General features: G+C 34.9%; 4 protein-coding genes across 7 annotated transcripts; all 4 read right to left on the bottom strand.

The window, feature by feature from the left end:
* Positions 1 to 4,728: 4,728 nt before the first annotated feature.
* On the bottom strand, positions 4,729 to 9,547 carry LOC128555090 (uncharacterized). Its single transcript, XM_053536494.1, has 2 exons — positions 8,998 to 9,547; positions 4,729 to 7,489 (listed from the first exon to the last, which is right to left on the bottom strand). The coding sequence occupies exon 2, from the start codon at positions 7,341 to 7,343 to the stop codon at positions 6,684 to 6,686; it is 660 nt and encodes a 219-aa protein (XP_053392469.1). The 5' UTR covers positions 7,344 to 7,489; positions 8,998 to 9,547; the 3' UTR covers positions 4,729 to 6,683.
* Positions 9,548 to 19,326: 9,779 nt separating this feature from the next.
* Positions 19,327 to 32,660, bottom strand: LOC128555089 (uncharacterized). The gene is made up of 2 exons (XM_053536493.1): positions 32,038 to 32,660; positions 19,327 to 23,145 (listed from the first exon to the last, which is right to left on the bottom strand). Exons 1-2 carry the CDS (start codon positions 32,400 to 32,402, stop codon positions 21,810 to 21,812), a joined length of 1,701 nt encoding a protein of 566 aa, XP_053392468.1. The 5' UTR covers positions 32,403 to 32,660; the 3' UTR covers positions 19,327 to 21,809.
* Positions 32,661 to 41,467: 8,807 nt separating this feature from the next.
* On the bottom strand, positions 41,468 to 61,385 carry LOC123562176 (E3 ubiquitin-protein ligase TRIM33-like). The gene is made up of 2 exons (XM_053536492.1): positions 60,789 to 61,385; positions 41,468 to 41,564 (listed from the first exon to the last, which is right to left on the bottom strand). The coding sequence occupies exons 1-2, from the start codon at positions 61,151 to 61,153 to the stop codon at positions 41,504 to 41,506; spliced, it is 426 nt and encodes a 141-aa protein (XP_053392467.1). The 5' UTR covers positions 61,154 to 61,385; the 3' UTR covers positions 41,468 to 41,503.
* A 10,019-nt stretch (positions 61,386 to 71,404) lies between these two features.
* LOC123562175 (ATPase family AAA domain-containing protein 5-like) lies at positions 71,405 to 119,181 on the bottom strand. 4 transcript variants are annotated; one of them, XM_053536489.1, is made up of 19 exons: positions 118,986 to 119,181; positions 106,027 to 106,091; positions 101,783 to 104,364; positions 100,055 to 100,121; positions 99,014 to 99,470; positions 98,252 to 98,466; positions 96,843 to 97,019; positions 94,020 to 94,170; positions 92,137 to 92,319; positions 91,116 to 91,304; positions 90,219 to 90,376; positions 89,660 to 89,780; positions 86,789 to 86,932; positions 86,110 to 86,252; positions 85,446 to 85,604; positions 75,090 to 75,656; positions 73,630 to 74,342; positions 72,566 to 72,724; positions 71,405 to 71,774 (listed from the first exon to the last, which is right to left on the bottom strand). In XM_053536489.1, exons 2-19 carry the CDS (start codon positions 106,057 to 106,059, stop codon positions 71,696 to 71,698), a joined length of 6,297 nt encoding a protein of 2,098 aa, XP_053392464.1. In that variant the 5' UTR covers positions 106,060 to 106,091; positions 118,986 to 119,181; the 3' UTR covers positions 71,405 to 71,695. The 4 variants fall into 4 exon arrangements, with proteins under 4 accessions (XP_053392464.1, XP_053392465.1, XP_053392463.1 ...); XM_053536490.1 differs by having other exon boundaries at positions 118,990 to 119,181; XM_053536488.1 differs by lacking the exon at positions 118,986 to 119,181 and adding an exon at positions 116,752 to 116,834.
* Between the last annotated feature and the right edge of the window lie 9,555 nt (positions 119,182 to 128,736).

The following is a 128,736-nucleotide window of genomic DNA, read 5'->3' as shown; positions in this document are numbered from 1 at the left end:
ACTATTTAGGCGGTCAAGTGCTATGCACACAGCGCAGCAGACAACATCATGTTCACCGGAATACATCATGATCATTTCTTCAGGATGGTTCTCACACGGCTCACTAGGTGGTGCTTGAACGGATACGCCTGGTGCCCCAGTTTGAACAGCTGGATCTCGGTTGAGAGGTCACCTCTTTTATCAGGTGCTCCCTTAAAGCAAGCCGGAAACTGGTTGTGTTTCCCGAGACATTTTTTTACAATAATACAACAACATACAAATATCACAATATTTATGCGCTTCCTTATATACTCCAGCTTCATGACATGGTGAACAGTTATAATCGTAACTTTCCTCAGAGGCTTCGAGCACTGTTTCAGGGATGTTTCCACCTTCCGCCATGTCCTTATGACCGGGTATAGAATTCGTTTCCAAAATACTGGTACATGTTTATCTTGTTGTTTATCAAATATTTATTCTCAATAGCCATGACTGTGATGACATAATTTAAGGTACTAAATGAGAGATAATATTATCAATTCCTTCAACTCTACTCCGGTTTATCGGCTCGGCGTATGTTGGTGACAATAATTCATCTGGCAAGTAAAGTGTTAAATATTTGTGCAGCTATTTCAAAATTATTTTTTTTCTGCTTTAATTACAACTATTACTTGTGTAAGTTTTGCCTACACATGTCTTTTTGATCTTGACTGATGTCCACGTCACTGAAATATAAAAAAGTAAAGTTTGTTACAAATATTGTCATGCATATGTATGATATATTCTACATACTAAAATGACTATTTTAACATATTAATATGGCCAGGCATATCGATGGTGAATACATTGTTCTCGTGCATAGCTTGAATCAGCTGTACAATGTATGAAATAAGAATTGGGATAAGGTTTATAGGTAAGCAAAACTAGTCTTATCCTTCACAATGCACAAAACTGTGCTCCAATTAGGCAATACTTTATATTTAGTCATTTAGGTATTTGCACCACTTTAAGCATTTTACATGTTTTTCATGTTTTCAGTTATGACATATATATATATAAATAAATATATAAGTAAACGCATAGCTATCCATTATTCAAAACAGATTTAAGATAATACCAAACAAGTTGTATGCCTCTATTACTGACACTTTTAACATTGATTTGCATCATGAATTTAAGTAATCATGAATTTAAGTAATAGTTTAAATAAATTCAAACCGGCATTTTATTTTCATTTTGCATTTCAAGACAATGAGCAAAAGCATAATAAAATGTTCAACATACGTTTACACCTAAAGGTTCAAAGCAGAAAAACGAGTCACGTGTCGCTTATTATCAAAATTATGGTTAAACTATTAAAAAGTAAATAATCTCAGTAAGAAAGTCATAAAAGTTATTGAATCAATTTACTCACAGTAAGAAAGTCATACTAATGATCGAATTTATTTACTCTCAGTACGAAACCATACAACTCATGTAATCAATTTACTCTCAGCAGCATTGAGAAGAAAGTCAAACAAATAATGTAATCAATTTACTCTCAGAAAAACATACAACTTTCTGAGTAATACTGTATCAAGAAAGTATCAACAGATTTAATTAATTTACTCTCAGTAAGAACGGCATAGAAATGATTTAATAAATTTACTCTCAGTAGTATTACTAAGAAAGCCATACAAACAATTTAATCAATTTACTCTCGGTACAAAAGTCATGCAACTGATTGAATCATTTTACTCTCAGTTAGAAAGCCACATAAATAATTGTATCAATTAACTCTTAGCAGTATTGCTAAGCCATACAAATGATTTAATTTATTCCAGTAAGAAAGTCATACAACTATCTATCTTTTCGTACTGCATAAGCCCCTTTCAGGTAAACTAGCAGGTGCGCGTCAAGTGGAAGAATAAAAGTAGTTTAAAAGCATTGAAAGAACACTTCAAGTAAAATAGTGAGAATGAATTAAACGCTTGAAAGTATTAGTACAAGATGAAGGTATATATAGTTTAAAGGCTTATAAAAACAACTGTGTCCGGTACCCAGGGGCGGTTTGAAATGAGAGAGGGGATAAGACTACGCTTATATCCCTCTAGTTCAGATATTAAGACGTTAGTACTGGGAAGGCTGTTCCAAAGAACGACTGTGAAGGGAAAAACTGATTCAATCCATTTATTTTCAGTTACAAAGTCATACATATGATTTAATTAATTTACACCGAGTAGTGAGGTCAAACAAATAATTTAATCAATTTACTCTCAGTAAAAAAAACTTATAAAATGACTGAATCAATAAAGTCGCAGTAAGAAATTCATGAAAACTACAAAGGCAAAGGGTAGACGTAGCTGACCATTTAATGTAACTTGGTATATTTCCGTAATATTCTACTTAAGGAGGTAGGTTACCTTGTTACAAGGGTAAATTCAAGTTAGTTTAACCGCAGCATTTGTTTGTATTTCGTGTAATATGGAGTTTTACCTGCTACAATCTCAATTTCGTTTGTCTCTGTCCCTTCAAATTCAATTTTTATCTAGGTTTGAAGAACATGACCCTCCAAAGGTATTTCATATTGAAAGAAGAAGGAAAATACGGACATTTAACACTTTTCAGTGTATTTTAGTTTCATTGATATCCGTAGAAGTCTGCATAATTGATAATTTTACTAGTATGCACGTTAGCTTTCTAATATAAGCTTTAAATGCATATGTCGCGGGGCTCGTGTTTCCATGGTAACGCATTTTCTCTCATTTTTAAACTACTATGTATAAAAATAGGGGTTTTCGACGGCTTAAGTGGCATTCTGTTAATGACTAACATGGAATATTTGGGAAATATTATAAGCAAAATACCATGCACTTTACATGGTACCCTATTTTTCTTAAAGTTTACAGTAACCATGGCAACAGAGATGTTTAAAATAGCTTATATCTTGACTTTTGTCATAATTTCTTATAAAAAAATATTGAATAAGATTATCTTTCTAGTTAATGTAGCTTTAAAACATATTATTTCTAACGTAAGTTATATTTTCTTGTTATTTGCATTGATTCAAACAAATTTCACAGCTTAGAATACATACGGCGGTACCCCTCGCCTGGCATTTTTCATGGAAAAATCGTTCAGCATGCTGATATTATTCTAATGGATATTGTTGAAATGAAAATAAAAAGCCGAAGCTGTGTTTCTTTAATAGACCAGTGTCAACGCTTTTGAATTTTACATTTAGATACATAGGTCACGGGCTTCGTTTCCACGGTAACATCAATTAAATTTAAGGAACCACATTTTTCTACTGAAATTTGAACAATTTTAGATCTTAGTTTTAGTATATAAGTAACAAATTATCAACGGAACCCGAAAAATAGGTATTACAAATCAAACTGCTAGATTTTTTATTTGAAAATGGCCTTTACAAGTAACCTTTCATCCAACTATATTCCAAATAACATTGGTTACCATCATCCATTTTCTTACAATCCGCATAACGTTTCAATATAACTACATAAAAGAAGCAAAATATTGATGATTATTCAGAGCAAAAGATTCATAACAAATAGTTCAGCAAATATTTGTTATTTGAAGATAGTTAAAATAAAGTAAATGCACAGAATTACGTACTTTCAAGATAAGAGCTATTAATTTTGCGCGGTAACTGACACGTAACGTCATGACGTCAATGACGTCATTTTAAGGCAACATTGTTTTGAAGCGTTTCTGCGGCAATTGATTCATTATTTCTGCATTATTAAACCATAAAGTATCAGATCGGAGGCAGGCTCATGATTTGTTTTCAGGAGAATGAATATACAAACACATTTAATTTGTCGTAAACGTCGTCGTAAATCGTCACGTTAGCTTCCGGTTGGACATGCGCACATACAAATATGAAGGTAACCTACCTCCTTAAAGAATATTATAAGCTATCAAATCATATAAATAATGTAGCAAATAATACAAATTATTTTAGAATTAAAATAATTTCATTTATTTTTTCCCAACATTTGTCGTCTGTTTCGCCTATTCACTTCCATCATACAGGTAGGTTACACCTGAACGATCAAGGCTGGTTCCCACTGAACGTATTGGCACCGCTAACCCCAGTGCATATAAAAATATGAAAAATCGTGTTTTCCTTCACTTTTTCGCCATTAACGTTCTTATTTTCCCACTCATCACACCCCATTAAATCGTTATAACATGTAATTGCAATGATTAGTGTTTTTCTGCCTTGTCTGATTAAGTTAATAAATTACGTTGACGGAAAATTTATTCATACATGTATAACTGACGCTGAAAGTATTTATGTTACAGAACTTGAGTGCCAGAATCGTATCTCCAACAGAGAGGAGAGTGGATTGTATACGAACTATACAAATGGTTTGGATGTGTTAGTGCCAGGAAAGTGCATTAGAAAACGTTTGGTGCTAAGTGTTTATTTTACATTCACATTGTTTTATTCGGAAGAACGTTTCGATTAAATATAGCTCTCCAACTGTTCTATGTTTATGTGTTAGCTCTCTGACATTGGCACGAATTTTAGTTCATTTATATTGTTTATTGTGTTCAGGTTTTGCATTTGCTACAGTATGTTTAATATATTGTATTAGTATTCGACATTTAAACTGCAAGCATTGGATAAATAAGACTTAATATGTTGTGTATTGTTTATTATAGTAAAAACTATTAGGTATTTAATGATGTAGGGTATGTTCAATACTTTTAGTGTTTGAAATTACTGACGATTCTGTAATTAAATTTATTCATTTATAAACATTGTAGTTGAGACACTGTAACCCTGAGTGTGACTTAGTCACCGTGGCATTGCTTATAATGTCTATGGATATATGTCACTTTGTATAGTTTGTTTTCAGTTTGTTATACGCTTAATAAAGTATAGGTCTGGATGTTATGCATATTTCAGTAGAAATTGTCGCTCATATCATATTTGGGGGGAGCAGAAAATCCTGTCGACCGGGGGGTGAACGGACCCAAGTTTAGAATGTTGCTTTATTATTTGCTCCGAGAGATATGTTGTCACTTACCACTCGCTCAGTTGTGACCGTGTGTGGAAAGGTTTTGCTCTAGTACTTGGCAATACCTACTTAGCTTTGCTTCCTTGCTTCCAAAGGTGTTTATTTGCGTTGCATAGCCACAGCTTTCCTTTCATTCTGGATCAGGTTGCAGATACCACCTACTGCATGGAGTCAACCGGAGTAGATGGGTTGGCAATTTGATGCTGGAATATTGACCGATATTTCGCAGTTGCATATGTATTAAACCTCTTAGCAAACAGTGGTCACTTTGCAAATCGATTTGAACGTTGCTTTCCTTGCTGTCAGCTGTATGGTACTACCTTGCCTTGCCTTGCATTGCCTAGCCTTAAATCGACGTGGGTTGTTGGTTCGACCCCTTAACTGACCCGTGGGGATCGAACTTATGACTTTGGCGTTGTTGGATCAGAATGTTTGATAGCAGGGTTCGTTCTCCTTCCGGTCGACCGGATTTTGTCCTTTTAACGACTTAACACGGCGAAACCTGTTTAGTCACGAGCGGCAAAAAAACTCCACTTACATATTATTCAATATATATATAGTGTTCATGTTTTATGAATATTTTCTTTAAAGCGTATATTGTACGAATATACTATTTGGAACTTTTTATATACTCAAATAAAATGAGTATACTGAATAACTGTTGTTTAGTCTTTATTTTGAGTAATAAAATAAATCAGTTTTTCTCTTCATACAAATATCATAAAATTTAACACATGGTATTTAGTCTCAACACGAATACCCGAGCAATTATTTCACATTTTACATTTCTAAATACATGTATGTAAAAGTATGTAAAAAATCAAAATGTGATCATCTATGCAGTTAACCAATCAATAGAACAAACTAAAACAAGTCAATTTAAGATGGTCTAATTACAAATTTACGACTTTGCTGCATATTATATTTCAAAACATAACACGTCCAAACTTGTCAAAACAAGATTTCTCTATATCAGGCATTTGAAAATATAGAAATAACTGCATAAAATAACATTTAATACTAATATTATGTATATACATGAAATTGGATATGAATGTACATGTGTTTTCTGACAGCAACCTATTTAAAACATACACAAAGACACAAATACCAAAGTACCGGCATATATCGTCTTTTTTTTTACTGTATACAGTCCCTTTTATCATTCAATTTCATAAAAGTATATTTCATTGTGTTTGTTCATACCAACAATTAACTCTTTTCTTTGATTCATCAACTAGTATGCCTGTAGGTTTAAGCATTTTATCCGTAAGGCTCAAGATTGTTCCTACATACCTGAAATTTTCATCATATTGATGTATACTACAGGAATCAAAGCCGGACACAAGAATATTATTCTTAGTTGTAAGACAAATACCGAATCAATTTTTCAAAGAAGAATCATATAAATGCCTTTCTATCTTTCCATTCCTGTCAAGAACAATTATTCCTTTGTGTCTGTCTGCTATATATATGTTATTTGTGCTAGAATCAAGAGTTATTAAACGGGGAGACGTGAAGATTCGTCGACCGGTATTGTCAGTGTCAGTTGTGCATATAAGTTTACCTTTCAAATCATACTGTCTTAAATGACCTGGAACATTGTCATTGTCGCCTCCACCACAGGTGACGAACAGGTGCCTTTGCATGGAACACCTACTGTGAATGATTGTGTCAGTGATATGTTTTTGCATTGTACTGTGCAAACTGTATTATTTGCTTGTCTCGTATTGTAATTACTAATTCTTTTGATTTTGAAATTTCACATATCCCATACGATTTCCCTGGGACCGATATGTTAGCAACTTTATTAAATAACCTGGAAAATCGTTTCAGTTTGTCGTCACATGTCATAACCAAGGTGCCATCATCTAAGGTACATGTATCATACACATTGTACGTTTCGTATTTGTCATCATCAAAAATCATACCATACTCTTTCTTAGAAAGAATTTTGTGAGGTACCTTTGCAACAGCAAGTCCGTCGACATTGTCGAGAGCATTCCTAATACTGTCGTCTAGTGTAAAGCTAAGTCCTTTAAACGATTGAAGAGTTTTGTCAATCTTATCTTGTTCGTCTTTCATTGATCTCATTCTTTTCATTTGAACAAATAGTTGTGCCTCGCCCATATTGTCTATCTCTCCCACACGATGTGTTACCTTATCTAATACTTCATTAACATGACTTGCAGCTGCATTCAATCTTTCTGTTATTTGCTTACACCTTTCATTAACATTCTCAAGCGACCTACTCTCAAGTTCTTCTATTCTTGAAACTAATTCTCGCTTGTACTCTTTTATTTCTTTGATAACTTCAGTTTTTACGTTACTCATTTTTTTTTATTTCATCCTGGATGGACTGTTTAGTGTCCTCATACAAGGTTTTGAGTCTTGTCATCTATTCCACGTAGTCATTGTATTTTTGACTTGTTCTGGTATCTTTAGTCAGCTTTAGAATGTAGTGAACGTCTTTGCACTCTCTAAAAGTAATACATTACAAACTGTCATTGTATGTAGTATACTAGAAGAAATTTGTTTGTCAAAAGAAAAGTCTTGTCTAGGCCAATCTCCGAAATTTGGACTAGCAAATCAGAGAAAGTATCATGATGATCCAAAGACTGGTTTAAGCTGATTCAAAATATACAAAATAAGGATGATACAGTCTACAGACAAAGTTGATAAAAAGAAATCGTTTGAAAGGTATTAACATGATCCCGCTACAAACATAAAAGAGACATGTTTAAAAAATAAAAACGTAAAAGTAGAAAATTAATGCTGACAACGCTTCACATTACGAACAGAGATATTTTCAAAATGAACCAATATTTATCGCCTTTTCTATTAGAAAGGTACAACAAACGAAACACGTTTTATGTCCGTCAACATATAATAGGAAATATCTGCTTAAAATTCCAATATGAAAGGGGTGTCACATTTACGGGAAAGTAAGGTAATACCTTGTATGCTAATTCAAAATCCGTTAATTTGCATGTTTATTTAAATGAAACATTAACCTGAGAAAGATATGATGAATGAAACAGGACAACTAATTCCATGTTCTTAAAGGATAATACATACGTGTCTTTTGAATGAAATAATAAAACGCGAGGCTCTGCTGAGCATTTTATCATTTTTATTCAATGAGTTTAAAAGTTCAATTTAGAAAGATACGAATGTAATATTCTTTTTATCACATGTTAGTTCTTTTGTTGAAACATCGAAAATTCTTCCTTCTTTACCTATTATAGGCAAAGTCAACTCGACTAACGTCTTCTATATTTGAAACGACGTCAATGTCAAAAGATTTTACACTAGTGTAATACGATTAAAATATAGTGTACCAGTTTAGTGTAATATAAAATTTATGTAATGGCTATATTTCACCCCCACGACGTCAAACCTAACTACCAAGATAGCGTTATAGTTTTTAAACTGTATCTACGTTAATCATAAAGTAAAACTTTAAGGCCCCTGTCTTCGTTTATCAGAAAATACGTGACCACTTAGTATGAGTATCAGCTAAATAAACTTCAAACGGCGTTTTAAAATCGAAAGTATTATCTTCCAAATGTTAATAAATGAATACAAAGTCGTAAATCATGTCAGAAAAATAAGTGGGCGATTCATCATTTATAGCAAGTACGACATTCAAAGAAGTGACACAGAAGGGACATGATAAATAATTATAACAAAAAGAAAAAGGAGTGTCTCTCTGAGATTACAAAACGTTTTTATTCTTTTACTCTCGTGTGTGTGTTTTAATGCAATAGATTTAGGTCCTAAATAGTATAAACTGTGTTAATAATTTTAACTCAACATATCAATATGTAGCGCCGTTCTTTATACAGCATGTATTTGTCCAAATCTTGTTATCGAACATGTTAAAGAGTAATGTCATTTATATTTAGACCACTGTAAAGGAAACATAGATAACAGGTAAAATCAAATGTAATATTACTATATAGAATCTAAAAGAAAGTTAAAATACCTGTGATTGAGTGCTACACAAACAGTGCAGCAGACAACATCATGTTCACCACAATACATCTTTATCATTTCTTCAGGATGGTTCTCACACGGCTCAACTGGTTGTGCTGGAACGGATACGCTTGGTGCCCCAGTTTTAACAGTCTGTTTCGGTTGAGAGGTCGCATCTTTTATCAGGTGACCCCTTAAAGCTGGAAATTTGTTGTGATCGCCGAGAAATTTCTTACAATAACTTTACAACTATCACAGTATTTATGTGCTTCCTTATATACTCCAGATTCTTCGCAAGGGGAACAGTTGTAATCATAAATTTCATCAGAGGCACCGAGCACACTTTCAGTAAACTTCCCTCTTTCCGCCATGTTTTTTTCTCGTTTACAACTTTCGTTTTCAAAATACATGTATTACATGATATTAAACTTCAAAAACAATTTAGTCCTAAATGCCTATTACGATACGCTACTAGCGAGAAATCTGAAAATTTTAGATTAGCCCAGTGTTTGCTGAGGGATTTTTGTGTACATGTATTTTTACAGTTAACCTAATCACGAAACTAGTTATACGGAAGTAAATTAAAGGTGCATTTTATACGAATATAGTCGGGAAACAGCGAGCTGTCCCGAAATAGTATGTTTCAAGTTTATTGATAAAAGTCAAGGCCCGACAACAGCAAAAAAACAGCAACAAAATAATAAGAATGGTAAAATGACAATGAATGAATGAATGGTATCAGGTCAACTCGTTCGACAGTCATTTCGTTCCCCTATTTATTTCTTCAGCTCGTACCCGTTTCGGTAATTTCGTCCCCCATCCCTTTTCCACTGTATACATTTTGTCATTTAATCCACACTCCTTTTACTTTGAAAATTGTTCTTTACACAGACTCGGTAGTATAAAGTGATAACGGAGTCGCTTTTTGTGCACATATAAATTAGTATCAGTGAAACGTTGTCAAGATTCGGTAGTATCATCCAGGTTTTTGAGGAAATATGGATGGTTTAAGGGATTTCTTCTGCAGTTCCGGGAAGGGACCACTAGGAGAGTATGAAGTATGGAGGGGCATTTAAATTTCGGGAACTTTTATAATGCTTGTGCGCCAGTACGTGCGCTGCACATCCATTTTGTTGATACGGGGAAGTGCGTCGTTGATGCTATGAAAGAGACGCATCCAGGTGATGTTACACAGCAGTGTTCCAGATGTAGGAGCTGGATGACCCTGCGTGAACACATGCAGAACCTAGGTAGAACCTCCAACCTTCCCAAGGTCAGCTGGAATGCTCCTGTAAATATGCGCTGTAAGCACTTTAATGCCCTTCATTGGAATTCAGAAGTAAGAGATCCCAAAGAAGACCATTGAGAAAGATGGAAGTTTGAATTATAAGGCAAATAAACAAAAGCCTCAAAATCAATACATACTAATAAACTTAAATAATTTGGCAGAGTCCAATTAGTACAGAGGTGTGCAAAGATAATCCGTCATAAAAGGGATACTTTTGCACATAGCAGTTCGCAAATGTCTGCCCCTTACTCAGATCCTTATGCAGTCTGGGTTTTGCGCCTGACAAGTCGTCTAATTATGATGAATATCCCTTAAAGATTTGGCAGAGTTATGGACCAAAAACGTAGACAAAATGAATGATGGACGAAAAATTGCAATCCCATTGCATCCCAACCAGCAGAGGACTAATAAGGAGGCATAATTTATACAATATTGCTACCAAAATAATAGATTGTGGTTTGAAACAACTGTTTTTAAGTTTGAATCAAATCTATTTGATAATTACAGAGATAGAGCAAATGTGCCTGAAATTTTAAGTAAAATGTGGGCATGATTAATAAAATATTGGTGTAAAAGTTATGGCACTTTTGAAATATGATGTTGGTGGTTATGTGAAACAACTGTGGCAAGTTCGAATCCAATCCATTCTGCTATTATATCAGAGCTAGAGTGAAATTGCAGCAAAACATTTACCTGAAATTCTAAGTGAAAGAGTTACAACCCTTGCGATATGTGATATTGGTAGTGATATGAAACACCTATTTAATCCATCTAGTAATAAAACACTGTGAAAGTGTTTTAAAGTCCAAGGGCCCTTACGCCAAATAATGTGGATGCTATTAAAGAACAACTATTCCAAGTTTGAAACAAAGCTATTTAATAATAGCAGATATAACATGGAAGTGCACAAACTTTAAAACATAAATCCTGTAATGGAGGCTATGGCGTAGGACAGCTCTTATATCGATCTTCCGTTACTGTCTAACCCTTTACAGGGCCATAGACACTTTCTTGCGCGTCAAGCCACAAAGATTGTTAGTAAAAAGTAAAAGAAAATCGGGCTAAAATAAAAGGGAACGGAAAGGTTGTTACTGATTTAAAAGACAAAAATAGGGGCGAAGAGAAAGTTTATGGTGGTGTGTTCAATGTTGCAAACAGCGGCAGTGAACTGCTAAAGGGATGGAAGAAAGGGAATGTCAGGTGGAAAATAATTCCATAGGACTATAGTCCTGGGTGGGGGGGGGGGAGAGAGAGAGAAGAAGTATTTGCAGTAATCAGTGGTTGCAGTGATTAACCTGTAAGACAGCGGATAATAATGGCTGACATGATTGCCTAGGGGATGAGATACTCTTCCATGGGGATTGCAACCAGCTGATTTGAGATTTTATACATAAGGGAGAGTCGAGAGTTAATTCGCTGGAGATCTAGCATGTGCCATTTTAGACTGTATACATGTACAACAAAATACATACTGCTCTCACACTTCAATATCACAATATACTATAAAATGCAAAATGCAACACCAGTGATGTCAACGTTACAGTTCCCATTTCATTATCTAGACCTAAATGTAGAAATTACTGGTCATTGAACCATAAAAGCTCATAATTCACATAGAGACACAATGAGACTTACCTAATATCTAAAAGAGTTTCTTGAGAATTGTTCTGAAAATACGCTTATAGCATAATACAGGTTGAAAGGTAGTCAAGACGCTTCCACAGTTAATATATTTGCATAGCTATACCAGCTATGAAATATTTGCTCATCGTACAAGAAGTTATTTGTCAAATAAAAACAAAATGAAATAAAATTCTTTACTTTAGAAACAATAATTTGTCCTAATTTACAGGCTGTAAAGTGAACACCAATTATAATAATTGTCATTATGTAACACTTATTTCATTATATATATGTGTACTTTTCGGGTTTTTTTCTCATGCATGTACACTTACTATCATAGATACAAAACTTTTTTCACAGTCGTTAAAAGATCATCTTTTCTTTTCTGTCTAATAACCTGCTTGATATTATGGGTTGATACAGTATTTATATGTCAGCCTATGAGAAAAATAAAAAGAATGCATCGATTCACTTTACGACATAGACATCAGTAGGCTCCATAAGGAGACATTGATGCTATCATTTTCTCAAGCGTTCTCTAGTTTTTTACCGAAACTGTTTACAGTCACTGTGACCTTGACCTTTGACCCACTGACCTAGAATTAGGGTCATCTACTGACATCCGGCAATCATCCTACAGAATGTATCCGTCGTAGGCCAAAGTGCCCCTTGGTTATTGATCGGAAACCGTTTTCAGTCTCATGGTCACTACGGCCTTGTCTTTTTACCTACTATTCAAAAACAATAATAATTGTCTTCATGTAGTGGCCACATGCAATTTTCCTATTAAGTTTGAATAATGTAGGCTTACACCTTCCCGAGATATTGATCGGAAACCATTGCCCGACGTGGCAACATCCAGATTGGCTCCTATTATATCAAGCGTACCTCAATGGTCGGTCCTAGGACCTCTTCTATTTCTGCTTTACATAAATGATCAACCTTTGTCTGTGTCAAATGTACGTCTTTTTCAGGATGACTGTGTATTTTATCATGTATAGGACTATAAATTCGTAGACTGATTCAGCTTAGCTGCAAAAGGATCTTGACAGCGTATCATTATAGTAGCAGAAATAGAAAATTTCTTTCAATGTAAGCAAAGGTCACATATTGCATGTCTCTAGATCCAGAATACCTATAGATACAGATTACACCCTACAAAATGTTTCTTAAAACATAACATAATTGTTCTAAAAGTTCAACGAACACAGCTGCTTATAAAAGTATTGTGTAGGGGCCTCCGTGGCCGAGTGGGTAAGGTCGCTGACTTCAAATCACTTGCCCCTCATCGATGTGGGTTCGAGCCTCACTGAATTCTTCATGTGAGGAAGCCATCCAGCTGGCTTACGGAAGGTCGTTGGTTCTACCCAGGTGCCCGCTAGTGTTAAAATAATGCACGGAGGGCCACCTGGGGTCTTCCTCAACCGCCAAAAGCTGGATAGTCGCCATATGACCTATAATTGTGTCTGTGCGACGTTAAACCAAACAAAATAAATAAATAGATATAATAGTACAGAGTAACTTCCGAAAACCGAACGACCTCCGGACCAGTTCGGTTTTTGTAAGTTCTCAGAATTCAGAAGTTTGTAGGCAATGTGGGCTTGGTGCACAAGAGTTATGTTTTCTTACACACAGGGTGAAGGAGATTATTATCCTTTTCAATTTTACAATTTTATTAAAAGTAAATAATTAATTAATTACTAGTAATTAATTAATTAATCAATTACAAACATTAAGGATAATAAATACATAAATAACAGATATAAAAAGAAAACAACATATCTTATATAATAGCATTTACGCAAATATTTTCCACTTACATTTTACTATCTTTGGAGTTCGGAGTTCGTCAACATTTCATTAATGTTGACACGGCATAGTTTAATCGATGTAACTAAATGAACTAAAACCCCTTTTTTCTTTCGTTCAAACATTGAAAAAGTTTTTCACACTAAGATATTTAATTTATCACCTTTTCATAAATTGAATACAAATGAAAGTAATCACTGATTACTTCCTTACTTTTGCATCAAATGATCATTGTGATTATCTAGCGTGTCAAAATAAACACGCGCCGCTAATAGATAAACAAAAGAACATGTTGACAGCGTTTTTGGATTAACAGGTGACACTTTTAAACCAGCAAAAATTTCACTGTTCGGTTTTTGGAAGTCAATTTTAGTGTTAAAATATAAACGGTCCTTCAAAAATCGTCCGGTTTTCAGAATTCAGAAGTTCCGGTTTTCAGAAGTTAAAAATATATAGAAATAAGAACAGAAAAAATCGGGACCTTGAGTTTCGTGCAGTTTTCAAAGGTTTCCGGTTTTCAGAAGGTCCGGTTTTCGGAAGTTAAACTGTATTGAGAGACCAACTTTAGAATACTGTTTAAGTGTCTTGTAAGGGTATAGACAATGTTTAAAACATTCAAGACAGACTGTAAGATTTTTTACAAGCAATTGCAGAAAGACCTTGTTCACAGCCTCAAATATCATATATGATTTAAATTGGAATTTACTGAAATTTAGAAAACAACATAGTAGACCACCTTTATGTCACAAAATGGTTTATTATCATATAGATGTTGATCCTAAGCAATATGTTACACCTTACGCAAGACAGTCCAGACACTACAATCATCTGGCATTTCAGATACCCTCTTCTACAGCTGAATATTACAAAATTCATTTTTCCCTGGAACAGTTGTTCAGAGGAATACGTTACCATCTTATGTGGTCAGTGTTGAAACTATCTCCAGATTCAAATCAGCACTGGCTACATTGATATTTAAACCATAATTCATGTACTGATAGTTTTGCTTTTATCCTGTTTTTAACCCTACTAACATCTTCTTTTCTGCACAACAGTTTATATGTATATGAGTGAGAAAAATAAAAGTAAAATCGTCAACGAAATGCTTTAAAACACACTGGATTCCAGACGGATACAAGAACCAAGAAATGAAATTATAGAGTATGAAAAATTATAGATTTAATATTTATATATCGGACTATACAGCCGGAATATACGCCATTATTATATTAGTTTTTATTTATGCTGCCCTTGAAAACGGCTTTTTAAAACTTGAAAGCGCTCGGGTTTATAATTAAACTTTTGACACTTTTTTGAACATATATTTTCTCATACCCTCGTTATATGTATATATTGAAGCTGAGGGATTTAACGTTTAAGGTGTACGGCTTTTGCTCCTTTTTATCACAACTGTCACGAAGCACTTGGTGAACTGAGTAGCATAGGAAACATGACAGTCCTTTAATTTGTTTAGACCCCAAGCATAGCCATATTGTATCAGTATTGAACGTTTGCCATTCTTATAAATGATGCTGATGTATATATGTAGATTATTTGATGGATAATTTCTAGGTTGTCATTATGCGACGTGTTAAGTAAGGGTACTGGGGCCATTGATACCATTTGATACACTTTCTACAGTAATATCAGCACAAACACGTATGTGAAGGAGGTGCGTACGTATGAAAAATATGAAATTTTAATTTATTCTCCAAATGGTTTCTTCTAACAAGTGACTTGTAATTTCACTGGAGTTTATATTTGATATCCAGAAAGTAGGGACACCTGAGATTTTCCTACACCATCATTAGCTGGAAATTTTTCAATAACCTTTATAATGGTATATTAATATTAATTGATAACAATTTACTTAAAATTACGTAAAAACATTTGGTGTACATTGTACAGTATAGTCCTTGCATCAATTTTTTTCTGAAAGAGGAAAGATAATATTCCCGCGCCGAAACGTATAATGTAAAACCACAGGCGCTTAGAAGTTTAATTAATAAATATATATGGGCCGTTCCATAAGAAAAACCTGTATTAGTGACATGATATAATTATTGCATAATGCATAGTTAAAAATACTAGAAAATCATTGCTTTCTCAAGGTCATGCAGAAATTAGAAATTTGTATATTATAATTTAGTTATCTAAAGAGAATCAAATTCTGCTATATTTTACAAGTAAAAGTTATTTGTGTTCCAAAGCGCACATGCACCGTAAGAATACAAAGGTGTAGAGATAAAAGGCCCGTGATGAAACCATAAATGCACGGTTGAAATATTTTTTCAGTCTAATCATTTTAAACTGTTTCTAAATAATCAAAGGTATAATATTTAGTTAGTGATACGCATACTTTGTCGCATAAATGACACGGGAAAAAAACAAGCATCGCATGACGCAGTCATACTACTTTCATGACGTTATAGTTGTCAGGTCTCAAAACGCCTTCGGTGACTTCTTAAAAGCATTGTAATTCTTGAAATAGTGACGATAATATCTTCAAACTTTCAGATTTGAAAGGTTAAATGCTTTTCTTAGTCATGGAACGGCCCATATATATGCATCCCATTTAGTACACAATGCAATTTGGCTAGTAAATCATGTTTTATTCACTTTTTATCGGCTGACAACTTGAATGGATGTGAATAACCTTTCTGGTGAAAGAAAACACGTCCATCTTATTTTATGCTGAACACAACAAGAAATATATTTCAAAGTCGTTTATTTTACCAGCTTACCAACAATATCAAAATCGCCGTTTTGATTGTCCACCATACCTTATCAAGCTTCCGGTTAAAAAATCATAGATAAATCATTTTTGAAAAATGTATCATTAACAATTCGGTGGTATAGTGGTTAAGGTGTCGGCCGCTCAAACCAGGCTCATGGGTTCGAGTCACATTCGGGTCACGACTATGACTCATCATTTGACACATGTAATGGTTTTTCCGGGAAGCGGCCTCGAGAGTGGTTCAAATAAGCTTTAAGCTTTCATCACAATCTAGTTAAAATAAATAAGCATAAAGCAACAATTCTTCCCAAATAACAAAGTAATTGAAAAATTATAAAAAGCCTATCTCGAGGGTTGAACGCAATATTATAGTAATTCCTATTAAATAAAGAAGGACTTGCGACAGTAATACGTTCAACCCTTGATCTGTAAACACTGTAAAAGAAGCTTGTTTACTTTGGAAAACCTTCAATGGTTTGAGAAATAATGGCGTATTATTCGTGACGTCATAAAACGGTGACTGATCGTTCCGAATATATTTCGACTTCGACCTGCGGTACTAGATTATAACATAATTCTCGACATGCCTCATTTTGATGATCAAATGTTGAAACTAAAAATGATTTTGTTGGGTTCTAAATTTAAAAAGTCCTCATTAAAGTCTGTCAGTCTAAGTTTGATTCCTACGGGACAACTTAATACCATAACTAACATTTCAATTGCATATAGTTTCTGTTGAAAATTGTTTAATCAATGAAGCCAATCTTTCTTTCCACATAAGTTAAAGTTCAAGAAAATCATTTGAAGCAGGAACAAATATATACACCGCAGTTATTTTTTCTGGTCCCGTGGAAAATAACGATACAATGACAAATTTAGCTGTATCATCAAAGCACTCTAATGAACGACGAAAGGCCATCAACAGTGAAGTTATTCTCCGGTTCTTTGTTTCCTATAATTTATAGACATTGCTTTCCTACGAAAGTGTTACTAGAACGCACAGTTGAATGTAAAAGGGTTACACATTCACACAATGGTTGACGCGGTATGACTCGTCAGATTTGTGTCATGTTGATATGCGGTTACCAGCGTGCTTCAGAATCTCTTTTTACATGGCATAGCAGATTCTCACATTTAAAACCGATAGTTTGTGGTCGTCAACAAACATGTAACTGAGTATGCTCACGGTATTTATTTTGGCGGGGAAAATGCATTCATCACGTAATTTGTGTTGTTTTATACAAAGATAAAATGCAAAACAGAGATGTATATCTTTTTTCGATATATCACATGATTCAAAGTTGAGAGACTTGTGTTAATTGTTAGTATATGCATTCAGATTTACCAGCGGGAGAAGGTTTTGAAACGACAGGCGTCCGTGTTTCGAGGCGAGTGTTATTTTTTTTTTCAGGTAAACTTTTAGAAAATGTACTAACGGGAGAAACTTTCAAAACTTGGCGTCCTGTATGTAGAAACCAGACTAAACTGAAAATTCACTGATTTGAATAAGAGACATTCAAGTTTATGTTTAAAAAAATATGTATTAACGCAAGGTCGTTCGCTGGAAGTTACAGATATGTTCATAAACACTTGACGGGCCTCCATGTTTCTTTAACTCCTGAGGCAAGTTATATGACCTAAGATAATACTTGGAGGTTGGAGTACTGTTTGCATCGTGATTTTGAAAAAAAACAAGTCGGTGTGTGTAAAATATGTTCGTTTAAAATTAATCACTCAAGGAGTATTGCTCTGTCTTCTGAAAAGGCATTGAGTACATACGTTTTTGGTTCTAAAGGTTTGCTTTTTATATATTTATACACGAGCATTTTTGTGTTTTACATGCCATGCCTTTTTGTTTCCATTACGTGTGTTAGAGATTCACCTGGAGGGGATTACTTTTATTTACACTGTCCCGTGTCTTTGGAACATGGTGGGAGTAAGAGTGAGGTTGGGTGCGCACCATAAACCGGTTTGAGCTCCCCAGTGGTGTTTTTGCCACTGACCGTTCCAAGGCGGTGCCCCACTGTGTTCCTTTGTTTGTTCGTTTTGTCCTAATGTGTTGGCTTTTTGTGTGTGAGCGCGTGTATGTGTATGTGTGTTTGTGGTGTGCGCGTCTGTGTACTGTGGGTTTCGTTTTGGGGAGGCTGCGTTTTTGGTACGTGGCATTCCCTGTTTGATATTTGTCTTTGTTTTTTATTTATATAAGGTACATCTTATATGGTTATATTTCTTTTCTGGTTTAGATTGTGCAGCTTTTATGATTTGCCGGTTCCACACTTACAACGTTAATGGTACTTTTCTGATTTTGCAATTTGCGGACTAGGTGATCAGTTACAATGATCGTCCATAGTACGTGATACAAATATAGTTGTTGCAAAGCTATGTCTATGGAGCATTCACTCCTTACTGACCGGAAGCTGAGCACGGAATGGCCGAATACCAAAAATGTTTTGTTTAAAATGTGTCTATTCTGATTAAAACCAGGACACGTTACGTAAGTGCCTATAAAAGTAGGATTTTCTATTTGAAAGGGTGTTAAACGAGCTCTAAAAATGGACCTGAGGCGTGAAGTTGCCAACCTTGACCTTTTTCAAAGATCTACGATCTCCTCCGCAGATCTAACTTTCATATATTTTGGAGAGTTTGAGCTTCAAACGCCTGTGCTGAGGCAAATAAAACTTTATTAACAAAAATATCATTTCTATTATAATTTAGATTAGTACAACAATACTCCCTATGATATCATAACATTATACGCTCACTAACTTCAATGATACAATAAACTATAGGATACACTTACGTCACACACTAAAATATCAATGATACAGTACCTCTTTCATTATGTAGACCTAATTGTAGAAGCAAAATAAACAACAAAATAATCTTAGTTTATCAATATTTTATTGAATTTAATATATACAATGGGATTGGGCACACGTTTGAACAACATTTCTAAAACCCTTTCAAAAAAATTAACAAAGCAATGGCAACTGCCAGAAAATACATGTAGTTTCTACATCAAAAGTGTACATGTGTATGATCCTAACAAAAACAGTTGTTAGTAATTACAGAAAGTAAATGTTTCTTAACATCTGATGTCGACATTCTAGAAAACATCATACACATATAATAAAGTATACAGTGTTTTCTTAAAAGCGTTTGAACTCTTCAAAGAAATGCACTGTTTTGAAGATATACAACTTGTAATAAAAACTACTTCGATGATTCTCAAACGTGTATGCCATAAGTTACACATGCTCCAGCAAAGTAAAAAGGATGTACACCATTATTAACAGTAAGTTTTGAAAGAAGAAAAAGGTTTGAGTCTACACTCCATTTTTAAATTATTCCATAGCCTTATTGTAGACGGTATTAAAGATTTATTAGTTAATGTCAATCTGTTGTTTGGTAAAATATATGATTTTCACTATTTCTTTAGGGACAAATCTCTTACTTAACCAGGGGAAAATTTTTACATAGGCGGGTAATGCAACTGTGGCAGGGTGAGAAAATGTTCCGATGCTCTATCAACTGAGCTACCCGGTGCCTACACATTTTCTCCCCGTTCTAATATTCAAGTCCTATATCGTGACAAACTCTCCCGCTCCTTCAATTTATAATGGGACAGAGAACAAGGTGATGATCTCAGAGTACAAACAGTCACGGCACCACGTTGGGCGCCAAATGTCACACGGTGAAAAATGTGCCGCCAAACCGAGACTCGAATCCGGGGCCTTGGAATAATGTTCTGATGCTCTACCGACAGAGCTTCCCGGCCGCTTGCACATTTTCTCCCCGTTTTAATATTCAAGTTCTTTACCGTGACACATCTTATAGAAAGTAAAAAGTTTAACCTGTTTTTTCGTCTTATAGAATCACAGCCTGATTCAAAATAAAGTCCTTTTTTCACTACAAAATATTGGCAAACTACAAACATTTCTAGCCATTTTTAACTTAATTGATTAAAATAAGTTACTGTTTCGAGAAAGCAGCCTTCACGTACCTCTGAAGTACACTCTAAAACAGGAGTAAAACTGTTGTATATATTTTAGCTTTCTTCAGACATCAACTTTCTTCATACAAGATGTGTAGATATTTTAATGTGACATGTCCACTTTGCTTCAGATGAGATTGTGACTTCAAGAAATGTGTGGTGGTCTGTTGTGTTCAACATTGCCAAACTTGAAGGGAAAAGTTTGTTTTTGATAGAATTACTAATTAACAACATTTCTGTTTTATTAGGACTAAAACCTTTTAACCGGCTGTCTGATGTTTCTGTAATGTGTATTAATATTTTCCTGAATAGCAATTAAATACAAAACTCTTAATGGATGACAGAGGTATGAACCGGACAGTGAAAGAAACATATTGACCTCTGACATCCAAGTGTGACCTTGACCTTTGAGCTAAGGGTCTGGGTGTTGCGCGTAACCTGTCGTCTGATTATGGGAATTTTTACTGTGGGAAGAGCACATGGTCCTTTTAGAGTACCTTTAAGTTAAATCTACAGACTTTAAAGTGATGCATATCATAATAATTGTCAACTAAAGACTTTAGTAATTGTTATAACACTGCACACAATATGTGTATTTCTTACTTTCCATTTGCATGTACACCAACTATCATATATTTTCAGAGTCGTTTTATGATCATCTTTTCAGTCTAATAACCTGTGTGATATTATTGGTTAACGCAGTATTAAAATATACAGAAACAGCTTATGTATAAAATAAAACGAATGTAGACATATATCAGTAGGTTCCGTTAATAGACATAGATGCTATCATATTCTCAAGCGTCCTCTAGTTATTGATCGAAAATTATTTGCAGCCTCAATGTCACCTTGACCTTGACCTTGACCTTGACATTTGACTTACTGGCCCAGAAACAGGAGGATCATCTACAGACATCAGGCAATCATCATATGGATTTGTGGATTATAATGCTAGGCCAATGAATTCTCCAGTTATAAATTGGACACTGTTTTCAGTCTCACGGTAACTGTGACCTTGTCCATTTAACCTACTTACTCCAAAACAATAGAAATCATCTAGTGACCACATGAATCATCATATGACGTTTGAATACTATATGTCTAACTGTTCCCCAGTTATTGATCGGAAACCATTTTCAGTCTTAGTGTCAATGTGACCTTGACCTTTAGCCTACTTACTCCCTAAACAATAGGATTCATTCATTGATCACATGCAATTATCCTGTTAAGTTTTATCAATATAGCCCAAAGCATCCTCTAGTTACACTTCGGAAACCAAAGATTGACAGGCCGACAGATAGGCAGACCGACCGACCGCCGACATGAGCACATACCAAGACAGCATATTTTGGCCGAATACCCGCTATATCCCTAACATTCAATGTCATAAACGTAGACTGTATTATGATTCTCCAAGCTTACGAATAACTGTTTCTTTGATTCGTCTACAAGTATGCATAAAGGAGACCAAATTTCATCTGTGAAGTTCAAAATTGTTCCTACAAACCTATAATTCTCATCGTATTGCTGTATGTTATTTGATTCATAACCAGACACGAAAATAGCATTCCTAGAGGAAAGACTTATACCAACAGCATTTTTCAGAAAGGAATCATACATATGGCTAGTTATCTTTCCATTTCTATCAAGAACAATCATTCCGTTGTCTCTGTCTGCTATGTATATATTGTTTGTGCTAGAATCAAAAGTCATTTTTCGAGGAGACGTAAAAATTCGTCGACCGGTATCGTCAGTGTCAAACATACAGATTACGTTACCTTTCATATCATACTTTCTAATATGGCCTGCATCATTGTCATAGCCCCCACCGCCACATGCAACATAAAGGTATCCGTCTTTACAGCAAATACCTTTGCATGGAACACCCACTATGAAGGATTTTCTCAGTGTCATTACTTTTGCATTGTATTTAACAAACTGTATAGTTTGTCTGTCATATATTGTAACAGCTAATTCTTTTGACATTGAAGTTTTACATACACCCCACGATTTTCCTTGGACTGTTATGCTGTCCAGTTCATCAAGTAACCTGCTAAACCGTTTTAATCTATTGTCAAACGTCATGACCATAGTGTCATCGTCCAAAATTATTATATCACGAACACCATAGTCAATTTCTTCGTCATTATCGACAGTTATAGTATGATACCCTTCCTTTGATATTCTGACAGGAAAGTTAGCAGTAACTAGTCCGTCGAAATTGTCAAGACTATTTCTAATACTTTTGTCTAATGAAAAACTTAGTCCTTCAACATTGAGAACTTCTGTGAAAATCATATGTTCTTCTTGTTCAATAACTCTTCTTTTCATACTAACAAACACTTCTGACTCGCTCAAAATATCTATCTCTTGCACAAGTTTTGTTACTTTGTCCAATGATTCATCTATATGGCTTGCAGTATCATTCATTCTTTCTGTAATTTGCCTATACCTTTCATTCACAGTTTCAATCGACTTACTCTCAAGCTCTTCTATTTTTGAAACTAATTTTTGCTTGTAATCTTTTATTTCATTGATAATTTCAGTTTTAACATTGCTCAGTGTTTCTATTTCATCTTGGATTGACTGTGTAATGTCCTCGTATACTGTTTTGATCCTTGTCATATCCTCCACGTAGTCTTTGTATTCTTGACTTGTTCTGATATCTTTAGCCAGCTTTAGAATGTAGTGAACGTCTTTGCACTCTCTAAAAGTAATACATTACAAATTGTCATGGTATGTAGTATAAAAGGCCTATCTCCGAATGGATGGACTAGCAAATCAGAAAAAAAGTATCATGCTGTTCCAAAGACGCGGTTAGAGTTGATTCAAAAAAGGATACTACAGTCTACAAATAAAGTTGACAAAAAGAAAACGTTTGAAACTGCCAAGACAAACCTAAAAGAGATATGTATAAAAAGGGTAAAAGGAGAAGATCAATGCTGACAACGTTTCACATTGCAAACAGAGATATTTTCAAACTGAACCAATATTTTTTTTCCTTTTAGAAATGTACAATAAACGATATAAGTTTTATGTCCGTCAACATATATTACCTGCTTAAAACTCCAATATAAACTGGGCATCACATTGTCGGGAACGTAATGTAATACCATGTGTGCTTATTTAAAAACTATAAATTTGCATGCTTATTTATATGAAACATCAACCAGAGAAAGATATGCTGAAATAAACATGACAACTAATTCCGTGCTCATAGAGAATAATACACGACTGTCTTTTGAATGTAATAATAAAACGCAAGGCTCTGCCGAGCATTTTAACATTCAAGGGCCTCTACAGTCAAATGGCTAAGATCGCTGACTTCAAATCACTTGCCTCTTTCCATGTCTTTGTGGGTTCGAGCCCAACTCGTGGCGTTGAATTTTTCAAGTGAGGAAGCCATCCATCTGGCTTATGGAAGGTCGGTTATTCTACCCAGGTGCCCATCCATGATGAAACAATGCACGAATGGACACCTTGGGTTTTCCTCCTCCGTTAAAGCTAGAAAGTCGCCATATGACCTGTAATTGTGTCGGCGAGAAGTTAAACCCAACAAAAACAGTCAGCTCGACCAACGTCTTCTGTATTTAAAACGACGTAAACGTCAAATGTCATTACACTAGTGTAATACGATTAAAATACAATTTATCATTTTAGTGGTATACCGTATAGCGGTTTAATTCTGCGGGTTTTTATTTCTGCTTATTCTGCGGGTAGAGGCTGTCACGCAGAAATAAATCCGCACATTTGAAATATCAGCAGAATTTTTGACGCAGAAATAAATTTTGATATTTCACTTAATATAATGACCCGTTATCTTTATCTTACGAGTTTAAATTTTCGTCTGCTGTCAAGTTATTCACACCGTATCGACTGTACTTGATTTGTTTGTTAAAGTATCAATATATTTCTACGAATGACTTGTTACCGTTTCAGGCGTGTAATCTTTACAAGTGTATATCACAAAACACGATAAGTTTATGAAAAGTTTGACAAATGTTATATAAATTTGGGAGAATAAAAATGAGAAATTCGCGACATTTTGAATATGTAACTGAATGGACTGTGAATGGACTATGTACTAGATTTTGCATTTACGTATATTTATTTATTTTTATTTTGTAAATAAATCGTATTTGTTTCTACCAGCAGTTTTACATTTTATGAAAACTCTGATTTCTGATCATGCACGGCAACGACAAGAAACCAGGATTTAAACATAAATCAGCTGCCCTAACTTTACTGTCCTGGATTCCGACTTAGACATTGCCACTAAGACATAACTGACGATAACGATATGCATATGAGAGGTTAATTATGACGTAGTAAATGCAGTAGCTATGTTCCATGCGCAAAATTTTCTTCCGGTTTATGCAAACCGCAAAAATTAATTCCTTCTTTTCTAGAAGGTCGCAGAAAAAAAGACGCAGAAATAAACTAGGCCCATTTTAGGACAAAACTGCAGAATTTTTTTTGCCCGCAGAATTAACCCGCTATACGGTAACAAAATGTGATGGCTTTATTTCAATCCTACCTACAGTTTATTTTTAAACTGTATCCACGTTATCATAGATTCCTATATTCCTTTTTCATAACATGCGTGACCACATATAGGTACCAGCTAAATCAAATCAAATTGGAAACCCAATTTGTTGCAGCCATTTCGCAGTTCAAATTGCCTCAAGTTCTAAAATCGAAAATATTATAGGAGGTTGTATACACTAGCATGTGTATGTGCGCATGCCCAACGTGACCAATTACGACAACGTTGACGACAAACTAAATGTGTTTGTATATTTATTCTTCCGAGAGAAATTCATTAACCTGTCTCTGATCTGATACTTAATATTTGATAATGCTGAAATCATGAAAAAATTATCTCAGAAACGCTACAAAACATTGTTGCCTCAAAATGACGTCATCGGCGTCATTACGTTACGTGTCAGTTACCGCGCAAAAAAAAAATAGCTTTTATTTTGAAAGTACGTAATTCTAAGCATATTGTTTCTTTGAACTACATTGTATTTTTAAACAGCAGCTTTATTATAGTCAGGTGGTTTTGCTCCTGAAATAAGTTAATAGTTATGAAACAAAGACCTTATTCAAGTATTAACATCCCCGGTTCATCTGGATGTTGTCTCCAAAATTATATAATCATTATATGCAAACTATAAAGGTCAAAAGGCCATGTGTTGAAATTGATATTTTCACAACATTATCGGCACTGGTGCAACGATTAATGAATTATTTTACATTAAATAGGAATAGGTTTAAATAGACCATACACTTGTGTCTAATTAATATATTACGAGTCCCTCGAAAAAGCATTCTGGTTAAAAGTTAAAGGGTATATATACTGAACAAAAGAGCTAACAGCCATTTGCTAATTTTCCAATATATTTGCAATTTCTACTTAAAATTTCACATACCTTTAGACCAAAGTGTTGTGAATAACATAATAAATTTCAAAAATATCAAATGATGCAGTCATGTAATTTTATTCAATTTACTACTTCATTCAATTTGTAAAAAGTCACAAAAATACACATAATAGCTGTATTTTAGGAAAACGAGTGAATACCATTTGTAAGAATACGAAGTGGTCATACTAATATTTTTTCTAGAGAATGGTTAAATATTTCACGAATGATGAATGCCCTTTTAGAAAAGGCACGACAATGAATTATTTTTTCATTCTCTTGCCAAAATATGTTTCTGTTTTAAGTATGTACATGTAAATTATAAACATTTTTGTTTGTTTTTGTGACTTGCCAAAAATTGGTTGAAAACGTAAAATCAATGAATATATCTAAAGACGTGCTTTGATTTTGTTGAAAGTTCGGCATTTCATCAATAGCATATTGTTCTGAGATATTGTTGAAAGAAGTACTTTGTGTTATTTTGAAGATACTTGCAAAATATATGTCGGGTTAGCTGTTGTTGTTGTTTTTATGTATAATTTATGTTGGTTATATTTATAAAAGTCTTTTATGTAACAGATTAAAACCGTCCCAATAATTCTAAATGTAATATTTACATACATGTTATATAGAAATACTGTTGAAGTTCACGTTCTGACAGGACATGCCGTAAGTTTTAAATGTTTCTTTTAGTTGCTTTATTTTCATTTGGGGGAGGGGGGAGGGGGAGAATATTTAAGCAAATATTTCTGATTTCTCGTTAAGATAATTTATCTCATTTTACTGATGCAATCAGTTTTATCATACAGCTTAAATGTTACATATTTGTCAAAGATCACAGTAAATTGTGTAAAATATGAATAAAAATGGTCATATTGCCAGCTGAAAAGATACCTTATCGTGCGTACAAAAGGGTATAATTTATCAACTACAACGCTTACTGCTTCTGAAAAACATTCAATCACGTTATATTTGAAAGAACAGAAATTATTCATTTTTTTTCTTTTTAGAAGGGTGATTTGATATCTTATTACATCGTATGATAAAAGATCATTGTGTGTTCAAAATAACGCTTTAACACCAATAAACACATATTCTTTAAACAAAGATTCAGGATCTAGGCTTGTTTAGTTATGCAAGCTATGCAAACCTGAATACCAGTACCCCGCTTCAATGTACAATTGTTTGTCCAATCGCCTATTGTATTTAACAGAAGGTTGTTAAATGGTTCTCTTATGAACCAGTCCCTTAACCTATTTCTTGAAAAATCTTTTAAAATTTATTAAACCTATAAGGTGACTGGGGAAAATTTTAAATTGACAAAAAGTAGAGTTATAGAGTTATGATTTCTTTTCCAGTAAATGTATGTGTCCTTGTTTGCAGTTTATATAAACTTCCTTCCATAGACAAATTTTGATAAAGGCAGATATAATAATTCGCTAAGTAAGCATGATGAATTTTTCCTCACAACGTACCTTGTCGTAATGTGTGAAAGTTCCACAAAATCCCTTCGATAATTTTTGGAGTTATTCTAACACAGACACATTAAATAAGGGAAGGTTATGAAGAAGAACGCAATGTTTAATTATGGTTCTTGTACATAAGTTTTCTTAATGTCCTCTTAGACTAGTTTTTTATGCAGATCGAATAAATTCCCTTCAGCACTTTAGAATTAAAGCCAGGACAATTCATTTAGATAAAACGACCTAAGTCGAAAAGTGAGCAAGTTACTGTTATGTATCTTGAACACAGCACATTCCCTTAATGCCTTCTATCTTTGTATTTGTATTTGTATGCATTTACCTTCCCACTTTTACACCGATTTTATATCTGTCTATACCAATCGTAAATTCATGTTTGAGTTACTTGGAAAACTGATGAAAAACACATGTATTGAACTGCATAATATAAAAGGGAAGTAATTTCATTTACCAATAAAACAGAAACTTAATTTGAGTGCATGTGAGGTTGACCTTTGCACATGTCACATTGTTTGCAATGGTGAATATTTATACCAAGTTATGTAAATAAGGTTTCATTCAATAGAAGTAACAGACCAGACAAAATACCAAAATGTTTTATATCCAGGTTTGACCTTGACCTTAGGCTAGAGATCTGGATTTACATGGGACAAATAAAATTGCTGTGATGTATTGTTCTTTAAAATGTGCCTCACTTCCTTCAAACATTACTTTTTTGGTGGGGGCCGGGGGCTCCATAGCCGAGTGGTTAAGGTCGCTGTTATCAAATCACTTGCCCCTCACCGATGAGGGTTCGGGCCTCACACGAGGCGTTTAATTCTTCATGTGAGGAAGCCATCCAGCTGGCTTACGGAAGGTCGGTAGTTCTACCCGCTCGTAATGAAATTTTGCACGGAGGGGCATCTGGGGTCTTCCTCCACCACCAAAGCTTGAAAGTCGCCATTTGACCTATAATTGGGTTGGTGCGACGTTAAACCCAACAAAACATTACCTTCTTGAATTTGGGGCGGTAGAATTTCATTCGGGACTTAATATTTAAGAATTCACTGACTGCTTGACAATCAAATTGATAACCATATCTACCTGAAATCTCTTAGTCTGTTGCATTAGGTCTCATTAAAATATTAGCGTATTCATTGAAGGAACAACATCAGACGCAAGTAGCATGCATATGCAATTTCTTCTGACTGGAATACAAATAGTTTTTAGTCTGTAACTTTTCTACCAATAAAGTAAAAAAACATATGTCCAGAGAATTTAGTAACTCTTTGCTGCTATCAAATGTTTATCATATAATTGACCCGTATTTGAAATGTGTGTTTGAAATGTGTGTTTTCGCAGTAACGACCAGGTAACATAAACAATAAAGATACATCTGTATGGTAACGTATGTTTTAAGTAGTGTCTGGGAATATACAAACAAAAATTGCAAAGCAAATATATGTATTATGCAAGTTTTCAATGAGCGATGGTGTTGGCTGTACGTGCGAGTCGCTAAAAACATGTACATTACTAGTTATACTTTATTAGTTAATTAGTTAACTTATGATTACAGAACAATATTCAGTCAGACATTGCTCAAAGTTTGGTAAATTATGAAAAGGGGCATTTTGTTCATTAAAATTATGTGAAGTGAAAGTGACTTGTAAAAAGAACTGGCAAATATAAACAAAAGTAGAATTATACCTGTGTTATTCAGTACATGTTTTAAATTACAAAAGTAAATAATGTAAGCAGCATTGGTTTATACGTCACAATGGAAGCATGTTCAAATAAAAATGAACCCAATTTTCTATAACGATACTTACGATAATTTATATACAAAAGATGCGAACAAAGGGAATATACAGTTATCAAAGATCATTTGTTGTGCTGTACGATATATATTAATGATAACGTAAGTGTCAAGGAGCTGAGGTCGAACATTTGATATGTGTTAAATATGAACATCATACAGTAAGTATCAATCTCTATGTCTATTGCTGAAATGCTTTTTTAAGTTGAACAATCCCCTAAGCAAGTAGGTAACCAGAGACTTTTTGACAAAGGCTTTATGATTATCAAGTAATGGTAATCACTATCAACTGATGCCAGTAACGAAAGTACTATTTAGACGACTGAATAGAATGCCAAGATAAAAATGCTTTTAGTAGTATGTCAGTTGCCAGTATAGTCTTTCTCTACTCTTATTTAAATGGAATGAATATTTTCCTGATAGTAAAAATGAGTAAACAATTTAACACCATAGTGTGCCTCATTAGTCACATTCAGGGTTTAACGTTATGGTTCAGACAATTTATTTCTATATGAACATAATTTACAAAGTGAACGAGATAGACTCATGATTTTTATATTCCGCAGTTTCTTTTAACGGCCTTAAGTTTATCATTGTGTGAAATTTCAACAAAATCGATTTGATAGTTTTGGAGTTATTCTTTGGAAAACAAATGTTATATGAAAGTTTAATAAAGGAAGAGAATTCAAAATGAAAGCTATGTGAATTTATTGTACTTGTACAAAGTACTTTTCCTTTACTTCCTCCCTGGTATCCTTAATCTTTCTATGAAGTTTGAATAACTTTTGTACACCACTTATAGATTAGTATTTATAGTATCTATAGATTGATATTGTCTCAAAGTGAATAGATCATGTGCATGACCTTTTACCCTATTTTCAGACATTGTTTCTATTTGTCAAGTTCTATTTTAGCTTTGCATAAATTCTAAATGACTAAAAAATAGTTTCATAATACATGTACATTTGGTGAACAATTTTCTAGAAAAGGTGAGAGTACATATTCATTGAAATATAAGCTACACAGAAAAATTGCAAAATCAGAATTTCATAGCATGGCCTTTTGACCTCTCTAATTTCCATAAAAAATTGTTATGCTTTTTGAAGATAGATATCAAAGTAACCGGAAAGGTTCAAACTTAAATAAATATGTTGTCTTCGGGCATTAACATGTCTGACCTCATTGGATCACTTTTAGGGCACTTTTGTCACTAAGACCACCTGACTATTATTAACCGAAATATTTTTAAAAGTCTTTAGTTCTGAATAATGGTCAATATTTTGCGACGTTTCTATAGTTAAATTAAAATGTGCGGAAAAATAAGAAAATGGACGATGGTAAGAGATGTTATTGGAAATATAGTTGGGTGAACGGTTACTTATTACGGCCATTTTTCAAATAAAAATTGGGCAGTTTGATTTGTAATACCTATTTTTCCGTTTCCGTTGATAATTTGGTACTTGTTTACTTAAACTATGCTGTAAAATTGTTCAAATGTCAGTAGAAAATAGTGATTTCCTAAACTGAATCAATGTTACCATGGAAATGAATCCCGTAGCCTATATATCTAAATGTAAAATTCAAAGGCGTTGGCACTGGCCTGTTTAAGGTATATTGCTGTAAGTTGTTTAAGCTTTGAAATTTGTTGAAATAAATGCAAACATATCGCTGACTTTAGAAATAAAAAGCTACATTAAACGAAAAATCTATGTTGCATGGTTACTTTAAACGTTAAGATAAGGAGGGTACCATATAAAGTGTTTGGTATTCTGCTAATAATATTACCCTAATATCCAACGTTGGTCATTAACAGAATGGCAATGAAGCCGTCAAAAAACCCGTTATCATACATAAATGTTTAAAATGAGAGAAAATGCTTTACCACAGAAATACGAGCCACGCGATATATATATATATATTAGTAAATTATCTTCTATGCAGAAATGAATTGAAAAGTGTTAAATATCAGTATTTTCCTTCTTCTTTATAAATGAAATATCTTTGGAGGGTCATGTACTTCAAACCTGGATAAAAAAAAATGTACTTAAAGGCACAGAGATAAACGAACTTGAAATTGTTGCTGCCAAATTATTAAATTACTCGAAATACAATACGATTCAGCTTATTTTAATTTACCCTGATAACAAGGTATACTACCTCCTTAACAAATGCAAACAAAGTCGTAAATTGTATGTCATAAAATGTGCGATAGCAATTACAGTTTTCATTGCTTTTAGCAAGTACAACTCCAAAAAATAAACATACATGTACTTAGTAGGGACATGGTAAACAGAAAGCATCGTCTCTATGAGATTATAAAAACATTTATATTCTTTTTCTCTCGTAAACGTGTTTTAATGTAATTAATTTAGGTCCTAAACTGACTGTACATACTGTATTATGCGTAAAATATTGTTTGTTTCTGGTATCCCGACCTACCCTAAATGTTTGGCCCGACCCTAAATGTTTTTATGGCCTTGGAGATTTCCATGCTTTACACGTCGTCAGTGATGTTAGAAATCTAATTACTAATGCTCTAAAGCCATAACTCCCTTATTTGTATTAATTGTTTTACAAAAGAATAATTTCTGAAAAGTCTCCCTTAATAAAAAAAAAACAATACAAAACACTCCGACCTACCTACCTAAATACTTTTTAGCATGTTACCGGAAACCAAGAATTTATTTTTCGGCCTTAACAGTTTTAAACTAACACATCGATATGTAATCACACGTTGCAAGCGTCTTTCTTTATACAACACGGGTTTGTCCAAATCTTGTTAATGTAAAAGAATACTGCCATTTTTACCTTTGTCCACTGTTAAGAGAACATGGATAACAGGTAAAACCCTATGTAATGATATCATGTAATACATAGAATGTAAAAGAAAGTTAAAATACCTGTGATCGAGTGCTATACAAACTGTACAGCAGACAACATCATGTTCACCACAGAACATCTTAATCATTTCTTCAGGATGGTTCTCACAAGGCTCATTTGGTGTTGCTGGCGTTGATACATCTGGTGTCCCAGTTTGAACAGTCTGTTTCGGTTGAGAGGTCACATCTTTTATTAGGTGTCCTCTTAAAGCCGGAAATTTGTTGTGTTCGCTGAGACATTTCTTACAGTAATACAACTTACAACTATCACAGTATTTATGTGCTTCCTTATATACTCCAGATTCTTCGCAAGGGGAACAGTTGTAATCATAAATTTCCTCAGACGTACCGAGCACAGTTTGTGACAAGTGTCCTCCTTCCGCCATGTTTACGCGTTCAAAAGCGAACACTTCTTTAGTTTCCCATGTACAAACACAGCTATATAGCAACTATTATTTATCGTTCAACAAGTAAAGATAGGCGAGTATTTACTTAAGATATTAAACCTCGACTGTGCTATCGTTATCAAAGTATGAGTAGAATTGATCTTCAAAATGAAATGTAACCAGGAAGATTTAAACGGTAGATTAAACTCTTTGTACAAATCCTTGATATGATGTTATAATTATGAGAGTTGTGCAATGGTACAATACGTAACACATAAACTAATTGCTAAGATCTTTTAAAATTTCAAAAGTATAGGTACAAGTACCGCAGAGTATTATGGCGTTTAAAGAAACAGTAGAATAACATAAGATTAAGTCCATATACTAACTGAAACATGGCATTAATAACAAGTAATTATGTTAAAATACACTTTATTTTAATATGATGAAATGTTTTTGCAGCTCTCCTGTGATATTCTAAAGAACAATTATCTTATACATCATCTCAAAAAGCATCAACCGGCAATAATTACGGTATTGATCTATTTAATGATACTGCCGATTTTATGGGAATATAGTTTAAAATGAGAAAAACAAATTTGCACAAAGAATGTAATGCAAAATAATAAAAAATATTGGATGACTGTACGATTCGAACTGTCAAAGTTATCTCAGGCTACAAAATTATCAAATAGCCATCCATTCATCCCCTGTGCCAACAAACCAACTTTAAGTCTGTTTTCGTGTATTTGTTTTAAATGAGAATGCTACCGATGGTTTATTTACATACAGCTAAACTTAAAAACGCTATAACTAAGAGTGGTATAGTACGTCATCAACAGGTGCGCACAGCACTTCCGGATGCGACTTTTTGTGTCAAAATACCTCGATTCGGTTAGTAAACTTGCGATTATTTCACTGATAACGATCGGATTAGGAAATGACATATAGTCTCTAGTTTATCACTGACATTTGCATTTTTCAAGAAAGCCTTCCGTTTAAGAGAACATTCGTGCACAGTACACTTGGTGGAAACACATCTTCCCATCCGCCGCACCATCTAATGTCGCACAAATAGAGTGTCTATAACATTTCTAACGAATCAAAGCCTTGATGGTTATTTTATTATGCCAAGCAGAAGTCAGCGATACTAACAGTTCTCTCAAGTAACCTAAACTTTGCCTTACCGGTTCAACAGCTGAATTGATGCACTCCTCGGCTCACTAATTTCCAGCATGACGAATCATATTTATAAATGTGATCATACTAACCTGAACATTTTATTATTGCCGTAAACAGTTGAACCAGTGCTAGGAAAAGATAGTCTGTAAAGCATTTTTAAGATATTATTGAAAGAACGAGGCCCATTTTGAACATTTGTTGATTACCTTTAACGTAAACATATATGAAATATTTTCACTGCATTTTCTTATATTTGTCATTTTATGTGTATTAAAGACATAACTTCTAGTCTGCATCAATCAAATTGTCAGTATAATTTAAAAACGCTTGCCGAGTGATTTACTAAATGACATAATTGACGTATTATGTTCGAAAAGCTGTATGACAGAACACTTTGATATATGAAGAACATCCTCTTTCGTACGGAAATACCAAAGACACAGGTTCTTACGCTCACTAGGTCACCGTACCAAAACGATTTTGTCATTTGCTATAGAACTACTAGATATGTATGTATTTATATAAATTATTTATTTCCAATCATTTTATAATTGTAACATGTTAGTTAAATTTGGACTTAGACACATTATTACATTTAACTTGGTTTCCACTCTAAACTTTAAAAGATAGTTTTGACAGTATTTCTGGAAATTTTATTAAACTTGCATATTTACAACATTCTATCACAGCGAATTATTCTAATATATTATTTTTGTAACGCGTGTTATCGAAATTGGTCGAGTATGTTAGTATCGATTCTGAAGTTGAATTCAAGGCAAAGACTGATGTGGAAAATATTATCATGCATTGATATCATCGAATGTAGGACAAAATCCTCACTGGACAAAATCCCCCCCCCCCCCCCCCTGTGAAAATATCAAGTGGATAAAATCTCCCTGTGATAACATTTTTTATTTATCTTTTTATTTCGGAATGGAAACATAATAAACATACAGTGAAAAGAAAATATATAAATAATTACTGCAGGTATAGACCAAGTATGTTTAAATTTATCAATTTGTTAACATCTAGTTACTCAAAGGCTACTATATAATGAATAAAGTTCCGCAGAAACGCTACAAAACATTGTTGCCTTAAAATGACGTCATCGACGTTATGACGTTACGTGTCAGTTCAGGCGATATGGTTTCATATGTGTATATTTAAAATATTTCAACTAAATAAACAGATCGAGAAAAATTTATTTCCATTTCTGCTCGGCGACTTCAACTACATAATAGATGTTTTACTGAAACCTCGTATGACAATATTGCTGCTTGCGTTACTGTGTTAATATGAAGATTCTATTCGACTAAACTAAACTTGATAAAAGAGAGCCAAAGAGCAACCCAAGCCTTTCTAATACATCTACGTGCCAAGTTTCAAAGAAATATCTGTTGTGTGGTTGAAGTAACTGAGCAGAAATGGAAACATTGTTTTCTCAGTGTGTTAGTTTTTGTTGGAAATATTCTAGATATGTGTATATTATATGTGAAACCATATTGCTTGAATCATTCAAGATGCAATTTTATTTTACATTGCTAGGAAATAATGATAACTTAGAACTAGCAATATTATGAAAAATGTATCATTTCTCTATGAACACATCATGTATTATACAAGAAAAGAAAATGCAAGTGAATTTTTGCTTTCATGATTTTAATAATCTTACTCAAAGAAAGAAAATCATAAAGACAATTAAATTACCCATTGATGTTCTAAAATAATAGTTATAAGAAAACTAGTGCAATGTATGGCAACTCTAGGAAACTTAACATATTTTATTTAGATTTCTACTTAAAGAATATTAGCAGCTGTCAAATAATTATGCAGAATTGAAAACAAAAGAAAATGCTTTGCAAACAAATCTTTTCGGAATTATTAGCGGTTGGAGTCTTATATTAGTATTGGACACAACCATAATAGATTAAGTTAAAAAAGGAATCCGTGTTTAAAAGAGGCTCAATTAGCTCGCCTGGGTCTAAAGCGAGAGCTAATTTGAGTCATGTAGCTTCCGATGTCCGTCAGCATGCACGTTCATACGAAACAATTTCTCCAGAACTACTGGAGAGAATACAACCAAATTTGGTAGGTATTAATATGTGTACAATTGATGGTCCTCACCCCTTTGGTGACAAGGAACCGGGAGCCTTCATATGACTGTACTGATAGTCATTTCGTTCAAATGACTTAGACTTATCCTCGAGCAGTTTATTCATGAAATTTAACAAAGTTTGATTGAAAACTTCCTCTTTTTGTAGTGATACAAAAGTGTACAAATGATTGCATCGGGTCCGGGGCGGGGCAGCTTAAGGGTAATAAGAATTTTCCTTCAAACGACGTCTTCACAAGATTTGATGGTATCCATCTAAATTTTGCTTGAAGAATCCTGCCAGGGGGCGTGATAGCAAAGCGCGCTTCATTACCTCTCGTGGACAGACTTATTTATACCTAGTCTGTTATTACTTTGCTTAGTCACTCTATGTTTTCAAAGGATCTTATAAATATTGTTTTTAGTGCTATGAACCTATTGTAGGCATGAGAGGAGTGCACCTCTTATTCCTACACGCATCGTGATTTTGTTGTAGATGTTTTCGTTTTTAGTTTGTGACATTTTTAATCAAACTTTGTATTAATTATACATCGTGTGAACTCCTTGGCCAAGTCTTCGTGTTTCTATGACTACAAACCTGGCCGATCTGGAAACAAATGAAGATGGTTTTGAACACAACATTTTCCCAGTTTCGTACGGGGAATTTGCCAGTTCGGGAATAGTGAAAAGTTTAACTAGTTTGGAAATTTGCGTCTCAACTGTTGATACATGAAGCTATGCGTGATTATTTTCAAACCACTCAACTATAAATAGATAGTGCAAAAGGGACAGTTGAAATGACTTTGAAATCGTTTTCTGGCGCATGTCACAGTCCAATACTGTTGATTGAGTTAGGCAAATATTTTCCTACTTTCGGTTTGGTGTTGAAATCAATATTTAGAGATGAGCACATAGTGTATTTAATCTTGATTTAGTCCATCCTCGTTGCAAAGCCAATTTCTTTTGTGGTCAGGTGTCCTGAGGATACGAGTTTTTCTAAAACGATGTACATGGTTTTAAGTACTTAATTTGAATTGCTTCCCTTTTTATCGATTTATCCGAAACAACATTTCGGCACAATGATTCCAGACAGTAAATTGAATTAGTTTTGGCAAAACTTTTTGTCAGAAAAATTATCATGGTTTATCGATATCATTGTTCTTGAATTTAAAATACATATGGGTGTTTTATCGTCAACAGTGTAAGAACGATAACAAAAAAATCTATGTATTTTGAATGAGACAATATGAGTATAATATGGTGTGGTGATGGATGATGGCAACGTTCCATCATTACAGTAGGATCGGTTGTAGTATTTCTATCAATGTTGCTTTATCATTTTATGAAAAAACGTCAGTACATGAGAAGAACGCTACGTAATTCAAATAAACAGACTATTTACTTTTACTACCTTTTGATGAAATCAGTGATTACATTTTGTCAGAAAATAAATATGGCAATTACTTTTACAAAGTCAGTGTGATCTTGGCGGAGAGTGGAGCATTGCATATTCATACATCATACAATATTATGCTCTTGTAATAAAAGGTGATGGAAATCTAAACGGAATTGCTTTTATAAACATTCTTGGTGGAAATCATGAAAAAAAGACTTTTAAAGGTATATCTATTTTTAGCTCTAGCGGCCCCTACATGGACCAAATGCCTCCATTTGAACAAACTTTGGAGAGGACCATATAATGATGCTACAGACCATGTTTGATGAAGTTCCATCAAGCGGTTCATGAGAAGAAGTTGTTTAAATATATTTCTATCTTTAGCTCTAGCGGTCCCTAAAAGGGGGAAAAGTGCTCCCCCACCCCATTTGAACAAACTCGGGACCAACTTGATAGAGGATCTCAACAGGATCCACAGACCAAATTTGGTGTTATTCTGACCAGTAGTTTCAGAGGAGAAGATGTTTAAGTGAAAAGTGACAACGGACGACTGACGCCGAACCATCCACCTTTACTAATAGCTCACCCTCAGCTAAAAACGTAGACATAGATCCAGTATTAACCACCATGTCTATTAGAACGGTATAATAAAGAGCTGTAATGGAATCAGATATAATAAAATCTGTAAGAAGATCATTTTGAAGGTGACAGAGGTGTTCTCTAATATGGCAGTGATGTGTCCTTCGAGGTTCTTTATGACAAGCGTTAGAATAAGTATGGATTTACACCTAGCCTTGTCCCCTCTTAGAGTCAAACAAATTTCGACATGTTTCCTTATTGCTACTGGAAACTCGTAAATTGAATTTTAGGGTTTCTCCTAAGAAATGTTAGTCTGAAAACCCTGCATCTAAGAACATGAATTTTTTACAATAGTTACATAAATCCTGAAAATCGCATGTATCAAATATCAGATAAGAACCGCGAGGATACTGGAGATCATTCAGTGTTTACTTTGAATAATGCGACTTACATGTGATTTGGCCCATGGTAATTTCATTTGATGAACATTGCAAATGATAAGCGACAACGTGAAGAAAATTGTAAAAGTCAGATAACTTGATGTAATCCAAACCAGGAAGTTCCGAAATCGTGTTCGTCCAATAATCCCGTATGACCACCAGTAACACAAGTAGCGTTTGTCCAAGCTTTCAATGTATTACATAACGTATAATTAACAATTGAAAGAAAAAATCATCAGTTCTGACTTCGTTTATAGTTCAAGAAATTAGAAGTTCAGTCCCACGGTTTAAAGAAAATCGATAAAAGCAGACCTTATTTAGCAGGGTCATTCCAGCTTTTAACAAATGTGTGCAAACTTTACTCAACTCTTCTGTTATTGAGCTGCATGTTGAACAGTCTACGAAGCAATTAGAATAAAACTGAAATCATGTTTAAGGGCACTTAGGATATACCACTTTGATAGTAATAATTATGGCTAATTTTGGTCATTTACATCATAAGTAAATCCTTAACTTAAGGTTGATAAAAGATAATTTCCTTTGGATTAGTCCTCAAACAATTTAGTAAAATTCATAAACTAGTCAAAATTAAGTTATTTCAAAACGACATAGCTATTTACATTCTTTCCTAATGACATAAAGGAGAATTGGATGTTGATTTAAATGTCTAAAACTGTGCTCCAACTGTATAAGCCTTTATTCTCAAAGTTCTCTACGTTTTTCATAATTATAACAAAAAAAATGATAGGGCAATGGGTTACTCATCAAAATTGAACAATAATGTGATACTGTGCACAATATTTATTGTCTCAAATTATCGGTATGAAAGTCAAACAATTGATAGAAACAATTTTCTCTCAGTATGAAAGTCATACAATTGACAGAATCAATTTTCTCTCTGTAAGAAAGTCATACAACTGGTTGAATCAGTTTACTCGCAGTACAAAGAATGTCATAGAAATTACTAAGAAAGTCATACAAATAATGTGATTCAATTTCTCTCAATAAGAACGTCATACAACTTGAATAACTTTACTCTCAGTTAGTAAGTCATATAAGTAATTTAATTTACTCACTTTAATCAGTCACACAAATGAATGAATCAATCAATTTACTTTCAGTACGAAAGTTATACTGCTTTCTTAGTAATACTGCTGAGAGTATCAACTAACTCGCTGTACTAAGAACGTCATCAAATGATTTAATAAATTTACTCTCAGCAGTATTAAGTAAGATACAGATAATTCAATCAATTTAATTTCAGTAATAACGCCATCCAACTTATTGGATAACTATACTCTCAGATAGAAAGTCATACGACTGATTTAATCAATTTACTCTCAGTAAGAAAGTCATATCATTGATTCAGTCAATTTACACTCAGTAAGAAAGTCATACAACTAACTGAATCAATGTACTCTCAGTACGAAAGTCATACAACTCATTTAATCAATTTACTGTGAGAACGAAAGTGATATAACTTTCTTCGTGATACTGCAGAGAGTATCAACTGCTTGAATCAATTTACTCTCACTAGACAGTAAGAACGTCATACAACTAATTGAATTAATTTACGCTCAGTAAGAAGATCATACAACTGTACAACTGATTTATATATATGACATATGATTTATATTTATGAAATAATTACTCAATGAATATTATTAGCTATCATAATTATTATACAAATCATTTAGCAAATCAGTTTTTGCTCTTATTACAAACATTATTAAAACTTGACAAAAAGATATAATAATTTGATGTCATTTAAACAACAAGAAAACTCGGAAAATGATTCACAACTTACATTTCTAAATACAAATGCGTAAAAATAAAAATGAAATAATCGGTGCAGTTAACCTACCAACAGAAAAAAATACAACAATGCTACAAATTTATGAAATTTACATATCATATTTCAAAATATAACACGTCCAAATTTTTCAAGTCAGGACATATTCGCAGAAAATAACCAAAAACACTAATGCTATATATATACAGGAAATTGGATAATGAATGCACAAATTTCTGACATCAATCTGATCTGTCGGAAACATACACAAAGAGACGAATATCTGGCCAAGTTACGTCATATCGCCTATTTCTTTGAAAATATAGTCTCTTTTAACATTCAACTTCATAAACGTATATTTTACTGCTACTTTCCATGCCAAATATTAACTGTTTCTTTGATTCATCAAATAGAATGCCTCCATGAGTAAGCATTTTACCCGTAAGTTTCAGGATTGTTCCTACATACCTGAAATTTTTATCATACTGATGTATATCATAGGAATGAACGCCGGACACAAGAATATTATTCCTAGTCGAAAGACAAATACCGAATCCATTTTTAAGAAAAGAATCATACAAATGGCTTTTTATCTTTCCATTCCTGTCAAGAACAATTATTCCGTTGTCTCTGTCTGCTATATATATGTTATTTGTGGTAGAATCAAGAGTCATAAGACGGGGAGATGTGAAGATTCGTCGGCCGGTATTGTCAGTGTCAATTGTACATATAAGTTTGCCTTTCATATCATACTGTTTTAAATGACCTGGGACACTGTCACCGTCGCCTCCGCCACAGGTGACGAAAAGGTGGTCATCTCTACAGCAAATGCCTTTGCATGGAACACCTACTGTGAAAGATTTAGTCAGTGACATTTCTTTTGCATTGTACTGAGCAAACTGTATTGTTTGCCTGTCTCGTATTGCAATAGCCAATTCTTTTGATCTTGAAGTTTTACATATACCCCACAATTCCCCTTGGACCGATAAATTAGTCATTTTTTCAAATGACCTACTAAAACGTTTTAGTCTGTCGTCACATGTGATAACTAAGCTGTCATCACTCAAGATACATATACCATTAACACGGTGTGTGTCGACATTGTCATCATTGAAACTAATATTATACTCTTTCTTCAAAAGAATTCTTAATGGTATGTTTGCAATAGCAAGTTCGTCGACATTGTCGAGAGCATTTCTAATACCGTCGTCTAATGAAAAACTAAATCCTTCAAACGTTTTAATTTCTTTGTCAATCATATCGTTTTTGTTTTTTATTTGTCTCATTCTTTTCATTTGGACAAACAACTTTGCCTCACTAGTAATATCGATCTCTCGCACACGTTTTGTTACCTTGTCTAATAATTCATCAACATGACTTGCAATTAAATTCATTCTTTCTGTGATTTGTTTATACCTTTCATTCACTTTCTCAATCGACCTACTCTCAAGTTCTTCTATTTTTGAAACTAATTCTTGCTTGTACTCTTTTATATCATTGATAATTTCAGTTTTAACATAACTCATCTTTATTATTGGTTATTATTTCATCTTGGATGGACTGTTTAGTGTCCTCGTACACGACTTTGATCCTTGTCACCTCTTTCACATAGTCGTTGTGTTATTGACTTGTTCTGATATCTTTAGCCAGCTTTAGAATGTAGTGAACGTCTTTGCACTCTCTAAAAGTAATACATTACAAACTGTCATGGTATGTAGTAGAGTAGATATCTGTTTGTCAAAAGAAAAGTCTTGCCTTGGCCAATCTCAGAAATTTGGACTAGCAAATCAGAGAGTATCATGGTGGTCCAAAGACGGGTTTAAGCTGATTCAAAATATACAAAATAAGGATGCGACCGTCTACAGACAAAGTGGACAAAAAGAAATCGTTTGAAAAGTATTAGCATGATCCCGCTACAAACCTAAAAGAGACATGTTTAAAAAAATAATAACGTAATTGTGTGCTAATTTGAAATCCGTAAATTTGCAGGCTTATTTAAATGAAACATAAATTGGAAGAAAATATGCTGAATAAAACATGACAAGTGATTCCATGTTCATAGAGAATAATATACGAGTCTCTTTTGAATGCAATGATAAAACGCAAGGCTCTGCTTGTCATTTTTATTCAGCGTGTTAAAAAATCAGTGCAGAAAGACACGAATGTAATATTCTTTTTATCACATGTTAGTTCTTTTGCTGAAACTTTGAAAACTCTTCCTTCTTTACCTATTACAGAAAAAGTCAACTCGACCAACGTCTTCTATATTTAAAACGACCTTAGTGTCAAATGTTTTACTCTAGTGTAATGTTTACTCTGTATCTACGATAATCATGAACCTCTCTGTTCGTTTATCATAAAATGCGCGACCACATAGTATGAGTATCATCTAAATAAACATTGAAAGCACATTTTGTTACTGCTTATTCTGTCAATTCAAACTTCGTTTTAAAATCTTCCAAATGTTAACAAATGAATACAAAGTCGTATGTGCGATTCGTTATTTATAGCAAGTACGACATCCAAAGAAGTAACACCGTAGGGACATGGTAAATAATTGTAACAAAAAGAAAAAGGCGTGTCTCTCTGAGATTACAAAACGTTTTTATTCATTTTCTCTCGTGTGTCTCTGTGTGTGTTTTTAATGTAATAAATTTAGGTAGTGTTAATAAGTTTAAATCAACGTATCAATATATAGCGTCGTTCTCTATACAACACTTTCAGTAAACTTTCTTCTTTCCGCCATGTCTTTCTCGTTTGGCATACTACAAAACATGGAGTGGAGTCGTGGAGTGGAGTCATGGAGTGGAGTCGTGGAGTGGAGTCAAAATTGGAGTGGAGTTGTGGAGTGGAGTCAAATTTGGAGTGGAGTCAAATTTTGGAGTGGAGTCAAATTTGGAGTGGAGTCGCCGAGTCAAAATTTTAAAATGTTGTATTAAGCCTGTGAAAGTCCATTTCTGTTAACAAAATAATTGATTTATTGCCCTTTAGAGAAAATGCGAGTCAGTATATATATAATATATTTCTGAAATAATAAATGTAGGGTCTATATCTATGTTCTAGTTCCATGTATTTCTAACACCTACCATGTGGTTGATTAAATATTTGAAGGTTTAATTAGAGTATATTGGATGGTTGTTGCCTACATTAATTTTCATTTTAAGTGACAAGAGAAAGGTTGTGCATTGTCATCGTGGTGTCAATTCCAATAAAAAATGATGAAAAAAATGTAGCATTTCATGATGTAGCGCTGGATTTATTATTTAAATTTGAAATGGCATTTGCATTTATATATTAAATGTTCATCACATGGAGATAACATGTTGTTTTTCTTGTGTTTTTTTTCTTGTTAATTAAAAGTAACAGACTTTTAGGTGAAACTTTATAAAATACATGTTTCTTATCTGTGAAATGCATTTGAGACCACTGGGATGAAGGGGCTATTGGAATCATTAGGTCAATGTCACCATTTGAAGATACTTTTCTTTCAAACATTACAAGCATAAACGGTTATGACACAGCCCTATTTCTTAACAGATCTTACCACCACACTTGCACCAGATTTTAATTCTTCATAAATATCATTTGGATTGATGCAGAAATGAAAGTGCAAACGTGGGAATCATTTTTGTTATTGGTCAAGGCCTTATAACTCTGACTCTGCTAGACTTTTTAGTCTGATTTGCCTTATAATCACTCCTGATCTAGATCTTAAGATCACTTCATATTGTATATAAATATGATTAGGATTCCTAAAGAAATCAAGAATCATGTAATGTACTAGATCTAACAAGGTGATATGTAACAAAATGTGTTAAGCTGAAGGGCCGACAACTCTTGACTTACAGTATACAGGTGTAGCCCAGAATCAAACTTGGCTGAGATTTTAAGATTACATGTATTTTATTTTGATATGTATGTATATAGATAAAAATAGGAATAAATTAACTAAATTATTTGCCCAATATATTTCCAGAAGGTAGTTAGTTACCTGTGATAAACACAAAATGGTGAAAATTAATGAAAAATCCAAGTAATAGACAGAGTTTTAGATGCACAGAAACATACCGTAGAAGTGGTAAAGTTAGCAAGGTGGAAATTTTGGCAAATTGTAAAAATTCGCAAATATTTGTAATTAAAATTGTAATGTACCATAACAATGTGCTATCATTACGTAAGTCAGGAAATCAGAAATTTGCTAAAATTTGCGCACGCTAAACACAGTCATGGATTTCAAAAATACAAGGGTCGTTCAATAAATAATGCTACTCCATGTGCAGTTCCTTAACCGGTGGTTATTTTTCAATGCGGTTTTGCAGCACATTGTAAAGCAATTTTTTGGGAACAAAGTAACATCGGAATGAAAAAATCGTTAAAGCCAAATTATGAAAATAATTATTTGAATGGTGTACACGCTGGTATACTGGAGCATATCAAAAAATAATCATAACTTAGGTTTGACCTGGGCATCCAGGTCGCAAAATAATAGAATAACTTGTGAAATCTCAAAATTCTATCATTTTTGTATGAGAAACAGCAATTTGTGATGAGTTTGAGTTTTTAAATACTTATTGCATTTTTCATTTTACAAGACAACTAAAACATCTTAACTTGAGGTTTATTCCATCTGGAATGAGTCTCGAGAGCTATTAATCTTATGTTGTAAGAACTTGTTTCGCAATCGAGAATAAAGAATTTAGTATAAACTTAAAATACAAGAATTTTTTCAACGATCACACCTGACAAAATTGCAGAGGCTTATTGTACTCAACTCCTCATTTTTCGAGTAAAAATGTGCAACCATTTAATACAGTAAAACACTAAATGGCCGCGTCATACCAAAGACGTAAAAATGGTACTAGCAGCTTCCTCGCTTGGCGCTCAGCATTAAGGGGATAGTCTTAGGACTGGTCAGCCCGGTGTCAGTATAATGTGACTGGGTGGGGTATCATATCATGTGTCTACGGCGTGATATTCCAGTGAGGCAGCACTATAAAGTTGGGCATTGTGCTCACTGCTACAAGTAGACACCGTCGTTTATATGACTGAAAAATTGTTGAAAAAGACGTTAAACCCGAACACACACATAAAACACTAAATTGTGGGTTGCTATAATGGAAAAATGTTTCATTGTAGCAACCTGCAGCCCGCAAAATATATACATGTACACTACATTGCGGGTTTCGGGCTGCAGGTTGCGGGCGGATACAATAGCAATTTTGTCAGCAATAGAATTAATGAATTTAACTCACCAACAGGCATGCTACTTATTTTTTTATTTACCCGAGCTATACGGTAGTCAATATTGCAATATCAGTTGTCATAAACAATTTCAAACACTAATATGCATAATCACAAATATTAAATTATTTATGTAACAAGTTTAAATATCTAAATTTTATCTGACTTGCATAAATTCCTCTTGTTTATTTTAAATTAAATGTTGCTGAAATAATTCATTTAATAAGATAATTAAACTTGTAAATTGATTTTGGTATTTAGAATGGGACTGAAAGGTTCTCATAATAAACCTGTCGACAAATTTTGAAAATGATCTAAGGCCAAGTGAAAAAATTGTTAAGTAAAACAACAAAAACAACAAACTTCAATAAAAAAAAAAACACTGAAGAGGAGTGTTATATCTGTTCACTGATAAAGGTTATGAAAAATATTGTTTATTATTATACCCAACCCATCAGAGAATACATCAAGTAGTAATTAGAATATGCTCCTACAGGTGTTCAGTTGGAACTAAGTTTTGGAAACTTGGTTATTACTTTTTACCAGTATTTTATACTGTGGTCTATTTGAATATGTTCCCATGGGTTGACCGCCTTTTGATTTGTTTACAACTGTTCTCAAATAAATAAAATTGTATTTCATATCTATGTGATGCTTTAAAATCTTTTCAAAAACAATGAGATAAAATATACTGACAATTAACAATTTGACAAAGCCCACTGTTCCGTGTACCTACAATCAATGTAAGACAAAAGCATTATTATGTTGAATAGTTATAAAAATATCAATAAATAAATATTATTGATAAAACAAATTTGACTCCACTCCGTGACTCCACTCCAAATTTTGACTCCACTTCCTGTACGAAAAAAGGACCTGTTTTACAGCTGTAAAACGTCTGTAAAAGACCTGTATTTTGAAATTACAACTGTAAAAGACCTGTAAATAGAAAACTGATCAGAAATACAGTTAACATTTTCAGGTGTAAAATATGAAGGTCTCAATTTACAGCTGTAAAAATTTTACTGTTGAAAGTTACAGCTGTAAAATGGTCATGTCTCAAAATTACAGCTGTAATATTTTTGGAGAGAAACATGAGTATTGTCAGCCATCTTTAATGCATTTTGGCGGGATATAACTGAAATTCACACAGACATCACATCTTGTAAAATTTTGGAATTTAAAGCGGTATAGAGTAAGTACAGATGTTAAATTATCTATTGTAGTTGTAAAAGGACATGTATAAGTACATACATTAACTATTTACTCTATACTGGAAGCCGATAAGTTTAAAAGAAATAATTACAAGATTGTCATATGTTTTCATGACTGACAAAGAAAGTTTTATAAACAAGATCTGCATAGGTTCTACTTTGTATCCTACTCTTGAATTTTGCTGTTGCTATACTGTAATCATACCACATATACTTTACGTACTAGATAATTTATTTTGCCATTTTCGTAGTAATTGCTACCTTATCTAGAGAATTGCAATTCATCCTAAAACTTTTTGCACCTCTACATTCGTCCCTTAAAGTAATGCCCTCTTTTTCAATACCTATAATATTTCTACAGCTGTAACTTTTGGGCATTTTTACAGCTGTAACTTTTTTCATTTTTACAGCTGTAACTGTTTTTTACAGGTGTAGCTCATTTGCATATTTCGAACTGTTTTACAGTCGTTTGCCAGCTGTAAATTGAAATCTACAGCTGTAAAATCAATATTGTTATATAAAATCTACAGGTGTAAATTTGGAATAAGCATGACAGTTATTTTGAACAAAAACACAGGTCTTTTACAGCTGTAAAATTTCGTACAGGTCCACTCCAAATTTGACTCCACTCCATGACTCCACTCCAATTTTGACTTCACTCCATGACTCCACTCCAATTTTGACTCCACTCCACGACTCCACTCCATGTTTTGTAGTATGCCTTCTCGTTTACAACTTTCGTTTTCAAAACACACGTATTACATGATATTAAACTTCAAAAACAATTAAGTCCTAAATGCCCATTAAGATACGCAACTAATGAGAAATCTGAAAATTTGAGATTAGTCCGGTGTCTGCTGAGGGATTATTGTGTACATGTATTTTAACAGTTTAACAGATAACCTAATCCCGAAACTAAGTGATATTATACGGAAGTAAATTAAGGTATGACTCATATAATAGTGTACCTCCTTTTGAAGAGTATTCAATTCCTATATAAAACCTACTTTTACTTAAATTTTTCATGGGGGGGGGGGGGGGGGGAGCGGGGCGCATAGGTTCAAGCCCCACTGGGACCATTTCTTTCCATATATTCCTTTTACTAGTAAGTTTTTACTTTTTTATTGTACAAAAGTGAAAATATTTCATTTGATAAGTGATTTCTTGCTGTTCAAAGTAAATTTACCTCTGAAACAGAACTTGGGAGCAGAGTTAGACATCTTTAAAAATACTGAGTTACATACAGTAAAAGTTCACTCTTTAGATTACATATTGTGGAAGAAATGTCGCTCCCAAGAAATCTAGGCACTAGCGGATCCAGGTAATCATAGGTAATTTGTTTTTTGTTTTGGGTGAAAAAAATGTGCAAAATATGCATTTTTACTCACTCGCTACGCCCGAATACGTAATGTGTCTCTTGTTCTGGTGAAAAAATATAGAATATGCATTTTTTTCTCGCTCGCTACGCTCGCATAGATAATTTATCTTTTGTTCTGGGTGAAAAATATGCATTTTTCTCGCTCGCAACGCTAGAATACGTAATTTGTCTTTTGTTCTAGGAGAAAAAATATACAATATGCATTTTTTCCCGCTCGCTACGCTCGCATAGGTAGTTTGTCTTTTGTTCTGGGTGAAAAAAAGCATTTTTACTCGCTCGCTACGCTCGCACAATAAAAATCAGACAAAGTCTGCACGACCTCCTATAACGCTCTTTACCATTTCTATGCTAAATAATCCTTGGTAACCCCTCCCCATAAAAATCCTCGGGCTAAGAAATTCCGAGGTACTTACGCAAGAATATGTCTAACAAGTCATAAAACATGCACTATGATTAGCATGTTATTTGTGTTGATTTTGTCACAAAACCTGTCCTTTTTAATACCAAATAAAGTACCTCAGAACGTCCAGAATGCACCAGATGGATCCATTGTTTTCAAAATTTTACGGGGGAAGATGCCCCCGGACCCCCCTATTTGCTCTACTACAAATATTTTAACCTCCCCCCGCCCACCCTCCCTCAACACCACTGCATGTAACCGCCCCTGGTAGGTAGGTTTTAACTCTGCCCAAAGGTTATTTTGTGAATGAAGTGAGCAAAATTTAAAACAGTCCCACAGGACTCGACCTTAATTTTTCAATGTTGGAGTTAGAATTCTGTCTCATTAAATCCTTTTACTTGAGGCACCCTACATAAATGATACTGACAGTTTTATTTTGTGTTTTATAATTGTTTAGCAATAGTTTGACGTTTCTTTTATGATAAAAGAAACGTTTTATCGAAATTAATGGTATAATGAGTTATCTGCAAACGTTTTGGACAGTGGCCATCACTTTGAAATTTGTCTCTACTTGAGCTTGAGGAATTATCATGAATTTATAAAAAAAATCGGCACAGTAAAAGTTGTTCCATTTTTGCATACAAGTCTTTCACTGGATACAGTTGCTGTTGTTTTGAACATTTGAATTATCCACCATTAGTAGGGACATACCTTAAACGTGTATTTTATACGAATATAGTCGGAAAACAGCGAGCTGTTCCGAAATTGTATGTTTCAAGTTTATTGATAAAAGTCCCGACAACAGCAAAATAAACAGCAACAAAATAATAACAATGGTAAATGACATGGACTGGTATCAGGTCAACTCGTCCAACAGTCATTTCGTCCCCCTATATATTGAAAAAGCTTGTCCCCGTTTAGGTCATTTCGTCCCCCATCCCCCCATCCCCTTTCCCCTGTATATATTTTCATTTTTGTCATTTCATCTTCACTCCTTTTACTTTGAAAATTGTTCTTTACACAGACTCGGTATTATAGTGATAACGGGGTCGCTTTTTGTGCACATATAAATTAGTATCAGTGAACGTCATGATTCGGTAGTAACATCCGGGTTTTTGAGGAAAAATGGATGGTTTAAGGGGTTTCCGGGAAGTGACCACTTGGAGTGTATGAAGTATGGAGGAGTGTGCGCCAATAAGTTCGCTGCACATCCATTTTGTCGATACGGGGAGGTGCGTCGTTGATGCTTTAAAAGGTACGCATCAAGCAAATGTTATACAGCCATGATCCAGAATGATGTATGGTTCTGGATGACCCTGCGTGAACTCATGCAGAAACTGGGTAGAACCACCGACCTTCCCAAGGTCAGCTGGAATGTTCCTGTAGATATGTGCTGTAAGCGTTTTAATGCCCTTTATCGGAATTTAGAGGGGGAAAAAAAGATTCTAAAGAAGACCATTGAGATAGATGGAAGTTGGTTTTTCAGGCAAATAAACAAAGCCTAAAAAGCAATATATAGCATAGGTCGTTATCTTTATTGTCATTAGTTGCTTCAATTGCAAGTATAGTGCCTTAACACTTATCTGTATGGGGTAAAAAACTATGTGAATACTGGCACCCGTTTAGTGTTTATTTCATAAAATGATTTAAGTCATGGGTATTTTATGGCATAAGTTGTCTTTATTTCGTTAATGACTGCGAGGACAAATGAAATAGAGAAATAACTTGATTTACTACATCTTTTTCGGTGAATTGCTGAAACACTGAATATATAAATGTATATTATTCCCTGTTATAACACTACAACTGTGTAAAATTTGGTCAAGACTATTTAGTCCACGGCCATTCGTAATCCCGCTCGAAAGTAGTTGAGAAATATAGCCACATGTACCAAATTATTCCTTGGTCCAAGACAAAAATAATATGTATGTATCTCTTCTGGGGACCGCGACTGGATCCGGAAATGACGTCATCAATATGGCGACTGTTTACGAAAATAATACTGCTGAATAATGATTGAAAATATTAGTAAAATTGCTTATAATATCGGATATGATGTTATTAAACAAGCCAATTAGACATATCAAATATATTATATTTGCACTTTCTCAGTAGAAAGTATATTTAAGTTATTTTAATTGTTTATTTTGTACCCCACCCACCTAATTTACAATGCATTTTTACATGTCGCTTCTACCTCTTGAAATAAAATATTTTCGACTAATCTTATGACGTTGAATCTGAAATAAGATTATTTTCAAACGTTACAAGAAATATAACATACAATAAGGGAAAATACGTTATTAATATCTAGTTTTAATCAGTACCTAGAAGGAAAGGATTTTGTCGAAAATGCATACAAATCAATGTCGGCACAAGTAATTGTCTATGCTGTTATTATTAGAACATGTGCATATTACATGCATTGTTTGCAATTTTAGTTAAACAAGATTTAAGTACGATCAAGACGACTATGCCGTGTGGAAATTTAACAGATATTTTCTTAAAGTTAGATTCATAATAGTCGACTTAATTACTCAGAATTACTGGTTAATCATATGCATTCAAACTTGACATCAACACTGAAAGCGTTTTACTTAACTCGTCTTCAGCTCCGCGATAACAAAAGTATCTATAAACAATATTATTTATCAAACCTGCATTTAAACGTTTATTATGGGCTTTCCGTAATTATGTTTAGCTAACTGCAGGAGGAGGGGCTTCAGGGGCAGAGGATTATCATTTCATTTCCTTTCTTTCATCATTCTTTCTCTGAAACTGAAATTATTTCTCAATTTGTGATAAACTCTGATTCATGTTAATGCAACGCATCTTTGAACCGTAAAACTCTGCAGCAATGCATGTATAGGTTAGAACATGATAAATACATGAACTAAGTAAAGCCAATAGACAGAAAGCTTAAAACGTAAAATAAAGGAACGTAGTGCGGCAAAGCCTTGGAACGGTCAGTTGCAAAACAATGCTGGTGTGCTTAAACAGTAGTTTGGCAATAATGCTCACACTCTATATCTCCACTATATTCCAATGTTATAGAACATTATACGTAAACTCAATCCCCCGACTGCTGAGTGTCTTAGTCACGCAAGGGAAACTGAGCGCACGCTATTAATTGAAACACAAAAATGATCGAGTAAATATCTACACTAAATATGTAAATAGCCTCTGGTCCTTTAGTATTATGAAGTTCGTTAAATATCATTATAATATAATTCAGCTTAAGCTGGTGCTAAAGGGCATGAGATTTTTTTCACCTTTCTAAACCTCTCAGGAACAAACTTAGTCAAACCAAGTCTTCTATTATCTTGATTATTTGCGTTCTATACTTTTAAGGGATCTTCTTAAAGCTTTTAACAAATCATTTGCGCATGTTCTCCATGCCGTTACAGAAAGCAGAATACCAGCAGAACATTATTAAGGATCCGACAAATCAGGAAAGTAGAAATATATCAAAGCAGCTCAGTCTCAATGGCCTTTAAGAACCACCAGTCATGACGTGGTCCACCTCTTTCGTTGGTCACGATCAAAGAGGAAAGTGTAGCGTCCAGCTGACAAAAGAATGAACACCGAATACGCAACATATCTCCAAATAAGAGGGTCAGAACCGCATATGATAAAACATTTCATTATTTGTGAAACTTTTCATTGAAATTGATAAATAACTACTGTTTTGATACACTTAGTAATAGAAGTGTTTTTAAATTGCTATTAAACTTTAAAAAAAATAATAACCCACACAAGTCTGAATTACAATCGTGAAATTTAGTAGGATATTCTTGCACTTGATAATAGCAGTATATCTGCAAAAGGACATATTGATAACGTTCATTGAATTCTTGAAGGTCGCTCTTGCAAATATATGAAGATTATATAAAAGTTAAGGAAAGTGTATTTATTAAACGTCGCATAACCGACAAACAACATGACCTACAGCTGATTGTGACAAACTACGTATCTAGTAACAGATAGTTATCTAAGCTGATATATTGCAGAAGATTGTATGGGGTACATCCCCATCTGAATAGAGAAAAACTCTAGTAAATAAACTTGAAAGTGTAATTTAATTTAAGACATGGAGATATATCAATCCCAAGCGATGCAGTATTGTAGTCTTTGAATTGTTAGTTTCATTTAATAACTATACCTCCCTGACATAAAAAAAAATGTCAACTATTCGAGCAACAACTGATTGTTTGTATCTGAAAACTTCATCAAGAATGCGTGAATTATTTTTCATATAATAGCCACACATAACTGTGTTTAACGTTTTGTAAATCATACGACAAGCTAGGCAGAAGTAGTTCTCATGGATTACTTATTATCTCTCGAAAAACTGCATTCCCTTATCGGACATCGTTTAATAAGGAGATGCTTTGACAAACTGCCTCACAGGTTCATATGGAAATTATTTTTAGCAATGTTACAAGCAGAAAAAAGGCTTAACTGAAATTAAATACACAAGAAAAAGCGTTTTATTAAAGCAGTTCCTTTGTAATTCATTGGATAATTTGGTAAATAGGTATAAAGAGTAAAGGAATCATATGAAACGACGGAACAGCACACCCTGTAATTGCTGGATTTTAATTTTTCTGGGAATGTTTTTTTCAGAATCTGCATATACTTTGTCGCAGTATGTTTTTTTTCACATGAGGTAAATATCAGTTCGACATGAAGTTATACGATTTAATAAATTAGAAGTGGTACATGAATTAGAGGTTAAATTATCTATGAAACGAGCATAATCTAATTCTATATGCAATTAAGGAATCAAAAATAATATTGCTGATCATATATGCGAGCTTTGCTTGAAAATACAAATGAAGGGATGTGATTAGTGACCAAATCCTGTTCATTGAAAGGACTCAATGTGTAGTTTTTAGTATTATAAATTTTCTTCTGTAAAACGTAAATATACTGTAGCGCTAAACGACGATGACATCATAGACCGCTAATATGCTGGACAAAAACATTCTTAGAGAAATCTTCTGATGATTCCTTTCGTAGAAGTCTTTAACTTAGTTTTACTGGGAAGTATGTATTAATTGATTGGATTTATCAATTTCAATAGGAGAATCTGCACTACAAAATAGTTTACAACAAGCTGTAAATGCATTAGAAAAAGCATTCTTATAATTGTAACAGATATTTTTTCTATTGATTTTGAATTCTGACCATAGTGTCAGGCATTAAGCTGATCTAACACACTCATACAGATAACAAGGGTATATAGATACATATAATTATGCTAATCGACTATTGTAGTGATAGATTATCAGACTAATTCTATTTTAAATCGAACATACTGCGCCATTAAATAGACATTTGCTCACTTAATATCGTTATTCAGTCGTTTTCGTCATTTTTGATATTTATGGATATTTTTTTTTCATTTTAAGCATAATGAATCGCATCCTTTTCCATAAAAGTGTTTTATCTGCTAGAATAAACATTACCTTCACTAAATATATCAATTTTGCAGTCATAACATAGTTTTCAAAGACATTGTCACCTGTAATTATTCAGCAGCCTACGTTTTTTTATTTTCTCTTAAGCCGCCATATTTATGACGTCATAACTTTTTCCAGTCGCGTGTCTGGAAAGAGATACATGGGAAATTACGATAACTCACTTCAATATACAATGTGGTATAGGTCTCTATATTTCTCAATATTTTTCTCACGGCGGCCCATATTCCCACAAATTGACATGCACTAATTGAAATTCCAACAAATAAAAGAAAACCTGTATATTCAAAATATCTTTCACTCGTAAACACAAGAAAGCGTGAAAATATTATATATGGTATTCACTCGTTGTGACAGATATTTCAATCTTACACACCGGAACAAACGAATATCCTCAATGCAATGTAAGTCATTCAGAGAAAATCAGACAAAATAAAGTAGGGATAATTTTGCACAGAGCAGTTTGCAAATGTCTGCCCCTTACTAAGATCCTTATGCAGTCTGGGTTTTGCCCACGACAAGTCGTCTAATTATAAGGAACATCCCTTGATGCATGGCAGAGTTATTGACCAAACACGAAAGTGTGGAGAAACTGGATGACGGACGAAAAAGTGCAATCTCATCGTCCATATAACTTAATTTCAACCAGCACAGGACTAATAAAAAAGGCATAATTCATAAAATATTGCTATCAAAGTGATGGATTATGGTTTGAAACAACTGTTTTCAAGTTTGAATCAAATCCATTTAACAATTACAGTGGAAGTGCCTGAAATTCTAAGTAAACTGTGGGTATGATTAATAAAATAATGGTGCAAAAGTTATGACACTTTTGGAATAAGATGTTGGTGGTTTTGTGAAACAACTGTGACAAGTTCGAATCAAATACATACAGCTATTATAACAGAGCTAGAGTGAAATTGCAGCAAGACTTTTACCTGAAATTATATGTGAAGGGTGACAAAATTTATGATATATTGGTGCAAGAGTTACAACCCTTGCGACATATGATATTGGTAGTGATATGAAACACCTATTTAATCCATCTAGTAATAGTGTGAAAGCGTCTTTAAAGTCTAAGTATGAAGGAGATATGACCCTTATGCCAAATAATGTGGATGCTGTTATAGAACAACTATTTCACGTTGAAATTAAGCCATTTATTGATAGCAGACATAACATGGAAGCGCATCAAAACTTTAATCATAAATCTTGTGGTGAAGGCTGTGGCATACATCTTGACCAAGGACAGCTCTCCATATACTCCAGTCAACTTAAACATCTGAAAGATCCTTTGGCAGCATAACATTGATTGATTTTGTAACAGCTAACTAGCAAGTAAACTAATATCACGTCTCCTAGCACTGGCTATAAAACGAAACTCTTATTGTCTATAAACTTTGGACTCCATGATCCTAGAAGATCAGAAAATATGACAAAACTGATTCTAAGTACAGGGAGAGTTTTACAGCCGTTTCACAGCACTTAAAGACTGCTGTTGTAATAGTAAGTTCTCTCTGAAATCTAAGATCAGTTGAGTTATTCACTGGTTAAATCAGGCCAATTTTCAGTTCTGATTGACTTAGAGCAAAGGAACGTTGGTTACTGAAATCAGTTACTAAATATGCCTGGTGAAGACCATAACTATCGGATATTCATGTTTTGCACTGATGATGGTTCTGTCCAGTGAAACCAGATGAATCAAAGACGAATCTAACAACTGGATGGAATGTGCTAGCAATCTGGGTTTGATTCTCCACTGCCAGTGCCATCCCGGCTAGTGTCCGGTGATGGGCAGTTACTTAATTTTATACTGTTTCCAGCCAACTCGAATATGTTTAACACAATACCACCATGAAGTCATACTCTGCTCCTATTCTCAACATAAAAGTCAAGAAATAAATATCAGATGTATAACATTGCATTATACAGTTTACCAAGACCACAAATATCAAGTAATTAATGGAAAACTGCAGAAAGATGATATTTAGATTTTAACCAAGTTACTTAAAGTTGGCTTTGGCCATCCATTACAAGCCGGAAATCAGTCAATCCTGCCTCTGAGCATCAGCTCTTCTATGAGGAAGTTATGTAAGCGCTAACGCTAGTCCGTGAGCTGAACTCGCTCACTGTTCCATCAATCCTATAGAGTTCTTGTAGTATATTGAGATTGCATTTGTACTTGAAAATTGTTACTTCGTTAAAGCGCCGTAAGACCTAAACATTTATTACAAAGCTGCAATATATTTTTTCAGAAACATTATGTCTGTATGATCCCTGGAAGAACTTACAGTTTTTTTTATTTCAAATCTCACATGTTACTTGAAAGTGAAACTGTGTATATCAACTCTGATAAAGCTAATGGAAAACCGAATAAACTTTCCAGAATTATTGTGTTTATTCTTACAATGCTTAATGAAAATCATGCCAGTTTGTAATATAGCTAACATGTTAATGCTTAAAACAATAAATTTGAAAAATGAATTGATGAGCTATACAGAACATTCAACATAATTCTATTCCCTGCATTTTCTATAGGTCAGTAATTCTAGTAAAAATAATTTCTTAAAATCATTTCAGAGTTGCTCCTTATTTTTCTGTCGAAAGGTACCGTATACTTTGCTTGAAAAAAAAACAGCTGATCGAATTACACTGTGCCCGCCCGCTTAGCTCAATAAGGAGAGCACAGAGGTCGTTTTCGAGCCTTAAGCAGACATTTGTCCTTCAAATCTCACGTAACATAAAAGTGGAAAATAACACTAAGCATATAATAATGTACCGTATAGTAGTTTATTGCATATGTATGATGACAATCGTACAATATTTAAAGCAAGTATACGCTATAGTACATACACGTTCTTACAAAAAAGCTGGAAACATAGTATTCAGTCTGGACATGTATACATGTATGTAATTATTTGTTATATGTAATATAATATAAAATAATTAAGTTTTTTTCACCAACAAATAAAACCATCACGTTCTACACTTATGAATACTTCAGTGTGATTTATATTTAAATGTGAACAGGTTGCGATTAACACAATCAAAAATCAAAAACAGGTCATCTTAAAAAAGTTGAATGTTACAGCTGTTAACAGATGTCCTAATCACGGAATAATCTTCTCTGTAAAACATTGAATTTCAAAAGTTTCAAAAGTGTAATAACAAAATAAATGCCTCGTCTATATATATAAGAAAGACGCCGGTCTGCATTTACACTGGAGTACATGTACATGTATTTTCATATTGATAAAGGCAGTAAGGTCTAAACATCAATCAAAATAGAGTGAAATAAAGAGACTATTAACTTTTGATATACCTTACAATAACATCAGTGCTGATTTTATTTTGTTTGGCAAAAAAAAGCTTTTACAAGGCCAGTAGTTTTTAAATCAAGCTTCGCACCTAGTGAAAAAATGCATGTTAATATACATTGTATCATAAAATACGTTTGTGAATAGGTTGGAAATTTGTGTGGAATTCTAAGAAGTTCTGTTGTGTATTCTTAATTTCTGGATTTAAAATCATTCCACTTGGTACGTGGTAATTTTAAGGCTTCAAACACATATCAAATGAAATTAAAAACTGAACAGATGTGCACCTATACGGACCACCTAGGCCTCATGTATTATGCGAAATGTTAGTTATTAGCAACCGAATTTTATTCCGTGCGTTTACTGTCATTTTTTCAGTAAAGAAAGCAGAAAGGGTTTAACATTGCGTATTGATATTTCAGTTTTTCTGCTGGAAAACTGGTTTTGCTCTTTATTATTAAGCCTACCATTTTATGCAAAAGACATACTCTATCGATCGAGTACCAATTATTGTCATTTGAGTAGACCATAATATAATATTTGTTTGAAAACCCTGTACTAAGAGAATCCTTTTTACAATGTAAATACTAGATACATGTCATGCTGTATGAGAAGCAACGGCGTTCTTATTACACAGAGAAAGAGCAAAGTAATGGAAATAAGGCCTAAAATAAAGTATCCTATGTTCTCCACCCCTATCCCCGCCACTGCTACTGACCAAAAATACCTCTGCCACAAACATGAATAAAGTACTTTTTCAGGATGTGTGGTTCTGATTCTAAAAGAATGCTATCACTTTTTTTTCAATTTTCTTATAAAACATAATACTGTTATAAGTTACAGTTACAGCTTCAGTTATATTACAGAACTGTTATTGGTTGAAAATATTATTATTGTAAATACGGGAAGTTTTCAAAACAATAAAGCAAAGAGTGGCATTCGCTGTTTTTGCTCTATTAATTGTCCCTAGCTCTCGTGTTTTTTCTGTGCTATATAATGGATACATGCCTAACTGTTAGCCAGCAAAATCTGCACCTAAATATTAAACTTTGATTATTTCTACCCGGTATTTCCAATGAAAACAGCTAAAAAAAAAATTGTCCTAAGTGTAACACATTCTTTTGCATTTTTTCTACAGTCACCAAAGAAAATACTGTTTATGCCTTTAATATTTGTACATCTATGATTCATAAAGAATTTTAAAACTTTTTTTGTTTGACTTTTTCTTGCCAGATGTGTTGCGCTTGGAATATTTTAGCCCTAGTTCTCATGCTTGTAATATAACAGATGTATACAACAAATTATACACGTCAGAATGCCCTATGATGGAAATTCAATAAAAACAATAGATTTAATGTGTAAAAGATTTCCATAGAACTATATAGGAAAAACTAGTTCCATGGTTATTTTGATAAATCAAGATGGCTTTAAAAACGTTAGTAAAGTTACACTCAATGACCATGTCTGTGAATACGTGTAGGGAAAGGTCCACGTCACGTCCGCTGACGGTCATGTTTTTGAAGAATCGGAATAATTTGAATATTCTTGATAGACGTCGCCCATTGATCGTTTGTGTGAATTATAGTGGATTTGGACGAAATGTTGCTTGATAGGGATAGCAGTTTCCGACGATGAAATACTATAAAGTTTATATTTTCAGTTGCAATGGCAAGTGGAGATCTACATGGAATGTGTGTCTTTAAACACTTTAAAAAAGAGCCCCCAAAAAATCATTTCTGTGAAGTTTAATCAAAATTGACCAAGTGTCATTTAAAGCAGTTGTTGACAGACAACGGGCGATGGACATTGGGTGATGGGAAAAGCTCGTGCTGAGCTTAAAAATATATATAATACACTCGCAAACACGGTAAATAAATTTAAATCCTGTCTGACATACTTGTGCTGCGATCATCTAGGCTCAGCACAGAAAAAAAAAGTTACTCAGTGATCCTTAATATGCTAAGTTCATGAAAATAAGAAATATCATCTATGCCTTTTTGAATACAGGACTAAAGTCAAACCTGTCAATGAATTAGTTAGTGGATTGTGTCCTTTAACATTCTACGTCGTAAACATAGAACTTATTATAACCGGTAAAGCACACAATTAACTGTTTCTTTGAATCATTTAATAGAATACATTCAGGAATAGCCATTTCATCTGTGAAATTCAAAACGGTACCTATGTATCTATAGTGCTCATCATACTGCTGTACATTGAATGACTCCCAGCCAGACACTATAAAACCGGATTTCCTTGTAAGTGACAAGCCGAAACCACTTTTCAGAAATGAACTGTATTTTTGGCTTGTAATCTTACCATTTTCATCAATTACAATTATTCCATTGTATTTGTCCACTACCTGAATTCTTTTTCTGCTTGAATCAAAAGCCATAATTCGGGGAGATGTGAAAAGAAGTTGGCCGTTTGCGTCAGTTTCTACAATAGTGATTAGGTTACCTGCCATACCATATTGTCTTATATGACCTGGGACTTTGTCATCGTTGCCTCCGCCACAACTGACAAAAAGACAATCACCGTTACAACAAATACCTTTGCATGAAACGCCTACAGCGAACGATTTTGTCAGTGACATGGTTTCTGCAGTGTACCGGACAAACTGTATTGCTTGCTTATCTCGTATTGCGACCGCTAATTCGTTTAATCGCGACGTTTTACATATACCCCACAACTCACCGGAGACTGAAATGTCCTGTAGTTTACGAAATGAACTGCTGAATCGTTTAAGTCCGTTTAAACAGCTCATAACCAATGTGCCATCATCCAAGATAATAATACCATGCACAGCGCATTTTTCATTATTGAAACCAGCATCATACTCTTTCTTTGAAAGTATTTTGAAAGGAAAGTTGATGGTAGCAAGTCCGTCGGCGTTGTCAAGAGCATTTCTAATATTTCTGTCTAGTGAAAAACTAAGTCCTTCGAAATTTTCAATACCTTCATCAATCTCAGCTTTTCCGTCTTTCGTTAGACTCATTTTTTTCATACTGACAAACAACTGTACCTCACTCGTCACATCCATCTCTCGCAAAAGGCAACCTACTTTGTCTAATAGTTCATCTACATGACTTGCAGTTGCATTCAATCTTTCTGTAATTTGCTTATACCTTTCTTTCACATTCTCAAGCGATTTTCTCTCAAGCTCTTCTACTCTTGAAACTAATTCTCTTTTATACTCTTTGATTTCATTTGTAATTTCAGTTTTTACTTTACTCATTTTCTTCATTTCATCTTGGATGGACTGTTTAGTGTCTTCGTATACGGTTTTGATTCTTTTCACCTCTTCCACGTAGTCGATGTATTCTTGCTTTTTTCGGATATTTTTAGCCGAGTTTAGAATGTAGTGAACGCCTTTGCCTTCTCTAAAAGAAACAAATTACATAATGTGTAATGGACCATGTACCTGCTTGTCAAAAGAAATGTCTTATTCAAGCCGGCCTCCGAAGTCTGGACTGACCTACTTCGTAATACAGTGTATAAACAACTGTAAGAGTATTAGCATAAAATGTCCCTTTGTTTCCGAAACAAACCGAAAATACATCTATTTTAGAAAATCAATACTAAAAAGTAAAAGTATAATAATCAACATCAGTCTACACCGGAAATCTAGATACAGTGTTAGGCACTTTTTCAATTAAAAAGACGGAAGCATGCATTTCCATTACTGTCCATAAACAGGCTCAATCAAATCGAGCCTACAACATCAGGTATTTGTCCAAATCTAATATTGGATTTGCAACAGAATTTCATACAAGAAAGATAGCAATGTATATTTGGGCCAATGAATTATAAGGAAAAATAGTAAAATCGTATGTAATATTTAGGCCTTCTATATAAATAGAAGCTAATACCTGTGATCGAGTGCTATACACACAGTACAGCAGACAACATCATGTTCACCACAATACATCTTTATCATTTCTTCAGGATGGTTGTCACACGGCTCAGCTGGTGGTGCTGGTACGGATACGACTGGTGCTCCAGTTGGAACAGCAGGTTTCGGTTGAGAGGTCACATCTTTTATCAGGTGACCCCTTAAAGCCGGAAACTTGTTGTGATCGCCGAGACATTTCTTACAATAATACAATTTACAACTATCACAGTATTTATGTGCTTCCTTATATACTCCAGATTCTTCGCAAGGGGAACAGTTGTAATCATAAATTTCATCAGAGGCACCGAGCACACTTTCAGTAAACTTCCTTCTTTCCGCCATGTTTTTCTCGTTTACAACTTTCGTTTTCAAAACAAAAGTATTACATTATATATAACTTCAAAACAATTTAGTCCTAAATGCCTATTACGATACGTTACTAGCACGAAATCTGAAAATTTTAGATTAGTCCAGTGTTTGCTGAGGGACTATTGTTTAGTCGTGTATTTTAACAGTTAACCTAATCACGAAACTAGATATACGGAAGTAAATTAAAGGTGCATTATATACGAGTATAGTCGGAAAACAGCGAGCTGTCCCGAAATTGTATGTTTCAAGTTTATTGATAAAAGTCAAGGCCCGACAACAGCAAAATAAACAGCAACAAAATAATAAGAATGGTAAATGACAATGAATGCATAAAATGGATTGGTAACAGGTCACTCGTCAGTCATTTCGTGCCCCTATATATTTCGTCAGTTCGTCTCCGTTTTGATAATTTCGTCCCCCAGCCCCTATATTTTGTCATTTCATCCATTCTCCTTTTACTTTGAAAATTGATCTCTACACAGACTCGGTACTATATAGCGATAACAGAATCGCTTTCTGTGCACATATAAATTAGTATCAGTGAAACGTTCGGAAATGCTGTCAGGATTCGCTAGTATCATCCCGTTTTTTTTTTAGGAAAAATTGGTAGTTTAACCTATTAAGAGATTTCTTTTACAGTTCCCGGAACTGGCCACTAGGTGTTTATGAAGTATGGAGGGGCATTTAATTTCTGGAAATTTTGTCATGCTTGTGCGCCAGTAAGTTCGCTGCACATTCATTCTGTCGATACGGGGAGGGTCGTCGTTGATCCTATATAAGTGACACCATCCAGGTAATAATAAATGTGTAGTTATAATTCAAGTACAGAGTGAAAGTGTACAAAAGTCCAAATATAAAAGGGATGGGGTATAATTTATGAAACGTTAGGCCAGTTTTTTAATAACTTGGGTTACGGGAGATTTTCCAAAAATGAGCATTAGGAGGAGGGAATAAAAATAAAAATAAAGTAGGAAAATGTTAGCATCGGAAAAAAAAATGAAAAAAAAAACAAACAATTTTATTTTGTAAAAAGTGCCACTGGGTTAAAAAAAATTGTTGTTTCAGGCAAATGTAGATTCACAACACAGTCTAGATAAATCAGACAAGTTATTTTCCCAATTTGAAGCATTTTATTCCCACTTTCTTTATTAAAGCCTCCATGTTGTATGTTATAATATTATGTTGTAGAAACTATTAAATACTTGAAATTTTTTGCATGTTGCTTGCCTGCTTTAAACATATGTATAGCTTGCTAATAAATAGAGACTAAACACACCTGGCATTGTATTCTGTTTCTGGTGTTGGTGTGATTATATATAGTGTAGTGTAGTATTGTTGTCACATCCTATGCATATTGTGTTTCTGACCTTTTAACCCTTAGCAGGCTAAGTTTCTAAAATGGACAGGTCCATCATTCAATTTGGGCAATACCATTTATCATTCGAAGGGGTGTTCACTCAAAATGTACTGACTGAATGGCGAACAGTGCAGACCATGATCAGTCTGCACAGATGTGCAGGCTGATCTAGGTCTGCACTGGTCGCAAAGGCAAAACCAATCGGTTGTACCATTGTAAGGGTTAAGGAAGACGGAAATAGCTTTTCACTTTTTTCTTTTATGATTTCTCCATTTTTCATTTATGCTCCGACATGGGCCATTTTACACAATACATGCCAGACAGTCCCAAGCCTGTTAAGTGTGAGGGATCTCTTAAACGTTACTGAACTCCATATCTGGCTACAACTTTGAAAGTAATTTGAGGTAGACTTTAAAATTTAAATTGCAAATTTTAAAAACAATCAGCAAAGGTACTACATTCAAACTTACACATACTTTTTCTTTAATAGTTCAAGATTTTGTAATATTACTCAGTTTCAAATGTTTTAAAATATTAAAAGTAATTGGTCCATACATGGAGTTCAGTACCCGTGCAGGGCTTCCATTATGATTCAATTTCATGGAGTCAGGACTGCCTAACATTCAGATTTTGGAGTCCCTCTTAAATTTTCTTGGAGTCCTACGTATTTTCACTTTGTACAGTTACCTTCAATACCATCAACATCATCATCACCATAATCATTACTATCATCACCATACTAATTGGTTCAGAACAGTGCATAAAGTAATAGAATTTAGAGAAAACGACCACTAGATTGATTAGAAAACATCTTATTTTTACAAAAAAAAAAAATTATTGTTTTTTAAATTTATAGCAACAGTCAGCATTTTATTAAAATCACCAGACTTACTGTTGTTCAGCTACAAAACGAAAATCCACTTAAAAAATCTGAAGTACATTTTACTTGGAGTAGAATTATGTCAAATTACGTCATTCACCTTGCAATACCCAACATGATAAACATCAAAGAAAATCAATAAAGGAAAATTTTGCCGACACTCCTTTTGATGTCAGCTGCCATGTGCTGGTGGAAATGTGTCAAAGATATCAGTTTTTAATAGGTCAGGAGACAAATTGAATGTTTTTTTTTTCTTCTAAAAATACTGTAAAAGGATTTATCATTGATGAAAATCCAAAATAAGTAGCAAATTTATTACCGGTCGGAAAAAATGTATTAATTTAAAGGAAGTGTCTAGGGGTACGGATCCGTACCTCTAGAATCTGGGTCTAGAGGTACGGATCCGTACCCCTAGACCCAGATTCTAGAGGTACGGATCCGTAGAGACTGAAGACATGATTACACAAATGGTATCAATGTTCAAAGAACAAAATCCCGCTTGGTCACAGGTGAAAACTGTAATGTCAGATAAAGATTTCGTCGAGCGTGAAGTCTTTAGTAAAGAGTTCCCAGATGCCTCGCTTAGAGTCTGTCTATTCCATGTATTGCGCACGTTTCGTAGGGAAGTCACTTCAGAAAAAATGGGCGTGAATAGAGCTCAGAGAGACAGTGTCTTACAAATTCTCCAGAAGATAGCGTACTCGAACTCTTTGTCAGAATATAAGGACAACAAAGAATTGCTTGAAGGTACAAACATTCAGCCTGCAATCGCTTACTTCAGTCAACATTGGGACTCAATAAAAGATCAATGGGTAGTGGGTCTGTCTAGCTCTTACTCTTTAGGAAATAAAACAAATAACAGACTAGAAAGTATTAACCAAAAAATCAAGCAAGTAGTGGACAAAAACGCAAAATTTGATTCATTTGCGGCGGACATGTGTACTTTCCTTGAAACGCATCGCACTGAAATTGATGGAAAAGTTTGCCAAGCCAGTTCGAAGGTGCCAGTTACATATGTAGGCGATGAAACAAATGTGAAAACAATCTTGAGGCAGAATCTCACCCCATATGCATTCAATATTCTTGATAAAGAACTGAACAGATATGAAAATGTTGATTTAATGCCGCACGCAGCTGACTCATTCAAGGTGAACAACACAGCAATAATCGCAACAAGTGAGTCGTGTTCATGTACTTTTAACAGTCAGTTTATATTGCCGTGCAGACACATATTCGCAGTAAGAGCCAAACTGGAACAACCAATTTATGATGAAACTTTGATTCCCCGAAGGTGGACGCGAAAACACTATCTTCACTCATTACATATCACACAGACGGACAATATCATGTCAACTGACCGGCAGCAAAAAACGGCTAAACCAACGTCTCAGCAACAGCGCTACAGAGCGGCTTTTCACATCTCTCAACGTCTGGCTTCATGTGCCGCGGAAGAAACTGGCGGCGTCTTTGACTTACGTCTACAGCAATTAAGTACTCTTCTGCAAGCATGGGAGAGTGGTAAAGATGTTGTCATTGAGGCATCAACGGATTCAGCAACGGAGATTGAAACCAATCAACCAGAATTGATTTTAGCGGAAACGGAAAATGACTGTAATGGTACTGAAACTGCCGTTAATGACACTCCTGTTGAAGTTCAACAAATAACAGTTACTGAGGACAACAACGATCTCGAAATTGATCCTCCGCGTATTGAAGAAATTCCTACTGAGGAAATAAATGCTCATGAACATGTTCTCGATGATTTCAGAAACATCCAATTACCCCCAAACATTAAAAAACGTGGACGCCCGAAAGGTTCAGAACTCACAGTGATCGGTTTGCCTAAGAAAAAACTTAAGCTAAAACGTCCTTTGAGGCCATTTGACCAGCTCACAGAGAAAGAAAAGTGCACAAAGATGTTGAGTTGGTTCGTCAATGACGACGTTACTGCCGAATGCCTAAATAATGGTACTCTAATTAAGATAGATAATGTTGTTTCTACAGCTGACACACTCCATCTTGCGGCAACAGAACAAAATCTTGAGCCTATAAGAAGCAGATTTGAAGATAATGCTTGGGATTATGTTAGTGAACTTATATTACACGCTAAAAAGAGACTGGCAGTGTAAAGTTTGCGATGAACCTTTGGAAACTAGATGCATAGGCTGTGATCTTTGTCTGGCATGGCTACATTATCATTGCGCTGCGCTCTCTGTTGCTCCAAAGAGAAAATACTGGTTCTGCGTTGACTGCGCTACGTTTTAGACACCGGTATAGGGTGGTTCACTTTGGATCACACCTGGCGTTCGCGCACCGGTATATAATGTATGCTGTATAAATATTCGTTGTATATGCAAGTTACTACAGAATTAGATATCATGCATAAATACCAAATAATGCTTTGTCTTTCAATTGTCTTTATTATGTGTATTTTTAATCTTATCTATATTCATGTGCAGCATTGAGCTACCGAGAACAATTTAATGATTATCAAAGAAAACTGGAAGCATTTTATCTGAAACTTTTCAGGTTAGAAATAATGACACAAAAGGAAACAAATTAATCTTGATTTTTTGCATTGTGCTCGGTGACTGAATGCCATATAAAAAAAAAGAAAAAAAAAAAGAAAAGAAAAAACAGAAAAAAAAACAAAGAAAAAAAAAGAAAAAAAAACAAGAAAGAAAAAAAATATGAAAAAAAAAACAAAGAAAGAAAGATAGAAATGAATTAAAAGACGAAAAAAGAGAACAAGCATTTATAGGGACGTGCCTCCAGATGTACATTTCACTATCTTATTCTGCAATGTTAAGACAAATTACTAAATTCTTTTCAAGATACCCTACATGTCTCATTTTAATTCATCTTCTCGTTATAAAATTAGTTCATGTACAGCACTATAATAAATTTTACATCTTCTGTATTTGTCTAGAGGCGCGTTCCTATATCAGTATCAAATAATGTAACATTTCCTATGTATATGTTTTTGTTTGCAATACATTATTGTTAAGTGCAGATAATTACATTTTATATGAATTATGTTTTTGTTTGCAATACATTGTTTAAGTGCATATAATTGTATCAACAAAAGAAACAAAAGAAATATTGTACAGTATATTAATGTCTTTTATTTGGCAAACTTATGAAACAAAAATGTCAAAAAGTCAGTTTATAGATGTCTAGAAAATTTCGATGAAAATAAAATGATTTAACATTTTTCAAAATTTTTCCATTTCGGAGTACTACTTCAAAACCAGATTAAAAAAAAAATGGGCCATGAACAAGAGCGCCTCCTCGTGGTGTGGCCTGGATGTAGTCTGGCTTGATTACTTCATCATCTTTAATATGCTCTTTATCAATTTTCAAATACAGTATGTGGTCACTGCCAGGCTATAACTGAACGCTCTTTTCAATAAGATGACAACGATAAACATTATATTATACCACACACCGCTCATTCGGAAGTTCTCGGTTTTTATCCTTACCGGAGATGAATGTAAACAATCGGTAAAATACTGCAAAATAAACCATGTAAGTGCAATAATATTGTGAAATTTCTTTAAAGCTACATTATTAATTACATTTAAATAAAAATAAAGACAAAAACAACCCAAAATACCTGGTAAACGGGAGGTCCGTACCCGTAGACAATCCTATACAGTGTTGTCTAGGGGTACGGATCCGTACCTCTAGAATCTGGGTCTAGAGGTACGGATCCGTACCCCTAGACACTTCCTAATTTAAACTGGATGTGAAATGTCATTTGCTAAAATATAGTTACTTGCTGAGGTTTTTGTGCTGAAATTATCGATATATTTTCCACAATTGAGTTACTTTGTCTTCCGACTTAGGAGCTTGTTTCGCCAATTTAATCCAAGCTTTTTGTTGTCTGCAATTAACGCCTTCTAAACATGTCAGCTGATCTGGATAACGGTTTATATTTACAGACGTTCTCTATCAGACACGATACTTTCACACTGTCACACACTTCAAAAACCGCTTTGATTAGTTATGGGGCCAGGCTAGTCACGTCATTCTAGTAAAGTTATGTCACGGTGTATTGATGTTGTCGTCCTTTGAGAATATCGGAAGTCCTTTGTACGCGCTGTGATATTTATTGTAGGTTAATAGACTGTTTTATTTTCCACCACGGAAAGTAGATGCAAGCGTCGGGGAAAATAAAAATAAAATCGCAATTTTGAATTTTATTTTTATTTTGGATTTTGGAGAATTAGGACCGGCGCTCCCGCAACCCAAGTTATTAAAAACCTCTGGCCTTAGTACACAAAATATGGCCCTATTTCCAAATAATGCGGATGTTAATAAAGAATTGAAGCAAGTCCATTTAGTAATAGGGCCTTAGTAATAACAGACGTAATTTAAAATGAAAGTGCATCAAAACTTTAACCATAAATCTTTTAGTGGCGGCAGAAGCAGATGCATTGGACAAATAGGATAGCTCACCATACACTCCCTATAGTTTTCTTAAAAACTGTAAGATCCCTAGGCAGCATAGAATGCTTAGTTGTTTAACAAGCAAGCTAATACCGTGCCTCCTAGAAACGGCTAAAACGAAACTCTTATTGTCCATGCACTTGAAGATCAGAAAATATCAGAACACCGATTCGAAGTACGAGTTTTTTACAGCCGTAACACAGCAATTAAAGACTGGTACTGCGATTATAAGTTCTCTAAGATCAGTAAAATTATTCACTGGTTTAATCTGATGTTCAGTTCTAATGGAACGCTCATTTACTGAGAACAGTTACTACAGCTGCTTGGTGAAGACCATAGCTATCTGATGTTTTCACTGGTGATGGTTCTGTCCTGTGAAACCAAATGAATCAAAGATGAATCTAACAACTGGATGGAATGTGCTAGCAATCTGGGTTTGATTCTCCACAGCCATTGCTATTCCGGCTAGTGTTTCTAGCCAACTCGAATATATTTAACACAATTCCACCATGAAGTCATACTCTGCTACCTATGCTCAACATTTCTGTCATACATAACAAAGACTTTTTCATGTTTAAAGTTTTACATGCAATCACAAAAATCAAGAAATAAATATTAGATATATAACAATGCATTATACAGTTGATCAAAAATACAAACATCGAGGAATTAATGGAAAACTGCAGAAAGATGATATTTCAATTTTAGTCAAGTTACTCTAAGTTTCCATTCAATATCATTTTTTTCTAATTGATTCTACTTGATTAAAACGAGTTCTGTCTCATGCAAATAATAATTCATAAAATATACATCAATATAAATAATTCATTCAATGGGTATATTAAACTGAATACAATATCTAAAATTTTCATTATAAATAAAAGATTATGTACAAAAAAAAAACATCCTTCTATGGTTGACCAAAACCCCTGAACTGAAATTTGAAACCGAAAGTTTATTTGGAGTACTCCAATCACACAGCTTAAACCAAATGTATATGCAAAATGTCATCATATAATAATAATTATTCTTGAATGCCAGACATGATTTTCCCAGGGCAAAAACAGTGCTAGAAAAACTTGTCTTACACCCTGGGGCTGTACGATGACTGGCATGCTGCCATTTATGAATGAATGCATAAATTCAGATACTATCATAGGAAAATCATATGTTTTACTTTATTTCTTCTGTCAATTAAAGAATATGGCTTGCAAGTAAAAGAATCTATCACTTGTTGAAGGTGCAGATGGAAAAATCCGACTATCAAGTAACGGATTTGAGATTACTCGGCAAAGTCTCATTAATGCCTAAACAGTTTCCCTCAAGTCACATATATCTATCCCCACCTTCAACCACAGAAATATGCTTGTGTTATAAATTTCTCGAAAGTATAGCTAAAACACAGAGATATGGTGTGGATTAGTAAAAGGACCTTGTACTTTTGTTGAAACCTTTAGTTGGGGTACTGTGCTGGACAATTCATCTTGCTATTCAAAATATTCTCAAAAGTCCTCTACGTAGTGGTTAAGGTAGGACTGTAAACATCTGACCTTGGTGTATGACCTTAACCTACAAATTGGATTAAAGTGACATACTACTTACAGGTTTGGGCATGAAACAAAACAATATGAAAATTTTAACCTCCAAGATCACAGACCTGCTTTAAAGCATTTAATTCTATTTAGATGTAACAGAAGAAAAGCATATTCAAACAAGATAACATTAACTGCACCATAATTCAAACATGCTTTCTGAATAGAGTAAGAGTGTAAAATCAGAAGATATTCTAACTGGTTACCTGTAGCAGAATATTTAGGATACATGGCTAACTTGTGATAATATAGGGCCAACTTGTGAGAATACTCGGCCATCTTGTGAGAATGTAAGGCCAACTTGTGAGAATATAAAGCCAATTTGTGAGAATATAGTGCCATTTCAAACAGTACAAACACTTTCGTGAGCGTAAAATTTAATGAATACAGGAAAATAATTCACTCTGGTTAATTGCTGATTTTACAGTACTTACAAAACACATCTGTTAACTTTTCTTTTTTGGAAATGTCCAGGAATTTCCATCAGTATGTTTACTGTATGTTTACTGAAATCCTTTCAAGCTCTAAATTGATCAAAGGTAAATAAGAAATTCATGCTTCAAACTGAATAAGCTTCTTTTTTCAAAGACTTTTTCATTTTGAATCTATAAATCTAAGGTTCTTTAAATCAGTATTACCTCACAAAGCACTTCAGCTGAGAAAATAAATAAAAATTGTCCCCTCTGTGATAAGAAAACGTAATATTTTAACCAACGAATAAATACATATATTTTTATCGCATTATTCTCTAATAACAGTTTGCTCATTTTGGCGTGCACATAACCCAACCAGTGTTCCTGGATACTGTACCAGTAATACCTTTTCTCCTCAAGTAACTGCCAACTTCCCCACATTTATCAGAGGTGGAAGATGAATGATTTCAGACATAATGTCTTTTATCAAATCGCCACAGAGAACTCTATTAATACATCAATACTCTACCAAGCTAACTAAAACAATTTATTCCAAAGAATTGAACTATGTCATGTATAAAACAATATGTGACATGACCATCTGTATTTCAGTCTTACATTATTCAACACTGTGACATCCATACAGAATAACAACTTATCATTTTATGTTTGACACTAACCTTAAAATAGTATTAAATCTTATCCATACATTCCCAATAAAAACATCTATAAATGTGTAAAACTCACAAACATGTAGATTCACCATTATCTTTGGACAATAAGATACAAACTTTGCCATGCAGTACTATAAATGTGTACAATTCATTTATTGCAAGACTGTACATTAAACATAACAAAAATACATTTGTCTTTCTACAAAAATGCTCTTTGATACAAAATTCATCTATACAAATGAGCTATTGAATAAAAAAGAAATTCTCGGTAACAGTATGTAAAACGTGCTGCCATTTATGGCCCTGTCATGAAGGAGCTGTTTAAAACCACAGCATCCAATTGGTTGATTTTCGGCTTACCGTTTAGCGGGTTATTTCTACGGGGGTGGTGGGGGCGCTGGGGGTATTTCTGCATTTCTGCGGTCTCTCGGTAGATTCGCAAAAATATTTCCAGCAGAATATTCATCCAGCAAAAAATCTGCATTTTTTTTTCACCACCGTTGTTTCACGATATGTTACCCGAGGTAATAATTGGTAATTACCTTCGTAATCTAACAATTACTTATAATGGTATAATTAGGTGTGATGATCAATCAAAGTCCTAACTGTTAATCCCTCAGAAAACGTTGTTGTTTTGTGAATGATCACTTGAGTTGTTCTTATGAAGATCTTTCAAACTATACTCTATTAACCTTCATACGTGTAACCTGTTATGCCGATATATCGTAGTCTGCAGTTGTAGTTTGTATAATTGTTGTTGGACTTATATTTTTCAATTTGCATGTTATTATATCCTACAATGTATTCATTAAATTTAAAGCAGTTACTTTACAGCAAATACCAGTAATTCAGTTTATTGTTTTTTATATGCTATCATACTCACGGCACCTGATCATGTGAGGAATTACCTCCTCCTTGGTATCGAAAACGCAGAAATTTCTCTTCCTTTTATGTGAAAACGCAGAAATTTAACACGCAGAAATTTCTTACACAATTTTTGGCACCAAAACGCAGAATATTTTGACCGCAGAAATAACCCGCTATACGGTAAGTGGCAAGCCTGCATTCCCAAGACCAGTCTACACTCAGAATTTGAGGTTTTCTTAACAGGAATGTCATACTCTCTGACATCAATACTTGGAAAATATCAAACAAATGTTGTTGCTAGGGTAGACATTGTTCTATCCTTTAATGGAAGAGTGATACTGTCCAAATAATGATGAAACCTGAAAAAAAGGAACATTAATCAGTCAAACAGAAAATTCTAAAACATCAGTTTGTTAAAACTTTTCAAAAGACAAAGTTCTAGATGCGTTTAAACTAAAGTTAGTTCTATATACAAAATAGAAGGGCTTATAACACATGTAATGCACTATTCAAATAATGTCACAAGTATTCACAGCAACTGAAGTTTGTATGCAAGCAGCAACCATATAAAATCATTACTGCACAACTCTGACTTATACTTCTTCTTTCTTAGATTACAGATTTCCCTGCAAACTATAAAGTAGTTTATTCTTACACTCTTAAGATTTTCTTTTATATAAACAAAGAAAGATTCTACTGTGTATTGTCTTGTCGATTAAAACACATTTCGCAAAATGACCTACTTTTGGCTATTCTGCCTAAAAAAGGATTCCAGACCAGTATCCCTTCCTGGTGTAATTCGAACATATTAGAAAGGAAATTTCTTTTTTTTTTGGTTGGATTTAACATCGCACCGACACATGATAGATCATATGGCGACTTTCCAGCTTTTTAATGGTGGAGGCAGACCCCAGGTGCCCCACCGGAAATAGATTTTAGTTTTGTGTGCTTTGTTCGCAAAAAAACGTTTCATCTTAACTAAAAACTGTGTTTTATTTGCCACCAAAGCACATAAAACTAAAATCTATTTCCCAAACAATTTAATTGTAACCTTACTGCCGTACAGTTTAAGGTGAAAGATCAAACAACCTTAATATAGCATGTTCAAAAGTTTTAAATGTACATGTATATCTAAAAGCAATCATGTTACCTTCTTTTAGTGTTTGTGACCTGCCTACACTGCTCTGTTCTGCAGATTTCCCTGAGAGTTGGTAGGTAGTCTAGGTGAACTGTTCTAAGGTGTGAATGTGATACCAGAGGTAGATTGTCCACAGAATTGTCGCATGCTCTTCTGTACTCGCCAGGAATGCTGTATAACATAAAGGAAACAGTTTAATTGCAAGACTTTATTGTATTTTGGCACTTGAGACATGTGCAAATGTTGAGTACTGCTCAAACCTGGGCTAGAGGGTGTGGATGGTAGCATGTTTCATAACAGGCTCGATCATTTTATTTTTATGTCATGTTGGGCGTCCTGTGGAGTTCCTACATTTTCTATTTTACACGTGTCTCTTTACAAATTTTTATCAAATTTCTGCAAAAAGCTGACTTTTCAAAAGAGTACCGTTATCAACTTTTTTAACTAATGACTTAATCAAATTGTAGTAACCTGAAAATTACATATCACTATTGTAACTAAGAAACTAAAGAATAAATCTGATGAACGAGTAAACACAAAAATCTTAACATGGATGAAAATGCTGATAGGAAAAGAATCTGACAACTGCCTCTACTCTCTGTAAATTGAGAGTACTGTTAAGGAATAAAGGTACATGCTTAACTTTTTTCAACTTCCTCAACACTTTTATGAAATCTAAAATAATCAACTACAAATCACTATACAAGTAGGAAGTTTTCGATGAGACATGTCCTACAAATCTATCATCTGTATGAAAAGTAAAATTTAAATGTACAAACAGGTCATCACTTTCAAAATCTCCAGTATGAAAAGTCCCCCCCCCCACCCCACCCCCACCACTTAGTACTAAATAAAGTTAATGTCATCAAGCAGCCACCATAGGGGATGACACAATTTTGCTGCTTAAAACAAGTTGAAATTAGAACAAAGTCGGTCTGGGAAGTTAGCTGACTGGCTGCTTAGAGCAAGTGGCTGTTTAATACAGGTGGCTGCTATGGCAGGTTAAACTGTAATACTGAATATCCTGTACGTAAAAAGGCATTTCATGCCGACTTGTTCGTGGGCTTTAATCTTACCTTATACTACTGTTATCGACTAGGGTAAAATGTTCATTCTGCCTGCTGACTGGTAGTGTGAAGTTTTCTGCAAAAGTCTCATTTTCACCATTCAACTTTTCTGCCTCTTCCTTCACTGCACTGCACTCCCTGTACATTTTACATATACTTCTTGTTTCAATCTCTGAACTATACATTCTATGAGAGTCTAGATCTAATTCACACTGTGTCGGGAAACTGGCAAGCTCGTTTCCCACGCCTGCAACAAGAGTACCTTTCACATCCCTGCCCTTAAAACTCTGCATTTTATCACAAATTTTCATTCTATCGTTAGATTCCAGCACATCTAACGATGACATTGTGTCATAAAATCTTGTAAAATGTGACAAACTCTTCGCTAAACACAAATTCTCCACTTTGCTTCCTTTTGCCAACTTTTCCAATTCTGTCCGATCATTTTCAATCTCTTCTTCCAGTTTATCATCAGAATGTTCAACATTACTTGCATCATTTGATGCTTCACTATCATATAAATCACTTCCTATTCGAATTCTTTTTCTCTTTTTAGATTTACTATTACTGGAGTCCTGAGACACCTTGAACACAGAGTCCACTACTTTTGTAGTAAATGGTAACACTATGTGTAGATTGTTGTAGAAGGGATCCATCCCTGAAGTCTGTTTTATACAACAACATGTACAAATCATTTCCTGAAGAGTGGCAGTTGACTTGGCCTGAAATGGAATTTATAGAATAATGATACAGTAAAATTCCTCTACTAATATAAGTTATGGTCCTGAACCCAAATACCTTAACCCTTACCCTGCTAAATTTCTAATAATGAACTTGGCCATCTTTCCATTTTGACAGTACCATTAACTGTTAAAAGGGATGCTTAACAAAAAGATAATGACTGAATGGCGAACAGTGCAGATCATGATCAGACTGCACAGATGTGCAGGCTGATCATAATCTACACTGGCTGCAAAGGCAGAATCAATCATGTCCAGCATGAAAAGGGTTAAAAATGAAGTAACCTGTCTTAACGAGTTGGAAAGTTAGTAAAAAGACAGCACGACTTCTTTTAAACAGTATCTACAGTAGTAGGTTGTCTTCTGAAATGAGTGCCCATAAGGTAGAGCATCACTATATTTTACATAATGAACAAGAATTTAAATGAATTATTTATCAATTCACTTGCATAGGAGGCCTAATAAGACAAAATTCAATCAAAACATCCCTCTTGAAAATTGCAGGTGGGAAAAAAACTGATAACAAAGAAAGCATCTCAACTGCACACCATTAATTTTATCACTAAAACAATTTAACTGTTACAGCTAGACTCGACTCACTAACTGAAAAGAGAGAAGTGGACAGTGGTATTTCACACAGACTTTTAACTTATGTAAGATGCAAAAAAAACATTGTTAAACATATAATTCATTATAATTTTTGTTTTTCAGAAACAAGAAGAAACTAACCTTCAGTCCCTGAGTAAGAAAATCAGCTATGGAGATATCTCTGCCACCTATGAGAGACTCCAACCCTATACTATGAACTGGAGGATAATTCTTCACTTCCTCATTATCATCTACAGCTATAACCTCTGTCTGCCTATTTAAAGTGACTTGAGAACAAGCGTCTACCGAATTAGAATTATCATCTTCCAACACACGTCGCCTCTTCTTTAACGGCTTAAGTGAAACAAAATCATCGTCACTATTATCAACGTCTCTACTCATTTCACTTTTCTGATCAATGTTCAATTTTTCTGTCCTGAATGTCAAGCAGCTGTCACTTTGTATACTGCTTTGAGAATTTTCCATTTCTAATCCTAGAGCATCGGCAGTTTTCTGGGAATTTTTAAAAACTTGTACAACTTTGTGGGAGATCGTGTGTCCTCCTCCAGATTCCAAAAGGTACTGAAGAGCTACAAGGCACCTTCTCATATCACAGTGGTAGAACTGAGCAAGTTCCGCTAACATGATGGGATCTGTTCGCATGTTCTCAACCAATGAAATGGTCTGTAGATGAGTTGTAATGCTTGCCTGGAAGAAAAAGCATGAAAAACAATTTATAAGAATCAAGTGCTAAATCATTTTGTTGACATAAAATGTTGCTCAAAATGGCTAAGAATTTGTGGATTTCAAAGATAAACTGTATAATGGCCTACAACTTGACAAAACCCAAAAATCCACAAAAATTAGTTCACCGTCTATGTTAATGATTTTACAGTAACAATGTTGAGGAAAACTTTGCTCAATTCAACAGACATGAAAATTGAGCTAGCAAGACATAACATGTGAAAGGAGGATTAAATATGTACAAGTCTGACACACACAAAAATCTCAGTAATGTAGGCATCGGAAATAGACATCAAAATAATTGCACCTTTACTAATCCTACCTGTTCTGTGTTACAGAAATGCTTCTATTGTGACATTTTGATACAAGCAAAACTGTATTATCTGCCCTATAAAATACTGACTGTTATTTCATTTTATTGGCCTGTTACAAATTAATAAATCATAAATGTTTTTGTTGTGCAAAGAAGTATGATATTGTGTCTTAAACCATTTTCATTTTCCACTCAATTGCAAGGGAAGTATCTGCTTAGAAGTACTAGCCCAAGGCAAGAGTTGTCATTCTTTGCGGATCACAACTCAAGGCTCTCGTTTGACAAAATTTGGGGCCGAATATGGGCCCCATTCCCCCCCTCAAAATAGTATGGTTTTTCCCCACAATACAAAACAAGAGGACTTTGATGGTCTTGAATCGCTCACCTGTCCCCACATGACCCAGTTTTGAACTGTGTATAACGCTGTTTTTTCTATTTTTTGACATAGTGACCTAGTTTTTGAGCTCATGTGACCCAGTTTTGAATCTGACCTAGATATCATCAAGATAAAAATTCTGACCAATTTTCATGAAGATCCATTGAAAAATATGGCCTCTAGAGAGGTCACAAGGTTTTTCTATTATTTGACCTAAGGCCTCACCAAATTAAAAAGTTGTTCATCGGATTTGCCGCTCGTATATTTTCAGAAACACAAAAAAATTATTTTTTTTTGTTTTTGGCTTGCGCTCGCCCCATTGAAAAAAATCAATCCAAAATTTTTTGGTGCGCTACTTTTTACGGACGTAAAAGTGTATAAATGCTTATAATTCCAGTCCCAGATTGTTCTCAAATGGATTTTAATCAAAATAAATACATACTACGCACACATCGTCTATAATAAATCATGACACTCATATTTAGTTGCATTAAAGTTATTTCCCCTTTATGCAGTTACGCCATTTTCTTCAAATATTTACCAAATTACATGCTACAAATATTGATTTATTTCATTGAAAACTGGATGAAGAAAAACATACTAATTTATTTGATAACATCAATCTACATTATTTTGGTAAGGGTAAATACTTATTGATGCATGCCACTTATCTGTTTTCTGTTTTTTCCTGTCCAAATGATCAGCATTTGCATACGAAAGTTGGTGGGGTAAGGAATTTACATTACGACTTGTTTTCAGAACAGTTTCGATTTTCAAATTTTCCAATCATTTAGTAGACTATTGTTAATGCACGTTAATCTCCATATCAGACTTTAATTGAGACTTTGTTTCAACAAATTTGATATGTTATGAAAGTTTAAAGTTAGAAAAAGAGCTGTACATAAGACATCACGCTCGACTTTTCTGAATCAGAGCTTTGCCAGTAAAAGGGGCATAATAGTCATAAGCTATTAAAGTACAGAGCTATTGGTCATTATATAAAACTTAATTAAAACAAGAGCTTGTCGAACACGAAATGCCCCCCTTGATGCATTTAGTAATTGCACATGGAACAGACATTATATGCTCACTGTAAACAAAAGTTCTACCATTCTGGTTTAATCTGACCTTGACCTTTAACCTATTAACCTAACAAGAGATTACAGAGTGAACTTGGCGCCATCCACTGAGCCATTTTTGAATGTTCCAAATTTCAAGACTAGCTCAAGGTCAAAATCAAGGTCAAATTTCATTTCGGTACAAAACAATGCGTATGTGGTCCAAATTTGAAAGCTGTGGCTTGAGAAATGTGAAAGTAGGTCACTAGATCAATTTCAAGGTCAAAGTTCATTTTGGTAGACAGAACTATGCATGTGCTTCAAATTTGGAGGCTGTAGCTTGAGAAATGTGAAAGTAGGTAATAGGTAAAAATCAATGTCAAATTTCAATTCAGAACACAAAAATATGCATGCGGTCCATATTTGAAGCCTGTAGCTTGAGAAATGTGAAAGTAGGTCACTAGGTCAATCTCAAGATCAAAGTTCATTTCGGTACACAAAACTATGCACGTGGTTCAAATTTGAAGGCTGTAGCTTGAGAAATGTGAAAGTAGGTCACTAGGTCAAAATCAAGGTCAAATTTTATTTCGGAACACAAAACTATGCTAGTGGTCCAAATTTGAAGCCTGTACCTTCAGAAATGTGAAAGTAGGTCAATCTCAAGATCAAAGTTCATTTCAGTACACAAAACTATGCTTGTGGTTCAAATTTGAAGGCTGTAGCTTGAGAAATGTGAAAGTAGGTCACTAGGTCAAAATCAAGGTCAACTCATGTCAAGGTTCATCTTGCCACTCAAAACTATACATGTGGTCCAAATTTGAATGATGTAAGTTATGGACATGAAGATTCTAAGTTTTTCCCTATATAAGTCTATATGAACCATGTGACCCCTGGGGCGGGGCCATATTTGACCCTAGAGGGATAATTTGAACAAACTTGGCTGAGAACCACTAGATGATGCTACATTACAAAATATATAAGCCATAGTCTTTGTAGTTTGGACAAGAAGATTTTCAAAGTTTTTCCCTATATAAGTCTATGTAAACCATGTGACCCCCAGGGCGGAGCCATATTTCACCCTAGGGGAATAATTTGAACAATCTTAGTAGAGGACTACTAGATGATGTCATATATAAAATATCAAAGCCCTAGTCCCTGTGGTTATGGACAAGAGGTTTTTCAAAAAATTTTCCTATGTAAGTCTATATAAACCATGTGACCCCCGGGGTGGGGCCATATTTGACCCCAGGGAAATAATCTGAACAATCTTGGTAGTGGACCACTAGATTTTGCTACATACCAAATATCAAAGCCCTAGGCCCTATGGTTTTGGACAAGAAGATCAGAAACCGTTTAACTGTTCCTGGCCAATGTGACATTGACCTTTGACCTAATGACCTCAAAATCAATAGGGGTCGTCTGCTGGTCATGGCCAACCTAACTATCAATTTTCCTGACACTAGGCCCAAGCGTTCTTGATTTACTGCCCGAAAACCATTTTACTGTTCCTGGTCACTGTGACCTTGACCTTTGACATACTGACCTCAAAATCAATAGGGGTCATCTGCTGGTCATGACCAACCTCCCTATCAATTTTCGTGACCCTAGGCCTAAGCGTTCTTGAGTTATCATCCGGAAACCGTTTCACTGTTCAGGGTCACTGTGACCTTGACCTTTAACATACTGACCTCAAAATCAATAGGGGTCATCCGCTGGTCTTGACCAACTTCCCCATCAACTTTCATGATCCTAGGCCCAAGTGTTCTTGAGTTATCATCCGGAAACCATTTTACTATTCAGGGTCACTGTGACCTTGACCTTTGACATACAGACCTCAAAATCAATAGGGGTCATCTGCTGGTGATGACCAACCTACCTATCAACTTTCATGATCCTAGGCCCAAGCGTTCTTGAGTTATCATCCGGAAATGGATTGGTCTACATTCCGACCGACTGACCGACCGACAGACCGACCGACATCTGCAAAACAATATACCCCTCCTTCTTCGAAGGGGGGCATAAATATTCTATGTTAAAAAGGGGCATAACTCTGTCTAGATTCAGACTTAAGAGTATTGTTTCTCCTGGTGTAGACTTTGACAGTAAATAACTGTTCTAAGTTTCAAATCAGAAGCTTTAATAGATCTAGTAACACTCGCATAAATATTTGATGTATCAAAAACTTTGTAAAGTCAGCTAAGAATGCCACATTTTCATAGCAGTAAATATTCAAGTCACATATGTATGTGATAAGTATGGTGTAAGGTTATGCATTGTTGTTTATTACATATTTTCTAACAGCATTTTCAAAAGCATGCATTATTTGATTACAGTGTACTGTATGACAATGTTATTACCTTTTTTCACGAGTTCGCTTTGTTGTGCGTCTGCAGGTCAGATTTTCTCAATCCCTGGGGACTTACTTTTTAATTTAAAAGGGCTATACATTCTATTTTAAGGTTTTTATTAGTCAGCCGAGAGCCAAATGAAGACAAATATATTTCTTCGCTCTTCGCTCGCTCCTGATTTTCTCAAAAACCAAAAAAAATATTTAAATTATTTTTTCGCTCGCCGCCTCAAATTTTTCAGAAAAAAATCCGATGAACAACTTATCAGTTTGGTGTGGCGTAATGAGTTTTTGAAGGCACGTGACCCAGTTTTAAACCTGACCTAGACATCATCAAGGTGAACATTCTCACCAATTTTCATGAAGATCTCATGAAAAATATGGCCTCTAGAGAGGTCACAAGGTTTTTCTATTTTTAGACCTACTGACCTAGATTTTGACCGCAGTTGACCCAGTTTCGAATTTGGCCTAGAGATCATCAAGATGAACATTCAGACCAACTTTCATACAGATCCCATGAAAAATATGGCCTCTAGAGAGGTCACAAGGTTTCTTTATTATTTGACCTACTGACCTAGTTATTGATGGCACGTGACCCAATTTCGAACTTGACCTAGATATCATCAAGATGAACATTCTGACCAATTTTCATGAAGATCCATTCAAAAGTATGGCCTACAGAAAGGTCACAAGGTTATTTTTAATATTTGACCTACTGACCTAGTTATAGAAGGCACGTGACCCAATTTCAAACTTGACCTAGATATCATCAAGGTGAACATTCTGACCAATTTTCATGAAGATCCATTCAAAAGTATGGCCTCTAGAGAGGTCACAACGTTTTTCTATTTTTTGACCTACTGACCTAGATTTTGACCGCAGTTGATCCAGTTTCGAGCCTAACCTAGATATCATTAAGATGAACACTCAGACCAACTTTCATACAGATCCCATGAAAAGTATGGCCTCTAGAGAGGTCACAAGGTTTTTTTTATTATTTGACCTACTGACCTAGTTTTTGAAGGCACGTGACCCAGTTTTGAACTTGACCTAGATATCATCAAGGTGAACATTCTAATTTTCATGATGATCCCATGAAAAATGTGACCTCTAGAGTGGTCACAAGCAAAAGTTTACGGACGCACAGACGCTGCGCGATCACAAAAGCTCACCTTGTCACTTTGTGACATGTGAGCTAAAAAATTCCCCCCTCTAGTCCAAGAACATCAGTGCTAAGCGCTTTGCAGTTGACATGTTGGCCTTAAAATCTTCTTTTTTCTGAAAATTCAGTTGCTCAGAGAAAAAATATAAAGTGTGATGCCTGAGTAAGGTTGTTTATAGTTGGAAGAGTTCATACAGCAGAATTTATAATTAACAGAATTCAGGTTTGGGTCAGTAAAGTTGAAAAGAATGTTTATATTTGTCTGCATTTCTTTTCACGTTTGAAATTCCCCGTCAAAAGAATTTTTTTGAAAAATCATGCGAAATTCCCCCCTTGCATGGACCCTGGCCCCAGTCCCAACAAGAGTGCAAGAATGTCACAATATACGCCCGTCACAGCAAATTTCTTTACTCTAGCACCTGTATTTGCAAATGGAATTTTAATTTTGTGGTTGTTTAGTAATAACTAAGTGTTTTGTTTTCTAAGTCCACAAAAAAACTCCTTACCAGGTAGAGATACCTTAAAATACACCTAAAATTGGAAAGTAACATCTATGTTGTACCACAGAAAAGTGGTCTTGGTTTTTCCCTACAGTCAATTATAAACAAGAGGACCATGATGGTCCTGAATCGCACACCTGTCTCCACATGACCCAATTTTCATGAAGATCCATTGAAAAATATGGCTTCTAGAGAGATCACAAGGTTTTTCTATTATCTGACCTAATGACCTAGTTTTTGAAGGCACATGACCCAGTTCTGATCTTGACCTAGATATTATCAAGGTGAACATTCTCACCAATTTTCATAAAGATCTCATGAAGAGTATGGCCTCTAGAGAGGTCACAAGGTTTTTCTATTTTTATACCTACTGACCTAATTTTGGCAACATGTGACCCAGTTTCAAATTTTATCTAGATATCATCAAGGTGAACATTCAGACAAATTTTCATGAAGATCCGTTGAAAAATATGGCCTCTAGAGTGGTCAAAAGGTTTTTCTATATTTAGACCTACTGACCTAGTTTTTGACCACAGTTGACCCAGTTTCGAACTTGACCTAGATATCATCAAGATGAATATTCAGACCAACTTCCATACAGATCCCATGAAAAATATGGCCTCTAGAGAGGTCACAAGGTTTTTTTATTATTTGACCTACTGACCTAGTTTTTGATGGCATGTGACCCAGTTTCGAACTTGACCTAGATGTCATCAAGGTGAACATTCTGACCAATTTTACTGAAGATCCATTGAAAAGTATGGTCTCTAGAGAGGTCACAAGATTTTTCTATTTTTAGACCTACTGACCTAGTTTTTGACTGCAGTTGACCCAGTTTCAAACCTGACCTAGATATCATCAAGATGAACATTCAGACCAACTTTCATACATATCCCATGAAAATATGGCCTCTAGAGAGGTCACAAGGTTTTTTCATTATTTGACCTACTGACCTACTTTTTGAAAACACGTGACCCACTTTCGAACTTGACCTAGATATAATCAAGGTGAACATTCTGACCAATTTTTATGAAGATCTATTCATAAGTATGGCCTCTACAGAGGTCATAAGGTTTTTCTATTTTTAGACCTACTGACCTAGTTTTTGACCGCACGTGACCCAGTTTCGAACTTGACCTAGATATCATCAAGATGAACATTCAGACTAACTTTCATACAGATCCCATGAAAAATATGGCCTTTAGAGAGGTCACAAGGTTTTTCTATTATTTGACCTGCTGACCTAGTTTTTGAAGGCACGTGACCCAGTTTCGAACTTGACCTAGATATCATCAAGGTGAACATTCTGACCAATTTTCATGAAGATCTTGTGAAATATATGGCCTCTAGAGAGGTCACAAGGTTTTTCTATTTTTAGACCTACTGACCTAGTTTTTGACTGCACGTGACCCAGTTTCGAACTTGACCTAGATATCATCAAGCTGAACATTCTGACCAATTTTCATAAAGATCCCATGAAAAATGTGACCTCTAGAGTGGTCACAAGCAAAAGTTTACGCACGCACGGACGGACTAACGCACGGACGGACGACAGACGACGGACGCTGCGTGATCACAAAAGCTCACCTTGTCACTTTGTGACAGGTGAGCTAAAAAGTTACAATATAAGTTATTTATAGTAACAACTAAGGGAAGTTAATCTTAAAAAAAAAAAAAAAAAAAAAAAAAAATTGTAAGTCCTCACAAAAATCTTTACCAGGTAGAGACTGGTCAAAATACACCTCAAAATTGGATGTAGCATGCATGTTGTACTACAGAAAAGTGGTCTCGATTTTTCCCTACGACTAGTAATGAAAAAGTTACAATATAAGCTATTTATAGTAACAACAAAGGGAAGTAATTCTAAAGAAGGGAACTGCGCATGACACTTCGTCTCATGATGGTGTATAATTGTGTCAAGTTACATCAAAATCCCTCCATGCATGAAGAAGAAATGCTTCGGACAAAGTCATTCTTGTATCTGACCTTTGGCCTCTAAGTGTGACCTTGACCTTAGACCTAGGGACCTGGTTCTTGCGCATGACACTACGTCTCGTGGTGGTATACATTTGTGCCAAGTTATATCAAAATCCCTCTATGCATGAAGAAGAAATGCTCCGGACAAGGTTTTCATTCTTGTATCCTTTGACCTCTAAGTGTGACCTTGACCTTAGACCTAGAGACCTGGTTCTTGCGCATGACACTCCGCCTCATGGTGGTGAACATTTGTGCCAAGTTATATCAAAATCCCTCTATGCATGAAGAAGAAATGCTCCGGACAAAGTTTTCATTCTTGTATCCTTTGACCTCCAAGTGTGACCTTGACCTTAGACCTAGGGACCTGGTTCTTGCGCATGACACTCCTTCTCATGATGATGAACAATTGTGCCAACTTTCATCAAAATCCCTCTATGGATGAAGAAGATATGCTCCGGACAAAGTCATTCTTGAATTTGACCTTTGACCTCTAAGTGTGACCTTGACCTTAGACCTAGGGACCTGGTTCTTGCGCATGACACTCCGTCTCATGATGGTGAACAACTGTGCCAAGTTTCATCAAAATCCCTTCATGCATGTAGAAGATATGCTCCGGACAAGGTCTGTGGACGCCGCCCGCCCGCCCGCCCGCCAGGGGCGTTCCCATAATACGTCCCGTTTTTCAAACGGGCGTATAAAAAGCAAACGAGAGCCCTGCAACTTTAAATCAAGTATTAAAACTTCTCTTATTGATATTAACAAAACTATCATAAATTCCACATTTGTGAAATCATTTATTGCCTATTTCAAGAACTTAGAAATCAATTTCCAGACTTTATTTAACGTATTTCTATCATTGGAAATTTTACGGTCTATCTCTAAGTAATGTAATGTGACTCTTACATTGTCTATGCAGTCAAAGTTTTCAAACATGACGTGGTACAAAAAAGTTTTCCTCAACACTTTCTGTAAGCATGTTGTGTAATACATGTCAATAAATGTACTAGGTGAATTTCTGAAATGCTTATGCAGCATTGTAAATCATTTAATTGCTGTTTGTATCATCTGCCAATATATGGGGGCCTAAACAAGGCAGTCTGAAAGACAGCTAAATCCCCCGCCACTGTTATTAATGGTGAAAGGGTAAACCTTTGACCTTGAGCTGTGACTTTGACTTTGAACTGACATGGCTGACTCATGAATTCTGCAGATCGTATTGAAGAGGCGATCATTTGACCAAAGTTTCATGAAAATCCTTCAAGGGGTTTAGGAGATACAGAGCTCAAACCTTTGACCTGAGTTGACATGGCTGACTCATGAGTTCTGCACATCATCTTGACAAGTTGATCATTTGACCCAAGTTTGATGGGTTTAGGAGATACAGAGTGGACATAAAATGGAAGGCTCAAACCTTTGACCCAAAGTTGTGACCTTGACCTTGAGCCAGCATGGCTGACTCATGAGTTCTGCACATCATCTTGAAGAGGTGATCATTTGACGCAGGTTTTACACGAATCCTTCAAGGGGGTCAGGAGATACAGAGCGGACACAAAATGGAAGGCTTAAACCTGTGACTAAGTTATGACCTTGACCTTGAGCCGGCATGGCTGACTCATGAGTTCTGCATATCATCTTGATGAGGTGATCATCTGACCAAAGTTTTATAAAATTCCTTCAAGGGGTTTAGGAGATATAGAGCAGACACGAAATGGAAGGCTAAAACCTTTGACCCAGAGTTGTGACCTTGACCTTGAGCCAATATGGCTGACTCACGAGTTCTGCACATTGGCTTGATGAGGTGATCATTTGACCCAAGTTTCATGAAAATCCTTCAAGGGGTTTAGGAGATATGGAGCGGACACAAAAGTGTAACTTGAATTTTTTTCTCAAAAAAGACACAATCCAATACCATTTTCAGCAGGAAGGCATGCTGCTGATGACACGCTTTAAAACTCTGATGAAAAGACCAGTAAAACAATTAGTATACTTAATCAATTAGCTACATTTAACAGGAATTTACCACAGATGGTCTTTTAAAGTTCATTTGTTCATATCTGCCATCGAATGTATCTGTGAAGCCTGGATCTGCGGTAGTCAGGACAATGGGAATCTTTGTGTTGGACATGAAATTCTGTATCGCAGACAAAAATCCCCTGTCCTCATCAAACACTATATCAACCTAGAATTGAAACAATAAATATGAACGAAAAGTAAACTGTTGATATATAGATATTTACTTCAAATGTAAACAAGACCTGTCCGTAAAACAGCCAATACTCAACTATTCAGATTGTTGTCCCAGAAGCAGGAATATTACCCTAAATGTTAAAATATCTATATAGAGTTTCAATTCAATATCTGCATTTGTTTTTGACATAGTAACTAGCATGCAAAACTTTAACCAGAAGTTTTAAGTTCAAAAGGGGACATAATCTGGCCAAAATGCATGTCAGAGTTATGGGACTTGATGCTATCAGCTGGTTTTATAACCCCGAGACACATTAAGTTTCATGTGCAGGCTGATCATGACCTGCACTGTTCGTTATTCAGTCAGCAAAGTTTCAACAAACTTCAAAAAATAAATGGTATTGCTCAAACTAAATGATGGACCAGTCCATTATAGAAATTGAGCAGTGTAAAGGTTAAGCCAATTCATTCATTACAAGATCACAGCTATTACTTACCTCATCAAACAGTATCAGTGTTGTACTAGACAGGTTCAGACTCTTGGCGGCACTCTGGGAGTTACTGTCCTCAATCACCAGCTGCAAACTCTTGTGTTTCATTTCATTTCCTCGCTTCTCTCGCTTATTTTGGGGGTTTCCTTCTGTAAATAGTAATATTTCCATTTGAAACTTGATTATTTATGTCATAAAATAAACCACCTGTACAGTAAATCATCTTTGGCATGTTTGTTACTGCGGAAGTCGGCGTTTTCATTATCAAGATGCGTTATTTTTTATAGCCACATGCAACATGTCCTATAAATACCAATGTCAGGTGTACTGTTTTCCAGCAAGAAATTATTTCATTTGACTGTGTTAAATCAAAGATTTCATTGACTTATTGTACTGTGTCCAGAGGCCTTTACAATATAGACTTACAATGTATCATTTACAGGGCTATTATGAAAACACACGTTTTTTAACATACTGTGAGATCATTAATATTCATTGGGGACTCGTTTTCAGATTTTTTTTATTAAATTATATCCACAAAATTAAATCCCAATGGACCAGAAGAATTCAAGTCCACAAATCAAAATCCACAAATGCATTTCCCCACAAAATAGCCGTTTTGGCCAAAATCATGAAACCTGATGCCTATGGAATCAAATGAATTCTGAAATGATTCTAATGGTACCTTTATCAGATTTGTTCCTTTTTCTCTTCCTTCCTGTTTGTTTTTCCTCTTGTTTACTCTCTGCTGCTGGTGCTGCTGCCTTCTTGAAGAGATTTGTAAATGCAGTTGGCATCTTGTTTTCCGGCTTCGGTTTGTCACCAAGAGCTGAAATTTACAGTTAACTGCAATACTATACAGCTTTTTTAATGGACTAAAAATAATTCAGAATCTAATTCATCTCAACTCTGTAAATCTTAACCTCTAATACAGCGTAGACAGTCTGTACATCCCTACCCCTTTGCCCTAAACTGATCTTCTTTTGTGGAGATATTTTTTACTTATAAATAGACCTGTTCATTAATACTGTGTAAATCACTACTTCTAAAATTTATATCATATTCTATAATGCTATTTTTTTATGGGCATATATTTTATTCAAATCACATAAATATAATAACATACAAGCTCTATGGCTTTTGAAAAGACTACATTAACAATGTTTGTTATGGAACTACTTAAAATATCATAACCTTACATACTACCTATTATTAATTTTTTTTATGTAAAGACAGCTAAATTTCTATATGGACATCATTCTCCAATCATGGGCCATATTAATAAGTATTCTAATAGGTAATTAACCAAAAAAGATACTGGCTGAATAGAGATCAATGCAAATAACCATCAGACTGCACCATATTCTAAGGGTTATTAACCAAAAAAGGTACTGGCTGAATAGAGATCAATGCAAACACCCATCAGACTGCACCATATTCTAAGGGGTATTAACCAAAAAAGGTACTGGCTGAATAGACATCAATGCAAATAACCATCAGACTGCACCATATTCTAAGGGGTATTTACCAAAAAAGGTACTGGCTGAATAGAGATCAATGCAAATAACCATCAGACTGCACCATATTCTAAGGGGTATTAACCAAAAAAGGTACTGGCTGAATAGACATCAATGCAAATAACCATCAGACTGCACCATATTCTAAGGGGTATTAACCAAAAAAGGTACTGGCTGAATAGAGATCAATGCAAATAACCATCAGACTGCACCATATTCTAAAGGGTATTTACCAAAAAAGGTACTGGCTGAATAGAGATCAATGCAAATAACCATCAGACTGCACCATATTCTAAGGGGTATTAACCAAAAAAGGTACTGGCTGAATAGACATCAATGCAAATAACCATCAGACTGCACCATATTCTAAGGGTTATTAACCAAAAAAGGTACTGGCTGAATAGAGATCAATGCAAATAACCATCTGACTGCACCATTTGCCAGGACTTGTCTTTTTCCAAATCTACAAAAAAGATGCTACTGCTAGCAAATTCCTTATAGATTTTATGCAAAAAAAACAACAACATTGTATCTTAATTACTTTCAGGCAAGCATTCTCAGTCATCTGCAGACAGACTCACTGGTTGAGAATGTATGAACAGATTCTTTCATATTTTTTAATAGTGTAACTTAATTCATTTTTGAACATCATCCATATTTTATAAATATAAAAGCTGCAAAAACCAGGGCTCCGGAAATTTTGAGAACTCAATCGGTCCGAAACGAAAATCCTGACATCGGCGCTACCCCACCCACCGCATTACCAATATACCATATTTGTAAAAACGTGATAATAAGCATGTCATGCATTAAAACTGAGTTACCGGTCAACGCGAGTTACCATACAATGAAGACAGTTATTCAGTGTTATGTGTGACCGTTACTTTGTTTAAATTTTGATGTTTTTCCGAGAATACTTGCAAGGATAAAATTACCGAGGCATACACCGTGTACCTAACTAGTCTTAAAGCCAACTCACGTGACTTCGGTACCGTATACACGGCAGATAATTTGTCATGTTTCCTCATTCTTTGACGGAATTTTATAAAATACAATGCGTCAAACTGAATTACACGACACATATTCTCTGCTATACATCCTCAGTATTTTAGGAATACTCTGCCGCGGACTGAATGTGTACGTTATGTGAACGCTGAGATCGAATTTCCCGCATGTGTAGTACCATTTTGTCACACGGGTGGGCCACGGATATTTCATTTCACTGGCGTTGTACTTCAATAAGCAACTATATTTTATTAAGTTATATGTTCTCTTCTTATGTAAACAAAATTTCGTTTTGAAACATTTTTTAAAAGACCGATTTGATAAACAGCGCCACTCCGGTTTTCTTTATGAGTTATCATTCGTGTTTGTCAGTCCATTTTTTTTCTTTTTTTTTTTTTGTACAGTCGGGTTGCAAAGACGATTTTCTGCACTTGTTTCAACTGGAGCCCCAACAAATGTATCATGTAATTTTTACAAATCAAGTAATTATAAAAATTATTTATATCGGTTTCCCGTGTGATGTCTCATTAAATGCAGTGACCATTTGTTTTTTACCCGTGATGAAACAGCCTTTTGAAATAAACCATCCGCCGGATTCTAAATAAAAGAAGTGGATCCCCGTCGAAAGGATTTGGATCCAGTCAGAAACATTTGGAAACCAGTCAAAAATGTTTAATACACTGCAGTCGGCTGTCTGCAAACATTAAAGTATGTGCCGCGCGAGCACTGATTGCGTCACATGCTAATTACGGACCGATTATCAAGGTGACAATCAGACCGTTTGACACGTTTATTGATTATCTTAGGGTGCGACCAACAATTTTCTGCTTGGCAGGTGATCGTGTATTGAGATTTCAGACCGAAATTTATACTTTTCTCCATTTTTACAGGACCGATTTTTTTCGTTTTTTCACTTCACGAATCGGTCTGAAAAGTCAAAAATCGGTCCAAAACCGACAAACCGGCAAATTTCCGAAGCCCTGGCAAAAACTATTGAAATGATTTTTCGAAAAATCGAAGAATTATCTAAGTACCTGTATTTTTCCTAGGTGTATGATTCCCTTGACTAGATACTTGGTGTGACTGTGTAGCTTCTTGTAGCTGTGACAGAATCTGTTTCCCACTTCTACATGACGAGGCATTCACCTCATGTACCTGTGGAGTAAATACTGAGTTACTAAAATTTCCTATCATTTTTTTTTCTTTCTTTCCAACAAAGTTTCTTCATCATTCTACTGGCAAATGATTTCAAGAAACCACAGAAATGAACCATTCCTTTATAAATACTTTCAGTTCAGCCCAAGTTTAGCAGTTTACATTTATTTAGTCTATCTTGAAGTCAGAAAATGTTCAGGTTAACCCTTATGAAATCGATCAAACATGCAACACAGACTGGAAAACTGTTACCAATTTTCTGCTAGAACAACAATAGACATAGACAAAGTATTTCTCTTCCTTGTGAAACCTGCGTACATTTTGTTGGTAACAAAGGACTCAACTGTTTGTTTTATTGTTACACTGATAGCTATGGCCATTTAATGACTTTCTAGCCTTACTGCTGGAGAAAGACCCATTTAGCTGTTACATAAATACCTTAAATCCTAATTCCAGGGCCAATGCATATACAGAGCTTGTCTTGCCACATCCATGAGGCCCTGACAAGAGCATAGTGTTACAAAGAGAATCATCATCATCACTATCCTCACTGTCCATGTCAAAATCACTGTCATCATCCCATAAATCATCAGCATCTACAAATACAATACTTCAAAGGTGAAAATCAAGAATACAAAGCTCTTTTAAGGTACTGTCAGGACAGTAATACTGACTTGCTGACAAATATTCTGTCATATTTGCCCATTCTGAGTAAAAATATATCTACTCTACATGGATGATTCCATCACGTGTTTAGTAACAGGGCTTTTCACCCTAATGTAACGCAAGTCAATTTCAAGCTGGAAAGCCATTTAATTTCCTCTAACTCTTAAAGACTTATGTTAAAGGAGGAAAAAAGCCATGCTTAGTTAAAATGCCTTTTTCCCAAAACTGACGATGGTGAATTTACCCATTTGAAATGACAAGTTCCCTCCCACTGAGCCATATGAAAAAGCCCTGGGTAAAAAACCCAAATCCGCTCAAGCTTTGTATTTCTTTGATACAAATTTTTTATGCCTGTAAAGTGTCTGAAGATACTGAAAATGTTTCAAAAGTAGTTATGTGTTGAAATAAAGGGCAATTTTATCATATAAGATTGTCATATAAAGTGTGCTCAAATGAAAATCATACCATGACCAATATAACCAATCATAACTTTCCAATTTTGTGAAATTTGAGGAGTATTTCACTGGACGGGAATTACTAGTAAGACCCGTGGGAATTCACACCTTCAGAAAACACCGGCCAACCTTAATCATATGACAATTAAGCTATGGTCTAAATGTCATCAAAATACTAATAATTTTTTAAACATCTTTTATGCACTTTACATACCTTTTTTACTTGGCAATTGCTTCCCTTTATTTTTCTTCATTAGTAATTTTCTAGCCTTTCTGGCTTCCCTGTCTAGTACATGTTTCCACTCTGTCAACCAAGTCTTCAACTTCTTCATTACGCCAGAGTTACCCAACACTTCAGCTGTCTTCGCAGGACAATACTTCTCTGTCCACAATAGACTCGAACCTAGTAAAACAAGACTATTAATGTGAAATCAATAATTTATATGAGGGACTAATTTTCATAGATTTCTTGATTCAGTCAAAATTTAATCCCATTGAAAAAGTAAAATTCCTACTTTGTTTTTGTTTTTTTGTTGGGTTTAAAGTCACACAGACACAATTATAGGCCATATGGCGACTTTCCAGTCTTTCATGGTGTAGGAGGACCCAGCTGAAACTTGTGAAAAAAATTGTTAATAAAATCTGACTTCTTGCCTCATCCTTACCTCATCTACAGTACAGTTATGCCTTTTAATATATTTAAAGAGATCCTTTTTCATGGAACATCTAAAACTTTTCCCTGTTTTCTTTTAAATTTTAAACTAACAAGAAAATTAATGGTATTTTTTTTTATATAAGTACATTCTTATTTTGCCACCTTAAAACTACTCTTTGCATAATAATGTAAACTCTCATTCAAAACTTGACAGGAATTCTTATGTTGAAACAGAATTATCTAAGTTAATGGAAAACAATAGATTCGCCTGGGATACAACTCCCTGACATCTCGATAGGTCATTAGAATGTTTTCCTTATGAGACAGTAAAGCAGGCGTTTTTATCCTACTGTATAAACAGGTTACTGTGAAATTATAATATTCATGAGAAACTAATTTTTGCTGATTTTGTGTTTTCATTCATTCTATCTTCAAAAGTTGAATTCAACAAATTCATATCCTCGTGACACTGTGTTTCGGCAAAAACCATGAAATTTTATGCCCACAAAATGAAGTAATTTCACAGTTTAAAAACATCCACATTTTGATGTTAGTCACACAATAAAAAGATTTAATTTACCAGTAACTTTAGGTTTATCTTCCACTTTGGGTTCTTCAACCTTTTCCTCCGTCTTTTCTTTCTTCTGTAATTTCAGGCTTTTCTTCTTCTTTTTCTTCCCTTGATCTTCATCCCCCTCATCAATGACCATCATATCTGTACAACCATCCAGTATACCTTTCATGTCTGTCTTCAACATCGACTCTAAATATGGAAGAGCAATATAAAACAAGAGCTGTCCGTAAGACAGCGCGCTCCACTATTCGGTGATTTGACAGTAAAATGAATATATGTCACAATAGGAGACCTCTATTTTAAAAGGAAGATACATCAAGGGGCATAATTCTGTCAAGAACACAAATTAGAGTTATTGGGATTGTTACCACACATGCAGATGATGATGGTAAAGATATATTTTGAGTTTCAAGTCATTATCTTATATAGTACCCAAGTTATGTCCAGAAAACAAAGTTTGTTAAAAAATTTAAGTATGAAAGGGGCATAATTTGGTCAAAAATACAAATCAGAGTTACGGGGATTGTTACCACACATGCAGATGATGATGATAAAGATACATTTTAAGTTTCAAGTCTTTATCTTATATTGCATTAAAGTTATATCCAGAAAGCGAAGACTGCAAAAAAACTTTTAAGTACAAAGGGGCATAATTCTGTCAAAAATAAAATTAGAGTTATGGGGTTTGTAACCACACATGCAGATGATGATTATAAAGAATTTTTTTTAATTTCAACCCATTATCTTTTAAAGTACCAAAGATATGCCTATAAACGAAGCTTTCCAAAAATTTTAACATGACAATAATTCCAAGTATAACAACTTTGTGACCTTTACCTTGGGTATACTGGGCCCAGTCCCTGCAAATATTTTGTTTGTATGCTGAACATTGCTTATGTGAACTTACAGTAATATATAAGCAATGGTAACAAAGATATGACAGAAAAACAAAGGTTGCCGAAAAACTTTAACCTTAAAAATAACCAAGTATAACACCTTGGTGACCTTGACCTTGGGTATAATGGGCCCAGCCCCTGTACATACTTTGTTTGTATGCTAGACAATGTTAATGTAAAGTTACAGTAAGGTATAAGCAACAAGTGAATAAAGTATTGCCATGCAATACAAAGTCCCCTACCGGAAGGCACCCAATTTTCTCTACTGCAGTATAACATAATGAACTGATACCAGTCTGTCAATAATGTATAAACAATATTGTACTATATATACAATATGCAATAACAAAACACCTGGATTAAAATTTGTATATAAAAAAAAAACCTATAGTTGTTTTCATATAGCATTTTTGGCCAATTATCAAAAAGGTAAGTTATTTATAGTAAAAAAAAAAAAAAAAAAAATAATTTTTTATACAAGTCCACATAAAACTCTTTACCACGTAGAGATAGGTCAAAATACACCTAAAAATTGGATGTAACGCATGTTGTACCACAGAAAACTGGTCTCGATTTTTCCCTACGGCCTGTAATAAACAAGTTACAATATAAGCTATTTACAGTAACAACAAGGGGACATAATTCTAAAAACAAGGATGCCTCATAGTGGTGAACATTTGTACCAAGTTACATCAAAATCCCTACATGCATGAAGAAGAAATGCTCCGGCAAAAGTCATTCTTGAAACTGGCATTTGACCCCTAAGTGTGACCTTGACCTTAGACCTAGGGACCTGGTTCTTGCAAACAACAATCCGTCTCATGGTAGCGAACATTTATGCCAAGTTACATCAAAATCTGAAAACATACTTTTTTGTTTTGGGACTGCCTCCTTTTACCGGAGGTATATTTATAGGGGAAAAAAGCCCTGAATACTTACCCACATACTCATATGTTGATCTGTCCTACTTTAGGTAAGGTTTCTGATATTTACCTGACTTAGGGGGAGGTTTTTCAGTTTCAGTCTTCATTTCCTTCAAAGCTTTATACATTGAGGTAACTGGATATGTGGAGTTGAAACAAGCAATTTCTTTCTGGCACAACTCAATCATATCATCTGGTATTGGCGCATGAAGCTTGAAATTCTAGAACAATGAAATAAAGTGCAGCTTGATTATAAAACCTGAAAGTTCTGTGTGATAACAAAACCACACTTCAGCAATGCTGAAACATGCATAAGAATAGAAAAATGATAAACAAGGGATTCATCTGTGTAAATATCTCGGCTAAACAATCAAACTGCTTGAATTAAGATACTGAAATTATTGCTGATTACATTCTAAGTAATAGAAAGAGCATTGAAACTCGAGGCTAAACGATTTGTACGAGGGGGCATAGCCCCCCCGAGTATAAATCGTTTACCCGAGAGTTTTAATGTTCTTTCTGTTTTGTATCGTAGCCATCCATATATGGTAGTTGTAGGCGTTCCACATTGCCATATACAGCAGTTCAGTGAGTACTTAAAATCCTTGCTTTACAAATGTGTAAAGCCCAGGTAATATAAACCAATGCTAGAGCAGAAAGCAATAAAATACATTTCGCTGTCTACTGTTACAGACATGCTGGCATACTTTTCTTTCCAACAGTGCAGTGCGGTAACTAGCATGCGGGTATTAAATACCTGCACACTTTTATTACCGCACCCTGTACTCGGAGTATACGAATTAACTGCACCAAATTTGTTAAGAAAAAACACCGAGCTATGATACAAGAGGTTTTTGTTCACAGAAGGAACTTTGCACAGGTATGACTCTATATTATAAAACTGTAAAACTACATTTTGTACTCCAAATCAGAAATGGAACCAGTGGTCTTCAGAATCCAAGTAGTGGCTGTTCATATTTCACGGCTACTAAACGCTAGCGCCACCACCAGATTGTGGTGATAAGGAAAAGAGCTATCGACATTTCCGTGGTGCAGCTATCGCCCGTTTCTACTTGTAAACACGTGAGTAAAATTTATATTTTATCTTGTATTTTTATTGATAGAATTTTTTTCGAAAATCGGAGAATGTAGTTCCGTGTAATAACACTTTTACTACAGGTTGGCCGTAATTTCATTAAAATAATATGCAAATTGTGGTGTCAGGAGCTTTTCTCCCGAATCTGACAGTGGCATATTTTCATATCGGCCAGTATTCGAACACCATTCCAATGAATTGACACACTGTAAGAACATACCTGTGCATGCAAACGGTGTAGAAATGAATTGCACTTATTCCCATACACCAAAGAATTACGAAAAACACAGTAAAAAGTTAAAACACGACTATTTTAGAAAGTGGTGGCGCTATCACTCAAGTGGTGGCGCTATACAGTAGTGGTGGCGCTGTTGTATATGATTAGTGGCTTTTATATATTTAATTTTGATATATGAAAATGTCTGTCTGCAAGCCACGGAATTTTTTTTACAATAATCGATGTTATCAACCTATCCCACACTATACCCAAATTACGTTACTCAACAAACTACATGTAGTAACCTTTACATGATCGCAAAATAATCTACATGTATATGGACTCAGATTGTACATCTAAGCTCTATTGATTAATCATATTTATTCTGGAATTGAAAATGTACTGTACTCACTTTTCAGAAAGAATTGTGAAAGTAAGGTCTTTTGTTTACAATGACATGCAAACGACGTATAAAAACAAAGGGAAGTAACTTTCAGAATCTTAATATAAAAAATAAATTCTACACTATCTTCAACTTATTTTCTGGACACAAATCTTTGTTTGAAATAAAGGTGTTGCTACTATTTTTCTTGACCTGAATTTTCTTACGTTTGTATTTAATGACAATATTTAAAGGTTAGAAATAATTCTACATTAACACTTTAAACAAAGGAAAATATTTACTTTGACTACAAGAGTCCCAAGGGTCTGTGAGTATTTTGTTCTTTTTTTTTCTTGGATAGAGAATGTTTCATAAAGGTAAATAAACTATGATCGTGTTTTTCTTTCATTAATAACATAATTCCTTGCAAGAAAATTATCAATTAGAGAATATTAGTGTTTGTTTTGGTCCGGATGCGTCAGCAGTTCGTATTATTGAATGCCGTAACAGCGCCACCACTACTGTATAGCGCCACCACTAGAGTTATAGCGCCACCACTTTCAAAAATCCTGGTATATTTCTTCTAACTCTAATTCTATTATTCATGGTGTGTGCGTATATAATTATTTATCATTTCTACACCATTTGCATGCGCAGGTATGTTCTTACAGCGTGTCTATTTATCGGAATGGTGTTCGAATACTGGCCGATATGAAAATGTGCCACCGTCAGATTCGGGAGAAAAGCTCCTGACACCACAATTTGCATATTATTTTAATGAAATTACAGCCAACCTGTAGTAAAAGTGTTATTACACGGAACTACATTCTCCGATTTTCGAAAAAAGTTCTTTAAATAAAAATACAAGATAAAATATAAATTTTACTCACGTGTTTACAAGTAGAAACGGGCGATAGCTGCACCACGGAAATGTCGATAGCTCTTTTCCTTATCACCACAATTTGGTGGTGGCGCTAGCGTTTAGTAGCCGTGTATTTGGTCTTTTTGACAGTTTGACCATAATCAACGTTGCTCACAAACTGACAAAACACTAATTTAGGAAATGTAAGATGGTACAAAGGATATTAGCAAAATTCATCTTAAAACTATATGACATTTACCTATTTAAAGATAGAATTTATGTTATTTATCATCACAATCCATATTTTAAGTCTTAGATAAATATTGAAAGACATACCTTCATTCTGTCAAAATCAACAGATTTATTTTCAATTCCGTTTATCAGACTTCCGGTAAATCTTGCAAGTGGGGGGATAGAGATGGGAATAATAACATGGCGGAGTTTCAGCTCAACAGGGCTCAAATCCCAAACATTAATCGTTCCAGTCTGTGATGATACAAGATCTGCAGGAGCCTATAAGAATAAAAATATCACACTCTAATCTGTTATGCCTGTGTTTTCTTTCAGTTATTTGCCCATTTGGGCTTTCACATTTACCAACACACGAAGGATTTAATACTGGTCCGACAAATCTTGGAATTTCAAGCAAATGTATTTAACCTAACTAGCCCAGCTAGTTCTCTTTGCACAATCACTAGCCAGATTTCTGACGTTAGACCAATGTTGTGCATCATTTATTATTATTATTTACTGAGGAATTTTACCCTGTAACAGAATATCCCACACATCCACTCCTAGTGTTTAACCTTTAGCCTGCTGGCGGCATGTGGTTCTGCCTATACAGTCAGTAAATTTCCAGCAAACACCCCTTTGAATAATAAATGATTGACAGACCAGTCCATTTTAGAAATTTAGACCCTGCTAACACTCCTTGAGTTAAATTTTGCCTCTAACAGTCAGGGGTGTAACTGTTTTAAGTTATGTAACCTATTTCAGTTACATTTTCAAGCATTTTATAACCTGTATAAGTTATAAAATATAGTTAACTCAGGTAAATTATTCAAAAAAAGTCTTTTTGCTGTTCTCACAAAGTGACCTTTATAGTGAAATTAGTAGCAAACTGTGGTTAATCGAATTCTCTTTTCGTCTGATCATGACCTGATAAGCATAATGGGATGTTAAGAGTTTTATAGCTTTAAAACTATTGCATAAAAAAATTTACTGCATAGCTGGAAAGATAAAAGGTCAAGGATTCAGGAAATAATTGCATTAGTCACATTCAAAATAAGGAATTGGCACAGGAGGGCTTTGTAATATTTTATGATAACTGAAACAAGTTATGAAAGTATAAGCAATAACTCAAATGGGTTATAAACTGCGATAACTTGAAACAGTTACACCCCTGACTGTCTAACCATATGACACTTATGGCAGCAAACAAAGACTCTATCATTTCGTGCTATGATACATCTGCATAAAAGTCATCCATATTAACAGTTTTCTTACCAGCTATTAATCTGGAATCAATACTTTCTGCCTTTAAAAAACTAAGAATTTATCATTGGAATATATATTCTTATTTAGATTAAAACAAGAACCACGACTTTCTAAGAATTTTCATTGTCTGAGACATTTGGTATTTATCTGATAACTAAACATTATTCAAAATGGCAAGCTGTTATACATCATCTCAAAGTCCCAAGTCATCAAAAAAGAAGGCAATTAAACTGTAATGCACTATTTACCTGTAGAACATGACTGGTTTTCGGTATTGGAGGATAATCAGCATCCACTTGTGAAGCAATCCTGGTAGCAGTCTGTTTTTGTAACTCTTCTGGTACCCCGCTCATAAGGAACTGCTGTCTCTGTTTCACCAGCTCTGGATCTAGAGGTGGTTTCTTGGGCGATGGCTCTGCGGGTTTATTCTTTCCCATTAAAAACATTGGGGCAAGTTTCATACCTGAAACAGAAATTACATCAACGTAATAGCAGAGTACAGGTGAGCCATGGTTCTAACATTTTATTTTCTGTGTATGTGCTGGGTTGGAGTGGTAATTAACAGCTGTAACTAAACCAATCTTCCTACATATCAAACTATTACCAGTCCCTCCATAATTTCCAACTCCTCCACAACAGCAGATAACAAACATATGTAAATACTTCATTGATGTTACCCATTGCTATTTTTCTTCACACTTTAAACAAATTATCATGTACTGACTCTATGGAACTGTTCAAGTTCATCAATGTTTACTCTTTAAACAGCAAAATTTTCCTAGTAATGACCAGGGCATGCTAATCTTTTCTCAATGCTAAGCTTTAAGGTTGATACATTTTTAACTGATTTTTTTTTTTTACTATCAATGAAAAGCAGAACTTTCGTAAACAGTTTTTGCCAAAATTATAAAAGGAAATAAACATCTTTTTTATTCATGTGTCCCAAATGACAAAATGTTTTGACATCATATGATGACAAAAACAGAATAAGTTGTTACCATCTACAGTACCTGTTTTCTTCGAAGGTGTTCTATTTTTAGATGGGCTACCAATCTTCTTCTTCACACCATCTTTCTTTGGTGTACTTTTATTATCCGCAATATCCGTATCTGTAGCTTTCTTTGGAAGCTCCCCTATTACTTTCTTTGACCCCTTTGGACGTCCCCTTTTCTTTACTTTCTTTGCACCATCTCCCTCATCCTCAGACGAAGAAATTACAATATTTTCCAAGGAAACCTCTTCCATGGATGCCATAACCCTGCCTTCTAGTCTAGAACTTCTACGAGTCACCGAATCTTCAGATGAATTAGATTCATTTCTCTTCTTTATGTCCTTTTTCTGCTTCTGCGATTCTTTCTGTTTCTTCAGGCTAAATGTTTCTTTGTCTTTCTTCATCTTATGCTTCTTAAGCTTTCCTCTTTTGGCTTTTTCCAACAGAGCAAGGGCCGTAGTTTGCTTCACCGTAGGCTACAAGGAAACAAATGAGCTGCACCTTGAGAAAACCACATAGTGCATTTGCGACCAGCATGGATCCGGACAAGCCTGCACATCCGCGCAGTCTGGTCAGAATCCATTAATTGCACTAGGCTTTGAAACCGAACAGCATAGATCCTGACGAATCTGCGTAGATGCGCAGGCTGGTCTGCATCCATGCTGGTTGCAAATGTATATGTTGGTTTTCTCATGGAGCGGTTCAAATTTTCTTTCCTTTTTTTTTTTGATTCGTGGTTAACAAAATCTATCATGCAATGAAAGCACATTATTGATATCAATTAGTATGCAATTACAAATTAAGAAGGCTTCCATTTAAAACTTTGTCAAAACCGTATTATGCTGAGATCAGTATTTTCTTAAATACAAATAAACATGAAAAGCATGCAGCCATAACTTGCAATCAATCTATTAATGGACTATAAAAGCATTTGCTTTTGGTAATTTTTTTTTCTCAAGTCTAAACATTAATGCAACAAGATTCAATAAATTTAAGTTAAATTCTAAGTAAATCTTGTTGCTTCAGTACACTAAAACTGATATATCTAATTAACTGTTACCTTGAGTTTTCTAACATTTAAACCAGACTTTTCAATATCTTCACCACTGCTGCTACTCTTTGGACACCTGGAAAACAATAACACACTTTTTATGCAAATAAAATGTCTATACAAAATCATAGAGGTGAAAAATAACTAAAAATATTCCAGCAAACAAACAGAGATAGGCGATTTAACAACTTTAGAGTTCATAAATATTAAAGGTCCATTACTAAGGGAAAGTGAGTTGGCAATTTTTTTCATAGCCAGTGCATAGACTTCTGCAAGACTAGGGCTGTAACGAGTATCCGAGTACTCGGATATCCACGAGTTTGACCAGAAGTTCGAGTACGGATATTCGTCATTGTCAGGATCGTTGGATCGCGATCTTTTTCATTAATACATGCAATTTGTAAAATTCTATCAATAAAACTATATTAAAGCCACATTAAACTTCTTCAATGAATTTTCCTGCACATCAGTCATCTAAAACGATTACAAGTTTTTAGATTCTAAACCGGATGTAAATAAATGTCTTAGGTAGAGTTAGCATCGGTCCTATTTTCGAACTAAAGTTAATATGGAATATGTCAAAACAGTGAATAAACATTTATCATTTAAGTAATTAAATTCAATAAAAATTTAGATACGAAATTTCTGTCCAAAGAAAATTTTCTTATCAAAAAATGCAAAACTGTTACTAAATATTGTGATTATTAACGACCGACGTCATATCGTTCATCTGCAAGAATGGCCGAACATTACAGAAGTCCACCCGAGAAACCTGACTTTAATTAATGAGCAAAACATTAAACATAGGTCAAAACTATTAAACTGAGCACTATGAGAACTGCAAAGCTTTGATTCCATAAAGAAAACTGTACAAAAATAACAAGCATGCATTTTTGTATCATAATAAGTTGTTGGTGATCCGTGGTTCGATCTGTGAATCGTCAGCCCCGACTCGCAGATCGGATCGAATCGCCACTTGTCTGACGATCCACAGCCCTATGCAAGACACTAAATAATGAAGATTGGCAGGTCAAAATTTACAGAAGGTCTTTGGAACTCAAAGAAATGTATGTGTATTATGTTGAAATTTCAATGAATCGACAGAATGACCCCCCAGGTCTTTTTAACTTTCTTCATACTTCATAGAAAAATAATTGTACATATACTGCGATTTATTTCGAATTTCTACATACCAACTTTCATTTTCCAATAAAATGAAATAGTTTCTGTGCTTTTTAAAAGAAATTAAAATGTTCACTTTCCTTAGTATTGGACCTTTAACCTGAAAATATATCTGTATGTGATTGAACTGCAAACAGCAATGGTTACAAAGCCATTAAACTTTAAATTTGATCAGAAAAAAAATCCGAAAAATGAAATTTGGTCAATCAGAACAAGAGCTGTCCATAAGACAGCCAAAGCTTGACTGTTCAAATTTTTGTCCCAGAAGCAGGAATGTTACTCTAAATGTTAAAATATCTATGGAATTTCAATCCAGTTTCTACATTAGTTTTTGAGATAGTAACTTGCAAGTGAAACTTGAACCAGGATTTCTAAGTCCAAACTGGGGCATAATTTAGCCAAAATACACGTCACAGTTATGGGACTTGATGCTATTACTTAGTTTTATGCAAAACTTCTACAAAGGAGTGACATCGATGCAGACACTAGAGTAAGTAAATAGCTTGGACTATTCTTTGAATAGGCCAGCTAAAAATGTACTTTATATATGCTCACCTTTTAAGCTTAATTTTGATGGGAGTCTTCTTATCTGCATCCATCTGGAAGGCCTCGACTTTGTACCGCTTTCTAAGTGACCTTCGTCTATCTCCGCTATCTGCCGATTCTGATCCCTCTTCCTCATGTTCCTCAAGTTTTCTCTTTGCTTTTCTTTTCTTAACATTTTCTGGTGTAGCAAACACTGAATTGTCGGTTGTATCTAGGTCTACAGTGTCTTTTCTTGACTTTCGCCCACGTTTTGGTTTTTCTGCTTTTTTCATGTCTGCCTCACATTCTCTTTGTTTCTCAATTTGATCAGATGTTGCACATTTCTTATTTGTTTTGTCCTTTGAGTCTTCTTCATCTGAATTTATTACTGGCTTTGAAACTGTAAGACCTGATTTGCCGAAACTTAGAGTAGCCTGAGTTTTCTTTATAGAAAATAAGCTTTTATCTGGCACATCAGTTTTGATAACTTCTGATTGTGACTCTGGTACCATTTTTTCAACATCAATTGTTTCCACATCCAATTCAACTTCTACTTCCTTTTTACTTTCTATTATTTCACAATCCATATCTTGCTCAGTTTCATTTGTAAGTTTAATTGGTTTTGTCAATTTTGAAGTTTTAGCCTTTCCAGTCTTTTTCGAAAGTACTTTTCCAGTTTTTTTGTTAACCTTTTCTCTATCTGGTGTTGAAGTCATTACTGTAAAGAATTTTTTAATATTACTTTTTTCTGAGATCGAGTCAAGTTCAGGAATATCTTCATCAGGTTTCCCAGAGCTATTAACGTTTTCTTCAGGAACTGCATCCTTTTCAGCACTAGACTCAGGCATGTTTTCAGTGTCAGATTCACACAAGTCAACACTGTCACCAGCATTTGCTTTTTCCATTAACTGTAGGTATTCAGTGTAAGACATTTCTTTCGTCTCGGCATGATCTTCCTTCTTTTCCTGCGTCTGTGAATTCTTACAATCCAAAGTCTCTGTAAAGTCTTTGTAAGATAACTGATTTGAATCACCTGGTACAGAATCTCCTTCTACTACTTTTTTCTTTGGTCTGCCTCTTTTAGGTTTTATGTTATCATTTTTCAACTGTTTAGCATCCTCTTTAATATTCCTCTCTTTCTGACTTCCATCGTTTACATCTTTTTTAACTACCTTAACAATACTTCTCCTTGTCGCTTTCTTACCATTTTTATTACATGTTTCTATATTTGTTTTATCCTGTTCACTTTCAGCAGAAAGCAAATGTTTGTCATTCTCTTCAACAATTTCATTCTTTACTGTATTCATTTCTGCTTTTTCAGAATTATCTTCTGACACCGCAATTTCAAGAACTTCCTTTTCCTGTTTTCCTTTTGTCTTGTTATGTTTATGCTTCTTTCTATGTTTCTTTTTATTTTTGTCTTCAGATTCAGCAGACTGAATCTCTTTCAATAAGTTAAGCATGTCTTTTCCTTTCAATGCACCTTTCTTCGACTTTCTTTTCTCAGTTTTCATCAGTTCCCCTTGTTTTTCTTTCTGTACTGTATTTTCAACCTTTTCCACTAATTCTTCTTCAGCCTCTTTCGAAGATTTATGAACTGCATTTGAAGATTCAGATTTCAAATTTTTCACCTTTTTATATTCAGCACTTTTCTTTATTTTCTTTGTCTTTTCTTGCTTAATAGTGACATGTTTTTCTACAGATTTTTCTTTTGTATCTTCCGTACTATTTGTTGCTTCGGATATTTTATCACTGTTTTCAATTTTGGTAACTATAATTTCTCCTGCTTTACAAGCATTACCTGAAGATATTTCACTAGCAACTTTATCTTCATTATCCTTCAGCCCAATTTCCTCCTTTTTATCAGTGAAGTCATCCATTCCTATTTTACAAGGTGCTTCAACATCATCAACATCCATTTCACATTCTTCCCCACTTTCTATTTTCTCAACTTCTTCATTTTCACCTGTTGCTTTTACAACTTGGCCACAATTTGTTTTTCCTTCCTCACCACTACCACCAACTTTTGGAATTTCTTTCACTGATTCAACACCAGGCACGTCATTGCTTTCAGTTTCTTCTTCTTTGCTGTCTATACTTAGTAGATTGCTTGAACTAGAATCTGATAAAAGTATTACAGAATCTGAAAGCTTGTCATCTGGTCTTTTTTCCTTTGATTTTCTATTCTTTTTGCGTTTCTTATCCTTTTTTGCTTCAACAGCATCACTGTCATTTTGAGAGTGTTTGAGTTGTAGTCCAGTGTTACTGTCATCATTACTACTTTCTGAACCTCTTTGTTTCTTCTTTGACTTTGGTTTACTTTCCCCTTTTTCAGTTTTGGTTCCATTATCATCAACCACTTCATTATTTTCTTTGTCGCTGTTAGTTGGGGTAGTTACTTCAGTGCCATTGACAATTACATCATCTACAATTGCCACAACATTGTCTTCTAACCTCCCTTCATCTTCTTGGCCTGACTTCCCAAAGAATTGTAACAGACTTTTCTGTCTCTGCTTTTCCACTTGCTTCTCAGGAGTTTTGAAGAAATCGGAAATCTTTCGGGTGTTCTTCCTTGCTTGCTCATCTAAGAAATCTTTTTTCTTCTTGGCAGACTAGGAAATAATACATGTATACATATTTTATAAATCTCTCATTTAGTTTAGCCTGAAAAAAGTGAAGTCCAGTGTTTTTTGAAAACTGATTTGGGAATGGGACTGGGCCATAAATACAACTGGAAAACAAGTGTTATAAAACTTCTAAATAGGGTCTTTTTTCTTCATTAAACACACATTAGAGTTTACTGAAGTTAATGATTAACAGTCATAATTTTAAGATAGTCTTATTAACGATCTTATAAATGACAAAAAACAAGAGCTGTCTCCATAGGATGACACATGCCCCCGATGGCACTTTGAATGAATAGTTATGGCCGATGTTAGAGTTTAGGACCTTTGACCTACGGATCTGGGTCTTGCGTGCGACACGTCGTCTTACTGTGGTACACATTTATGCCCAATAATTTTAAAATCCATGCATGAATGACAAAGATATGGACCGGACACGCCCATCAATGCACTATCATGAAATATGACCTTTAACGTCTAAGTGTGACCTTGACCTTTGAGCTACGGACCTGGGTCTTGCGCGCAACACGTCGTCTTACTGTGGTACACATTCATGCCAAGTTATTTGAAAATCCATCCATGGATGACAAAGATATGGACCGGACACGAATGCACTATCATGAAAAATGACCTTTAACGTCTAAGTGTGACCTTGACCTTTGAGCTACGGACCTGGGTATTGCGCGCAACACGTCGTCTTACTGTGGTACACATTCATGTCAAGTTATTTGAAAATGCATCCATGGATGACAAAGATATGGACCAGACACGAATGCACTATCATGAAAAATGACCTTTAACGTCTAAGTGTGACCTTGACCTTTGAGCTACGGACTTGGGTCTTGCGCGCAACACGTCGTCTTACTGTGGTACACATTCATGCCAAGTTATTTGAAAATCCATCCATCGATGACAAAGATATGGACCGGACACGAAAATTGCGGACAGACTGACAGACCGACAGACGGTTCAAAAACTATATGCCTCCCTTCGGGGGCATAAAAATGTCAATGCATTTTCAGACCAGCATTTCCCAGTAAAGTTGTGAAAATTTTCTTTCATGTGTTTTTTAGGGTATTTTTACTTTAAAATTGGATAATAGTCTACTTTTTCCATTTGGACCGGAGCGAGATTTCAGCCCCAAAAACACACTGCATGTAAATATGACATGTTAATTAGCAATAAAAACAACCCAAGACTGAACAAGTACTTCAATCTGCTATAGATTTTCCATGAAATCTTATTACCTAAAAATTTAAAAGGTTAGTATCTTACAATATTTAATTTTTTTATTATTTTTAGAAAGTTTGTAAAGTTACACGGAATTCTGAAAGACCTTTAAAGTCATTTTTAAGATTTTTTAAATTTATTGAATAAGATAAATAAGATTTCACAAAATTAATGCATAAAATCTAATAACGTAAAACTGTTAAAGCTCTTCCAGAAACAAAATTTTTAATATCAAACTACCATTTACAATTACGAATGAAATTCTTCAAAAATAGATATTTCATAAAATTAGGTCATAATTTTTCTATCTATACCAAAAGCAGAATTAAAATGTAGAAAAGTTATTTTTTTATTAAATTAATGGAATTAATTCTCAACACATTTAACCTTAATACCATATAACAATATCCAAATGATTACCTTTGTCAAAGACTCTGTCTCTAGGATTTCCATGTTGTAACTGTCACTGATCTCTTAACAACATTCTGAAAATACAATACAATATAAAATATCATCAATTCGTTAAAAAACAAAGAGCTACATATATATATATTATCAATATATCATGTATTTTCTGAACCTGATATCCAAGACCTAATTAGCACTTTTAACAGCTTGTGTCTATCTCTGTGTCTATCTAGAAACATATTTACACCTACAGGTCTGTCAGTAAATGGATGCCACATTTCTTCCAATAATCACTAGGGAATGCCGCAAAATGTACATCATATACAAAGGGCAGTCTCATCAACTAGATGTGTGTTTTCGGACATTAGTGCCCCTACTTACTATCACTAAATGGTCATCTTTGTACAACAATGCAAGACTTTAGTAAACTTTTATGTGGCCCTTTAGGCCAGACTTAAAGATATCTTTGTTTCCCCTCCCACGACCCATGCCAGTAAGAGATGGGTAGGTACATGTAGGTAGGTGAAAGATTACTTTTATTGAAAATATTCGATTTTAAAAGGTAGTTATATAGTAATACAAGAGCACCATCGCTTGTCTGCAAGTGCTGTACAATATGTAGGAAAAGAGATATAGTTCAGATTTTCTAAGGACAAAAAGGACCATAAATCTAACAAACTGCAGGTTAGAATTATGGTTCTTGGTATACTTACTGATATCTAATGACGTTAAGTGTGCAAAGTTTAAAAGCTGTAGCTCTTACCACTATAGTTTTTGAGAAAAGGTGACCTAAACAAAAATTTTAACAATGAAATTTTAAAAAATTTATCCAAGAAAATACAAGAAGGGTCATAATTCTGACAAAATGCAAACCTGTTACCTATAGTTCTTGGCCTACCTAGTGCCCTAATGATGATAAACAAGTGCACAAAGTTTCAAAGCTGTAGCTCTTATAGTTTTTGAGAAAAGGTGGACCAAAACAAAAATTTTAACCAACACTTGAATCAAGTGACAACAATACCTCAGATTTTTTTTTAACAAGAGGGTCATGATGACCCTGAATCGCTCACCTGAGTATATTGAACCACATGTTTCAAATGACAAACTGATGCTAAAATATTAGAAAGTAGATCAGTAGGTCACATTTATGGTCACTGAAAGACAGTTTAAAGATTGGTATGCAAAACTGTACATGTCATCCAAATTTCAAGGCTGGATCTTAAACTAAAGTGGTCACAAGCGAAAGTTTACGCACGGACACACGGACGACGTAGACCTACCTGACCTAGTTTTTGACCGCAGTTGACCCAGTTTCGAACTTGACCTAGATATCATCAAGATGAATATTCAGACCAACTTTCATACAGATCCCATGAAAAATATCGCCTCTAGAGAGGTCACAAGGTTTTCCAATTATTTGACCTACAGACCTAGTTTTGATGGCACATGACCCAGTTTCGAACTTGAACTAGATATCATCAAAGTGAACATTCTGACCAATTTTCATGAAGATCCATTGAAAAGTATGGACTCTAGAGAGGTCACAAGGTTTTTCTATTTTTAGACCTACTGACCTAGTTTTTGACCGCAGTTGACCCAGTTTCGAACTTGACCTAGATATCATCAAGGTGAACATTCTGACAAATTTTCATGAAGAACCATTGAAAAATATGGCCTCTAGGGAGGTCACAAGGTTTTTCTATTTTTAGACCTACTGACCTAGTTTTTGACCGCAGTTGACCCAGTTTTGAACTTGACCTAGATATCATCAAGGTGAATATTCAGACCAACTTTCATACAGATCCCAAGATAAATATCGCCTCTAGAGAGGTCACAAGGTTTCTCTATCATCTGACCTAATGACCTAGTTTTTGATGGCACGTGACCCAGTTTCGAATTTGAACTAGATATCATCAAGGTGAACATTCTGACCAATTTTCATGAAGATCCATTGAAAAGTATGGCCTCTAGACAGGTCACAAGGTTTCTCTATTTTTAGACCTACTGACCTAGTTTTTGAAGGCACGTGACCCAGTTTCGAACTTGACCTAGATATCAGCAAGGTGAACATTCTGACCAATTTTCATGAAGATCCATTGAAAAATGTGACCTCTAGAGTGGTCACAAGCAAAAGTTTACGGACGGACGCACAACGACGGATGCCGCGCGATCACGAAAGCTTACCTTGTCACTTTGTGACAGGTGAGCTAAAAAGCAGACAAGCTTATAACTGAAAAATAATGACATGTTTCATGTTTTGACAAAAGTTTGACAAGAGTATTCCACTTTTGACTATGTACAGTCTTATTTTGGTATTTGCTTGATTTCTCTTTTGATATGTTTATGACAAATTTTCCATTCATGTCATTCCACTTTCTAAAGGACCTATATATTTTACCTTGCGGAACACTGAACTTAACTTCATAAACGATTTTGATAGGAATTTTTGTGGGTTTAACGCAGTCTTCCAACAATATTTCAGTTATGTAACGGTGGGCACTTCCCTAAAGTCGTCGGTGTGACGGACATGACCGGAAAAATTCTGATGCGGTCCGCGGTTTCTTAATCCGGATGCGGTCCGACTGACCGGCATTTATCATACCCCCGAGAATCGCAACATCTCAGACAACATATCAAAATGGCGTCACTTACATATTATGCCAGGGCAGAACCGGGAACGAAACGTAAATTAATGCCCAACAATCGTAGTGAAAGGAAACAAATGTATGAAAATAAGAGGGTTGACCGAACATTTAACAAGAAATGGACTAAAAATCACACCTGGCTTGAATATGATGGAGAAAAACAACATATGCGGTACACTGACATTTTCTTCGGTCCGGCATATTTTTTTTCGGTCCAGCAGATTTTTAGGCATTGCTGGACCAAATGTCCGGCCATTTTTTCCAACTTTCCAGAAGTCTGTGATTCTGTACCCGTACACAAGTAACTGCCAACTACTCCACATGAATGAATCAGAGGTGGAGGACGAATAATTTCAGACACAATGTCTTTTATCAAATCTTCACGGAGAACATATTCCATACCCGGAGATCGAACTCATGACCCTGCGATCCATAGATATATGTGCTTTCTCTATTGAGCTAAGCGGACAGGCATTTAGCCAAGCTTGAACACCAAAAAGCTTTCAAATTTCGATTTTGGCTTTACTGATCGTTATAAATCCTACCACCAAAAAAAGAATTGTGTATTTTCTATCTGGATCTTGAAGTAGAAAATAAAGCCTAAATTAACAATAAACTGTTATCAAACAGCAGACTACTTTTCCCATGCATTATTAATATCTTTTTATATGTTACAAAAATATGCCTATGGTTACTTTAATCATTACTTATCAAAGTCTCAGTATTTTCATACAACTATCGAATAACTGACAGAAGTTGCCAAACGATGTTTTTTCTAGTTTCACCTGGCAGACTGTGTATCAATTTTTCCCACCTTTTTCAACACCTGGTTTAAAACAATGTAAAGCAACCCCAAGTAAAAAGGTATTTCAACAAATATGACCACGGACAGTTTATCGACACTTCAAAGAAATATTACAACACTTTTGACAATAATGATAAGAACAGCATGCCCACTCATTTTTAACGTTGAGGGTACATGTACCCCCTGCTTTTGCAAAATAGGGGTACACTTCAAAATTTGGGGGTACACTACATGGCAGATCTGAAAATTTTCTATTTAACTACTGAAATTTGTATATTACATGTTTTTTGTTTGTTTTTGTTTTGTTTTTTTTTCATATAGAACTCTCGTGGGTGGGGTATAACAGATGAGACAATTTTAGAAAATGTAAAATGTTTTTCCAATGTTAAGATAGAAAATTCTGAATCAAAAGACCCCTCCCTATATTATACTAAATATAAATAAGTTTTCAGCAAGGTTCATGTATTCCCAATTTCGTGAACGGAACACGATTCGTCCGAAATAACATACAGTCAACTGAAGACTGGTAAAATTCGTCCATCAATGATAAATGCCCAAACTATTACAGATATGCAATATGTATCAAAATTGCAGTTAAATATCGAAAAATAAAATACTGTTAACCTTTTGCTGAGTTTATTAAAGCTAAAATGCCTTTTTGCGTTTCGTATCCATTTTTTTTTTGCACACGACCCGTGTGACGTCCGACTAAAACATTTACCAAACCCCTCTATACAGCTGACAATTACGCCGAGAATTCGGTGATGGAAACGAAATTATAACGTTCGTGGACCGGATCTGCGTTTTAGACCATACCAAACAATTGGCAAGTGCGCGATGAAATAAACAGCGATTTGGCAGCTGAACTGGAGTTCCGAATCTCTGCGTGCATGTACCCCCAACAAGTGATTTTTATGCGTGCATTTGATATTTTGTGCGTGATTCACGTACTGCAGTGCGTGAATGGGCATGCTGATAAGAAACACAGTGAATTTTATACAAGTACAAATTTGTACTTCTATCTATGTCTCAAAACTATTTCAACCTAAAAATATTCGACTTAGAAGAAAAATTTAATATTTTTCTGGATCTTGCTAAAAAATATTTTTGCTTGCGGCTCTTTTCGGGTAGGTCATGGGAGTGGAAACGAAAAATATGTAAGTACAATTACCATACACCTAAATATATGACCAGTGGCATTCAGATTCCCTAACATGCTGCCATAAGATACCTAAACATGTACCATATATTAACAACTAGTACATTTGACCCCTAAGAGTGACCCTGACCTTGAAGCGAGACATCCAGAACATGCGTTCTGCAGATCGTCCCGATGTGGTGAACATTTTGTGCCAAGTTGCTTCACAATCCTTCAAGCAGTTCAAGAGTTACAGAGCGAACACGAATCACACTCATAAGACTATTGACCCAAAGTGACCTTGAAGCGAGCCATCAAGAATATGTGCTCTGCATGTCGTCTCGATGTGAAGAACATTTGTGTCAAGTTTCTTTGAAATCCTTCAAGGGGGTCAACAGTTGCAGAGCGGACACGAAACACACTCATATAACCATTGACCCCTAAGTGTGACAGTGACCTTGAAGCGAACCATATAGAACAATGCTCTCAGCATGCAGGGTTTTTTTTATTCTATAGCAGCAGCCGAATATCGGCCTCGTCCCCCAGCCGAGGATTTCCCACACAGCCAAGGATTTCCCCTACCGCAGTCCGAAATTCCCCTACGTCCGAAATTCCCCCCTCCTAAATTGTAAACAAAGCAAGGGAGATTACTCTGTTAGTTCATATTGACGCTTTACGATACCGTTTTACAACATCATCGGTTCCGATACCAAGCGTAAAAAAACCTAAAATACCAGAGTCATTTTCGGAGGTAAACGGGGATTGTTAAAAAAAACTTCTTTTTTCATCGGCAAAAGACGTAAGTATATGTAATAAAAATAAAAACATTGTTTAAAGTGTTTATTATGCATAATTGTAAATTCCCCCCCACCCCTGAGTGAAAAAAATCCCCCCAAAATTGCTCGTCGCGCGCTATTTTCTTCCCCCAATGACAGGCTGGGGCCCCTTTCCCCAGTCGTAAAAAAAACCCCTGGCATGTCGTCCTGATGTGGTGAACATTTTTGTAAAGTTTCTTTGAAATCCTTCAAGGGGTTCAAGAGTTAGAGTGGACACGAAATTGCTAATGGGCAGACAGACAGACACTGGGGGTATAACATATGTCCCTTCGGGCACATAAAAATTACGGTAAGTTAAAATGTAACAATTTTATAACTGAAAGTGAAACTAGAGCAGAGTTTTTTTTCCTTCATAATAGGCGCCATTAATAGGCCCCTTCCCCTCAGAAAATTTCTTTTAAATCATGCAGTTTTCCCCAAAAATTGACTTTACATCAGGATTTTTATTCCCCTTTGCCCAAATACCGAGCTATTTTTTCCCCAAATCACGGGCCTGTTTCTAGTCGATTCGAGCTTTCTCACTGATTCGAGCCCTTGTGTTTTAGTAAAATTCATGCTCGTGTAACATGTTCTTCCATCAGAAACTTGTGTCATTTACATTTTAAAATGCCTTGGAAAATATTAGTCATGAAACCACTGAAACATTGAGTAATTACCTGTTTTAATATTTTGCATTGAAAATTGCTTATTTCAAAAGGAAATTACAGTGGGTAATATTGTGAGCCCAAATTTCAAATTAAAAGCATCCTGAGCATATTTAGACTGTTGTAACGAGTGAACAAGAATTCAATCTTGATAGAAATTTGCTTTATGGAAATAGACTGCAGGGTTCTAGCCAGGATTTTCTGAAGGCATGTTGCAGAAGGATATTTTTTGACGAGCAAAGGGGTGGGTGTGCGGGAGGGGTGTCCCCTCCTGCATGGAGGGTATGGGGGTCACCCCAGAAAATTTTGTGTTACTACAACTCATTTTGGTGCATTCTGGTGCATTTCAGAGTGAAAAACATAGTGGTATTTTTAGTGATTAATAAGCATCATTTACATGTACAACAAGAAAAGATATTAGGTCAAAAAAATCCTATGGAGTTATTTGCTGAATGACAATTAAAAGTTCATCAATTTTAAGTTGCTAAAAATGTTCATTTACTATTTATTGTACATAAAACAACACAATTTTAGCACTGCACACAGATCTATTTGTATTTTAAAGTTTATGTCTTCTATTTCAGGGATCAGCCTAGGTCAAAATTTTAGGGAGAAGTGACTTCTCCCTCCACAGAATTTAGGGAGAAGTTGAGAAATTTAAGGAGAAGCATCGGCATAGCATTCAGTTTCTTGCCTATATATATCCACTTTCTGTGGGTCTAGCTGTAACTTATAAACAGTAATTATTTAAGGAAATTGATTCTTGCATTATCATCTGCATGAATTTCTAAATAAAGTATAAACTTAGCTATGAAAAAGTCGCCTTTAAATTTTTATCCGAAATTTACATGTCCGAAATTCGTAAATTTAACAGGTGCACGATCAAAACGGCGTGAAAATTTTCATTAATGTTTCGATTCTCGTACTTTTATAATGCCCGATTTTTGCACCAACTTGTTCAGATTTATACATTTAATTTATTTATTTATTATTTTTTTCGAAAATAATACCAAACTCGTACTTAATGGCGATCTTTTTACAATATTTTGTACGGCAGTTCTGACGTCCGCGAAATCATTTTTTATCCACAGTACCCGAGCCGTTCATTTACAGAAATTGACCGTAATTATGGTAATTGAAATAATTTTTGAAGTAATCTTTAATAAAATGAAAGAATAATATACAATTGTTGCATAAAATCATGCTCTCGTTAAGTTTATCGGCTTTTTACACGCCGATTGAAAATTTTCAAAATGGCGGCGGCTTACAATATTATTGATTGACACTGTTAGATATTAACGCTACGATTGGCTGAAGTTTGACAGGCGAGTAGGCGGGGTTGACTGTGGATTTATCGATAATTTAATCTAGAATATGCATCAAGTTTTGCAACTTTAAGTAAACAGATAATAACTCGCTGAAAAACTCGGCGATTTGGATTTCGCCCGGAGGCGATAATTAGGCGAAGTGGCCGACTTTAAAGCGACGATATCGCTCAAATCGCCTTGTAGGCTGATCCCTGTATTTCTGCGGAGTTTATTTGCTGAAAACTTATCCATTTTAAGTTTTTGAAAATGTCAACTGTTTGTTGTACATACATGTAAAACAACACAATCTGAGACTGTCATCCTGGGCAGGGGTTTTTTTTATTCTATAGCAGAGGCCGAATATCGGCCTCGTCCCCCAGCCGAGGATTTCCCCCACAGCCAAGGATTTCCCCTACCGCAGTCGAAATTCCCCTACGTCCGAAATTCCCCCCTCCAAAATCGTAAACAAAGCAATGGAGATTACTCCCAGCGATTTTCCCGACCGAATATCGGACCCGTTCACAATTGCAGACTGTCTTTCACAATTTTCAATGGGTGTGAAAACCTTTAGAAATAGTAGAAAAATGTTCAAGAAGAGCGTTCAGTGGACCCGAGGTTTCGGTTTTGACCAGCGAAAATCGATAAAAACTCGTATCTGACCCGCACATAATATGCCGTGGGCGTCTGCTTGTCTCGCGGTAATACTCTTTGATGCGTAACGAGTTCGAAAGCTCTGCCCCTTGTCAATCAAAATCCCAGTGAACTTCATACTGTTTGTCGACGCCAGCTTAAGTATGACAGTAGGCGGAGCGTCGTATGTTAATAAGCTACTGACAGATGTCAATCACGCCACGTGCCGACTGACACGTGGTTATCATCAGTATGTAATATAGATGATTGATAAACAATGCAGCGTCAGATTATCGTGTTTGTACCTCTTGTTAATTAGCGGTAACAGCTTATGCTGTATTGTGTAATATGTGTTGTTAATTTAAAGTAATTATTTTATGTGCTTGATTCGATTAAATAAGCCGGAGTCGTTACGCAAATTTATTATCTTTGCCGAGGCATTTTGCTAGAGCAAAATAAAATATAAATGTTTTAAGTAATCAGATATTATAAGTATGGAATAGTTCTGGTGAAAAGATGAAATTTAAAACGGGTATTTTATCAAGAATTTTTAATGTCTGCTTTCGTTTTTCATATTTGTCACACGTTTTCACGATCGTGATTTTCGGACTTTTTTTATCCTTTCTTACAAGATTTTCTAGTACAATTGAAATAAAAAGCCAACAAAAGTATGCATTTAATAATAATATGATGACTCTTGCAAAAGCAACTCTTATTTTAAAGCATTTTTTGTGAATAAAAGCATGTGACCTTTAAATATTCAATGATTTGAGCATTTCAACTCTCCCCACCCACCTTGTTACAATGATAAGTGAACATGAGTGCAAGTCCATCTATTGCTAAGTGACAGTGTGTATAGTTGCTAAAAGTTGCAAGAATATGTAATAAAAGCATAGTTTAAAGTGTTTATTATGCATAATTGTAAATTCCCCCCTGAGTGAAAAAATCCCCCAAAACTGCTCGTCGCGCGCTATTTTCTTCCCCCAATGACAGGCTGGGGCCTCTTCCCCCAGTCGTAAAAAAAACCCCTGCTGGGAAACGCTGGTTTCCATTTTGGATCAATGGCCATTTGGCGTGGCTGGGAGGGATTCTGAAATTGTGACCGGGGCCTCCGTGGCCGAGTGGTTAATGTCGCTGGCTTCAAATCACTTGCCCCTCATCGATGTGGGTTCGAGCCTCACTCGGGGCGTTGAATTCTTCATGTGAGGTGAGATGACAGAAAACATTAATTCTTGCATTGTCTTTTCGATATTCCGCCTGAGAAAACACATTTCATACATGTGAAAAACATTAATATTACGGCGATAATTGTTCAAAAGCATTTTACCATGTTGCACAATTTTTGACTTAATTCCTTACATTGTCTTTCCTTGATTGCGAAAAACATTCGGACGATAATTGTTGTTTCATCTGTCATTATATCTAATAACATGTATAATCTTAAAACTTGCGAAAACAGTCACTTTCATGTACACATCACAAGATGCCGCCTGTCAAAGGATTTAAAGGCGGAGCTACGATGAAATTTACGTCACACGTTCCACATATAGGAAGCTGTCATTGGTTTATCGGTTATCTTAACTGGCATTGCTTTACCTAAACTATCGGGTGGCACGTGGAAGCTTTTTGAATACACTATGGAATTAATCGTGGGGTGTTTATTGGGATGATTTTATGACATGTCGCTTCGGCAATTAAGGGATGACGGGGGAAATAAGGGATGTCGAATATACAACTCAAAGTCTGAAGGCATGTCGCACGCGACAGGCGATAATAGCCTGGCGAGAACCCTGGACTGTGCAAACATTAACACTTATTGACCTACCAAACAAAGGGTTCGAATCGATGAGAAAGTTTTAAAATGATGTGGAGTTTGACCTCCTTGAGTCTCGTGCAAAAAAAGTACATATAAAAGATGATAACATTGTAATTCTTAACATCCATTGTTAAATGCAAATATTTTTGTAACAACAAACAAAACTTATTTAATTGAACAGGTTTACAAATATATGCACACCACTAAAAGATTTAAGAGGCTCGGATCAAGGACAAAACAGCATAATTATATATTAACTGTGATTTTTTTGCTATAAACAAGTCTTTTCTCAGCCGCTTTCTTTGCTGGCGCCATCTCGTCAGTTGTTAGTTTTAACATAGATGCACAGTGTCAGGGTCATCTAAATGCTCCATTCTAGCAATGCTTTCAACTTTTCGGTGATTGCAAGCGTGTTTGCTGAATACTTCTCCAGTCTGAACATGCTGAAGAGTGCTAAATAACCTGGCTTAGTACCGTACCAGAATGTCTGGTTACGACCTCAATCACTACATTACAGATGATGTGCATTTTTTACATATGCATTATAACGCTGATTTTATGAACATGTGCGCAAATTATTGGAATCAAACTCCGACCGCTCGGTCACCAATTATTATGGTTCTTTATCAGGTCGATTTTACAGTTCCAACTTTCTAATTGGACACGATCATGGATTAAAAAGAAGCAGCCTATAGTATTTTTTCTAATAAAAGTCATGTTCTAATATGACCTAGCGCTAAAAATAACAATGCAAATATAAATTATTTCATCCAAAAAAAGTGATGTCGAGTACCACTGTACTCCGGACAGTTTTCAACATATTACCTACAACTTTATCATCACAAACATTCGAGAAAGGTAGAAACATTGATATGTGGGATCTCAGACTAAAATATACAAAAAATCGCTATGAAACCTTCTTTTGTTTGTTTAATTTCCTTAAACTTGGCGGGAAGTTGTAGCCTTATGAACTTCCGCTTTCATCTTGGATTCGTTATTTAAAACTTTCGTACCAAGCAATTCGTCCCTACTAACACTCGAACACAAATTACTTTTAGGCACTACGTCCACTGAACAGATGTCCTTCTTTATTCATATTACATGAGTAAACTTCTAAATGTCTCAATTTTTATATAGAAGAAAACTGCCTGTGCTGTACATAAATTAAATTAAAAAGGAAGTGTCTAGGGGTATTTATATCAAAATAAAGTGCCTACTTAGCTTTAATACGATCAACTCTCGAATATAGTGCTATCGTTTGGGACCCTTACTTAGAAGGCGATATTAATAAGTTAGAACGTATCCAGCGTCAGGCAGCGAGATTTATTACCGGCGACTACAGGTCTAGAGAAAAAGGATCGGTCACAAATATGTTGGAATCTCTCAAACTAACTCCACTCCAGGATCGTAGAAGAACCAGTCGACTAGTATTTCTCTACAAAGTGGCCGGGGGTCTGGTGCCAGCTATAAACCCATCGGATTACCTACAAACTGTAACTCGTAAAAGACAAATCAGAGCAAAATCATATAGTGACTTCCATGTGTCAAACATTGTTGAATACCAAGTAATAAACAATACCAGAGGTTTTAGTGTTAAGCATTGTAAATCTGAACAATTGAAAAATTCATTTTTTGTGAAAACTGTAATTGAATGGAACCACCTGGACGATAGGGTGGTCCGCGCAGAGACAACAGAGGGCTTCAAGCCTGCCCTTCTTCACGATTAAGCGCCTCCCTCCAGTGTGCGAAGCTGTAACAGGCCCTACACTGTAAAACATACAGATACAGATAAAAAGTTGATAATATAATATATATATATAACATATATATATTATATATATATATTAACGAATGTAAATGAATTATATTGGACATTCGACAGAAAAAAAACAAATGAATTGTTTAAAAACAAACTTTATGAAATGACAAACCATATGCACCTATCTATGTTATTATTTAACAATAAATAATCGGCACTGAATAATTTGTTTCATATTTCAATTAGGCCTTCCTATGGACCATTAAGAGACACAAGTAAATGAAAATTTTCAATGTATCGATCTTCCTGTATAGGTTATCAAATGTGCGGAATGAACAAATCCCATACTTATTATTTAAAAAAAAAAAGTTTGTCAAAACCTAACTTAACGCTGTTTTGTCTAATCTATTTTGTGCCAGTTCGATTTCTCGTGATTTATCAAAGTTTGGTGTTCCTCGGTTATTTACATTTGGAAAGAAAATATTAACAATCAGGCGAATGCTGACTGGTATCTGTGGACAATTTAGATTTAAGTTTTGATAGTTCATTTTCAACAAAATTTAAGTAAATACGTGAGAATCCCTAGACAATCCCTAACAGGCATGTCTAGAGTCTAGAAACAGATTAAAAATGTAGGTAAACAACAAATATCTTCGTGAAATGCACCAATTCACTGCAGCGAGTAAAGACTAGGTGAATAATTTAGAGTGAGGTCTGTACAGCTACAAGAGCGGGAGTCGACTGTCTGGAAATGCACTATTTACGAAAATATAGATATCAGCTTGATTTAATTTCAAGCTTATATGCCTTTTAAACAACAAGCCCCTTTGAAAGCCTTATCCATCGAACTCTACTGATGGTTCTCTTTTCCAAATTAGCAATAATAAATAACATTAAAAGTTCCATCAAAATACTAGCCATCAAGTGAAGATAAGTAGTTAAAAGAAATATAAATAGTAACCTAGCTTCCTAAACAAAGCCTGATATCATAATATGCACTGAATCTAAAATCTAAACATCACACCAATGGGATCTTTGAACCAGATGTAGAAATTCAGAAGAGACCGTGTCAAACAGGCAGGTGCCAGAGTTTTCACAGCGGGTAGTGACTGCATTATCGTCAAAAAAACCGAACTTCGATCTAACTGTGAGAATATTTTGATTAAGGTTGACCTGGTAGGGAACACACAGTTAATAATGGTAAATACTACAAACCCCACGTGCTAAAGTAAATAAAAGATACTCAAATGTCTGCATGGGTGCGGATCTGAATCCGCCCAAAATGGACTTGGATACAATGTGTCTATCCTCATACTGTAAACATTCGGCATTCTAAAGAGAAATCCTTGAGATTCTAAATGATGCAAACAACCTGTAAATGGTAAACGTACCTACTAGAAAAAACAATGTCCTAGATTCTTTTTCACAACAAATCCCACTTTATGTCAGGTTGACATATTATCTGGCATCAGCGACCCGTCAAAATAAATAGTTCTGCCAAATTCGTTTTCGTTACCAAAAGCCTCGAAAAATCCCACTATACAGAAAACAAACTGAGAAGGACTTATACAGTCACTAAATAAGTTCTACCAGGAAATATTAAAGCAGGAAAAATATTCCATTCTATCAACAAAGAATTAATGGGAGAAAATGTCATTTACTCTAAACAACCAATTTAAAGAATTCGTTCCGGTAAGATATCTTTCATTAGAAATCCCCTCGGAAAACCAAAATTGAAAGAATATAATCAGAAGGTGTGATAGTGCCTTTAAAAAAATTAAGAAATCAAATAAAATAGAAAAAGCGGAAACTCTACAGGTCGCTCAACACAACAAAAACGAAAATATTGCAAGCTCGGTTTGATTTGATCATGTTATCGTAAATATTTCTTTGACCTTAAATATCCAGCCTGAAGAAATAAATGAGGTATATCAAAAATAGACTTTGAAGATAGTTTGAAGGTAAACCAGCCTGATGCCTCCCTAACATCAAAACCAAACTCCAGGAATTGTACTCCCTCTTCCCTACCACCCTTAAAATACAAGAAAACTCGACGCTTATGAAACTTCAAAAGCAACATTTCTAATCAAGCAATTATTTTTCTTTATTTAGCCGAAAATTCTCGTTAAATTAGTACCCTATTGCCAGAGACATATCTGTTCAAAAACAAATTTCTCCACTGAGATAGAGCAGTCAAAAAGTCCTATGAATGCCAAATATTCATGACATAGAAGGCTACTATCAAACCTTAACCCCCAAAAGGCATGCGGGCAAGGCGAGATCAAGCACATCATACATAAAACATTTCAATAGGATCTGTCACCAATCCTTGCAATTATCCTTCAGAAATCTATTGATAATAGATTAATACCTTCCCAACCAACTACAGCTCCACGTCCCTTACATATTTACTCTGTAAACCCATGGAGTATATAGTGTCCTCATAAATTATAAAACGCCCTATAAACCTTAGCATTCTGTACCATCTCCAACATAGTTTCATGTGTAATCCAACTAAATATGCTTGTCAGATCAGAGTACAACAAACAAAAGGTTGACCTGAATCTATTAGATTTTAGCAAAGCATCTGACAAAGTAAATCAAGAGTAGGTTTGTTTAAAATGCACAATGGTGAAGAGAATTTACCTCTACGCAATTTCCGAAGAGTATTAGCCAAAAAATCCAAATAATTTTGAAACATAAAGTGGGCCACTGTCAGGGCCAATGAGACCATAAACGACAGAGATCCGAGACATGATTGCTGTGACAAAATACCAAAGGTGTAGCAAGGTCGCCCTAACAAGGGCGGTCGAAGCCGCAAGTGCTGGCTGCCGCTGTCGCTGGCGGTGTTGTGCCCCTCCCCTCCCGCACCCCACGTTGAGCGTAGGGATTGGGAAGCTCGGGGTCTTCTCTCCATGCCGTCTAATTGCAGGCTGTCGCCAAGAAGGTACCTCCTTTCAACACAAATGGTTTCTATTAGGACCACTCCCGCCGGCTTCAATCGGGACACTGACAGAAAACGGCAAATATAATTATGACATAGTTCTGTCAATGCCCTGTGACTTCTCGAGACGTGCATTAACCGGCGGCTCGGAGAAAGTGGGCAATGGGTCCCCCTAGACCATGAAAATGTGTGCAATGGAGTTGAAAAAAAATCATTCTGTGAATGTAGTATAATAATAATTGATTTTATTATAGTAGTGGTAATCATTCAAATTTGTAATGTTATTGTTATTATTACTTTATGTATTATTATTAATAGTGATAAACCACGTGCAGTTATAGTGAAAACCCGACAATTTGGTTTTATTGACAAACAATATCTGCAAATGTCATGATAATGAAATTGTCATCTCAGGGAAGCTGATCTTACTGTTATATTTATATACAATAACTACAAAAAATTGTTAAAATGATTTTTATTCTAAACGTGCAATCACTGTTATTGGAATTATTGCCTTTTATTTACACTGAATTTTCAGTGTCAGTAATAACTTGCATTATGTGTACATTTTTCATACTTTATTTCATAATACCTTGTGTTGAAATACACATTGGATTTTCTATCTTATACATATGTTCTTTACACTCAAGAAACGTAAAATGAAAATTTAGATGTGTGAATGTCACATTTTTTTAAAAAATCCAATTTAAAGCAGTGCACTTTTCAAAGAAATGTTCAACACATTGGTGTAAATTCAATCTGAATAATGTTGTCAAATAAAAAAAAAAAAAAAAAAAAAGACAAATATCAAACAGGGAATGCCACGTACCAAAATCGCAGCCTCCCCAAAACGAAACCTACAGCACGCAGACGTGCACACCACAAACTCACACACACATACACGTGCACACACGCAAAGCCAACAAACGAGGACAAAACGAACAAACAAAGGAACACACACACATACACGCGCACACACACAAAGCCTACACAAGAGGACAAAACGAACAAACAAAGGAACACAGTGGGGTACCGCCTTGGAACGGTTAGTGGCAAAAACACCACTGTGGAGCTTAAACCGGTTTATGGTGCGCACCCAACCTCACTCTTACCCCCACCATGTTCCAAAGACACGGGACAGTGTAAATAAAAGTAATCCCCTCCAGGTGAATCTCTAACACACGTAATGGAAACAAAAAGGCATGGCATGTAAAACATAAAAATGCTCGTGTATAAAAATATAAAAAGCAAACCTTTAGAACCAAAAACGTATGTACTCAATGCCTTTTCAGAAGACAGAGCAACAAGAGAAACACCCTTAAGGGCCCGACGAAACAGGCCAGAAGACAGATATCAAAACAGCTCAGTCCTGGTAGGATTTAAAAACTGCTTATCATAGAGTCCTCCAGACTGAGTTAGTTTTTATAACCATATATTTACAAGTTTCAAGATGTTAACTTTAAAAATGAAATAAAACTTGAAAATTATATTACATAATTTCTTCTTGAACGCATGTACAAATAATATATGTTTCTGTTTCATCGTTACGTCTGAACAACAATAAAGAAGTGCCAAAATCAATATAGGTAGTTTTAACGGTTATCACATTAATTATTATCAAATAAAAGTTCGATAATATAGTAGTTACACTTTTTCCTATTCTCGTTTACTGATACAGCTATAAGGCTTTGCAATAAACAAAGACTCGTGCTTACTGGAACTACACTGTGAAAGTCATTAGCCCCTAACTGTGAGGACGACATTGGCCAACTGCCAAGATGAACATTTTTAGGCCATATACAGTATTAATATCAATAGTCAATATGATGCTAAAAGATCCTTTAGTCGTTCGAATAAGAAAAATAATTGGCATGACCTTTGTACCGATAAAGACTTCCTAACATAAAATGTGTATAAGCCACATTATACAAATGAAAGAGCTATTGCTAGTATGCATTGGGCTGCCTTTTTAAATTGGTCGCCACTTACCTTAACAAAGGGGCGTAACTCGTCAAAGCTTGAAACATCTGCTGCAATCGTCTGTCGTGACTGAGATCAATTCGCCATTTTTGTCTTCCGGGAGGGAACAAATTTGACACACAGTAAATCAGCTAAATTTTGACATTCTTTAACAGAATTATCTTGTGAAATATTCTATCAGACATAAACTATTTACACTACACGAAATGTGAAAATATGATGGAATGTAGCCCTTAAATTTGTGGTTTGTTGCGATCTGAAAAGTGCATTTTTTCTGATCCTTTTTTTTAACGATAATTTGTGCTGTTATTACTTTGTCAGTATATAACAAAAATTACTACAAGACAGACAGATATTATGTAACACTGTATTTGATTGTGGGATTCATTTGGATTTTGTTTATTTGTGACTGAATAACATTAACAAAATGGATTCAGACTCGAAGAAATTTTCATCTCCGCAAGAAGAAATCAGTTTTTGGAGGGAGAAGGCAGAAAAGTTTAAGCAAGAGTAAGTATTGAAAGGGATGTCAGTGTTAAAACTTAAACTGTAATTAATGGCTTCTGAGTAAAATGGAGTCTACAATTGTATTGAAATTATGTCCCTCTGGTACAGTGGTAGTGTGTCACTTTGGTATTTGTTTATGAGATGCTTTGTGGTACTAATGAAGCTGCAGAGCGACTTGTACAATAAATTACGCCATTCACAGTAAGGGTCGTCTTTCTTTAGAGCTGTATGTCAGCGTTGAACAAATATAATTATATATTCCAGTGTTTCTTGCAATTTCTTGTCTCGACCTCTCGCACCAGTGTTCCTGCTGTTGGTCGCCAATGAATACAGGCTGATTCGGACCAAATTTACTTGGCTTATTTGGCCCAAATTGTTTAAGTTTTCCTGACACTGATGTCATGAGTAAAAATAAAATTTATGAGTATTAAGTTTAATGTCTGATGCAAAGAATAATTAAAGTCCTTATTTAAATGCATAAATGATGCATTTTAGTTTGTCAAAACTTCTTACCTGCTTGTACGGTGTATATTTTATGTCCTTTCTTCAAGTTAAACCTCTATATAAGCTATAATCAACATTATTTTCTGAAAATTGCTGAACCATCCTAAATTCATGGTCATTATTGACTGTTAATTAAAAGTTTGAGGTCTGAATCAGCCAAAATATATGGTCATTATCTACTTTTATTCAAAGTATGTGGTCCGAATCAGCCAAAATATTTTGTCCGAGTCAGCCATGGTCCGAATCAGCCACGGTCCGAATCAGCCTGTTTCCGTCGCCAATGGAGCTATATGTCAGCGTTGAATGAATATATTCCAGTGTTTCTTGTGATTTCTTGTCTCGACCTCTCTCTTACCAGGGTTCCCACTGTCGGTCGCCAATGGCGCCAAATGAGACAAAATGAAAATCCTGGCGCTAAAAATCTTCAATTGGCGATTTTATTTTAATTGGCACCAACAAGATAATCATCGCTCAGATCTTTCTCACGGACGTAGTAATGGATAATCCTATATTTAGCAATACACGAAGCGTCAATATCGAATTTGGGGCATAATTTAAAACTTGCCGAGCCACGAGAGTTCATAATCAAAGCCTTGAAATGTCTGATGGTTGCGGGTTTTTGGTAGATTTATTTTCTGTGAATGAATATACATGAATGAGAAACAAATACAAATTTAATGTGCCTCATATCTAAGATGAACTCTGCCTGACCCAGCTTGCGATGTAACCATGGGCTGGAATACCTTAATTATCATTGATAGATCTTATATAATCTAAATGGTCAGTGCCAGTGGATACAGGTTGAATAAGAACTGCTTGTTCATTGATAATTCATCCGCATTGTTCATAAATTGGACTATTTTGTGTAGCACATGAACATCCTTTGGATGTGATTTGGAATCAAATAAAGATATTATGATTGTCAGAAATACACTTTAACTTTGGCAGCGGGATAAACCCGCAACCAAAAACGATTATAAGTCAATATGATTCGCCAAATTTAGCCCCGCCTACTTCTACGAAAGCAAATAAAACGAAATATTAGCTGTGTGCTTCGTCTAAAGCAGGGTTTCAGAAATCCCATGTCCGGAGCCTGGGGGCTACCAGAAAATTCTGTCGGGCTACTAAATTTTTTCAGAGCGTTCCCACCGGGCTACCTTTAAACTCCATATTGAGTAGCCTGGAAATCAATGCTCTAGTCTTCAAACATAATTCTGATAGTTGCAATTCTGATAGTTGCTATAATGCCCTTGTTTACCGAGAGATACACGCCCGAGGTATTAATTTAAATCTTACCACCTAGTGTCTCGATCGGCAGACAATAAACCATTTATTTGTACCCGTAGGCAAATGTTTACAAAAAACTTGCACGCGAGATTTTAGACTGGTCCAATAACTTCAAAGTCGCTGGTCTGTAGTGTTCAAACAATATGCAAACCAGTGTTAAAATTACGTCATTTTACCACCACCTGCCAATGTACTTTCGTTTGCGCTGACCTCAATATTTATTGAGCGATCAGAGTAGAGATATTTGATTTTGAGGCAGTTTAGTATTTACACCAAGTTTATGCTTTTCAATTTAAATACTTGCACAACATGCAAAAAATCTACCATGATTTAGCAAAAATTGGCGAGTTCATGTCAGAAACTTTAGAGAATTTCGGACAAACATATTCGGATAAGTGAATACACAGTGCCAAGAAAGTGAGAGATGTTATTTACTCGGTTCTAGTCCTTTTTAGCTCAACTATACAAAGTATAAGGAAAGCTATCCTACTCGCCCCGGCGTCGGCGTCTTTCCGCGTCCCCACCTTGGTTAAAGTTTTGGTGCACTTTCTCTTTTTTCAGCTTATCTCTGTAATTACTTGATGGATTTGATTCAAAACTTGAAATACTTATTCCTCATCATCATCCACATCATCTGACATAAGGGCCATAACTCTGGCACCAATATTTCATGAATTATCACTCTTTTTCACTTAGATTTTCAGGTTAAAGTTTTGATGCACTTTCACTCTATCTCTGTTATTACTGAATGGATTTGATTCAGACTTAAAATAGTTGTTCAACATCATCACCCACATCATATGACACAAGGTGCATAACTCTGGCACCATTTTTTCATGAATTATGCCCCCTTTTAACTTAGAATTTCAGGTTAAAGTTTTGGTGCACTTTCACTCTACCTCTGTTATTACTGAATGGATTTGATTCAAACTTAAAACAGTTGTTCAACATCATCACCCACATCATATGACACAAGATGCATAACTCTGGCACAATTTTTCATGAATTATTCCCCTTCTTACTTAGAATTTCAGGTTAAATTTTTATGCACTTTCACTCTATCTCTGTTATTACTGAATGGATCTGATTCAAACTCAAACAATTGTTCAACATCATTACCCTTATCATATGACACAAGGTGCATAACTCTGGGACCAATTTTTCATGAATTATTTCCCCTTTTTACTTAGAATTTTAGGTTAAAGTTTTGATGCACTTCCACTCTGTCTCTGTTATTACTGAATGGATTTGATTCAAACTTAAAATAGTTGTTCAACATCATCACCCACACCATATGACACAAGGTGCATAACTCTGGCACCAATTTTTCATTAATTATTCCCCCTTTTTACTTAGAATTTTAGGCTAAAGTTTTGATGCACTTTCACTCTGTCTCTGTTATTACTGAATGGATTTGATTCAAACTTAAAACAGTTGTTCAGCATCATCACCCACACTATATGACACAAGCTGCATAACTCTGGCACCAATATTTAATGAATTATGCCCCTTTTTGCTTAGGATATACTTATAAAGTGTTTTGATACATTTTATCTTTACCTCTCTTATTACTTTAAGTTGATATTTTTGACATAGACTCAGGCTGTTGTGCAATATCTTCATCCACAATTGGAGTCATTAAACTCTCCAGTGACAGCTCTAGTTTCCTCAGATGTGCCCAGTTTCATTATCCAGCATCGAAATAGTCGAGCGCGCTGTCTCCTGTGACAGCTCTTGTTATTAAACTAGGCATTAAAAGATGTTATGAATCAGAGAGAATTATTTGTCGACTTTAAATAAGTTTATGAGATAAATTGCAATTCATACCAGTAAAGGAAAAAAAACGAGAAAAAAGTAATGATAATTGCTATTTAAGAGAACAGAAGCTATAACAACATGTGCATTAGTTCTGGCTAATATAACTTAACTGACGCTAAAAATAACTTGTAAATTTATCTCGCGTTTTTAGCATAGCTTTAGACAGGGTTTCCGAAATCTGTAAATTTACTGGTAGCCCATTTGGCTACCAATATTTTTGTCTGGTAGCCCAAACATTTAAATTTATTTTGCAATGACCATTTCAGTTTATTTACTAACAGTGGGATGTAAAATTAATATAGGGTTTCATAGCTTTAGCCATATGCACATGTGGCTAAAAAAATTCAGTTCAGAGATGTTTATATGCTGTTATGGATCTTCATATGCTGTTAATGGATGCGACCATAAGTAAATAAACAAGAGTGCCAGAATGTCACAATATACGCCCGTCACAGCAAACTAGCAAATAGCACCTGTATTTGCAAATGGAATTTTAATTTTATGGTTGTTTAGTAATAATTGTAATTCTTTTGTTTTTCTAAGTCCACAAATGATCGTAAGGGGCGACTAATAGGGTCTTAACACTTGGTTTTGCAGTAACTCTGTGATTCCAGCAGGTATGCAAATTTTGATTCCATACCTCATGTTTATATTTCGATGTAAATGAGATGTGGAACCAAAATTTGTAGTCCTGTTTGGCGCCATATAACCTATACTGTGTTGGTGCGCTGTAAAACCCAAATAAATAAATAAATAAATAAATTTGTCTGAAAATCTCTGGTAATATTTTACCCCATACTTCCATCATTTCTTCGAATAGTCGAGCGTGGTGTCAACAGACAGCTCTTGGTTTGGCTGTAGTGGCTTTAATGTAATCATATTAATTACAATGTATTATACACCACAGAAATTTTCATCTGTTTTGAAAAGCTGATGTATGAAAGTCCCTTTAATTGTAGTGGAACTTTTTAAAAATAATTTGATTTAATAAACTTTATGAAGAAATATCATAAATGAGCAGCCTACAAAGAGACTATTCAATCAAGATAGCAATGATCATTACAACATGTACAAGTTGTTTTGATTCATGCCCAATGATAACAGACAAATAAACTTTGGTATCCAGGACTATTATATTACATATTTATCTTTATTTCTGATAGTTTCAGAAATTCCTGAGCGGCCTTATCTCCTTGAATCTCGGTCATTTATTAAAATATTCTGACATACATTTACAATTACATAATAAGGAATGGTATATTTTCAAATCTGTAGATGAAATGGGTTGATGAACATGTATATGTGGCAGGGCGTTAGTTCGGAAATTTAATACGTCGAATTTTGTGATTACTATTCGATAAACACTATTTGTACGTAAATAAATTTCAAATCTGATCTTGACTCTGGTAATCAATGTGGATCAGCTCTGGCTTAAAGGACTGTGAAATTTTATCAAATTTGGAGTCAATTATAAAGTTTCACACCTAATTGTACCCCCCGACAACAAAGTTGTAAGGGGGGGTATACTGGTTTCAGGTTGTCTGTCTGTCTGTCCGTCTGTCTGTCCGTCTGTCCGTCCGTCCGTCCGTCCGTAGACGCAATCTTGTGCGCACCATCTCTCCTTATCCCCTTGACAGAATTTAATGAAACTTCACACAAGTGATCAGTACCAACAGTAGTTTTGCATGGGGCATGTTAGGTTCTTTTAGAAAAAAAATTTGCAGAGTTATGGAACTTTGTTTTTTTGTTACTATACTATATACATAGACACAGTCTTGTGCGCACCATCTCTCCTCATCCCCTTGACACAATTTAATGAAACTTCACACAAGTGATCAGTACCAACAGTAGTTGTGCATGGGGCATGTTAGGTTCTTTTAGAAAAAAAATTTGCAGGGTTATGGGACTTTGTTTTTTTGTTACTATACTATATACATAGACACAATCTTGTGCGCACCATCTCTCCTCATCCCCTTGACAAAATTTAATGAAACTTCACACAAGTGATCAGTAACAACAGTAGTTGTGCATGGGGCATGTTAGATTATTTCAGAAAAAAAAATTGCAGAGTTATGGGACTTTGTTTTTTTTTGTTACTATAC

Source organism: Mercenaria mercenaria, chromosome 2 (assembly GCF_021730395.1).
Source record: "Mercenaria mercenaria strain notata chromosome 2, MADL_Memer_1, whole genome shotgun sequence".
NCBI classification, from domain to species: Eukaryota; Metazoa; Mollusca; class Bivalvia; order Venerida; family Veneridae; genus Mercenaria; species Mercenaria mercenaria.
The sequence above is the reverse complement of the archived record's forward strand: the minus strand, read 5'-3'. Positions and strand labels throughout refer to the sequence as shown.

Coding starts and splice junctions, on each gene's coding strand:
- LOC128555090 (XM_053536494.1), bottom strand. CDS start 7,343: ATGAGTAACGTAAAAACTGAAGTTATCAAAGAAATAAAAGAGTACAAG.
- LOC123562176 (XM_053536492.1), bottom strand. CDS start 61,153: ATGGCGGAAAGAAGGAAGTTTACTGAAAGTGTGCTCGGTGCCTCTGAT. Junction 41,565..60,788: donor TGTATAGCACTCGATCACAG/GTATTAGCTTCT, acceptor TATTACTTTTAG/AGAGTGCAAAGACGTTCACT.
- LOC123562175 (XM_053536489.1), bottom strand. CDS start 106,059: ATGGAAATCCTAGAGACAGAGTCTTTGACAAAG. Junction 89,781..90,218: donor CCCTGGAATTAGGATTTAAG/GTATTTATGTAA, acceptor TTTACTCCACAG/GTACATGAGGTGAATGCCTC. Junction 86,253..86,788: donor AAGGAACAAATCTGATAAAG/GTACCATTAGAA, acceptor TACTATTTACAG/AAGGAAACCCCCAAAATAAG.
- LOC128555089 (XM_053536493.1), bottom strand. CDS start 32,402: ATGGCGGAAGGAGGACACTTGTCACAAACTGTGCTCGGTACGTCTGAG. Junction 23,146..32,037: donor TGTATAGCACTCGATCACAG/GTATTTTAACTT, acceptor TATTACTTTTAG/AGAGTGCAAAGACGTTCACT.